The following is a 144,179-nucleotide window of genomic DNA, read 5'->3' as shown; positions in this document are numbered from 1 at the left end:
TTAAGGTTCTTAGGCTTTCATTATTATTTGTAATTATTATATAAATAACGACAAACAACATTTATTACGAAATACTAATTAGGTTTATTTTTATTTTGTAGAAATACACAACAGAGTTTTTTTTGATTAATTAGTTTTGTAAATTAATTAATTTCTTAATTAGTGTCTTAAGCTTTTATTAAAAAAATTTTTGATTTTTTTAATTCAAATCTCAAAGCATTTAATTTATTGGATTTTAACGCTAAGATGTCAGCGCCACGAGTATCAAAATATAAACCATTCTCGTTACAATCAGCCGATTATTTTAATGATGAAAGAGACAGAAAATATATGTTTTATTATACATTTTAATGTGCTGTCCTTTATTTGGCGTTCTGACAATAGTTATTTTTTCTATCACTAGATAGTCTTTTTAGCATTAAAATCCAAAAAAATAATAAAAAATGAAAAAAATATTGGTTTTGTATCGTAATAAGGCGTGTATCGTTAATTTTTTACAGTGAGAAAATCGTACAATGTTCGAGAAAGAAGGTAGGGAGGTTAATACTGAAGGTAATCTGTTTTCAGTAACGACGAATATTCAATTGCCACGAATTGTTCCTATCAAATTCCCTCACTTTTCCACGACTATAGTAAAAATCCCTGCCTGTTTTTTAAATCTCATTATTCGAAAAATACAGAAATTTCTATTTACATCATATTTTGATAGAAAATATTCACCATCGTAAATCGAATAAAAAAACGCGAGATTTTGTGGTTACAATTGATGCAGAGCATGTAAATCTTTGCGCAGGGTATGTAACAGACCAAACTGTCACTAGAGCACAATTGAGAAGGGTGGTAGGACTCTTGAAAGGACACTGTCGATTAAATTATCCCCTTCAAAACAAAGGGGTTTTCGATTATCCTACTTGTAGGACGATGAAACTTCCATGGATGTTATTTGCACCTACAGAAACCAGCAGGGTGTCAAGTATAGAATGTTTGGGTCCGAAACTTTGGATTTCTCAATCCCAGCGAAAAAGCTGTGGCCTTTCTATGTGGCGTCTGGCCTCGATAGAATACTATAGCTTCATCTGCTTAAAATAACGCTTTTTACCCGGAGACGTCTCGCCTTCGGGTGACATGGACCCATTATTATCTTTCCGAAATATCAATGAAAAATGAGATCTTCGAAATTTAAATTTAGAGTCGATATTAAAATAATATAATTTTCCCAGAATTCCAAATTATCTGCCATTAATTGTTCTTAAAATTACATTGCCAAGAAATGTTTTTATGAAATTCCCTGATTTTTCCCTGCCAAGGAAATCAAAGTCAGGGAAAACCTCTAACTTTTTTTGCACGATCGATGAAGAATCGGTTTTTCGATATTCAAATTTAGAGACTGAGGGTTATAGCTAGCCTATGTATTGGGAGTCAATCGATAATCACTCAACATGAACGAGTGTTTCTGATTATAAAATTCATCAAGGGTTCTTGGCTGCTTAGAGAATAATTGGATACCCGAAAGCAGATTAAGGCGAACTGAGGACGTTTTCTATTGTTTCCTCCCTTTATAAAAAAATATATATATTATTACAAAAAGTCGCGTTATATGGAAGATTTTTGGATGCTATTTTATAATTTTTACAAGGGAAACGCATTGTACGAAAATTCACTGGGAGGCTACGTTTTTTTTTTTTAAACTTACAGAAATTTTTGATCAATTATCACTAACACTAGTAGCGCAATTAAGTGACTTACTAAAACATAGCCTACCTAAATATAATAGGCGAAATCCGATAAAAGCGTGGCCATGGTCATTAATAATCGAATGCGAAAGAAAAAATTCCCAAAGACCTAAAAACTAGGTCTTCAGATTTAAATTCTTGAGACTCTTATTTTATCATTTTTATCTCAAAATAGAAGGAAATCAGGAGATGTAATTTCTTTCAAATTTAAGTAATGACCATATACTGAGCGTGGTGTAATCTTACCTAAGCATTTCGCCCATGCTATAAACTAAATTTAAATTTTGGTAAAAAGCTCTCAATCAAATTAAATATTAAAAATAAAAATGAATGCTTTATAATACTATTTATATATATATATATTTATATATTATATGTCGGACATTTTGAAAGTAAAAATTTTGATTTTTAGAAGCAAAATAATATTTATAGAATTTAAAAAAAAAGCCTTTTTTTTTTCTTTTTTTTTTTAAAATATAAATAATATAATGATAAGATACAGTAAAAAACGGTTATAACAACATCGCTTATAAGGACGAAATATGAATCTATCGCTTTATGATGTCCTTTTTTGACAAAAAAAGAAAGCCTGGCCGTCAAAAGACAAGTTGGTTCAGTTTTCTTCGGCGATTTCAGTTTTTCTTCGGGGGCGATGAATTTTAGTGGAACTTTTATATTAGGGCTTAATCATTCTATTATTTGTGAATACGCCATAATATTAGGCGCATTCATGCCTTATTTTAATGTAATTATAACCGATTTCCGACTATATTGAAAATCCTAATAATATTAATTATCAATAAACCAAGAGTCAGAAAGAAAAAAAGGTAAATTTAAGGTAATTTGTCGAGTTACGACCATCATTTAGACAGACCTGATTTAGGTATTTATTAGGGCTTAAAGTTTTTTTTTTACGTTTGAAATGTAAAACTCAAAAAAATCAAAAAAAAAAAAATCAAAATATAACCTAGCAAATGAACTAGAAAAGATTAGGGTGCTGAGAAATTTCAAAAGAACAAAAACAAAGGTAGTATTCTGGTCTAGGAAGAAATCGATTTGCATATTTTTAAAGGTTAGATCCTTAAGAATATGTCCTTAAACGGATGTTTCAAAATTCGAATTATTTTCGGATATACAGCGGATTTTCTAGTAACGAAGTTCGAATTGATCGGTCTGTACTGCGAGCTTCAGCTGCTTCAAAAGAAAGCGTTTTTCTTGAAACTACATTTTTGGAGGTGGTTGACATGAAGTCAAGTTCTACTCGACCGATTTCTTTGAAATTTGTTGAGAAGTTTTTTTTTTTTTTATAAATCTCTCAATCGTTTGAACATCAAATTTTAAAAAAATTTTAATTTTAAGTTTTTTAAACAAATTCGAAAAATTAAAAAAAAAAAAGATTAAAAATGAATTTTTTATTTCATTTCGACACCATTTTATGAATTTTTCTTTCTTTTTTTTTTACCGAAGTTCAGACGATAACGACATCTTTACTTGATTGATATCTCTTTTCGTTTCTGAGTTATCGTGTTGACGGGCGGACACACAGACGGACAAACAGAAATGGACTAAATTAAGTAATTTTATGTACATTTAAACCAAAATTTTATTTGTATCCTCACTATTTTTAAGCGTTACAAACTTGGGACTAAATATAGTATACCTTGATATATATTTCATAAATACAGTATAAAAAGTGACCAAAAATAGACTAAATGGAAAATTTAAATCAATATTTCTTAAAAATAATGTCGTCAACTATACTTGAAAATTTTACCAGTTAATAATTATTTAAATTTAATAAAATTTCACAAAATTTTTCAATTTTCTATTTATTTAAAATTACAATGAGCACAAAAAAGGTTGATAAATGAACATCCTTAAGCCCCTTTCAAAGTATACCGATATAAAAAATATCAAATAATTTTGGATCAGAGCTGAAATAAGGCGGTCGGAACTTTCAGTGGCAAGTTTACCTATAAATTTACCTTTTTTTTTATAATTTTTTTGTTTTGTTTTGTTAAATTAATAATAAAGACTATGAATTTTGATTGAAATGTTTTTTTGAAACCATTATTATTATAATTATGATGATAAATTTATGATTTTTTGAGCAGTATACTGTCAAACATACAAATAATAATATTCAGCCTTTGTTCTCAACTATGATGGTGCTCAAGCCTTTTGTCGATACTGTTGTTTTAAATTGTTCAGGAACTGGAAATTCCGTCTGTAAAAAAATACAAAATTGTAAATAAGTTAAATAAATTCATTATAAACTTTTAGAAATCGAAAATAATTATTCAAATATCGTGGTATTTTCTTGAATAACTTTATTGAAGGTATGATTCCTATGCTGCGGCTGATGAAAGTGTCTGATGCTAGGCGTCTGACGCGTTTTTGACTGTTTCTTCTAAAGCGTCAGCTGTGTGCGGTCCTTCAATGTGAAGTTAACTAAACTGAAGTAAAATGAGTGACCGCGATATTCTATTACGCATTAATGCTTGAAGAAAAAATTATATGGGAACAAATGATGCTTGAAAGTAGTCCATACTTATATAAAACAGATTATTCACACAGATATCAGTACCCTATCACCCCTGAAGAAGTTTTTCGTCATCAACACTTGAAACCACTACTTTGGAAGTCATTTTTGTTAAATAATTAATTAAGTTCCGATTTTTGCCCTTAAAATTTTGTTTAACCCGAGACCCGTTCGATTTAATTTAAAAGAAAAATAGAATACTTACATAATCGCCATTGTCTTTAGGTACTAAAATATTCATTTCAGATGATTTTGAACTGATGATTTCAACATCTAAGGAATCTTTACTCAAATACATTTGACAGCCATCAGTTTTATCCACAGATATTGTTGGTACTTTACCTAACACCTGTAATTAATAAAGTAACACAGTAAGTTTACCATTTTTGTTTAGTTACACAGCAACAATACTGGGTTTCGGGTCACTCTGGCGTTAAAGGGAATGAAACAGCAGACTCGTTGGCACGAGAGGGGTCGTCTCAAACACCCCTTTTACCTGAGCCTATCATTCTCATAGCAAGATGCTCTGTAATTTATCGAATCAAAGAATGGCTACGACAAGCTCGCCTGAAACTTACTAGAGCGCAGTTGAGAAGGGTGGTGGGACTCTTGACAAGACACTGTCGACTGAACTATCACCTTCATAACATGGAGATTTCTAAGGATCCCACTTGTAGAGCCTGTATGGAGGATGACGAAACTTCCATACATGTTATTTACACCTGCAGAAATTTCCAAGGCGTTAGATTTAGAATGTTCGGGTTCGAAACGTTGAATCCATCAATCCTGGGAGAAATCCCGACGGAAAGGCTGTGAGCTTTCTGTATGGCATCTGGCCTCGACATAATCCTTTAGCTTCATCCGATTTTAATAGCGCCTCCTACCTGAAGACGTCTCGTCTTCGGGTGACAGGTCATTCTCAAGGAGGGCACAGAGGACTCTTGATCTAGGTGCCAGGGACCCACTTGCGGTACCCTCATTTGTTTTATTATTATTATTATCATTACGCAGCAACAATAAATCATCAAATAAAATGAACTAACCTGCATTTGAACTGATTGACAATTAATAAATTCAATAGATGAGACCAAACTGTCGAAGACAATCGATGTTTTCTTACATGAATCCAAAACAACTGAATTCAATTTACCATTCACACGAATATTTGATTGTTCACATTTGAATACATAAACCACATTATTCATTTCAACATTATCCACCACTAAATTCTGATTACCTTTATGATATTCCTGAAAAATGAAACATTCAAAATTTTAACTCCAGAGGTAATTCAGTGCCAAAATGTTGGGAACTCAACGTAACTTCCAGTTAAGGAGGATTTTCACTTATTCAGATCCCACTTAACCAGGTTTCTGTATATGATTTTGAGATTTATACTTTGGAGTATGCAAACCCTTAAGGTTTTTTTATCAATGGGATGAGAAACGAAAAAAAGGCAGCTGTTAAGCTCTTTCCATAGTATGCACTTATAAAAAATATCAAATAAACCTCGATCAGGACACTTTGTGGCAGGTTATCATAATAATATATTAAACATCTAGAGAGCAAAAGTAAAGAATCTTATATATTATTACTCTAGCAATTTTTTTTCCGTCCTATCCTTATCTTCCTTATTCCTTTATCAAATTCCATAATTCACCCTTCATTTTTAAGTTTCTTTTATCTAAGTTTGACGAAAAATATACTCATGGTATAAAAACAGGCAAATAATTTCAACGAAAAAATGTCGTAAATTTAAATAATAAGTTTATTAGGAAAACATCCTAGTTTTTACAGATGGCCTCATAATACTCTAGACACATAATTACTATTTTTAATACATGTTCTCCTAATATTAATTTAAGGACTCATGACTTTTTCACCACTTTTCTACGAAATTAGTTGTTTGTTGTTTTTAGCCACGGGTACAGGGTAGCCACAGGTTACGGTAACTACGGGAGCGGAATTCCGCACGGATCGAGCTAGTTTGAAATAAAGAGGCATGCCGTAACATGAGAGTTAAGACATTCTTTAGTTGCTCCTGTGGTGTGTATACTATTTTTCTGGTAGGCGGACGCGTAAAGCGGCAATTCCGCTTAGCGTAACGGGACGAAAGTTGACATTTTTCGCCCGGAAGGGAGAAAACTTATAAGATACTTACAATTAACCATTTCTTTCCGTCTCGAGAAAATACTGGTTGTTTTTCGGCAGGTGGTGCATTGCGAACGCCTGTTACACCTGTACTAGATGGCGCTTTAAACGGTGCAGGTCCAGTACGTAAGGTTGGATTTTTATGTGTTTGCATTTCAGATGTGACTTTCTTCAATTCTGTAAACAAATATATAATTATTTATGCTACAATGTAGTAAAAGCCTTATATTGTTTGTGTAAATAGAGCCAATATATAAACATATTCATTTTTCAGTTGTTGAGACAATTAATTTTATACAGTAGAATCTCGATAATCGGGACTCCATAAAAGCCGAGTTGTTCTGATAACTGGAATCGTATGGGAAAATTTCCCAGACTTTTCCAGAATCACAAAAATCCCTGCGTTAAATTTTGTAATATTCTTGAGTACAAACTTCTAGATACTTACTTTTAGTAATGTCTTCGCCTTGATTGATTTGTGCAAATAAGGCTGCACGATCATCATTCACATTCATATCACCAAAATTACTATCTAAATCCAATGGAGGCGGTGGTGGGGGTAAACCGCTTGGAGGTGGAGGTGGTGGTGGTCCACTATTTGTAACAGCCCACACTAAACCAGTGGTATGATATTGTTTTACATACTGTTGTAGTTGTGTCAATGTTTCGGCCCAGGCTCGCACCCAATTCACATGAGTTTTGTCCGTTTCTTTCCATTCTTTTAATACACGATTCGTGTAAAATTGTCCTGCGTCGTTCATTTCTTTGACATACGGTGCTGGCGCCGGTTTCTAAACAACAAAGTATACACTTTAATTTACAGAATAAATAAGAAAGAAAATAGTTGTAATAAAATTCTTTGCATCTAGATCTGTAGAACTTTGGGAATTTTCTTGGTAACAATCCGTCTACTGAATGGAGGAATGCCTCTTAATTATTAAAACTAGACGATGTCACACGATTTAAAGGAGACCAACGACAACATAGAACATCCAAACCGTCTCTATCTATATTTATTTTATGATTACGGATAGATAGATCCGGCCACAAATGATATACCCAATTCAGTGTAAACTTCTATGGAGAAACAGGTATAAAATCCTAATAGGGGAATCAAGGCAGATCCCGAAATTGTGGAAATGGTAGTTCAATCGAAAATTTTCATCCAAAAAATTTATCACTCTTCGTAGATGGAGATCTAGCTCATCATGTTTCGGAGAATCGCCTGTGAAATGATTTCACCCTTCTTCATTCTCTTAGACCACACGCATTTTTGGGATGCATTTTAGCCTCATAAAATTCTTCAAAATCGATGCAGTCTGATCAAGCGAATTTATTATTTTAAATAATTATATGCACATGGGATCAAGAGACAAATAAAAAAATTTCAAAAAGAACAAAGATACGGATGCTAAAGTATTAAACTTCTGGAAGAAAACTCTTGGAAGTAGCGGAGATATAGTTTTAGCGACGAAATGAGTGTATTTCGTGTACTAAACAATGACAAAGTGGTGAAATTGTTTGGTGTTAATCGCGAAATATTACCAACTTTAAGAAAAAGGCAAGTTAATTTTTTGGGACATGTGAGCAAGAAACTTGGAATACAATTTACTAACTAGGAAAATTGCGGGATCAAAAGCAAGAGGAAGAACTCTAATTTCATTAATAAGTACTTTAATTCATAATAATATGAGAAGGGTAATGCCCCTGAAGCTATCAGCCGAAGTAGCCTAGGTTAATTTAAATTTATTTTTTTAGGTCAAATTTTTATCTTCTAGTTTTTTCTTGGCATGTATTTGTTCTCCGAAGTGTACAGAAAAAGTCTAGGTAATTGGACAGACGCATTCGACCTTTAAAAAAGATCTTGAGTGTCATTCTGGTTTTCTTGGTATGTACTGTTTCTCGAAGTGTACAGAAGAGACCCAGATGATTGGACAAATGGACTCACTCGAGATTCTTGGCCTTGAATAAACCGATGAAGTTCAACTTTTCTGCCTTTCAATTTAATGGGAATTTTTGTTTCTTCTGGTTTTCTTGGTATGTACTTGTTCCTCGAAGTGTACAGAACAGACCGAGATGATTGGACAGACGGGCTAGACCTTTATTTTCTTTTATTACTTTGGCTGGCAGAATACCAATCGCTGGTAGTTTCAGGGGCATAGAAGGGTAAACTCTTTCTGCCTTGCTGATGATCGTATTCAATGATACTCCACACCCTTTTGTTAAAGCCATCCGTAAACTGACATTACCCATTTTATTTTTTCAGCATTTGATTTTTTTTTTAAATATTTTTTTCTCGGAGTTCTCAATCGCTAACCGTTTTGTTTAAAATTAAATGAGAAAAATAAAGATATACTCACAACAGCTACCCATCCTAAGGCTGGAATACTTTCACTAATTGCTGATAAATGATTAAATAATTTCGATACACGATTCTTTTCTCTAAAACCTTGAATCTCTTGAATTTTCTTATCAGTAGGTGAAAGTAATTGTAATAACTGCGATTGTGGTGGTTCAACACTACGTGATGCATTCTTTAAAAAATCTAATTGAGCTCTGAAAATACAAAAATAATTATTAGAAAATAAAAATTGAATTCGTAAAAGTCAGAAAAGAGAAATAACCCACTCATCTCAGTCAAGAAAGAGGCCAACCTGTGGTTGGATCACCTTTATTTGTATAATACTAATGTTGTCTCAAAAGTCACATGTGGTCACGTGTCAACGTCCGACATTCAAGATGAAAGATCGCAAAAATCTTTTTTTTCTAGAATATCTTATTTCCTCTGCCTTCAATCTTATTTACATTTATTATAAAAGTTGCAGAGGATAAAATTATCTACAAATTTCGTCTGCAACTTTTTTTTATACGTTGAACGGTTTTTTAAATAGAGCAAAAGAACGAAACGATATTTCGGGAGTACTTGTGAAAGATCGGGTATGTTGCGAGCATGACTTGATTGCTGCTGAAGCAAAATATTACACCGTTTAGAAAGGTTCGCCAAGTCGAAAACTTTACTCAAGCAGTACAAGAAATTTATAATTATATAGAAAATCATGAAGTATAATCGACTAGAATTCACGATTGACCCTGTACTAAGGTACGTATAGCTAGCTGAGTGGCCCATCTTCTGCGCAATCCATTTCAAAAACGGTTCAACGTACATAAAAAGACTTTAGACGAAATTTGTAGAGAATTTTACCCTCTACTACCTTTCATAGTAAATGTAAATACGATTGAAGGTAAAGAAAACGAGACATAATCAAAAAACTGATTTTTGCGATCTTGACATTTGAGACAACATTTTTACTATCTAGACAAAGGTTTGTACAAATATTCAACTTATTCCGTTAGATTCCGAGTTGAACCCTAAGATGATTGACCTATAAATCTACTTTTTTGGTATATTCCAGGCGTGTATACTTTAAAATCAACACATGGTGATGATTGAATTGTCAAGAAATGTTCTAACTTTTCCATGATTATGGTATAAATGCCTGATTTTTTTGTTTGAAGAATTATGGTATTTTTTAACCATTTTTCCCGACCGTAATTAAAATTTTCGGACTAAGAAACCCAAACTTTTTTGGAATTTCAAAATTCTCTTACATTTCAAAGTTTTCCAAGCCGTTCGCCACTGTGTCAGACCAAATTGGTTATCGAATGATAATTGAGTAATCTATTTAATAATACCCGATAATTATTTGACCGAGTATAATTTTGCAGGACCGTAATTACGAATAGCATATGAAAAAGATTATTATTGTATTAAATTTGCACACTAACAATCGTTTATTAATTCTAATTAAATAAAAACTTTCGCGATTTTTTATTAGCAAAAGTGTTGACAATATCTTGAGAAACATGAGATTCGACAAGCGTTATTGAGTCATCGACGTCCGCAATGTGTTCTTTATTTTAGTTTTCAAAATGATCTTTTCCCACTACAATTAGTTACCATTATCGATAAATAAATACGAAATGTCACTTCTGCATTAAAAAAAGTATATTGCATATTATTTTACAAAGACAAGCTTTGCTAACAGCTATACTAGAATACCTTCCTTAGTTTCTATCGAATTTGGGATCAATTAAAAAACATACCCATAATTTTTCTATTTTATCCGAATTGATGGGGGCCTTGAAGCCATATCCCCACTAGTCCTATCCTAAATTCGGCCCTCAAGCTTTGTAAACAACTACCGGCTTAATTCGTTATCAATTTATAGATCTAAATAGATTTTACTGTAAAATAAATATAAATAAACTTACTGAAATGCTTGTTGTACCATTTTTGAATGTGTTGCAACATCACCTCCAATACTTTCAGAATATAGGACATATTGAGCCAATGGGCCCAATAATATATCGTTGTATGCGTTAGCACTCATTCTGTAAAAGATTTTTTTTTTATATTAACAAAAAAATTCGAATATAATTAAACTTTATTGTCTATTGTATACAAAACATTCAATTTGTAGAATATATTTTCAAATAATAAATAAATCTAGAACAAAATACAAAAAAAATATATATAAATACCTATGATTCAAGACCATCTAGTAAAAAAAATAACTAACGAACGAACAGAATCCAAAAAATGAATCGAATCAAAATGTTTTTAAAATAAATGAATGTGGAGGCGTTATTTGTGTGTTTCATAGCTAACTATTATACTTACTATAAATACTTTATTTATTACGAAATAGTTTAATTTTGTAAAAATATATATATTATCTTATGTGTGAGATACTCTTTTAAAAATCATGGAAACGTTATTCAGTTTTCAGTTTGATACGGTACCGTCATGTCATATCAATATGTGTACTTTATGTTCACTTCCAACAGTAGTCACTAGTAGTCATTATCGGTATTATGATATCATAGACATTGTACTTAAAAAATAGATAGTTTATAAGACTGACGCACAAACTATACTCAAGAAAATTTAATCAGTCCAAGTTGATCGAGAGATTCCAGTCTCCCAAATTGTGTAATTTCTCTTAACACCCGATATTAAATAAATCGGGATAAGATCCAGAGATTAGAAAATGAAGAGGTTTTGTAAATATTTGTATCTTACATGAAATTGGCTCTACTTTGGATATTTTGAGTATTAATAACTAAAGAATAATATAAACAAAATCGAACATTAATCTTTAACGAGATAAAAAGCTGTCGAGATTTTCAATCAATATTAGTAGTCGTAAAAGCCACAAGCAATATCTTTCTTATTAGAAGATTTTGTTTAAGAAATTCCAAAATTTTATAGACGTTATAGGATCGCGAAATTATGACTCATTTAAGGATGTACGAGCGCCAGGGCAATTTTGGATAAAAGGCTTGATTTATTTATTTTTTTATATGAAGTTCAATTCTGAAAATTTTAGCAGGGGGGATTTTCCAATAATTTAAATAAATAAATGACTTTAAAAGTAGGCATATCAATCTTTGGTCTTATGGTAAAACGGTAAGAATAAAATTTTTTCAATATTTGGAGTAATTTTAAAATATCGAAAATTTTGATATTTAGCTTTCAATACTCATCTACATACATGAAATTGTAACATAAGTCATCATCAAAGTTGAAAATAAGGTACAAATTTTCAACCGCAAGTCTAAATTTGCCTTGGCGCTCGTGCTACTTTAACGATTTTGAGAGCAGTTCCAAGTACCTTGCGTTCTAGGAACTCTTATAAACTATTTTTAATCCATATCGAATAGTTTAAGTGCATTTCTTATTTTCAGAATTTTTAACAGTCGTTAATTTTGTAAGTTTATTTAAACTTCATAATGAATGACGAATACATAACAAAAAATCTTAGAATCGACTATCTATTTTTTTTGTTCAGTATCTATGGTATATGTATGATTCAACTTGCCAACTTCAATTCCATCTATTGACATGTTTATAAAGTACACATATTTATATTCTTTAAAAAAGAAACTATTAAATATCCCACGATTCGTAAATGAGTGTAAATTATGTTGAATCCTTAACCATTTGCTTACGAATATTTTTCATAGAAAAACTCTAAACTTTATACATTAATTAAGATAATGATAGAAAAAATAAATCAAACGTATAACCGGTGCCGCACCCTGTACCACTCTTATTTTACTCACATTTGTCAATTGAAGATACTGATAGTTGATACCCGGTTTACGATTATCAATCAAAACAAATCGAAAATTACGATATAAAAAACACACTGTTTTTGAATAGAAACACACACAACTTACACCTTTCAGATTGTTGAATAAAATGATTTAAATGTATTTAAAAAGTACAACTTACTTTTGGTAATATATTTTTCAGTAATCAGTAAAAATGAATCACTCACACTAAACACTGATCGCCGGCCACTTACCACTGGTATCGTTTTTTAGTCAGTCGTTTCTATGTGTGTGTTGTTGACGCCTCAGATAAAGACAACACTATCAACAAATAAAGATAACATATGTGTTGTATGCTCTCATTGAAGTAAGAATAAAGAGGAAGAATCACTTAGCGTGTAATAATAATTTATTCGCGATTTTCGCGAATTCTGTAGATCATGAATCATTGCTTAGGTTTTTATATTCTCCATATGATACATGAAATATCCTCATATAAATATGAGGATATATAAGTTTAGTTTAAACTATGAAACGTTTAGAAATATTTTTCGTGATTTAAAAATTAAATATGTAGTTTCCAAGATATGACTTTAAATCGCTCCGAGAGAACGACTATTTTATAGAATTTCAAGAGCAATCTCGGGAACTATTCGCCGAATCGTCAAATATTATAGTCAATTTCTGTATTTTTTGAGGCCAAAATTACTTAATATATCGAGTTTCACCTAATTGTAAATCAAATTAAATGTTCTGTGATTTTTTAAATTTTTTCCAAGAGACTTACTTAAGAAATTGGTTGCGAAAAATTGAGAAAGAAAAATTTTATTTCCGGTTTCCATAAAACTCAAAAAATACAAGTTCAAAGCAATAAATTTAAACTTCGTTATCAGAAAATCCGCTGTATCTCCAAAAATAATTCGAATTTTGAAAAATTCGTTTAAAGGCATATTCTTAAAGGTCTAAATTTTAAATAATGTAAAAAAAATCGATTTTTTCAAATTTGTGACCCAGAACACCAAAGGCGTCGCCATCCAATGGAAAAGAGGGGAGGGACCAGTTTCTTCCACAGACACTAAAATCCGGATTTATACTGGTGAGAACCGTGAACTTTTTTGTGTTTTCGTGAGGGGGATTTACCAAAAATCAATTTTTATACTAGTTATTTTTCTCCATTTCATCGTATGAGAGCCCTTTTAAGGGCTTAAATAAAAAATTGTCGTCAAAAATTATTTTATTTAGTTTTTGTACCCTAAATATCAAAATATATATCAGAGTATATTAAGTTTAATCCCAAGTTTGTAACGCTTAGAAATATTGGTGCTACAAACAAAATTTTAATATAGATATTCATAAAATTAATCTAGTTAGTCCATTTCCGTTTGTCTGATCGTTAACACGTTAACTCAAAAACGAAAAGAGATATCGAGCTGAATTTTTTACTACGGACCCAAAAAGTGAGTTCGAATTCGTAAATTAGCAACATGGGTCCATCGGCTCTTGTAAACCGCAAGAGGAAGAACAAAAGTTTAAATGTAAAATTGTTTTTTATAAAAAAATAAACAACTTTTCTCTTTTTCTCAAAAACTATAAAAGATGGTTAATTGAAAATTTGAACGTAGCTTGATTGATTCTAATTTCATTTCATACTAAACTCATCCGATAACTGAAATTTTGAATTCAGTATAATTTTGCTCTTTTAAAGCAAGTGGGTGTTTTGAACCATTTTTGTGAATCTTTAAGGGGGGCACCTTCCCCTACCTGCACCCCCCCCCTCGACGATACCCATGTAGAACATTGCCCTAAGTAAATTTTATTTCCAGTTGAATGTTGAATTCTTACTTCGATGACACTTCCTAAATATCATGTTATAATAGACTTGGAATACTGGTTATGCTCATTTTAACATTTATCTAGTACTCTAGTAGTTACTAGTTCGCTAGTTCCTAGTTCTAGTAATTCGAAATAGTTAACCGATTGTTTATATACGTAGTTCAATCAAATTCAATTGAATTTAGTTTACGTGTAATTAAATACAAATTGCTATATAGATTTAATATCTATTGTTATACTAGATATGCGGATGCAATTATCACTATTAAATATCCACACACCCCCAATCGAGTGCAATTCCTGTTTAGTTAATGTCACAAGAAAATCGATTAGTTTTTGATTTATATCTAGTTCAAAAATGACACAAGGGAACAAATTTTCAACTTTTTTAAACAACTGACAAAATTTTACTTGTTTTGGATTACAATTGCCTAACATAACTAGAAACTGAAAATGAATTTATTGTAAAAGGTCTAAATTTACAGATACGGCGAACAAATTTTAACATAATGGCATTAATTTTAAATTTTCCACTATTATCGAGTATTTTGTGCTCAAAGAAACAGGTCTAATTTGATTAGTGACTTTTCTATTGCCCTTTGTGCGACGTTGAATCTTCGTTTTTGAGGAAACCACAAAAATCTGCCATCATAGGTGGATCACACCGTCCTTGGTATCTTATGTCTTTTGTTCGCACATCTGGATGGACCCTCTCTCCTTGTTCATCACTCACCGCACCCAGATGATCAGGAAAACAGTCTAAATAGAAGTGTAGAAAATGAATTTTGAGCGACATTATATGGGCCGCGATGCTGATGGCTTTGGATATTTTATTTTATTCTTATTCTTATCGAGTATACGGAAAAACTTATCGTTCAAAAATAGCTATCTCGGAAAGCTCTCGCCACAACATAGGAACTGTAAAAGGCAGTTTCTATCGAATGTATGTACATTCGATAGATACGACTTTGCTTTGTTGAGAAACATTACCTTAGCAACGCCTGTTTCCGGTTGTCCGTCGGTCCGTCCGTCCGTCTGTGGACACGATAACTCAAAAACGAAAAAAGATATCAAGCTGAAATTTTACAGCGTACTCAGGACGTAAAAAATGAGGTCGAGTTCGTAAATGAGCAACATAGGTGACTTGGGTTTTGGGTCCGTAGGATCCATCTTGTAAACCGTACAAGATGTTTAGGAGAACAACCGTTTCTCTTTACGGTTGTTTAGGAGAAATTAATTATCAAAGTCAGTTTTTTTACCAATAAAAGGGCACATTTTCTCATTAAACGTAAACAATAATCGATATGAATTTTTCACAAAAGACGTATAAAAGGATGATTAATTGATAAATAAAATTTAAAATTTTGGTTGTCATTTTCATTTCAACTCTTGAAGGTATTTTGATACCGTAAATTGAAAATGATAACAAAAATTTGAAATTTTATTTATCCATTAATCATATTTTTTTATGTATTTGGTGAAAAATTCATATCGATTCTCTCTACGATTTAGGATAAATTAACTATCAAAGTCAGTAAAGGTTTTCATTTTTATGTACAATTCTTAATTTTGGTATGATTTTAAAACTTAAAACTTGAGGAACATTGCTAAAAGTTTTTTATGTAACATTTTTAAAAGTACTTATTGAGTAAAAAACCAACATTTATTACGACTTATTCATATATCACCGTATAAAAAGGGTTGTTTTTAATAATTAACTTATCGTAAACCGTACAGAGAATCCACATTAAAATATAGATGGCGTATTAGATTCGAAAACACACTTTAAAGTTCAAAAAATTGACCTCGGTAAAATAACTCAAGTATAGACTACAACATATCTTGTTATATCTATAGTTTTTACTTCTCTCATTTAATGGTTTATTGAAACACTAACATACATAATTATTTTTACTCCTCGCGCTAATGCTATGTTGAAGCATAGGGTATATAACATGTACATTTATATGACCACTTTGAAGCATGAAGACTTGCATATGAATTCGTTGATGTATAATCCGAATGGATTAACAATTTTTGGAAGGGCAACTGATATGAACTAACTAATAATTAGTTGATATTAGAGCCCGCGTAAATTTAATCAAAAAACAAGTGACAACAATTAATTGATTGAGTTAATTGTTGAAATACCATGTATAGACTGTGTAGATTACACTGTCACCATTACACATACATAACTTATATTCCCATATAAAACATAATATATAATTTGTGCTCACACGGGTAAATGTATCATGCGATGAGATTGGTTCAAACAGATCAAATTGTAAATAAAATTTTTGTCGTTTGCTAAATTTAGGAAACATAAACAGTGATCGGTAGCCAAAAAATAATTTTTCCAATAAGTAAGTTTGCTTTACCAATTGCAAAATATGTGAGATATAATAAACACAAAAAACTGTGTATTCTATGAAAAAATACAACTTTTTGACTGAGATAATGTACTTATATAACCTTTCTTCGAGCAGAAAAAATAATCAGAAAGAAATTGTTGAACGGTCAAAGATAAAAAGTCGCAACTAGTCTTAAATGTATTTTTGAAAAACCTTAAAACAATGAAAATTGCCGATAAAAATCATAACTATTAACAATGAACTTGCCAATAAATTGACCTCTTTACTCCGCTTAATTGGAATTTCTTGTGGAATCATAAATTTTTTCTCAGCTACAACCGAGAACTCTTGAACAATGTCCCTAGTATGGAACCGTGGTTAATTAATATTACAAATTAAATATGATTAAAAAGTTGTTATCAGTGATAAGACCACAATAATGTCTGATATTAATGAATAAAACAAGTGAAAACAAACAATTGATTGAGTTAACTGTTGAAATATCTTAACAATTTAATGATTTAACTGTTGATAACACTGTCACGTTACACATACATACATGTCACATATATGTAACTGATATTCCCATATAATACATACTATATAATTTTCGCTCTCACAGATAAACAGTGATGTTTACGAAAAAATGTTTCAAACAAAAGCTGTTTATTTTTTTATAAGGAACATTTTTTATATTTAAACTTTTGTTCTATCTCTAACGATTTACAAGATGGGTCCGTCGGATCAAAGACCCAATGTTGCTCATTTACGAACTCGAACTCACTTTTTACGCCCTGAGCCCGCTATACAAATTTAAGCTTGATATATTTTTTCGTTTTTGAGTTAGCATGTACACAGACGGACAGACGGATAGACGAACAGACGGATAGACGAACAGACGGAAAATAGGAAATAGACTCTTTAGCTGATTTCATGAACGCTTATACAAAAATTTTGTTGGTATCATCAATATTTTTAAACGTTACAAACTTGGGACTAAACTTAGTATACCTTGATATATGTTACATATATACATGGTATAATAACCACCTATATTTAGTAATTTTTATAGGAAAGTATGACTCATCGAAGAATATGTTCTGCAAAAAACAAATATGTACTTGTCAAGGGTTTTACATTGAAAATGATAAAACTTAAATAGTTTTTGTATGAAATGTCATTAAAAAAATTTTTTTAAAAGAATATATCAGTACTTATAATAAGCCGGAAAAACCGCTCCTAGACACGACAAAAATAAAAAAATTTAATTCAAAATTTCACCTCGGATATTATCGCTCGTGGGTTTTTGGGATCGCTGATCATAAATCCGAGGTCAAAAAGTAACTGAGAATGATTTCAATCCCATTAAAACACCCTTAAAAGTGTCAATCACAAAACAAATCTATAATTTTTTATCTGTAACTTTTAGGGGTGGTTTTAATGGGGTCGCAAGCATTTTTAGTTGCCTTTTGATCTCGGATTCATGATTAGCATCTCCGATTTTCGCTTCTGGAGGTAGTTTTCATGGGGTTGAAACACTTTCAGTTACTTTTTAACCTCAGATTCGTGATCAGCGACCCCTAAAACCTCCAAGAGACGATTTTCGAGGAAAAATTTTGAATTTAATTAATATTTTATCTCTGTCACTTCTTGGGGTGATTTTAATGGGGTTACCACCATCTTCAGTTGCTTTTTAACCTCGAATTCACTATCAGCGACCTTGGAAACCTTTGAGAGATAATTTCCGATATTAAATTTAGATTTGAAAAAATTTTTTATCACTGTTACTATTTGGAGGGCTTTGGGAATGGGAAACCACCCTCATTTTTCCATTTTGCGTTACTAAACATAGGTTAGTACGGCTGAATGTTCCTAAAGGTTTAAGAAACCTGTACAAATAAGAAATTTTGAAATCGGAACTGTACCACCACTTTTCCACATATAATGGTATTTTCCGGCTTATTTATTACTGTATTATATTATGGAAATTTGTGTGATAAATGATTCCACTCAAATGTTTCACTGCGAGGCACGTATGTGAAAATCAATTTTTAAATTACCCCACCCATAGATTCGGTTCGACATCATCGATGGTATTTTTTTTCAATGAAATCTCACGTTTCAACGACGTTCAATTGTTAAGTTTAAAGTTCTATCATTTTAAATACAAAACCTTTTAATATTGTAAAAGTAATTGTTAAATTTAACCTAAATTTCGTATATTTGTCTATTTATGGGCATAAAAATGAAATTGATCGTTTTTTTATTGAACAAAAACCGGAGAATATACAAGATGTATCACAAGTGACGTCAAATCTCTGCAGTAGAACTTTATTAAGTTCAACTAAGTAGAAAAGTCTTTAGAAGTTTTTTTCAATTCGATGTACTATTAATGAAAAACCAACTCATTAAATAGATACCATCAGTATTTACCTATTTTCATGTGTTGGGTGCCAAAACAATATTATTGTCTATATTTTTATAGATTTAGTGAATGCTTGTTAAACACACCGTACAATCTCAATAATCGTGATAACTCAATAAATCCAGAGTTATTCCAGATTGCATGAAAAATTAAAATTTATAAATAAAATTAAACACTGAAAAAACACAATTGGAATCTATGTATTTAAGCGAAATTGTACATATTCGTTGTGTGCGTAGTCATGGTAGGGACAATAAAATCGATGCCAGCGCTTCCAATGAAAAATTTTGGCGATAAAGGAGGCTGTTATGACTAATTTGCAGTTCTTTACATGTTAATGTTATAGAAAATGTCAAATTAAAATAATTGTAAAACACTAATTAATTAAAGTTAATGCATTAAAATTGTGAAAATAAGAAATCAAATCGCACAAATATTATTTTTCAAATGTAAATTATCATAATTATTTATTTAAATTTGTGTGACAATAATATTAAATTTACAATGTAAGTCATAAATGCAATCCATACAATTATACATGCATCCATACAATTCTATAAATAAAGTAGTATATCGTTACCATGGAAACGCCACCAAAAATACTCACGCACGGTGCCAATAATATAATTGGCATATGCTCCGAACTCGAAAAATAGCTTTTATCGATTTTTGTCCGAAACGGCTAAATAGCTAGAGCGGACCATGCTTGCCGCCTGGGTGTAAACCCCAAGGTGAGACGGTTCTGAATATCGATAATCACTCAATAACACTGACGGTGTCAGTCTAGTCTTAATAACTCTTTTATTTTTGGTTAAGCATGTTCGAGCGCCAGGGTAATTTTGGATAAATGGTTTGATTTCTTTTATATGAAGTTGGACTAAGTCTAAAATGTCTAAATCAATTCTGAAAATTTTAGGAGAAGTTGCCCGATTATTTAAATAAATAAATGACTTCAAAAGTAGGCATATTTAACATTGGTTTTATGGTAAAACAGTAGATGGATGATTTGTTTCCAAAGATTTCTCCAACAGTAGTGGCGACACAAATTTAAAAAAATATATTTTTCAATTTTTATGGTAAACTTGACAATATAAGACGAAAAGTAAGAATAAAATTTTTCGATACCTAAAGTCATTTTCAAAATATCGAAGATTGCAAATTTTGTTTAATTATTTAGCTCTCGACATTTCGAAAACCAAGGCAAATATCGAAAAATTGTATTCTTATTTTTCGTCTACATTCATGAAGTTATAACAAAAGTCATCATCAAAATTGAAAATAAGGTGCAAATAATTTCAACTACAAGTGTTAACTTGTTTTGTTGCTTGTAATACTTTAATATCTTATCGAAATTTATTAAAATTCGTAACCCGCAAAATTTGGCGTGTTATAAAAACATAATAAAACGATGAATAATCACAATATCTGTAGGTACTGGTATTTATTTAAGTAATAAAGTAGTAATGTAAGTAATATAAGGTGTATATGCAATGAATGTGGTTAATCAGTATAATTAATCGCATACTCAGGTAATAATTAATATCTATAACTTACTTATATTAGTATTAATAAAAAATATGTAATATTATTGTTCATGTAAATAATTGCCGTATAATATTATTTATGTGTAAGCAGATCCGTGCGCAAGGAAGGGCTTTTGGGGGTTGAGGGTCAAAACCCCTCAATATTATAAATGTGAAAGTAAGGATGTTTGTTTGTTTGTTTGTTACGCTTTCACGCAAAAACTAATGAATGGATTTGAATGAAACTGTGCAAAAATTAAATTTATTCTGACATTTTACTGCTCCATCTTTGATCATCATTTTGAACCATAAAGATTTCTAAAAAAATTTAAAATAGTAAATGTAAAACAATTCATGGCATTCATATTTTCTGAAATACTCTATGAATTACGAATATTTTACTCTTAAAAATATTCAAAACTGTGCATATATTTTGGCTGTGTAAAACAATCCCTTCGGGTATTATGGGGGATAAGTGAGATCAAGATTTAGGTAGAGACTATAAAGCGGTGGTTTTTATTTTAAGCCCAGTGAAGCGGGTGGGTATCAAGCTAGTTTCTACATAAATTAATAAATTAGTCCTATAAATACACATGCGAAACAGATTTTGATTGAAAGAAGAGGAAATGCTGGAGAAGAATTCGGAAAAGTTTTCAAAAACGTAAGCGAAAGGTCAAAGTTCGAAAAATTTGAAGAGTAAAGCAGATTTGAAGGTGGTTTTCGGCATTCGATTCGTTAGAGCGTCAGGAAATTTTATTACATTTATTGCATTTTAATAGCATTTTTAATTTCGGTCAATAGTGATGAAAATTACTCCAAACTTGTTAGTGGTATCCCCGTCAGCTCATAATGTTCGGGAAATTCGTTACATAATCGGTTCAAAACTTGTTATCCAGGAGTTTTTGGGGGTCGCAGAACATGAATATCGCAACAGAAATCTCCGAGTTACAAGTTTGGTATAATTTTCATCACTATTAACCGAATTGTGAATTTTGTATATTTACAGTTAATTTCAAATGCAAATATAAAATGTATATCAATGTATCAAATGCAAATATGTAACTAATCGAATGCCGAAAACCGTATTCAAATCCGAATTACAGCTCAAATTTTTCGAACTTCATTGCATCGTTTCTGCGACTAAGACTGAATATTACATTTTGGCCTAATAAAATGTTCTCTTACTTGAAAAAAAAGAGTTTCTTACTTTTATTGAATGTATGACCTAACATGATGAACAAAAATTTAAACACCCCTCCCCCTCTCTTAGATGATGCCACAGTATGGGACTTACCTGATTCTGACTTACCTGTGCAGTGCTAGTGAGTGCTGTTATAATTATTAATATTATTTAATTTTAATATGTATGACGTTCATAAAATGTATGAATTCATTAATATATACCTGTTATACCTAGAGTACTGACTATGTGTATGAGTATCATCTATATGTATGAATCATGCAACATCTAACAAGTTAATCACTTAAACATTTATTTAAGTCCGATACACGTGCTATGATTTATCGGGGCAATAAGCTAAACATGTTTCGAGTTTGTTCAATAGGTTATACAGAAGGTTCGATTTACATCCAGGCATATAAATATCACGAGTATGACGGAATACATGCGTTAAGCAATGCATCTTAGTGAGAGGTATTATATACATGCGTTGAAGCTTCGATATGCGTTCAAATATATGTAAGACGCTTGGAGAGTGGGAGTTTCTTAGTTGAATAGATGAGCTACAACAGATAAGCCACGATACAAGTCACTGTCGCAATTTCATATCACACCTATAATACCTCTTACTTAGATACATTGCTTAACGCATGTACTCTGTCATACTCGTGAATTTCAATCAAATTAAACATTGGACCAAATAACGTATTTTTGTTTTTTTGATTTGTTATTTGCAATGTAAAGGCAATGTTAAATCCAAGTTTTCGCCTCGGCAGACAGCCAGATATCACGCCGAAAAATAAAAAAAACCTCGAAGATTTTGACCTTCAGTTTTTGTCGATTTTGACTCGGAAAAACTGGTTTTTCAGGAGAAAATGGCCATCAAAATTTTGTCCTAATTTGTACCCTCACGGGTAAACAGTGATATACGAAAAAATGTATCAAACAAAAGTTGTTTTGTTTTTTATAAGGAATATTTTTTACATTTAAACTTTTGTTCTATCTCTAACGGTTTACAAGGTAGGTCCTACGGACAAAAGAACTTATTTATCCATGTTACTCCTTTACGCCCTGAGCACGCTTTAAAAGTTTCATCTTGATATATCTTTTCGTTTTTGAGTTATCGCGTTAACAGACGGACAGACATACAACCGAAAATATTGGCTCTAGGTGATTTTATGAACCCACATACCAAAATTTTGTTCGTAGTATGAATATTTTTAAGCTTTATAAACTTAGTATACCTTGATATATATTACATATATACAGAGTATAAAAACCAAATATTTTCTCTTTAAATAATAGGCTTTTGTCCACTAAGAATAAATCGGTTGGATAAAAGTTTCGAATGATTAATTATGATATGTGGATAACAAAATATAAAATTCTTTTTCATAAAAAATAAGGATTATTATTATTTTTATAAAATAATTTTAATAAAATTAGGCATTCAATCACGTGACAACAAAGACCAATCAGAAAGTATTAGAAGTATTACGTTACGCCATAACAAACGCTATGTAAACAACATTTCATTTTAATAGAACGAAGAAGGTTAGTTTGATTACAATTGCTTAAATTTGCATACACAAAAATGCTTGTATGCCAAGTCGTGATGTCATTCAAGACGCCATCACAGTCTAAATTGTTTTCGAAGTAAATTTGAATTGGTTTTTGTAAATGCATAATACGTAATAAAAATAGTGTTTTTTTAATATGTAATACTTCTTGGGTGTAAATCAGATACTAGTGTAAAGTATAACAAAAGCCTATTATTTTAGATTAGTGGATAGACTGGTACCAGTAAATTATGCCACGTGTAGCAACCATTTGAAGCAGTAAACACTAGTGTTTTTAATTATTATTACAGACTTAAGTAATAACAGGTAATATATTTAATATGTATGTTTTGTATTTTGATGCAAAATTTTGTAAACATCTCTTAGATTTTTTTGAATGTATTATTCATAATAATTTATTCCCATTTCCGCGAATATCTCTGAGGTCATGTTACAAGGTATTATTCAGAATCAGAAATATTTAGCTTATGTATCATCTTTACTATTTGTGCTGCGGAATAATATAATTGTCTCTGAATTATCTAATTACTATAAAACCAACGTACCCGTAAACTTAAAATATTAAGGAAATGGATGGTTTGAATTAATTCTATTTGGTTTGAGTCTTAAAGTAAGAACAAGTGAAAATAAACAATTGAATGAGTTAATTGTTCAAATACCCTGTATTGGCAGTATTGAATATCTTGTATTGTTTTATAAATTATGTAAGTTAAAAAAAAAACATTTAATATGTCAAATAAAATGTCAATCTTCTAGCCGCTCTTTTCTATTTACCCCGTTTGATTTTTTCCGACAGGTTTGGTATGAAACTAGAATCAATAGATTAAATATTTGAAGCAACCTACAAATTTTCAACCTTCTCTCTTATATAGTTTTGGAGAAAATGGAAACTTATGTTCTAGCTGAATTTGCGTCCTCGCGAGTAAACGAAGATGTTTGCGAAAGAAAATTTCAAACAAAAGTTAGTTATTTTTTCATAGGAATCATTTTTTATATTTAAACTTTTGTTCTATCTCTTACGGTTTACAAGATGTGTCCCACGGGCCCAAGATCCAATTGACTTATGTTGCTCATTTAAGAACTCAAACTCACTTTTAAGGTCCTGAGCACCCTATAAATTTCAGCTCGACATCTCGTTCCATTTTTGAGTTATCGTGCTGACCAACGGAAATGGACAAATTAGGTGATTTTATAAACACCTATACCAAAATTTTGTTGGTATTTTCAATATTTTTAAGCGTTACAAACTTGGGACTAAACTTAGTATACCTTGATATACATGCTGTCTTTTTTAAGTTGACATATGCTAGAAAACTCTAAAAATAACTTTTAACGATAAAAATACTTCAAGCGAAAAATGTTGGGTGTGTAGGCGCACATCTTACGCAGACATTAAATTTGATCTAGGCCTTCAAGCTCAATGAAAAGCTTACTCTAGGCCATAACTGACGCAAAAATCGTTTTTTCCAATTTTCCGGGGGGGGGGGGTTGCATGATGGAAAATGCAATTTTCGAACTTTTCTGTTAATTTGACTTTATTTCGAGTTGATTGGTGAGAATCCCACCTTTCTAGCATGTATAGAACAGAAAATCGTTATTTTTGGGTGGTTTTTCGCGCTCTCTCTTAACAATTAACAATCAAGAACTTAAAATTCAATAAGACCAAAAATTTTTGCAAGATGTTGGTTGGTAAGCTTTACACTCCAAATAAAAGTTTTATACATATTAAAAATCTGATTTTTTCATCGAGTTTTTGATAGATGAAAATCGTAAAAATCGAGTTTATTCAAATTTTACGAATTTTTTACTAAAAAACTGGAGGGTTTAGAAAAAAGTTTCTAAGAGCATTTTTTGTTAATTTTGACCTTAATTATATGATATTATTTTTTCCGAAGCGATTCGGTCAATATTACTCATTAGTTTAATCAATATCCTATCGGGTTACCCACCGGCAATCTGCACTTTTAGATTCAGGAGCATGCTGTGAAATGTGAAAATTAATCATGCTCAATGACGAATTTTGTCGGGACTAAAAGAAGACTAAGGGTTATAAAATACACGTCGTTTGTTTAAAATTTTTAATGAATCATATAAAGTGTAGTTTTATAATGAACTTGAACTAATTAGTAATTTTTAGCATCTCAAACAAACATCAAAAACAATGAATTTAATTAAAAATTTTTTGTTGAAACATATAGTAATTTTAAGAGAAGATGAAGAATGGATTAGTACTTTACAGTACTCAGTACTCAAAGTTTTTAGCACACTAATTTTTAAGTACTGTTACCATACAATATGAGGAGAACTTTTTTTTTTTTGAAAAAATTCTATGGTATTGGTTTTACGTGATTTTTAATTATTAAAACTTAATATTCATTCAATTTACATTTTAAAAAATTCATCTGTTAATTAATATAATTTTTATTTTAAAACGATTTTTAGTTTTAAATTCTTTGTACCATAAAATTATTAATTTATTTTAAAACGGTTAAATCATGTAACATGTGTACTTAATACATGAATTTAATCATTGGTCGAATTAGATTTTTTACCCGTAACGCGTTTTAAGTAATCTACAGTACTGGATTTAGGCTTAAGCACTTGGGGCCCGGAATTTTCGGAAAGTCTAATGAATTTACTTTTTAATGAATAATCTAATAATTGAATTTACGTTTTAATTTGTCGCAATGTTACTTTTTTAATAGATCAATAGGATATTATCAATATTAGTCTTGATCGATAAATTATTATGGATTATTCAACAAGTGAGATTTACAAAATTTTTAAAATCCCTGGTTAATCTTTCGGGTACGGAACCCTAAACTCTCGATTGAAACATAGTTAAGACCACTCTCCTAAAATTATCTTTCAAACGAAACCAAAAAACTCAAAATCAGTTCATCCGTTTAGGCACTACGATGCCACAGACAGACACACACACATAGCGGTCAAACTTATAACACTTTTTTAGGAGTAAATACAATCATTAAGAGTACTTTGGGACCTAAATCATCACGTGGATTTCTTTCCTTGTATGTCACATAATAGGGGTGCAGAGGGGGTGAAATGGGTTACACTTGCATCCCACTGGAATGAAAGAAAATACACAAAAAACAATTAAGAAACAAAACTTTTATTATTAGTGTCTGAATAAAAACGCGTCTTGATTTGGTTTCAATTTTTTCAACATCCAGTTTGCATCCACCTAAATGTCCTGGATGCACCTCCCTGAAAATAACTTGGTCAGCACCCATAGATACCATATTTGCTTACTTAAATCGTGTTATGGGTTAAAAATAATCGACAATGGTTAAATTCGTCTATTGTGACTAACAATAGAAAATTATACACTTGATCAACTATGATTAAATATAGGCAATAAATATAACACATATGTAATGTAAATAGAATGAATACAAGAATAAACTGCAGTTATTTATTTTTTGTTAAATTCTAATTAATAATCAAAAAAATGAGATGAATTGCATTCATTTAAGTGGTCAATAATCAAATGAATGAATTAATAAATTTATTAAATTAATCGACTAAATTTGTCATTAATTAAGTTTGTTTTTTTTTTTTTAGTTTTTTATGGTTTTTTAAATATTTTTTTTTTGATTCTACTTAACATATATACAATACTTTTTTTTGTTTATGTACAAATAATTTTTTTTTTTTGGTTTTTTTTGAAAGCAGAAAATGTTTTTTATCTACAAAAAATAATGTGGTTTTTTTTTTTTATAATAATTATTACGTACTTATTGATGAAATCGGTGTTTGGTTTTGTTCGATTTTTTTTTTTTTTTTGAAATTTGAGTAGCATGTGGTCATATTTATATCAATATACCAGGTGCCTCAAAATTTATTCATTTGTTCTGATACATTTGGTAAAGTTAAATGATTTAATTTTGTTAAATCTAGATTTTCCTCTTAAATAGGACACTTATTATAAAAAAATTTATTAAGGGGAGAATTTTGAATAGTCGATTGAAAAATTAGCATTGCTATGTCTTAGAAATTGTTGAGCCTTCCTGCGTGAAAATAAATTGAACCTTATTCACGGAATTTTATAAACACACTTGATATATCTTATTAGTTTGTCTAACACGCTTAGTATCATCAAAATATACAGATTATTTAATCAATTACACTGTTAATTATGTTGAATTTCTTACAATCGTATTTTATGCAACATCCCCTTCACTAGACAATTTAAAATATTTTCTGCTCTCTGCTTCGTTTAAGACTTAAACGAGAACACTCTAGTGGTGGGGAGTGAGATGGCGTGGCTTGCATATGTCGATAAATTGTTTAAGTTGAAAAAAATACTAACAGGTTTATAAAATAGCAAATTAAAAATATATACTTTTTACTCACAAAAGTTTCATTTTTACCCCCAAAAATTTCATTTTTACCCCATTTAGGATAATTTACCCCGGTTCCCCGACCGCTGGTTTAAGTATTGTCATTAATTGTACTTTTAAATGATCACTGTTTGATTTTCAATAAATATATCTTGAGATAATCACTGCATTATTACCATAGAATATTATACATTGATAACGCGAGAGATATGCTAATCTGTAAGTGGGTGCGATATGATGAATGAGAGAAATAACTGCCAGTTAGTTTCTATATGTCCTTGTCATAATCATATGCCATAATCATATGATGCATAAAGATTTTGTGTAATGTAAACAATATCTAGCCAATGACACAAGGAGACATAGAAACTAACTGGCAGTCTTCTCTTTCTTTTGGGCCATGGCGTTCTCTATGTGTAATATTCTATGATTATTACAAAGAACTGAAAAACATGCATCACAGCAGACAGGAACCGACTAGATTAAAGCTCGAAGTTTACTTTGATGTAATACATATTGCCTATCATATTGAAAAATTATAGGCATGAATTCTTAAATAGAGATTAAATGATCACTGATTATTTACAAAGAAAAAATTATATTCTGTCTCTCGATATCTTTAGTATTTTTTGAGGGATACGAATGCAGATATAACAGTTTAAAAGGCTATAATTTGGTCTAAATGGATTCAACGTTGTCTAGAAATGCGTAAAGTACTGGTTTGAGGAAACGGACAAATTTGAAATATTTTTTGACAATTTGAAATTCGAATATTTGAAACTGATAATTACTTGGATAAACAAAAGACTGAATATTGAACGAAGAAGTTCTTAAAACTATTTGTGAAAGAAAAACAGGCAATGAACAATTGTGTGATCAAGGTACATACTTAGAGATTGAAAATTCATATACGTGCTTTGGGAAAATCTGATCAAAATGAAAAGTCGAAAAATTATGATACAACAGAGACGAGCACAAATACTCGCCATAGCATAGACGAGGCGTCCTTGAGACACTATTCCTTATGAGGCAAACCATCCTGAGATTTGACTTGGGATTCCCGGGATTTGATTTTACATATTTTCGCAATGACTTGACATATTTTGAGACAACCCGTATTCTAAAACTTTTTAACGAAGACTGTCGAGGATATCGTTATTGGTATAGGCCTAGTTTGGGCGGTATTAGATTTACGGATGTTACTGTCGTGGCATCCATAGATTTTTGTCCTAAATTTGTAGAATTGGTTTATACGTTACATTAGCATCTGATTTACACCAAAAAAGTATTATTTAAAACAAAAAAAAAACACTATTTGCATTATGTATTTTGCATTTCCAAAAACCAATTCAAATTTACTTAAAAAACAATGTAAAGTATGATGGCGTCTTGATTGATATCACGATTTGGCGTACATGTTTAAGCAGTTGTAATCAAATAACCTGTTTCGTTGTATTAAAATGTAATGTTGTTTACATGGCGTGACGTAATACTTTCAATTCTTTCTGATTGATGGTACTAAAATTATTTTATAAAAATAATAATAATCCTTATTTTTTATGAAAAATAATTTTGTGTTTTGTAATCCACATATCATGATTAAGCGTTAGAAACTTTTATCCAACCGATTTATTCTTAGTGGACAAAAGCCTACTATCTTAACGGTAATTATGAGTGTCATTAAGAAGTTATAGAATTCGACCATTGTAGGTATTTTCTGGCAAAAGAGCTCTTTAAAAAATGATCGAAAATAATTAACCTTAAATAACTGAAAATTTAAAATCATTATATGCAAGTTTTTTTAAACTTTTTTTGGTCATACACAGTTAAACTCCAGATGGATCACAATAAGGAAAAATAAATTTTGAGGCACTTTCGATTGTGACACAAGAAATTACTGAAATGTCGACTCGAATAAAAATATGAACACATTGTACTCCAAATATCCAATATTATTGATATAATCACACAGGTTTCTTTTTTTTTATTAAATATAATTTTTTTTATATATAAATGCTTTCAAATTATTTTTAATTTTTAATTTTTATTATAAATAAATATCTAACAAATTCTGTACAATGGTTTAATATAATAATATATGCCTTAAATGCTCACTCAATATTAATATATGCTGTACAAGGTGTGTACTCCAACGTGAGGATTTTTATTTATTATTATTATTATTTTTTTTATTATTTGAATTTTATTTTTTTAATATTACGATTAACTTAAAAAAATATCAAATATTTTATTCTATATCAATTATATCATTTTTTTTTTTTTGTTTTTTATAATTATTTTAAGTTATAGTGAATGTGTTTTTATGTGTATGTGTGTGTATGTATATAAATACAGAGTGTGTTTTTTATCGTGAGGCATAGTCATTTTTTATATAATTGAATTTTGGTGTTATAATCAAAATCGGTTACTGACGATAAATTGGTAAGATCTTAGTCGAAATATAAATACATATATAAATATACCGTCAATAATTGGATAAAAAGACTTATCGGTTATAGCGACCAGTCTTCTATAATGACCAAGAAAAAGTATTTTGAACAGTATTTAACTAAATTTGTAAATATCTTATAAAAAAGCCAGAAGTCAGATTTAGATCCAAAGTGGGACAAATCGGGAATTTTTTCTTTGGAGCAGGGCAAATGACGAGTTTTTGGCCCAAAATATAATCATATTTAGGCATAAACACATACGGAACCAGCTAAACGTATAGGTAGTTCATATCCAGAATGATACAATTACCGCGTACCCCCTCCCTCGAAACGCAGATATGAAGAAGTGTACATTTTTATAGCAAACTTAGAAGTATACTCGCTGATTATAAATTATTGTATAATTCGACGAGATAAAACGAAATGTGTGAGTAAAAATTTTACTTTCTCTACAAAAATTCTTATAACATTTTCATTGGACCTGGAAAATTGTTAATTGCTTGGAAAATAATTTCATAAATTTAGCTCCATTGAGACTTCAACCGACCAAAAACACTGACGTTGTGTCAAATCAAATAGAATATTTATGCCATGAAAAGGTCATTCTTATGCGATTAGGTCATCAAAATCGATCCGAAGTCGTGTAAGTTGCTGTCTATGACACTATGGAAAGCTTCTTTTTGGTTTGACGTTATCCAACGCCAACGATTTACGTCGCTTGACGTCTCAATGGAACGGACTCCTGAGTCTTTTTATATCGTTGAGTGTAATTTTCCAAAAATTTCTACATTAAACTAGCAAGTAAACCAGTTTGGACAAATTTTTAATTTTACTTTTCGAATATCTGCATAATAAACGCATAAGCGGCCCAGGGAGCAGGGCAAAACGCGAATTTTTGGTCTGGGGAACGGTGTCCTAATTTGCCCTCCTTCGATACGCTCATTCATACGACTAAACTTGTGAACTTCAAAACTGTATTACATAATAAATGCCTATAGCTCATTTTAAAAAAGGATCCTGTATCATATGTCATGTCTCATGTTTACAAAAAAAGGCTACAATCAATATACTTTATTTTTAATTATTAAGAGTGGTCAAGTGGTCAAGTGGTACACAATTTATTTAAAAAACAAACAAACAACAACAATTTTCCCTGTTTCAATAGACGAAAAACAAGCACCTTTAATGATGAAAAAAATGTTATAAGAAACGTAAGTAGTCATATCGAAAAAAACATTTCTAACCTAAAAATGTTGAGTAAATTTATGATTAAAATTGGCTAAAACTGATTATAAAAAAAACATGTAAGCGGCTCGAAGTACCATACGTTGATTTTAATTAGTTTATTTTTTAATCACATTGGCGCTACAGTCTTGAGTATTTCGTCTATTGTGTGTAAAATAATACATTATTTGGTCATCAACCAAAGAAAAATTATTGGAGTATATTTCATTTTTTGTAACATAAAATGAAAAAATCTATAAAGAATCGCCTTCCTAATTTACAATTGAAATAATCTAATTCGCAAATAACTTTCAATCCTCCCAAGTTCAATTGCGAATAAACTTCAATTGGTTGAAAAACTATGATTGGTTGATGACAAATCAATGAATATTTTTTTTTTTTTTCATTAATTGTGCTCAATAATTCTCAAATGTGATTCTTTTTTTTATGAAAAAACACCAATTACATAAAAATTAAATATTTTTTTACACTTTTCTTCTGATCGAATTCACTTAAAAGAAAATTAAATACATTTAAAATCAATGGCACGCCTCTGATGGTCAAATGATGTAACTAAAGAAAGTCGTCATAAGTTTTAAGATGATATTGAAGACGATTTTTTACAAGATCATTTGTAAAAAGAAAAAAATTTCAATGTTTATGCGCCGTGCGTCATAACAAACATTTTTTCGAGTTAATTGGAGTAGGGCATCTTCAATTTCACTTCTTTGCCCTTAAAATCAGTTCAGATATAGCCAAAAAATAGAGAAAGCCAAGAATAACAAAGTTACATGCCTGCAGATATTGTGTACTTTTAACGAAACAAAAAATGCTACTCCATTATTTTTGCGGAATGTATTATCAAAAAAATTCGGCTCGAAGGACCAAAAAATGACTTTCTTTAGTTTGTTTAATGACACATATTAATGCTGCTGAAGCAATTTTTGTTTCACCTATATATTAAAAAATAAATGAAAAGTTTTAATAAATAAAACAAATACAATTTAGATCTTTGTTGAGATCTGACCTTGTTTAATCGTTTGTTTGATTGGATCTTTGGTTTATTATTCATCTTTTTTTTTTATCTACATAATTTAAGTACTTAGTACATATCTACTTAACTCTTGTTTAAAAACTATTGCACTTATTTAATTATTATTTTAAATAAATTAATAAATAATAAATTTAAAATTAAAAATATATTTTGACTAATTCCATATTATGTTTTAAACAAATTCCTAAATTCACTATGCAAATTGCATTTGGGGGGGTAGGAGAAAGAGAGAGGCATTATACAACAAACACTCATTTGTAAAAATGACTAGAAAATAGTACACAATAAGTAAAGATCACATGTTCGAGATCAATTTTAACAGCTGATTGAGATCCATTCATTAATTTGAAAAGATTTTTCGTTTTTCAACAAACACATTCATTCTGAACTCAAATCGTAAAAGAGTCTGTGGTCTGTATAATAGGATGTTCAGGTTATTTCGTATTAGAATATCTCTCTTGTGGTCAGAAATTAATTCTAATCCGAATAAATTGGGAAAAACAAACACTTCATTTAAAATTCAAGCAGGAAAAAAAAATTATTTAAAGCTTAAAAGATATTGTAAGCCCAGAGGAAAACTTCAAGAAACCAGGGAGCCTGAATAAAGTGCTTTAAACTGAAACTACATAGGTATCAAGCTTATACATATAAATTCATCGACCTTTACCCTTTGATTATATATATTTTTTTAAGTTTCTCTTTTGATAACTCTGGGAGTTCTATTTGCGAACTGCAAATTGCTCCTCAAAGAGGATATCTTAAAAAGAGGCCAATATTCGATGGAGGGGGGGGGGCGTACTTGTGGTACTACAAGACAGATATGGTCTGAATGCAATCATTCCGATGATCTTATATCTTCTACAGGACACTGGCTAGGTGGCAGGCACGCTGAACGCTTGGGCCTAGCAGTGTATCATGATGATTGCAGGAGCTGCCACAGTGAGAAAGAGGAGGGACACGGTGTCTCATCATCTCTGTTCCTGCCCAGCTCTTACCACGAGGAGATCCGTTGACGTCAAAGCACTCCTGCTGTTCTTAAACTACTCCAAATGGTTCATGGAGTAGTGGCCAGGGATGGGCCAACCTTTTTTCAGTATCACAACGGGCCCTATGGTCTAAGTATGTCCCACCCCAGGACAGCCACTCTAACCTAACCTAACCTAACCTAATGATTCTTTTCCTCATGAAAACGAAAAAAAACAGTTTTTTCTTTTTAACTGGTCTTTTGATTATTCTTTTCCACGTTTTTTATTGAATATTTTCTTTCCAATCTCTTAAAAGAAGTTCCCGAGATTTTTTTTTAAACAGTTATCATCAATTCTTTCTAAAATAAACGCGTTTTGTAGAGTACTCTTAATTGAACCGGCAGCACTACCAGATTTTATTTGTGTAAATTCTTCAAACTAGCTAGTCCTGATTGTTTGCTTTTTGAGTCCTTTTTTACGAAAATTCTTTTCCACGTGAAAAGAAGGACAGATTTTTATTGATAAAAATCTCACATTCTCAAATTCAACGCCTCTCTGATAAAGTTTTCCAAATTTTTTCTTTTACGTTTTTGTTTTTCCCTTTTTGCTGAACATCCCGTAAAAGTCTGAATGTCCTGATGATAGATGCGACTAGAAAACATTATAAATTACAATAAAAAATTACAACTTAAAAAATATTAAATAAATAATTAAAATACATAAATTAATGTTTAAAAATAAAATGACTTAGATTTTTCGTTACTTTTTGTTTGTTTGTACTATTTGAATACTTGTGGAATGTTTTTCACTAATTTTATGGCTAACTTTATTTCAAATTTTTTATAAATTAATGTGGATATGACGTTCACAGCACGGAGTATATCAATTTTTACATTTATGACTTTTGTTATAATTCAATATGGCAAAATTCGAGATGCATGAAGCACCTCTGGTGATTATATAATAAAACTAAAGCAAGTCATCATGGAATGTTGTTAAAATTTCACTAAAATTTGACTAGAATCGTATTCAAGGCATTAGCAGCGGTCCGAAGGACTAAGTGACTAAATTTAACAATTTCTCACGTTTATCTCTTCAATGGCGAAATAATATTCTCAAAGCGCTTCTAGCGTTAAAACATAATGGAATGTTTCAAAAATTTCAATGAAAATTGGTTAGAATCGAATTCAGGACATTTGAAGTGGCTCAAAGGACCAGTTACTTTAAATTTGACAGATTTTCACGTTCATTTCACCAATTTAATATGACGGAATCAAATTTTCAAACCGCTTCCAACATGAAGACATTATGGAATGTTGTTTAAATTTCGATAAAATTGACTAGAATCGAATTCAGGATATTAGAAGCGTCTCGAAGAACTAGTTACATTAAATATGGCAACTTTCCATGTTCATTTCACCAATTTAATATGGCGGAATCAAATTTTCAAACCGCTTCCAACATCAAGACATTATGGAATGTTGTTTAAATTTCGATAAAATTGACTAGAATCGAATTCAGGATATTAGAAGCGTCTCGAAGAACTAGTTACATTAAATATGGCAACTTCTCATGTTCATTTCACCAATTTAATATGGCGGAATCAAATTTAAGAAAGATCTTCTAACATCAAGACATGATGGAATGTTGTTTAAATTTCGATAAAAATTGACTAGAATCGAATTCAGGTAACTAGAAGCGAATGGCTAGTTACTTTAAATTTGACACCTTCTCATGTTTATTTCACAAAATTAATATGGCGGAATCAGATTTACAAAACGCTTCTAACATCAAGACATTTTGGAATGTTTTTGAATTTCGATAAAAATTGACTAGAATCGAATCCAGGACATTAGAAGCGGATCGAATGACTAGTTACTTTAAATTTGACAGCTTCTCATGTTTATTTCACAAATTTAATATGGCGAAAGAAGATTTATAAAACGTTTCCAACGCCGAGACATTATGTTGCTTAAATTTCGATAAATTGACTAGAATCGTATTCAAGATATGTTAGAAGCGGCTCGAAGGACCAAATACTTGTGATAACTTCCTTTACTCTGTGTATTTATAATCACTGAAATATTTTCACCTAATTTTTTTTTTTACAAATAAATACTTAATTCTAAACATAAATAAATAAAAAATATAAATAAATTTGAGATAATATTAAATAAATAATTCAAAAAATGATTGATGGTATCATGAATGGCGATAGAGTTATGTCCGTGTTACACTATTTTGACATCATTTGTCTCTTTTGACTAGAATATTGTTTATTTTAAATATAATTTAATATTGATTTCATAATTTCTTTTGTTCAATCACATTTGTCATTATTATTTTTTTAAATTTCAATAAATAAATAATTATAAATATTGCAATTATTTTTCTTGTGTGTGATTTATAATTATTGTATAAAAAATGTCTTTATTTTATACTTTACAAGTATAGTTATCATAGTTACCAATAAATATATAAATATATATATTTTTTTATTATTTATTTAATAACAATTTGATTGAAATTCAATAATAGAATTCTTTTTATCCACTTATTCTCTTTTTTTGTACATTTTTTTTTTTCAAAATGCTTGTTTTTTCAAAATGTCCGTTTATTGTATTTCAAATTCACACAACACAAAGTATGGAGTGATTTTAAATTGTTTGAAGTCACCACTTTTTGACAGTTGATCTTTGTTTTTAAAAAAGGTATCCTTATAATCCTAGAATATTTGATCAAAATAGAAATAGTTTATTGTTGAAAAATGGGACACAAACGAAATATTACAATTTTCCGTCGAGAAACAAAATCCCATTATTTGATTGAGGCACACCACTTTGCGTGTTTTATGCCGTAACCGAACGTCAGATGCTATTTTCTTTGCCCGACATGACTTATTCACAGCATTTATAAACAAATCTTAAAATTTGAATTACTTTTCCGAGTTTCAAGGTATTACACCATCCGGCCGGGTAGTGTCCCCAATTTTGAAATTAATGAATAAATATCAGATGAAAAAATTCGCACATACAGTAAAACCTCGATTAACTAAGCTACCCGGCCTTCGATTATCTGAGCATCTGCGTTATCCGAGATAACGGGACTAATCCGGGAGCTAAAACCTGGATAAAGCGACTGAAGCCGCTATGCCTATACTATACGCGCGTAGTACAGCTCTCTACATTACCTCAAATACGAGGTTTTACTGCATTTTATTATTTATGCGAAGTTCTTTCAATTTAAACAACCGAGTAAATGTTGACCCGGCAACGTTTTCAGTGATAACAAAGCTTAATCTCGACCAGATTGTTTAAGAAGTTTTGATCATTATTTATCTAGGAATACAAAGATTTATAGATGAAAAATGAATTTTAAATTGATCAATTATCACTCCTATTCAAGTTTTCACTGAATTTTCACTCACAATTTATCAATTAATAATATTTTAAATATTTATTGCTAACAATAACATCGTATCCGTTACGTTATCTCCCACCTACAAATACATTTTCACGTATACGTTTGACGTATAAGTAAGGTTACAACTTAATAAAAAAAAAATTATAGACGAAATCAGATTTTGCATGCCTTTGATGATCAAACGATGTAACTAAAAAGAGGCGGATATACGGGAGAATTTTTTCTGGATGGCGCCCTAAAGTGTTTTCATTAGACGATTTCGTGAACCGTTTACATGAGATGGTATAAGATGAATGCGTATCTCGAAAACAATCGAATATTTTGATTCCAAGATATCGATACAGAATTAGATCTTCCAAATATAATAAGAAATTAACTTGATATTTTCCTTTACTGAGACCTAACATTTCAGAACAGTTGCGTAGATGGATTCTCTCTCGCTTATTTTAAAACCTTTTGTTTTTTCAAAATTTCAACTGGAATGACCACTTGAAAATTTTGTTTTCACCGGTATGAGAGTTTTTTCATGACTTCAGTAAAGTAAGTTTAAAAAAAACACTATTCGAGTGGCTTCATTATACTTCGGTTCTTTTCGTAGATACACTATGTTTTCAATAATAGATGATTATTTATCCAGAATATTTAATAATTAATTAAATTTAATATACCATTCTTTCATATGAATTAATGCATTTTCAAACGTAAAAACATATTGTAAATAAAGTTTGAAATTTGCTCTTGGCGTTTGCGCAATAACGTGAAATTTTCTCTCATCACAATAATAATGATTGTGGTACGAAAGACGACCAGCCTGAAGGATTCCCTATTCCCTATTTTTGCATTGAAGATTCATCTAGGACCTAGCCTAAAAAATCCCTAATATTGTTAAATCATCACGTTTTTAGTGTTTTTTTTTTATCGAACAAAAAAATTTAAAAGCTTAATCCAGAATTACATCCGTATTCAGAAAACATTTTAAATTCACCTCCTCTAAGTAGTTATCATTTTATCTCATTTTGGCGCTACTATCTTAACGAATTTCGTCTATATTTAAAATGTAAAACCAGGACAGTTGACAATCAATAAAACATTGAAGTGATCACTTGAATATCTATTATTCTGATTGGTTGATTAAACATCAATTGATTGATTGATTGTGATGTGTGTGATGCTGAATGATTTGATTTTTTTTTAAATTTGACTTTAATTTTAAAATATCTTAGGTTAAGTTTGTTTTGTTTTGTTTTTTGTTGAGAGATGGCACCATGTCACCCTAAATCACATACCGTGTTATACAAATCTATTATCTATTATATTATGTTCTCTACGATCTGTTCATAATAATAAAAGATGTCGATCACGGAATGATATTGGGCCGGTTGCCGAAGTGTGTCACAATACTCGATGCTCACTTTCTTGATCAAGATCTTGATCCATATCACCGTCCATATCATGATCCATATCTTGATCGGGATCATCATGTTCTACGCCACTACTGCTTGGTGAATATTGTGCCATTTGTTGATTCATTGTTTTTGGATCTTCGTCTTTCCATTTATCCATGGATCGACGACGAGCATTCATGAAGAAATTTCCAACAGTGGTTGGTTCCAAACCCAATTGTCTAGCAATTGTTACCTGCATCTCCTTTGACGGCCTTTTCGTTTCCTAAATGAAAAAAAAAATCACTATTAAATCACAGGGTATGTAGCTAGCTGTTGTTAGCGGTAGATCGGGGCATCAAGGGGAGAAGGGTAAAATAACATGATAAAATCGTTACGTAGTTTATTAGTGACTACGTATAAATATATTGATTGCGGAATCGGTTAGTAGCCGAGCTTTTTAAGGCGTCTTAGCTTGCTATGATTACTGGCTGGGAGGTTGCGGGTTCGAATTCAGGCAGCTGCAGTGTACTCACACTGTCGTTGCTTGGAAAAGAACGAAGAACCAACTCCATCCACATCATAAAATTAATTGTATATTCGGATATAGTTTAAGAAATAAATAAAAAGATTAAAAAATAATTATAAGGGTAGCCTCTGTTATTGACGTGGTCTGAGAAGCGGAGGTTAAACCCCATTATTATTATATTGATTGTGTTACAGTGTTGTGAGGTAATCCGGAAATATCAGTTTTTTTGGAAGAAATGATCGATTTTAGAATTTAAAGGTATTACAAATAATACCTGAATGATCGAACTTGGGCAATAACCAATCTTCACCAACGAATTATTTTGAAAATCCTCATTCAATCTGAATAACTGAGATTTCTGAGCTTCCTTTGTGACGCGCTGTACTCAGGGAAGTTCTTACATACTCAAGGAAGCTTTGCTTGAAGTCATAAACCTACTTTTGGGGTTATTTGTGAAAGCGCATACTTTAATTTTCTCTCTAAGAGGGGAATCGATATAATAAGAACCTGTTATTTAAACTTACCTTAAAAATAGCCTGCAGAGTACGCCGTTGCAGATCCGTAAAAACCAGACGTGGTTTCTTCGGTGTAGGAATATGTTCCGATTGTGTCACAAGTTCCTCTTTCCGTTTGCAACCTGTCAACATTACACAATCGTCTTTAATTGAAATTGATATTATTTTTATATTATCATCGGCGTTTAAAGAACTGTCATACTTACTCCCGCGTTGTGGTATCTGCGCAGCTAAAAATAAAACAAAAAAATCCGATTAGCTTTCCAAATCTTTTTGATATCTGTAAGGCGATTTTGTAAAGCCTATTTTTTATTAGATAATAGTTAATTTACTGATTTTAAGCTGAAATCTGAATTTCTATAGCGTCGAAAGCAAGGAATTCATTTTTGTTCTGCGAGATTTTTGATTCATTTTATGTATTCAAATTCCTCTGAGAAAAAATTTTTCAATCCAAATTTTCGGATTATATATTTTTAGTTTCTTAGCTACATTAGCTAAAATACGATAAAGGTTCTCATTTATCGATTACACGAAATATGATCTGTTTTGTGAGTAGGTAATAATCCTTGAAAATTAGCAAAAAAATTTATTTTGATAAAATTGCAGAAATATTTGAATGTTTTCGCTTGGTACCCCCTTTTTTTTTGGAGATTTTATTGCATTAGTTTTATTTTCAATTATACAATAAGCCCTGTTATCATGTCAATTGATACTTGACTGTCAATTTTTGGAAAATTTTCTCATTAAAGTAGTCCGGCCGTCACCTGACTAGTCAACTAGGCAATTTTGTATGACGTAAATGTAATAAAATGCTCTAAAAATATCGTAAAAGCGTCAAAAACCAAAGTTTTTTTATGTTTTCTTTTTGGAAAGCACCGTAACGTAAAGTTTTTTTTGCATAAACAGAATCTGTGATAAATTTTCTTCATGATGAAAACTATTTTGAAGCTCAATCACCGATTAATTTTTGTAAAATTAACGTTATTGTGAGTTTTTCCATATTTTAAAATGATAAAATTTTGCCCCGCAAGAAGCCCCAAAAACTGTGTTTATTGTGATCAAGGGACTTATCACCGTACTTAGGAACTTATCACCGTACAAGGAACTATCATTTACCGGAAAAATAATTAACATTCACCGTACTTGCTCAAACAGCCGGACTACCTTAAATAGCCTTTCCTTCATAGCAACCTTAATCTGTACTGGGAGTTTAGAATTTCTCAGTCATACAAGACAGACATGTCATTTATTTGTATATGGATGCTCAAAATTTCCGGGGATACTCTTGATTATATAAGATTATTTTTACTTTTACAGGGTGTCTCAAAATTTGTAAGCAATCTTTTTCAATTATACAGGACAGACATGTCATTAATTTTTATTTGCACAGGGTGTCTCAGAATTTCTCGCAAGCCAATGTATTGTCGAAGTTAAGCTATAAAAATCATATTTTTTTAAACATCAATTCTGGGACACTCTTATATATGAACATTAAACAACAACAAGAACAATTAAACATCAAGATGGAACAACAACAAGGAACTCACAAGCATGAAGAAGTTTGTTGTTTCCTTCGTTTGAAGTTGACTGCTCTGACATTTACATTGCGCATCTGGCAGTCTGCAATGAAAACATAAGAGTAGTCAACATCAACAACAAAGTTAAACAAGAACAATTAAACAAGAACAGTGAACAACAACAAGTTGGTAAGTTTTAAGTGTGTGAAACTGTGAGAGTGGCCTCTGCTGCACTCTGTGAAAGTGTATAATATACTTACAGACGTGAAACACGTTGTAATATACATTCACAGTACCACAGTCTTGCAGTCTTGTGAGTTCTTATTTGTTTTGGTTGTTGTGAACATTGAAACAAGAAATGTAGAATAGTTCTGTCAATCAGGGTGTCCAGCATTGCCAGACTACAAATTTTATTTGTACATTTCCGATGGTGATTTAAAAAATAAGGTCCAAAAGCCCAGAAGGTATCCGATTTTCAGGATAAAAGACATTTTACCGTGTCCAAAGAAAAATGAAGGCCTGGTCATCAAAAGACAAGCTAGAACACCAAAGGTTCAGTACATTCACAGTACCACAGTCGTGCAGTCTTGTGAGTTCTTATTTGTTTGAGTTGTTGTGAGCATTGAAACAAGAATTGTAGAATGGTTCTGTCAATCAGGGTGTCCAGCATTGCCAGACTTTAAATTTTATTAGTAGATATCCGATGGCGATTTAAAACAAAGAAGGTCCAGAAGCCTAGAAGGTACCCGTTTTTTAGGGTAAAAGACTCAAAGGTGTTAATAAAATCTGATTTTTCTTTTAGAAATATATTAAGCAATATTTCGGGTCACTTTTAATAACTTTTTTTTTGCATAAATTTGGCAAAATTACCGAGACTTCATTGAATCAATGAATCAGAATGTCAGCAAAGATTATGTACCTGTTTCTTAAGAGTCTCCATAACAATAGGCTTTTGTCCATTAAGAATTAATCGGTTGGGTGAAAGTGTCTAATGATTAATCGTGATATGTAGATAACAAAACACAAAATTATTTTTTATAAAGAAAAAGGATTATTTTTATTTTTAGAAAATAACTTTAGTAAAACTATTCATTCGGTCACGTGACAGTAAATACCAATCAGATGTATTGTGAAAGTATTACGTCACGCCATGTGAAACGCTATGTAAAGAACATAACATTTTAACAGAAAGAAGTAGGTTATTTGATCACAACTGCTTATAACTGGAATACACAAAAATGATTGTATGCAAGGCGTGATGTCATTCAAGACGCCATGACACTCTACACTATTTTCGAAGTAAATTTGTATTGGCTTTTGAAAATGTAAAATACATAATGCAAATAGTGATGTATAAACAATTTTTTCAAACTTAGGACAAAAGATTATTATAGAGTAAGTGGACTCTAATATAGTTTAGATGATATGGTTTTGAAAAAATAATCGGTTAGTACTTGTTACATTTTTAGATTTTTAACCGCAATAAATCGCCCGGGATAACGACTTCACTTCGACGATAGATGTTATAAGAACAATTTTCGTTTGCCTACTTGGCTTCGTTTTGAATTCTTTGATGATACGGTAAAGACTATATCTTAACTTTTTTCTAACTTCCAAATTTGTCTTTTCTTCATCACCTCTTTTTGCTCTTTCTATAACATTGTTTACTATAACCTTTGATGGCTTAGATTGCGAATTGTAGACTATTCAGACTTTTTTCTAACTCGTGAATAATCTCTGCGTATCCATCACTAACAATTATTAATTCAATTTTTTTATTTTAATATTTAACAACTATATAATGAGCGAATTTAGACAAAAATTTGTGTATTAGTAAATTTTCTCGAATTTTTCTGGTTACTCATGTTACTCTGGACACCCTGAAATAAAAACATAAATGTAAAAGAACATATTATCAAAAATTACCTGCAAGACGTAATGCAGACATTCTTTGAAATTCCGGTTCTTGTAGCCATTTCCACATTCGACGAAATGTTTCTCGACCAGATTTCAATTTGGACCATGGTTTTGGATTCCGTAATAAATCCGATAAAGTACCTTGCGATCGACACAAAACTCTCTGTGCAAATATTGCTTGTGGTATACTATAACGTTTTAACTCAGCACTGATACGTTGTGCTAAATCTTTTGTATTTATTTCTTCAATATCACCTCCTCCGCCGCCCCCTACGTTTACATTTAACGTGTTAGCACCCGTTGCTGTAGTTATTAAACCCCCACCACCTTGAGATTGAGGTTTTGTTGTAAGTAACGTGGTTTGATGTAAGACACCTCCGTTATTCGAATTGTTATTATTGTTACAAATCGTGTTTATAACGTTTTGTGACGAGCCACTTGAACCAATCGTATGTTGTATCGTTAAAAGTGGGGGTGATGGTGATGATGTCACAATTGTATCACGCTCTACGTGACTTATGTGGGAGATTTGTACAAGTCCCCCGCCACCTTGATGCTGGTTCGTTGATAACGACAGCGGTGATGATAGCGATGAAGAATGGTGGTGATGATGACTGGGTGCAATTGTTAAGTCATTCAGTGTTGCCAAACTTGTTGAATTCTGTGTGACATTTCCACCAAAACTCGATAGTATCGTATTCCCACCAGGTGAATGCAGTGAAGTCGATGGTGGACTTAGATTAGGACTGTGTTGCTGTTGATGCTGTATATGATTTGTCGATTGGAGTGTAGTACGAGCAATTGTGACAATATCCCGCTGTCCATTGTTACCATAAGCCGGTGATGTGTCATAGTTATTGACCGTGTCCGGTGATAAACTTTTCTGTGGTGATGACAATCCATTTTGTGAGTATGTACTAGGAGATGGTGATATAGGACTATCTGTATGATGTGTGATTGTACGTAAGGTAGTATTCGGTGAGTAAGAATTATTTGGTGATAAATTCATATGGGATGATAATTTATCGTAGTTATAGGGTGAATTAATACCACCCCCAAGGTTAACGGTGATTCCACCATTGTTTTGCATTATTGCAAACGTGTTTGAACCGTTTGTTGTGTGACCGGTATGACCTCCATAAGCAAATTTATCACTCATAGTTGAAATCGGTGGTAACGGTTGAAGAGGAGTTAACGTTGCATACGATGAATTTGGACTAAAGCCAGGTGGTGACATGCGACCATTCACTGAGGTCAACGTTTGATACGTGGGTTCTGGTTGAACATGTAACGTTCTACATGCGTACTCAGATGCATCCACATCCATGATACTCACAGATGTGGGACTCAATTTGGTTGGACTCAACAACTGTGACGAATCATGTGATGAGTCTTGTGATTGCACGATTACACTTAACACATCCCCACCATTACGTTCATCACCATTTGTATGATGGTGTGATTGTTGATGATGCGGATGATGGTGCGATTGATGGTGTTGCTGATGATGCTGATGCGAGAGAGATGATGAAGATGAAGTTGAAGATGAGGACGATAAGGAGGAATTTTTCTCATTATTGCTATTTGATGTCGTAACTGTTATATGATTACTAATCGTTTGTATCTCAGCACCATCATTCGATAAATCGTCACCAATCGCTACAACCGCAACTTCTACTCCCACACCGTGCTCCTTTTTTATTGTATGCAATTCAACTTCATGTTGATCATGTATTGTTATATTGTTATTATTATGATTATTATGATGAATATGTCCCCCGCCTCCAGCACGTTCTAAACGTGTTATTGACGCATGCGTGATTGTTGTACTTGTGGACGGAGAGTCGACCACATCGTCATGATTACCTTCTGTAGAAAATGACTCAGTACTTTGAGGTCTTTGTTGTTCAATTATATCACCAATTGTTTCCATGATAAGTACACTCTCTTTGCCACGTTGCATGATGATTGCTTATAAAGGACGGCTCACGCTCGTCACACTTACGGTCTCTCATACATTAAATAATCCTTATCCTTTTTTCCTTTCCTGTTTAATTACTAATAGATATTATTCCTTACTTAAAATTTTTTTACGTCATATCAACACTTTACTTTTGTAAATATTATTCCTTTATTAAAATACTTGTAAATCCTTTGTTTTGGACTATATAACGTGTTTTTTTACTCACGTCATCACCACGTAGATTTTATTCCTTAAATCATCATCTTACATGAATGTCCCTGTATGATTTAAAGTAGATACTATTCCTTGTTAAAAATCACTTAAATGCTTTGTTTATTTTTTTTTTCCTTAACAACCAACTGTTTTATTCATGTTTTTGTTAACATCTTACATGAATGTTCCTGTGCGATTTAAAATAGTTACAATTCCTTGTTTAAAATAAAACACTTGAATTGTTTACGTCATCACTGTAATTAACTGTAATGAATGTTCCTGTAGATTGTTTAATAATCAAGAGATCACATTAACTAAGACACCATTTTTATTAAAAACTATTTGTTTAATAAATAAATGATAATTTAAATAATTCATATTTTAATTATGTTTATAGATGTCACTAGTAATACTACCAGTAACTGACTAGATTTTTACAACAATTGTAGTCTTATATGTTTTTTTTGATTGTAATATTATTGTTAACAATTAAATACATCTAAATAAAAACTTAAGGTGATTCGATCAACATAAAACAGAAAAACTGATGATTAAGTCAAGTAAAAATGTGGTAATACACAGTAAATAGGGGTATAAAACAATTTGATATTTTATTATGAAAATAGGGGGATGATTTTCATATGTACATCTCACTCTGATTCACATGTGTTTCATATGATGGGGTTATAGAGGCGCATACGCAATATACACTCTGTAATAAGTACACGATTTTAAAACAACATGATGATCCACCACCGACCACTATTTCACTTGTGCTTGTAGTCACCACCGACCGACACGAATAAATGCGAACCAAATATCACCCCCAATATTTTATATATTCTAATATTAACCACTAAATATCACAATTCGGACTAGAAAAAAATTTTAAATGATGAAAATTTTTCCTCACATGTTTTCCCAAAAAAAAATTTACTATTTCAAATTTCACATTTTTTTTTTTAATAATAATAAAAAAAAAAAAAAAAAAAAACACCTGGTCACTTATAAACACGCTTCATTTTATCGCAAATAAAAAAAGGGTACATTTTTTAATATAAAACATCTGCGTTTATGAATAAATTTATTTCAAACTATTCACTGTTGTTAAATTTTGATAAAATTAAAAGGATATTGTTTCGTCGTTTCACTACAATCATCCCGTTTTAGAAACATTTTCTTTTTTTCACAGGAAATTCACCACTCACATTATTTTTTTAAACACAACACTGAATTTTAGAAGAATGTCTTTTTTTTTTGTTGTGGAAACTGTTTTGTTTTTGGAGGAAATTTTTGGTGGAAAATATATTTATTTAAAAAAGAAAAAACGATGTTTGTTAGTAAAAGTTGTGTCTTGTGTGTTGAACAGTAATAAGTACGTTTATCGTGGTTGCTATTTGCTGTATGTATGTATGTGTGTATGTATATTGTATATGCATGTATGTAAAGGTTTGTTATGTTCAGAGAAACCCCATTTCATTCTTGTGTATTCCACTCACTATCCGCTATCCGTGAACGTTTCACTGTTACATTAGGGATTGGGGTGAGAGAATAGTTAGTACATGTACATACATCTGTTCTTTTTTTATTCCTGAGTACTACACCTAAAAGGATACTGCTATTACGAGTATTATAAGACTACCTCTTTTCCACTTACACTTAACTTATTACACCGAACCAAAAAGAACAAATTTTCTATGTATATATATATATATGTTCGTTATATGTTCTCAGTTCTCACACCGATCGATATTTTACTTCTGTTTCAATTTATTCATTTGCGTTTGTAAAATTTTTTTTTATGAGGGGCATATCACACAAAAACTTGTTTAAACAGGTATGACGTGTTTTATGAAAAAAAAAAGAACGATAAATTATATAAAATTCAACAGTGTTTTCATTGCTGGGAAGAAGGAAGATAGTCCCGGCTAAATTCGTCATTGAACATGATTAATTTTTGCATGGAAAATTTTCGTAGGATCCCGTTTAAAACATGATTCTGAATTGAAAAGTGCAGGTTGCCGGTGGGTGACACGGTAGGGTATTTCTGAAACTAATTTTTTTTAAACAAATGAATAATAGTGATCGAATCGCATTGTTAAACTTTTAATATATAATTGGGGTGGAAAATAACAAAAAACGTCCGTAAAACTAGAAAAAATAGAATTTTTAAGATTTTCATCCCTCAAAAAGTGTATGAACAAATGAGATTTAGTAATGTAAAGCTTATTCAACAATTGGCCTAAATCATTTTAAGTGCTTGATTGTTAGTTGTTAAGAGAGCGTGCGAAACCATCCAAAAAATAACGATTTTCAGTTCCATATATGCTAGAAAGATGGGATTTTCACCAATCGACTCAAAGTCTAAGTCTAGATTTTCACTAATAAAGTCAAATTAACAGAAAAATGGGAAAAATTTCATTTCCACCACGAAATCCCCCGAAAAATAGCAAAAACCGTTTTTTCCAATTTTCCAAGGGATTGTGTTGTAGAAAAAGAAATTTTTCGAACTTTTCGAGTGGATTCTAGTATGTGTAGAACAGATAATCTTTATTGTTGAGTGGTTTCTCGCGCGTTCTTTTACCAATTACCAATCAAGCACTTAAAATGCAATTAGGCCAAAAATTTTTGGGTAATGTTGTTAAGAGTAAGGGTATGTTTTTTACTCGAAAATTGGAGGGTTAGAAAAAACTTACTAAGCACAGTTTTTGTTACTTTTTACTTCAATTATATGATAAAATTACTAATTTGTTAAAAAAAAATTAGTTTAAACACTCTCCTATCGGGTTACCCACCGGGAACCTGCTCTTTAAACGGGATCCGGCAAAAATTTTCCATGCGAAAATTAAGTATGGATTTTGCCGGGACTATGAGCTAATTCTTAATAATAGTAACAACAGGGGGGTGTATAAACAATAATAACGTCAGGGGGTCGTCACGTGGAGAGGAAGCGTGGAAGGTGGTGTTTGAAGAAAAATGAAGGTAGGTACAGGATTCTTTCGAGATCAGAGGCAGTGTAGAAAACCTACAACTTCTCTGTGGCATTTGTTTAATCTGGGTAAAATCCCAGTAATCAAGATTTGTCTGGGGAGATTAAAAATAAAAGGAAGACAAAATTGTTTCCACCCATTTTAAGCAATTTTCTTTTCCCCTTCCTTCTGAAAAAATCAAGAAAATCATAACAAATTTTTTGTGTCGGAATATAATGAAACTGAGTATTTAGGGTAGTTTTGACTCATAAAGCGTAAAAATCAAACGATTGAGTGATTAGTTTTTAAGATATTCCCATTCCAGTCATCAAATAAACCAGAATTTTCTATTTTTTGGGTCAAAAATACCTCAAGTATCAAATTTTTAACGTAATTGAACAGAAAAAAATTTATCGATTTTTTGTAGTTTTCTTACCTTTCTGAAAAAATCAAGAAAATTACAACAAATTTTTTTACAAATTACCAAAATAGTGGTCATTGAGTGAATACTTTTTGAAATATCGCCTAAAATACTGTACGAACAACTTTTTGAGTTCTAATTACACTAATTAAGTTTCTTAGGTATGAATTGAAAAAATTGCTCCGTGAATTTATTCCCGTTGTACTCATTAAATAGATACGATTTTGTTCTTTTTTGGGTTAAAATTAGTGCAAAAACAGAGGCTGATTTAAAGGGTGGCAAAGAAGCAGTTGCCCACTAGACTTCAAAATAGAACCCACAAGGGGGCTCTAAGTGCATTTACGAAGACTAAAAATAAAGGGGGGAGACACATTTATGAAAAAATGGCACGGCAAAAGAGCATTAAGTACATTAACGAAGACTAAAAAAAGGGGGAAAAGACAAATTTTTAATTAAAGGGACCACAAGGGGGCACCTTTTTCAGTTTGATTTTGAGTAATATTTCAATTTTTGCAATAAAAAAATGATTCAGCTAGAGAGGTCTAAAGATCAACTTTCCTTTATATCTAATATCCTTTGACTCTTTATGGCTAATTCTAAGCTTAATATTATTCAGTGATGAGCTATAAAATTATTAATAAAAGGTTTTATAATAAAAATGTTTTTCAATTGAAGATATTTTAGATATTATAGCCACGTTCATATATACGTACACTCTTTGTGTCAACAATCATGTTACTGTACATAATACTTAGACATAGTGTATATACATATACTCAATACACACAAAACTGCATATTTATAGGTTTTTTTTTTGTTTATCTTTTCAACAAATGTCAACTTTGTCTTATTAAATATTACTTTTAGGCGAATCCTAAAAACGGTTTTTAAGTTATACACCATAGTATGTGTTTTTTACCCAACTGCGCAACGCAAGGAAAAGATAATGTCAGTCTATATATGTGTGCTCCTCTATGACACGCTAAACGTGAAACGCTTGGGCCGATTTTGATGATTCTTATGTCAATCGATTTGTCTCGCGATCGCAACTAAATGAAAATTCAATATGGCAACCACCAGGCGCCTCATTGTAAAAATGAAAAGAAATGAAATTCGATGAACTATGTTAAGTGGAGTATCACCGAATAGCTATTAAATAGACAAATCGATTGACGTTAGATTGACGTAAAACCGGCTCACGCGTTTGGTATCGACATGGTGATTCTTTTTGGTCTTATACAAGATGAGTCAGGCTCTAGGGTCGGCGAACTATATTAAGTGGGGTCTCATTGATTAGGTATTGAAAATCTTAACCAAAAAATGTAAAGAAAATTAAAAAACCCGACTGCGTTAAATAAAAACTGAAAAGAAAACAACAAATTCAGCAGTTTACATAGCGACTTTAACAATCGGAATCTATTATTGGGAAGATTTCAGTCGGTCTAGATTTAAATGGATCTCGACTGTTAAAGTCGCTATATAAATTACTGAACTTGTTTTTTTCTTGACATTTTTTAATTAACGGAGTCGTATTTTTGATTTTTTAAATTAATTTTTTTATACTTTATCAGCCCGTTGCATGTAAATTATGTAAAAATATTAATAAAATTAAATTTATTCTGACATTTTATTGCTCCATCTATGATAATCATTTTAAACCATAAATTAAAGATTTCTGTAAAAATTTATAATAGTAAATGTCAAACAATTCATGGCCTTCTTTTCTGATATACTTAATGAATTATGACTATTTTACACTTAAAAAAATTGAAAATTGTGCAAATATTTTAGCTGTGTAAAACAGTGTTATGGAAGGGGAATAAGTTAGATCAAGAGAGGTGGAAGCTATAAAGCGGTGGTTTTTTACTTTTAAGCTCAGTGAAGCGGGTGGGTATCAAGCTAGTACATGGTATAAAAATTCCTTAAACAGCTAAAAAATTTCGTCGTTTTTCAAAAATGATATGAATTTTAAGTTATTTTCTGCACAAGTTGTTTGCAAATTATTGAATAATTTAACAAGGGGTAATAATTTAACCCTCAACACCCTCTTCAAAAATAAGATTTAAAAAAAATTAAATAAAGGGGTTCAACTGTAGTATAATTGTTGCCTCCTATGATTTAGAATATTCTAACAACTATATATAGTACTAATGTACTAAATATAATACTATATTTCGACCTAACATCGATAAATGCATTCAGCAAGTCAATATTATGAATATAATATATTTTTCTTCGAATCGTTAATATTTCTATGTTCGAATTATTCTACCTAGAAGCAGCATGAAATAATAACTCGCAATATATTTACACAAGAACCATATATTTATTATTTGGTTAAAAAAATATTTTTATTATTACACTAAAGGCTCATTTTTTTCAATAAAAATAATCAATTCTTTTTAAGGAAAAATCTATTATGTTATTAAACGCATGCGTATTAGAAATATTGCGCCACTTATTAAAACAAATACCGTATCCGTATGTGTTAGATGTATATATGTATGTTAGAATAGGTAATTTTCGTATAATAGATATTATCCAATATGGTTCAAGGTTTTTTCGAATTCATTACCTATTCATTTTATCGTGGATGAAGCGACGGAGAAGGATTCTTTAAATTATAGAGAGTCATATTTTTTATGATTATATAAAATTATTTTTAAAGCAAAAAAGAAAAGGTTGAAACTTAATATCATTTTTTTTTTTAATAAAAGGAATATTTAAGGTAGTACGGGCGCCAAGACAAATTTAGACTTGTGATGGAAATTATTTGTACTTTATTTTCAATTTTGACAATCCATTTTTTTATAACTTCATGAATTTAGACGAAAAATAAGAGTAAAATTTTCAATTTTCGACGTTTTGAAAATTACTCCAGATATTGAAAAATTTTATTCTTATTTTTCGTCTTATATTGCCAAGTTATAACATAATTCACCATCAAAATTGAAAATATATATTTTTTTACATTCGTGTCCCCACTACCGTGCTCATACATCCTTAATTAGTCGCGCACAAGGCGTTTTTTTTTTTTTTCAATAATTTATAAAGCTTTTAATTTTAATTTAAATAGTTTTTTTTTAAATTTCCACCGCCTAGTCTTAGAAAAATTTTTATAATCGGGCAACAATCCCCCCCTCCCCTTAAATTTTCAGAATTGATTTACACTTAAACCAATTTCATATAACAAAAATCAAGCTTTTTATTTAAATTGCCTTGGTGCTCGTACATCCTTAAAAAAAACTCGATGCAACAGAGCTCTATTACTAAAGTCATATTTATCCCTTTTTAATGTTTCTAATCGTTAGATAATTTTTATTGAAATGGAATTTTTTTTTCCATGTTTTTGAAAACATGACATGTTTACATCAATGAGTATAAGATAGAGGAGAAGGCCGCGTATACAGGCACGAATGCCATCTGGTATTTGGGTCCTGTAAATACTACTTAGAAGAAACGAAGGAATAAAGTTCGAAAAATTTGAGGAGTAAGTCGGATTGAATGCGATTTTCGGCATTCGATTCGTTAAAGTGTCAGAAAATTTTGTGACCTAGTTTGATTTGTAAGAAATTGAAAATATGCAATTAGCATAAATAATATGCATTTTATAAGAGCATTTTAAATTAACCGTTAATATCAAATTCACAATTCGGTTAATAGTAATGAAAATGATTTCAAACTTGATACATGGGCGTTTTTGGGGTCGCTTAATTGGTCTCAGAGGTACCTGGTGTAACGGTATCCCCTTCACCTCTTGGATTTTTCGAGAAAAAAGTCATATAATTAGTCCAAACTGGTTACTAGGAGGTTTTAGAACCGCTCAACACGAATATCGTGACAGAATTGGTCTCAGAGGTATCTAGTGGAACGGTATCGCCATCGCTACCTGGAGTTTTTGTTAAGATATTCGTGTTAAGCAATCCCAAAAACCTCCTAGAAACGAGATTTCACTGACGACAAATTTCTCGAAAACTCCACAAGGCGACTCCAGGTTAGCGATACTCACAATACTTCTGGTGGATAGCCCTTTTCAATACTGTAATATTCAGGGCCGGATTAACAAGTAGGCAGAAAAGGCAGTTGCCTGGGGCCCCCGATTTTAGGGGGCCCCCAAAAAATGAAAAAGACTTCTAAAATTTTCTTACAAACATAAAATTCTAGAGAGTGAAAGGAAATATAATCAGAACTGAAAATAAATTTTACTCAAATAAATAAAACTCAATTGGCCGCATTCAAAAGGCGACGACCGACGAACTAGACAAAGTTCTTAAAAAGGACATTTCCGACTACTTTGACAAAACTTATAGTCATTTGTATAAGATTCTAATGGAAGATCAATTAGCCGATGTATTTCCTAACACAGAAATAGCTCTTCGGATTTTTTTAACATTAATGATCACAAATTGTTCTGCCGAACGATCCTTCTCGCAATTAAAAAAAAATCAAAGCTGCTGAAAGAGCTACAACGCGACAAGAGCGATTCGAGATGTTAGGTATACTTTGCAGTGAGTCAGATTAAGTTTGTATTTTTTAATCGAAAAAAGAAGGGAACGGACGTTAAAAAAGGGCCCCCAAATTGATGGTTGCCTAGGGCCCCGTTGAGGATTAATCCGGCCCTGGTAATATTACTTATGCTGACACAGATTCTATAGTATCTGTCTCTATACCACACCAGCATTGTAGTAAACGCCATGCATTTTGCCATGTAGTCCAATTGAAAGATGCTGTACAGAAGTTAAAATGCGAATCTCCTCTAAATTATCAAACTGAGCTCCCTTTATAATAACCTTAATAACATTAATCCGCCCAATAAACGACTATATATACAAAATTTCATACCGATTTGAATTAAAATGAGTCGCTGACGATGCCCAAAAATACCGAGAAACATATATATGTTTTTCTACCATTCTCCGTTGACCTTCGTTATAGTGCAAAAGTCTATATTTCCGGGGAAAATATGGCTGAAAATCTAATGTGTTTATTATCACATGACTCCCTTGCTCGCTTATAAACTAATCAAAACCGTTTCAAAGCTTGTAAAACAAAGTTTTTCACTAGAAAATTTCTGAAAATCGTAAATTTTTAAAATCTTACCACGTGTAATGTTATAGAAATAACACTTAGAATGGTTTAACTAAAGATTTTCTACTCTCCAGTGACTTTACATTAACTGAAATTCGATATGCAGGATTGTTAACTGGGCAGAACGATGTTGGTGGCAGTTGATTTCAGCAAATTAGAACGGATTTCAATCAGGAAAACCAACGTTTTAAAAGTTTTTCTCATCTCTACAGCCTCTCCAAACCTAACTAGAGGGTTAAGAATCGATATGTAAGTTGAGTTAGTGACAAAGAAGTCTTTTTTGGGGGTATCAATTTCCCAACCCCCTCGTCAAATTTTTATGCCGAAAAAAATAAATTTCCTTGATTTTTAAGATTTAGACACATTCCAAATGATTTAGAAGATTGAAAATTTATCTGAAAATTTACTTGTTTATCTTTCCGGACGTCTATAGTCTCACAAGACATGAAAAAATAAAAGATGTACACGCACTTAGTTTTGGAAAAACTGTTTTCTGTACCTCGCATAGTTTAACTTATTGAAAAATAATGACTTTATATCACATTTTGACATCATAAAATGTTCTCTTACTCGAAAAAAGTTCCTTGTTTTTATTGACCTTATGACCTAACATGATGAACAAAAGTTTGAATGCTTTCCCTCCTTCCCCTTGGATGATTCCTACGCACGGTCATGCATTACACTATAAAGCATCTTAAAATAAATAAGAAGCACCTAATAAAGGGAAAATATTGATGGTACCTTAATGATGTTACTTAAATATTTTCGTTGAAACCTCAACACCTAATTTTTTCGCGTTTATAATACTTCCTTTACTTAGTACAAGGGAGTAAAAATGAATGTATTTTAAATAGCATTGTTGAATAACGTGTGATTTTAAATGCATGATAGCTACGAGAGATATGCATTTAACGGTTATATCCGTAGGTACAAGTGAGTGAGGGTAATTAATAATAATAATAATAATAATATTTTATTCGTTCTCTTTCGATATACAATGTATACATAGAATTGATAGAGTTGGATTGCTCTGATAGTCTGATATGATCCTACATGTGTTTATCTCCTTTTTGGCCGTTTATTTCAGCTCCTCATTTATTTTGAAAGATTGAGGTCACTTCTTTCGTTAAGATTTCGAAAATAATAGACCGGAAAATAGACTTGGAAAAATAGACCGAAAAAAATTTCTGTAATAGTGTCCCATTTTCGAACGCAAGGGCTAGTAACTTCAGAAATCAACCAACTCCTCTATAGTCGACAAACTCAACCCAACCAACTCGTAATAGTCCATCACAGCTATCAATTAATTAAATTTTTGTTGTGACGATCGGAATCGAAACCACAACTTTAAAAACATGTAAAAAGTTTAAGCAAAATTTGGCATTCATCACGTCTTTCCAAGTTTTCTATCGCCCTTGTTTTGCATACGTCAGTAAATCCGATCCTAATTCCCTCATGTACAACGCCACAATCAACCTTTTCGAAACTCACCGTATAATGTAACGTTTTATAAAAACCATAGACTTATGTTATCCAGTTCAAGTTCATAAAAATGTTCTTTATATAAATAGTGTATACACTATTTACACTAACAATCAGTGTATTACACTGAGCTAAAAAGAACTTTATACGTTTTTAATATAAAATTTTTTTTGAATTTTTTCATTTCAACCGATTGTAAATTTGAGCTATCAAAACAATGTCAGCCAATGATATTTTCATTCAATAAAATATATAAATAAACCAATCTACAATATTTCTTAGCCTTTATAAATTCACTATGCAGTTACACACTTGCTTCGCTGGATAACTTCTACTTTAAAAACAAAGACTACCTCGTTATAGCCTTCACTTTCCTTGCCCACACTTATCCCTCTTTTGTTCACAATTTCGTAGGTTTTAATTTTTATGATGTGGAATCCTAATTTTTTTTCTACAATAAAAGTAGTCTAGTTATATCTTATTATCCCAGAACAATGTTGCAAAGACACATCTATAAAAAATTTAAGGTAGGCAGATGCCACGTCAATACTTATTTTTGAATTATCTTCAACTTTCCCATTTAATGTTATCAGCGAAAATCAATATTTTTCCCAAAAAAACCCTTTTTTTCCAAATTTTTTAAAAAACCCGCCAAAAAAGACCGTTCCGGAGCAAATTTTAGTGCAACTTTTTTGGATTTTTGTTTTTGATAACATTTTGAACCCATCCCTCATGGTCACGAAGTGTGTACCTCAAAAAGTTTTTCTGTAATAGAAGGCCTGAACTATTAACTGTGAGATCGATTTTGTGCTGATTTTTGGCATATGCTTTTTGAGTTTTCAATGACCAGTAAGAATTCTCAAATGATTTTTCCTAGATAGAAACGCTTTTTCCCATGAAAAGTCATTTATGAGAGTTTTTGCATGGATTTGGCCATAAATGTTTGATTTCCATTCTTTTATTTCAATTTTAATTGTGCTATTCGGTACTCCAAGGTATGGTTCTAGGTCTTTTAACGTAGCACATTAATCTATTTTGGCTAATTTGTCTGCTTCATCGTTCCCATCGATTCCTAATTGGAGACTAAACAAGGAAATAAGCATCGCTAGTGTTCCTTTTGCACCGAAATACATTGCACGAAATAAATACGAACACATAAGAACATACGAACGAAATACTACTCGCTCCACTATCCCCTTGCAAAAGGAACACTACTGGCATCTTATTTTCGACAGATATCTGGTTAAATTTGAATCTCCTTCTGTAGTTCCCATCGCAAGAACATATATATTATGGACATGAAACCTCCTACACCGAGCTGTAAGACTTACTTCTAGTCCGAGCGCATAATATTTGACATTTGTATTTATATCTTAAATTATGGTCATTTCTATGAGCACAAGCTGGTTGTGAGCACTGTGTCACGGCAAAGAATTTTGTTATTTTAGTGACTACTTAGTTCGAATCCAACAACAGTCACATAATTTTTTTTTAAATTGATTATATGTAACACTATTGGATTTTTTAGCTATTTCATTTTTGTTGCCTTGAATATTTCTCATTTTTAACGCTTGATGCGCAGTACAAAGTATGCAACGACCAACCCAGATTAGGGCCTTTATTTCTGCTACCCTATTCACTCTAGTTTTACTTCCTTAATATATATGTTCTTGCTCCATGAATTCCAAAATGAGAGAATGTAAGGGAATGAATTAAAAAATGAAACACCATTTTTAATATTTGTATATATATACACATTTATTGAATGAATATTTAGAATACAGTTTCCCCATTATCGATAGTATTTTTTTTTTTAATTAATCCACCTCCACATACAAATTGTAACATGGAGGTGTTTTCTTTCATTGTATTACATATTTCATACAATTATTTTCAATTCAAAATACAATGAATTTTTATTATTGAAAAAAAATAAAAACAAATCATAATCACTGATCGTTCGAAAATCGATCATTTTCAATAATTAATTGTACTTAAAAAAAAAATCTAAGTATACATTCAGAATATTCATCGATTAGTGGCTCCATTCAGTTTAAAACTATGTATTGTTAAAAATTCGAAATTTTGGAGTGTTATATCTCAAATCTCAGTTACGTCAAAAATCCCTCTGTTACTCTGTTCAATAAAGTGGTTACCCTCCACCAAGAGGTCACATTACGAACTGAGAACATATTTTTTCGTCTATTCTGGATAAAAAAAACTACGTAAATCTTGTAGGAAAACCTTTTCATTGGATTCGAATGTAAACGTTTGTAAAATAAATTAATTAATTTTTATTTTTAGTGTCAAAATGAGCTGAAAAAATACTCGAATATCATTGGCTTAAAAGGATCATATGATCCACGTTTATTGGCTCACGTCACAATTTGTCAGATACTTGGAAAGTGTAAATTGTGCAATCGAGTGCGCGCGCGAAAAACGACCCAAAATTAATTATTTATTTTTTTATACATGTTATAGAGATCGGATTTTCACCAATCGACTCGAAATCTGTATTTTTCATACATATTTTGGGGAGTGAAAATCGTAAAAATCGCGTTTTTTCAAATTTTACGAATTTTTTACTCGAAAACTGGGGGATTCAGATAAAAATATCTGCGAACATTTTTTGTTTATTTCGACCCAATTATATGATAAAATTTTTCCGAAGCGATTTGGTCAATATTACTTATATGTTTAAAAAAAATTAGATTGAACAATATCCTACCGGGTCACCCACCGGCAACCTGCACTTTTACGTTCACGAGCATATTTTAAACGGGATCCTGTGACAGTAGCGTGAGATTTTCTCTCATCAAAATAGTAATGATTGTGGTACAAAAGACGACCAGTTTGAAGTGTTAATCTGTCCTGGTTGGTTATCCAGTGTTTTCCTGAATGTACCCTTTGATTTTTACAGAGAAAAACGTTAATCACATACAATACATACATACAGTTATACAAACGGCATAAATTTAGAATACTGATCTATTTATTGATCAGTGGATCAGTAATAACTAATGATCGATCACTGATCAGTGACATCAGTGTTCTGAATACACGTAATGAGACAATTATATTAATTTATATAATTTTTTAATTAGTGACCAAAAATATTTTGTATAAAAAAATATTAACGTTTTTGTTCTTAATCAATCATTTTTAACACACGTAATATATATATTTTTTTATTGAATCTACAGGAGGGAATGTTGTTTTAATATATATAGATTGCCCAAAAAAATCTTACATGTGAAGATCAAATACAGAGTGTCCCAAAAAAATGTATACATACTTGAATAGCTAATTTTTTTAAATTTATTTTCTAGATAGGTTAGGTTAGGTTGGGTTAGAATGGCTGTCCTGCAGTGGGACACACTTAGATCATAGAATCCGTTGTGATACCGAAAAAGGGTTGGCCCATCCCCGGCCACTACTCCATGAACCATTTGGAGTTGTTTAAGAACAGCAGGAGTGCTTTGACGTCGATGGACTTTAGGTCGGAGAGATCGTCAAAGAGAGGCTGGCCATCTCCTTATGACAAAAGCTGGGAAGTGACAAAGAAGATGAGAACACATCGTCTCCTCTACTTTTATTTATAGCAAGATGGAGCACATCTCCGCTATCATCGTAATATGAGAGCTTGTCACAATGAAAATCTGCCGAACAGATGGATTGGGCGCAGAAGTTCCATTGAATGGCCTCCGTCTTCTCGCCACTGGATTTTTTTTGTGGGGATTCATAAAAAATGAAGTTTATTTGTTGAAACCGGCAAGAGTCGATCAATTGAAGTTTGCAATTCATAGAGAATGCAACGAAATTCTTAATGAAATGATTCGCCACGTTTGCGATTTCATTGCTTCACGTTATCAGCAATATTTGGATCAGAATGGACATCAATTTGAACATTTGCGCTGACTAATCAAATTCTACATCTGTCTACATTTATATTTTTAATCTGTAATCCATCTAAATATATACTGTTTTCATAATCACACAAAGTGTGTATACATTTTTTTGGGACACTATGTTTCTAGATAGAGCCATTCTTAGAATTTTATCCTCTAAATAGCTCTACTCTTCTCATGTGGTAGTTTTGATACAACCTGAATATGAGCGAAATTAGTTCATTTGTTCACAATACAAGCACGCCACTCGTCGTTTTATTATATAACTAAAATAAATCGCCTATGATATGAATTCTCATTGTTCTCATATTTTTTATACTCTGCATATATGAAATATATATCAAGGTATGCTAAGTTTAGTCCCAAGTTTGTAACGCTTAAAAATATTGACGCTACGAACAAAATTTGGGTATAGGTGTTCATAAAATCTATTTCCGGTTGTTCGTCTGAATGTCTGTCTGTTTGTCCGTCCGATTGTTAGCACGCTAACTTAAAAACGAAAAAAAACATTAAGTTAAAATTTTTATACCGTGTTCAGGACGTAAAAAGTGACGTTGAGTTCGTAAATGAGACACATAGATCAAGGTCTAGAGTCCGTAGGACCCATCTTGTAAACCGTTTGAGATAGAACAAAAACTTAAATGTAAAAAATGTTCCTCATAAACAAAATTAAAAAAACTTTAGTTTGAAACATTTTTTCGTAAATATAACTGCTTACCCGTGAGGGCGCAAATTACGACAAAACGTTGGAATCGTAATATCATATTAACGTATTTTATGGACACACACATTAACAGTGTTATACGAAAGTTAATTGATTGTTAATTGGTTGGCCTCGAATTCATTCTAAGGAACAATTTTTAATCGAAACATTTACTTTGAAAACCTAGGACAAAACTTATTTCGATTTTTTTTTTAAGAATTAAAAGCATACAATAAAGTCCATCTCGAAAACTATTCACCAAATGAATCACATTCCTAATTTTAAATAACTCCGCTACGATATTAAAAAACTAGACAAATTTTTTTAGTTACTTAATAAACCGTGCAAGGTGCGCCATGTTCTTAAACCAATTCACCTTTTGAATTAAACGTCAAAAATTTTAATAATATTAGTCGCATCGATATGTGACTTTTTTTTAATTGTAAACATTTTTATAAAATATTTCTAAACATTTTTTATTTAAATATAATATTTTTAATTCTTTAATTTCTTTAGTTTTTTTTTTTTTTTTTTTGTAAACACCCTGTATTTATTATTTTGATGTTTTTATATCAAATGAAGGAGTCAATATAATTATACAGTTTTCATTAATTCGAAAGAATGATTCTAAAATAATACGAGAAAATTCATGATGCGATTTTATGGCATAATATTTGACAGGAATTTCAGAGGCTAAAAATAACAAAAAAAAACTTCGACAATCAAAATATAGATGGAACAATTGGTATATACACATCTTGGTGGGAATCGAACCCACGACCTTTGGCACTACGAGCCATCACTCTACCAACTGAGCCACAAGATGCTATGTGTTGACGTCTGAAGTTTTCTAAACAATTAGTTACCTCCGTTAGCATATTTTACTATCGCTTATAGCAACTATTCAGTTATTATAACGAAGTAGCAAGTTCTGTTTGAATCCGAATATAACGACGAATACACATGTGAACATACCGCTTATAACAACATCGCATCAAACGGTATATCGGTTATAAGGACCAACCAACTGGATTATAGTCCCGAAGCCACAAAAAAAAAACATTCTTCCCCAAGAAAAAATAAACGCCCGACTGTCAAAACACAATTCGAGACTTTGATGTTTCAGATTGTTTTTTGACGACCAGACTTCCATTTTTCTTCAGATAAATATGATTTTTAGTGTAATAGTCACTAAATTAACTCCTAGTGGCAGTTCTTTATCGCATATAACGACCATAATTGTAAGATATCTTCGATGTCGTTATAAACAGGTCTTGACTGTATTTCCTAAGTAAAAGGAGCTAGCTGAACGATCATATGAAATCTTTCTTTATCGCAATAAATTTTAGAATCATTCGCGGTTTTTTAAAAAATTTCTTTTCAATATAAAAAATTTAATTTACAATGACTTATATAAAATTAAATAAATTGGACTTATTCATCAGAAATAGACGGTCTGCAACGCGTTCATTTTATGCGACTGCCTAAGCAGAATTGTTGTTGTGCGCATTGCACACCTATACCTTACCGGATGTATCAGAATAAGTGATCAAAATTCTAGGGGCTAATAGGTATTCCAAACAAGCATTTTGGTATGTGTTCGAAAACGACCCCCTTCGGAGCTACAAATCTTTGCAGTTTTAAGCGCTACAGACTGCCTATTATCTGTTGAACAAGCCCATTGATTGATTATGTAATCAATGTAATAATAGATTGAATTATTGATCGGAGGGAGTAGTCATATTTTAGTAATTATGGATGCAGTCTTCATTTGTCAAACGATTATTACATTGAACTTTATAAAGATAGTGCTTTAGATAAGGCTTTTCTTTCAATCAGTTTCTTTTTAGTCTAAGAAAACTGTCAAACCAAAATAAATCATCTGAGTTATTGTAAGGAACGGAGGTATATCATCCATAAAACTATTTCACATTTGATTTTTGGTTAACTTTTAAGGGTAGTTTGAACGATTTCAAAAAAAATTTTCGGCCCTTTGATGGGTTGTCAAAGGCAAGCAGAAGTGTGTTTCAATATTTTCTTTTTTTTTTTTTTTTTAAGAATACTTTGACAAATATTTCAACTTGGCGAAAATGTCTAAACTTTTTTTTTTTTTTGGTCTAACAGATTTTAAGACTATTTTATATTTATTATATCATTAATCATTAATATAATACCACACATCACAACACATCACGTTACATCCATGGTCTCAATATCTCACATCATTAATTGTCAAAAATACATTATCTACAACTATCGACATATAAAACTGGACGTGCCTTAGCCGTGTTTACCGCACTAGATATTTTTTGATTGGCATGATAGGAAAGTAGACTGTATTCGAGTTTTAGTTTTATTCTTTTTGGTATAGCCCTGTGGGACACTTTTTATATTGGTAGAGCACGAGACGTCCAGTTCTACATGTTGATGTCTACTAATATAATAAAATATCCTATAAAAATTTACAATAAATGAACTTTGCATCGTATTAAAATATAATAAAAATAAATACAGTTGAACTTCTTTAAGTCCAAAACGTCATAGGCAGTAGAATTTACATGGAATGGATCCGAAGAGTTAGCGAAATTAGTTACACACAAATTCTGTCAATTTTTTAAGGGGTACCGCTTAGCAAAAAAATCAATAAAACCGCAAAAAGTTTTGTTTCGGAATTTGGTAAAATTGAGCTTAATTTTGAATGAAAAAAAATTTAAAAATCGTATCTATTTGCCAAATGGACGAATCGTTTTCGAGATATTGTCTAGAAACGCTCCCAGATGTTGTTCATTAATTTATTAGTCGTCATTAATCGTCAGTAACGATTCTAGATATTCTAACTTTTCGCGATCCTTCTATTTTTTTTTTTTTAACCAAAGTTGGCTAATCGAAGTTAAACTGTATTCATAACGTTATTAACTCAAAATTTGACTATTACAAGTCTAGGACAAAACGTAGGATTTGTGATAATTATTTCAGAACGGCTGAAAATTTTCATAGCTGATGTAGCAAGACTTTTCTTTTAGATTCCCTGGAAAATTTTTAATTGCGCGACAAGCTTAAAATTGATGAAAATTCATTCATAGGTTGACGACTGTTTTGGACGAATTAAAGCCATAAAATATAACACCTCTCAAATGCCCAACCATTCTGAAACGATTGTCAAATACGTGGCCCTAGACTAATTATTAATTAAAATTAATTCGATTATTAATATAAACAGACATATAAGAATATAAAATATTTTTAAAAAAAGAAGTAGAACTCAAAAATGAGTAAAAATTAATTAAAAAATCATTGATTATATTAGTAATTAATAAAGCCTATTTTACAATTGAAGATGTACTTGTATGTCGTTTCGATGTTATTGAAGTTATACTTTTTTAGGTTTATGAAAAAAATATCACGAGTGAATTTTTACGATGCGCGCGCACAGGGTGACGCGAAAACTACATGTTCAAGTCGGTTACAATTTTTTAACACCATGAAGTTAGTCTATAAACGAAATACCACTCACAATAGACAAGAATATATAAATGGTAGATTAAGTGTCATCTATGAACACAATAGATAGGTTAAAGTAGTTCGGCCGTCACGTGACTAGTCAAGTTGCCAAATAATTTATATTTATTGAATTTAAATCTAAATTATGAATAAAATTAATAAACAATGACAATGAAAGTCTTCGTATCACGGAAATGTAATAAAATTATTTGAAAATATCGTAAAAGATGAAATTTATACGTCAATTTGACTATTTAAATGATTGAGCTCGTCATGATTATAATAATCTGCGGATAAATTCGGATCGCTGCCCCTATCACCCCCGCCATGCCACTAACTATGGCACTGGTGACAGCATAACCTAATTATTACAAATTTATTTTTTATTGATAAACAAGTAATATTTCAAAAGATTATCCATGACAATTTCTTTGTAAAACTTAATTCATTCATGAAAAAAAAAAAAAAAAAAAACAAATGTCGATCACTTTGAAAGTTTCTTCAGAAAAAATTGACAATCCTGCGATTTCCGACTCTACCCAAAGCTTCAATCAGCTGTTACCAGCAATGCAACGTAATGTCTGACATCCGCCTCAGAAAAACCTCAAAAACCAAAGTTTTTTTGTGTTTCCTTCTTGGAATGCGCCGCAAGGTAATGTTTTTTTTTCATAAACAAAATCTATGATAAATTTTCTTCAAGATGAAAACTTTTTTGAATTTCAATCACCGATTAATTTTTGTAAAATTAACATTATTGTGAGTTCTTCCATAAGGTACTGTGTTAAAAATCACACTTTCAAAATGAAATAATTCACAATTTTGCCCTGCAAGAGCTCCCCCTCCCAAAACTATATTGTAATCAAGGGATTTTGAACTATCATTTACCGGAAAAAAATGAACATTCACCGTATTTGCTCAAACAACCGAACTACTTTAACTGGAGTATGTATCTTTTTTTTTTTTTTTGTTCCGGCATTTTGATGTATTGAACTAGAATGTCATGTATTGTAAACAAATGGCAAGTGAAAACATCCTGGGTAACAAAAATGACGAAACACTCATCTCTTCAATGATATATAGTTTCAGATCGTCTATAGTTTAAGTCCACGGGCGTTATAACACCTTACCTAAATAGGTCGTCAGCCCTTGGACTAAGACATATGTTTACAATTGTAAAATTGGCTTTAATAATATTAATTGAACAAATGTAAGAAAAATTAACAGCACCGTTTCGTTTTTATTTTAATAAAATTCATAAAAACCGTAAAGTGGGAAGGGGGGTGTTAGCGTGAAAATAATCTTAAAAAAAGAAAATTCGTTGTTTTTATATTTTGTATTTAGCACTTGGAATAGGAACGCTGAGTAGGTAACTTAGAATTTTCTTAGGTTCACTTATAAAATTTGAGTTTTTCAGTTATATCAATTTTGTGTACAGGTTTCAAAATAAACTACTTATCCGATTAAAATTTTTCATATTAGTAATTGATGTAATTGAATTTTCATGAGACGTAATTGTAGCTGTTGGAGTCTAGTCTAACATAATCAAAATTAAATCAGATACGGATGATCGATAAATGAGCTTTTAGTGTTTAGTGAAGTGACTCCTAGTTGTCAGGTTATGTTAGGTTAAGTTAGAGTGGCTGACCTAGAGTGGGACACACTTAGATCATAAGGTCCGTTGTGACACCGAAAAAGAGTTGACTCATCCCCGGCCACTACTACATGAACCATTTGGAGATGTTTAACAACAGCAGAAGAGCTTTTACGTCGACTCAAGTAAGTCCATCTCCTCATGGCAAAAGCTGAGCAGTGACAGAGAAGATGAGACATTGTTTCCTCCTCCTCACCACTGTGACAGCTCCTGTAGTAGTCGTGATAAACTGCCAGACCCAGGCGTTAGGTGTCAGTTTTAGTAAATATTAGTAAACATATTTCTTATTTTTTTATAATCCCAAAATTTGCATCGGAACAGTTTAATAAGTTAGATAATAACATTCAATTCATTCGAATTTGATTTAATATAGTCTATTTCATTTAGTTTGGAAATAATTATAAATTAGTTTGCAACTATCATTTAATTTCAGTTAGTTGAGTTTAATTGCAAAATAGAATATCGAAAGATATTTAGTGATTATTACGGAACATTTAATTTAGTTAATTTAATATCAACAATTATAGAAAATAAGTGAATTCGGACCACACTCCAATTTGGCGGCAAACAACATCTTCAAGCCTATAATTGGTGATGCGCCGAATATTTCCTCTTTCCCGCTTTTATCCTAAATCAGTTTTTTATTAGTTAGACAGTCCACCCGGACGTTGCAAGTGGTAGGCACGCCCAGTAGCTACTAAGTTTAAATTAAAAATTATCCAAAACGTCTTTTTATCTTACTTTTTGATAAAAGCATGCCGACTTTACGTTAAAAAATTACCTGGTTTCATATTGTCATTTGTTTAAATCTTTAGTTTAAAGATTCTTTGAAATTTCGTCCCCCTCCTCCTTAAACATTTATATAAATTTTATTAAAATAATTTAGAGTTACTTAAGTAAGAGTTAGTTAGTACAATGAATTTTTAATTCAACCATAATTAATAATGGTTGGCATTTATATTAAAAAATATTTGGCTAAAAATGGCGTCATTGTCTTAAACTCCCACTAAAAGAACCCTAAAAAAATTACAACTAACGACTAATCCAATTAATGAATAATCAGGATGCCTAGCTAAAAATTCTCGCTTGCATTGAGTATCCAAAAAATCATACCCTTTTCTTAAATTCATTCCTAACTTGTAAACATTTCTTTTTCCAGTCTAAAATTTCGTGACATCCTGGTACAATAAATACCAATAAACATTTAGGTTAAAATTTGACTCTTTTTTTTTTTAATTGGTTGTAGGTAATGAATAAGATCGAGCAATTGGGGTGCGCAGAACCAGAGCACTTTCCGCTGAAATAATTGGTAATTGATTCTCACAATGGTATTTGATTAAATGACTCACGTTCTCAAACATTCGATCTTTGGTTCGAACCTAAAAAAATAAATATTGTTTTACAATTTTTAGATACAAATTTTATCTTGAAAATTAGAAGCAGGTTATTTAAAATTTTCTTGGCTGTTTTTGATGTCTCGTAATTCTTCAAACATTACAGAAAAATGCTATGCCTAAGATTTCGAAATATTGATTGAGAAACAAATCATTTAAGAGTTCAATCTCAGAGACTTTTTTGGAGTTCACTCCTTAAGAATCGATTTTCATATAAGGCGCCCGGTATGAAAACAATATGAGGAGTAAAAATCGATAATCGGGAAAAATAGACCGAAAATTTTATAAACCCGAAGTGCTGTTGTAATTATGACTTGCTTGAGTTGAGTTTGTCGACTATAGACGAGTTGGTTTGGTTCTGCAAGTTTTTAGCCGTTGCGTTCAAAAATGGGACACTATTACAAAAATTCTGACAAATTTTGCGGATACGGAAAGCTAAGTTGGAACTTAAAACGTACCTAAGAACAATCTAAATTTAATTACCTTTTTCCTTAAAGTATTTTTCAAACTGAACCGATTTTGAAGAACACCGCCAATTTTTTAATTTTTATGGGGTACGGAACCTTAAATTCGCAATTGAAACATAAACGCACAAAAATCAAAATCAGTTCATCCGTTTAGGCGCAACGATGCCACAGATAGACAGGCAGACACACACACATAGCGGTAAAATTTGTAACACTCTTTTTTTTTGGTTCGGAAATAAAAAAAATGCTTAAAAAATGAAACGTTACAACAATTTCAAAAAAAAAATACTGAAGCAATTTGGTCAATTTTTAACAGTGAAAAAGTTCAAAATAGAGCAAGTATGTTAGTAGCGATGTATTTTGGTGATTTAGAAAAGTGCGTTTTTGATAAATGTCCTTACGTTCTTATTTAATAACCATAGCTCGAGTCGGAGAACTATCCCGAACCAACGCAATTCAATTTCTTTATTTCTTAGAATCTGTAAATTCTAAGAAGTAAAGAACTTGAAACTAAAGAACTAAAAAAAAAGGTTTTTGTGGATAGATTTCTATTACGAGGGTGCTAATTTTTTAAACTATCTACGAACGCAAAATTTTTTAATCCGCCTCTGAGGAAAGAACATTTATAATAAAATGTGATAGAAGAATCCTTCCCGAATATCCTTTATTCAATGATATATACTTACAGCTCCTTCAGGATCAATTAACAAAAGATGTTTCTTAGTATTATGTTGCATTCCTGTAAGAACATATTGGCCAGATGAGCCTTGTGATTCACGTACTAAAAAGTCACCGTCTTTTTGTAATAATGCTTCAGCTTCGGCACGACTAATTGCACCATGATACCATATTTCACGCCATAGTTGTGCTCTTTGAGTATCTTCATGACCAAATGGATCTAAACAACAGAAATTGATTTTAACTGGATACAATTTTACTAAAATGACTATAATAAAAACCTAGCTGATGCCCGATCGCTTCGCTAGACCATTTCAAGTCCAAATTTGGAAGTTTTACAAGACACAAAATATTTCCACTGTCTTCTGTGGTCATATTTTCATTAAATGCAGCTTAAAATTCATTATCATAAGATTATTACAAAAAATAAAAAAAAAAAAAAAAAAAACAGCATCTCGATAGACTCGAAAATTGCTTATAGTATTTAAAAATAAATTAGTCACTTTTTCGAATTTAGATAACTTTTTATTTTCATTAAATTTAGCTTAAAATGATCACTGAATTAAAAATGAACGAGCGCCAGGACAATTTTGGATAAAAGGGTTGTTTTTTTTTACTAAGCCTAAATCAATTCTGAAAATTTTAGCCCGATTATTTAAATAATTAAATGATTTCAAATGGTAAAACGGTAGATGGATGATATGTTTTCATCGATTTTTCCAAAACTAGTCGGTTTAACTGTAAAAAAAATATTTAAATTAAGTGAATGAAAACTAGCAGACAATTGTAGCAGACAAATTTATTCTGCTCTCAAGAATATACGAAACTCCCTGTACATCATTACAAAATTTGAAAAAACCCAAATATTATCTCTATATATTATAAATGCCAAAGTAAGCATGTTTGTTTGTTTGTTTTTTTTTTTCACGCTAAAACTAGCGAATTGTTTTTAATGAAACTGTAGGGCAATATAGCTGATATATCAGAATAACACATGAGATATAATTTATAAAGACATACTGATTAAAAAAAAATTAAAAAATTAATTTAATTTGAAATTACCATAAATTACAGATTTCTGTAAGAGTAGTCATTTGTCATTACCATAAATTACAGATTTCTGTAAAAATAGTCAATATAAAAAATTTTACGGCCATCTTTTCTGATATACTCCATGAATAATAACGACTATTATACATTTAAAAAAATAGAAAACCATACATATATTTTACCAGTGTAAAACAATCCTTACCATTATTTCGAGTGTGAGAGAAAAGGGATAAGCGAGAGCAATCTTTATCAATGTTTACTTTTAAACCCAGCGAAACGGGTGGATATCACTCTAGTTGAAAATAATAAATTTTTATGACTTTATACTTAAATAATAATGTTTTAAAAATTAACGAGTTTCTAAAGTGGTGAAATCCTCGTTTATAGAGACTGTTAGTATGGATTACCAAGATTCGTGGAGATGAGTTTGAAAAACCAAAGCTATTTTTCAGAACTCTAGGAATTGGGGCTGAAGCTAACAGACAATTTTTAAAATTCGTTAAAAATAATTTATAGGTTTTCCTCCCTCACAATTCTTATTGAGAAAAGTTTCTTTAGTATATAATTAATCAAATAAAATCAAAATCGATAGGGAGAAAAATCATTAACTTGGTTTTTCAACCCTCATCGCCACGGATCCCGGTATTCCATAATTAGAGTTTCTATAAAAGTGGTTTGCACCACCTTAGAAAACTGAAACGATCAGAAAATTTTTTTAAGTAAATAAATAATCAATTTTAATAAGAATTGTGAAGAAGGAAAATTCATAAATGCCTTTTAACGAATGTTAAAAATATCCAGCACCAAATTCAAGGATCCCGAAAAATAGCTTTACATCACTTTAATATCGAAAATTTCGTTTTATTATTTAGCTTTCGATATTTCGAAAGCCTAGGTAGATATCGAAAAATTTTATTATTATTTTTCGTCTACATTCATGAAGTTATTACAAAACTCATAAGGTTCAAATAATTTCAAGCCTAAGTCTAAAATTGCCTTGGCGCTCGTACTATTAACAAGTGTTTAAGAAGTATATTATACTTACGCATATCGAATATATCTTTAACTGGTTGAGTGGAAGATGATGTATCAATCGCATTATCGTTAACGTAATTATGTTCTTGTAACAACGACGAAGCCGTTGGATTATGTGGAGGTACTGTTTGTACCGGACTATGTAAATCAATTAAATTATGATTCGTATTATGTTGCTGCAACAGCTGTGTATCGTGTTTCTGTTGATTTGGTAACGGTGGGACTGGGGGTGGACCCATTTCCGGTGGTACTTTTCCCGGTAAGTCATTATAATAATCACGATCAACATTATTCGTGCTAACGTTACTATGCCGTAAACTGGATAATGCTAACATAACATTTGGTGGTTTTGTCATGAATTGTTTAAATCGTAAATCGAATGCTTGCCCAATTGTTGCGATTATTTCCTGTGCTAATCCACCACCACATTCTAGCACGTAGCATGCTCGCCATTCTTGTAAATTTTTTGCAACGTATGCAACGAAATCAAGTGTATCTGTGTCTCCACCCGAAGCGAATGATATTCTTGGCATGTCGTGTCGTACAATGACTTGTCCACTGTGCAGCGCGGATAGAACTAAGCATCCACTTGAAATTGTGAGATTCACATCAGCACCAGCATGTTCCATTCGAGGCCTTTCTCCTAATAATTTTGATATACTGTTACTAGAACTCCTTAAAGATGATTTGTTTGTGGCTGTTTTTAAACCTGCAGCTTCGCAAACTCGTCGTATACATTCCCTAAAAACACATTTTAATAATTTTAGTGTAATATCTAATCTGAGGCGACAAGAAATTTAATTTTTGCAGAACCATTGAATCCAACATCATTCGCCATCTGAAGTCGTCAATTATCTTTGAATACAGATTTCTTCTTGATCGGATGGCGAAGTAAACCCCCTTCCGAGCCGTATCTTTACACGGGTGGATCAAGATCCGAAATTCAATCTGGTGCGGGGGTTTATAGTTCAAGAGTAAAAGATTTGATTCTTCTTTATCAATACGCGACAGTTTTTCAAGCAGAATATGTTTGAAGGTGTCCAAATCTGTCACACGAATGGTTACAGGGGTATCATATCAGCATTTTCTCAGAAAATCAGACCGCACTTCGGGCCCTTGAAGCTAAGACTTCAATTGAGAATAAGCTATAAATGCTTCGAGGAATTGGATCGCCTGGCATTGAATAACACAGTCAGGGTGATCTGGGTACCAGACCACTATGGCGTCCAATCAGATTCCAATCGAGCATAGTCTCTGAATAGTTCGAGGAACTGAGCCACCTGGCACTCTGGCATTAAAGGAAACAAGACAGCGGAATCAACGAGTAGCTACGACATAGCCACAGCAGGAACATTTGACTGTGTTCGGTTAAAACTCAACAGAATACAGTTAAGAACGAACTCTTGACAGGATATTGTCGGTTGAACTACAACCTATATAACTTGGGGACCTCAGATGATTCCTCTAGAACCTGTATGGGCGACGATGAAACTTCCATACATGTTATTGGCACCTACAAGGAATCAGATATGGAATATTTGAATCCGAAACCTTGGGAGGCATGTAACAGGCAACTTAAGTGTAATAAAATCCAGATAAAACCTTCCCAACGAAAAAGATATTGGTTATATTAAAGAGGTAATATTGCTCTCAAATAAATTATACCTATAGATTATTCATTTATGTCGCCTCGAAAACTATAAAATTATGGATAAAAAATAGAAACTTACTTTGCAACCTTTGATCGAACTTCAAATTCAAGATCTTTCATAGACGTATTCACTTCTAGGCAACCAATGTACTAAAATAAGAAAAAAAAAGTCATTTTATGTATAAAATATATAGTCGAACTTCGCTAATTCGAAATATCAGTTAAATTTTTTTTTTTAACTAAATAATTTGTAGTCTTGAGGGGCTAAAAGACTTAAATACATAATTCGAGAAAATGATAGTGGATAGATGAGCCTTTTGTTTTAGTAAAAATCATCTTTGCAGTAAGAACTTCATCCAAATTTATTTTTAAAAAGTAGGTCTGAAGAAAAGGCGAATATAGCGTGATGATTACAGAGGAGAGACATGGAGAATAAGTAAGTGAAGAGAGTAGAAAGAAAATAGGGAAAGACCCGAGGTCGAGGGGTCTACGTAAGCTAGCAACCGTATACAAGGAAACGTAACATAAATTTTAAATATCTACCATAAGTATTTAGATTTTTCCCTATCTTACAAAAAAGACATGTTTCTGGTATAACTTTTGCCGTTATTAAAATAAAACTCTGCGCTCCCTAGTTAAGACAAAATTAATCCCCAGCAACGACGTTAAAAAAAAGTCAGCATAAAATTTTAAAAACCTTACGTAAGTATTTTCCAATTTGCGTATATTTTTGGTCTATCTCTTATTAAAATTAAAATAAAACTCCGTGTCCCTGGTTAACAAAAGCTAAATTAATGCTACCAAAAAGTTTTGAAAGTCTACCAAACGTATGTGTTTTTGGTCTCCAAACGTATGTTTTTCTAGTCATTGTTATGAAAAAACTCAAAAGTACCTAAATTCTTATTAATCGCAACTTCCTTATGCTTGTCTATTTTCGACTAAAATAATTAATTCAATATACTTACTCGAACAACATAGCTAACACCTTCCTTAGCAATCGCCGATTGTAAACTTGAATTATTATGATGTAAATGTGAACTTGTAGCACGATTTAAAAAATTACTCGAATAAAAATTTGGTATGTGATCACCGAAATTTAATGAATTACTATTACTAGAAAATTCACGAGCACTACGTGATGTCGAAGTCATCTTGATTAATTTATTTAATCAATTTTTAAAAAAAATTTAAATTAAAACACTTTCATTATTTCAAGTTGCTATGAAAATTATGGACGCGATTATTTAATAATTTTAAATGGATGGAATATGAATTACAATGTTGATAATAAATTTCTGGAAATATAAATATTCACCCAATGTTTATGAATCATACATCACTTATTTCAATTCTTTTATATGCACTGAAATATTTTAATTTGATTTGCATTCAAATTAACAATTTATTTATTTCAAAAAATATGATATTATAATAAAAATATTTTGTTATTAAATTATTTTTAATTACAATTAATTAATAATATAGATTATTTTGATCTGTCATATTATGTATTAACACTCAAAGTCAAAATACTAGAATGCAGTCATGTATTCACAGACTCTTACTATATATAGACTGATTTAAAAGAAAAATGTAACCAAAATATAAAGAGGTGCTTACATAATCAAAGAAATTGGACAAAGTTTTTTGATACTCCCAAAACTTGGGTAGTGCAAGCACCCAAACCAACTTTGACAGAAAAATACTTGGATGAAATCAGACTTGCTACTAATTTTTAATTATCATTATACACAAATTTAAAAATGAATTAATTATTTCAATTAAAATATATAGATAAAATATTGCAGCTAACTATCTAAGTTTTACTAATTTCATTAAAGAAATTAAGGCGCAATTATACTGAGGCAACTTCTGGCAACAATAAATATGCAGCATTGACGCATGCTACACTCAGTCTTTAAATAGAAGTAACACAAAGCGACAAATAATATGTCTCCTTGCCGCATGCTACAAGTTGAGTGTTGTTGCCTGTCGATTGCGTCATCTCTCGACATGAATCCACGTGTCGAACAGTGTCGTCGCCAACAGTGAACGGATCCGTGCGGCTTTTAGCATGCAACCTGGAATGAACAAACGTACTGAAAATCGTCTTTACTCATCCGCGTGGAATTTCGAAATAAAGCATCATCGTCAATAACGAACTTGTTGTACAAATTATACTGAATTTCTTGATCATCCACATATCCTTTCTTCTGCAATATCGTAGCGTTTTTCTTTTCCTTTTACGATTCAAATCGATTATCAAATAAGCAGCTGTCGCGATTTTTTGCAATGATATGGTGTACCAAACTGGAGTTGTCTGATTGGAATCGCTTTAACCGCATGCCACACACATGTTTGTCCCACATTTTCGTACGCCTAGAATAGGTAACAATTGGTAACAAATATCGAGCCACATGTCGTTCAGTGTTGCCTCAATGGAATTGCGCCTTTATAGATAAATAATATCTCGAATATTCTTCTATATCAATTTTTTGGATTATGTAAACGTACCCTAACATAGATTGCCACTTGTATTTGAAAAGGCGTATTGTTTTAATTGTACATAATCCTTCATCGTTATACATTATTAAATTCTCATCCTTACATGTTGTTACACGTTATAAATAAATGCAGCTAAAGTTCTATCAAACCAAGGTAGTAATGAACAAGAGATATATATGTATGTACACTCATATCTATGCTCTCTCTTTCTCAATGCCACTTTGATTTGATAGAACTATACCAGGTAGATTAACAATATGATATGGCTATTTGCACGAAACGGGAGGCAAGCTATGCAATTTAGAGGGTGTTATTTTGAAGTGGTCTATATTGTATTAGAAGTATGTAGGCGTTAGTATTATTCGTATTATTTATTTGTTTGATAATAAAACATGGAACAAATAAAGATGTTTGAACGTTATTTTCACACAAAAAAATTCAAATGATTCCTTATTGAAATGAATCGGAAATCATTTGGAATTAATTAGATATTGATTTTTTGATTTGTTTTTATTGTGATTTATTCAAAATTTTAAATTGGATGAATAGGAATTAATCTAAAAATATAATTTTATCTATTCATTTCTATTAAAAACCGTAAAAAATTTTAAATTGAAACGCATGGAAAAGAATCGGAAATTAAAGGTTGTTTTTTTGTTCACTTGTGAAATGTATTTCAAGAAAAAGGAATCAGAAACTGAAATTATTTTTTCTTATTAATTTTCAGCCATTTAAAAAGCATTTTTGTATGGCTCTGTTATGAAACTGAATTGACGATGACCTAAAAGTCCAGGCCATCAATAGATTTTTTCATTTGATCCCAACAATTTTTATTTTGGTTATTTTTCTTTAGTATAAAATTAGAATCAATCGAGCTACCTACAAATTTTCAACTAACCATCTTTTATACTCCTTGAGAAAAAGGGAACTAAATTTTTGCCCTAATTTAATTTCTCACGGGAAATCAAAGTTATTTACGGAAAAATGTTTCAAACAAAAGTTGTTTTTTATATGAAACAATTTTACATTAAAACTTTTGTTCTTCCTCTTGCGGTTTACAAGAACCCTATGAACCCATGTTGTCAATTTACGAACTCGAACTGACTTTTTGGATCCGGAGCCCGATATAAAAAAAATTCAGCTCGATATCTCTTTCGTTTTTGAGTTATCGTGTTAACGGAAAGAAACGGGAATGGACTAATTAGGTTAATTTTATGAATACTTATATCATAATTTTGTTTGTAGCATCAATAGTTATAAGCGTTAAAAACTTGGGATTTGTTGTATTTAAATTTCAAATGTGCTACACTCAAGAAAGTATAGATGGCAGCAAAGTGTTAAATTTACATGCAACGGAAGTGCACAAAAAATTTTGAGTAGTACATTTAAAATAAAACTTATACGCCTTAGAAGAAAAATGCCTAACACAATTAAAATGAATCAGTCTGTATATTTATATTTGTATTCTGCCAGGATTCTTGTTATAGGCGATGCACAGTGGTTTCAACATAGCGCAAAAAATAAAAAATAAATTTTATCTTCTAGAAAGTCCTAACTTCAATAAAAATATTAATTAAAAATATTTTGTTGATTATTTTCATTTGCATATTATAATATGAAAACTGTAAACATGTATATTACCGTAGAAAAATTCTCAGCTACTCACGCAACTACCATAAGTGAATATCGTTCGAGGAAATACGATTTTTATTTTATTTATTTTTGTAATGGACATTGAAAGTCGATTATCATCCCTATTGATCCCCAATTCGATGTAATTGACCTCCAAGTGAGCAGTGGTGTGCACAAAGATTTTAGACAGGGTAGGCAGAAATTTTTAAAAGAGCTAACTATCCCTGGCGGAAAAAATATTTGAAAAAAGAATAAGTCTTAATAAGTCTTAGGAAACTCTGAAAAAGTCTTAGAAACTTTAAAAAAGTATTAAGAACTCTGAATAACTGCTAATTAGACTAGTCCGAAAACGTTGAGAAATTCAAAGTTCCTAAGACTTTTTCAGAATTTCTTATTCTTTCTTCAAATATTTTTTCCACCAGGGATATAATCAAAAATAATGCATGTTGGTTTTGGTTCATCAAGTAAATAATGATGTAGGTATTTGTAACCACAAATACCCATAGATTGGCTGATTTTATAGGCTTTAAAGAATAGAATTAAATAATAGCAATGAAAATATGGTGGTGTGAGTATACCAATTTTTTCCAAAGGTGCGATACTCAAGGGAAGCTTAAGTATTTTTCATTCAGGAGGCTTCTAAGTGTTTTCCAGTTTTCAAATAGTTAGTAAACAAGGGAAACAAAACAACCGATTGCTGTGTTTGCAAGCTGTCAGCCAATAATATGAATCAGATTATTTTTTGTTGAATTTACGATTGACTTTTCCTTTAGTTTGCATTACTTGCAAATCCGGTGCACAACGAACTTTTACGATCACTTGTTTTTTGTTATCGAAAAAAAGTTTTGAAAACGCATAATTTTTTTTTCTATACACACAAAATTTGAACAAGTTTGGCAGTGAATATTATCCATTCTCTATTATCAACGTTAAAATCTTAAACACCTGATAATATAATCACAAGCAAACCAAAATTATCAACATTCGACTCTACTCAGTATAAAAACAATAAGACGAACTGATCAATCAAACTTGTAGTGTAGGTGTATTTAAATGAATAAGAAAAGAAGCTACTTCGGTAAATGTCGTAATTTGCCGTGTTGTAAAAGACAATGTCTTTTTATGCGTTGATATGTGTGGCATTTTATTATAATCATACGAACGCACACACGTATGACTATGAGTACTCACACATAATATTTAGGCAAGAATAGTTAGTGTCTTTGCCTGGAGGCACTCAGCAGCGCTAGTGCAACGCAATGCGATGTTACTTAAAATTCAATGAACAAGCTGGCATAATTTGTATGCCGTATAGAATTATAGATGATGCCCGTTAAGATTTTGTGTTTATTGATAGTAGATAAATAATATAGATATCAGAATCAGATTATACATATTTGTCTGAATTATGTAGGGTAGGTAGTGTCTTTCTGTATATATTTAATGCACGTCACTGAAAGTGAGTACAAAAAAAATCATTTTTTGATTTTCAAATTAGCAATGGCAACCGTAGTTTGTTGAAATGAAACCGTAACTTCCACTTTTAAAAACCTGAGCCTAAGCAGATATAACCATCATTGAAGCAGCATAGTAGATTTTCTGGGGGTGCATCGTACATTAACTAACCTTGTGCCCTTTAGCTAAGCCCATGAAAGCCACTTGCAAAAATTCTCAAAAAACCGAATAAAAAGTTCTCGAAACAAAGAAGAAAGAAGTTTTCCTAAGAGGACTATTATTAGTATTCTGGCGATTTAGTAAAGTGGTTTTTTGATTAATGTATCCATCTACGTAATTTTCTTAAAGTTTTTCTTAAAGTTTTAGTATAATTATGGAGGTTAAAGATAAGGAGAACTATCTCGTATGGTTGTTTGACTCTAAAAGTGGCAAAAAATAGCAGTAAATAAATTGGCTAGAATGGCGTTAGTGTAGCAAAAGGTGTTTGATGTTAACTTCTCTATACTTCCCTAACAATTTGTTTAGATCTTTATCTTACTCTTATTACTTTTGAGGGTAGAGTATTTTGCTACAGCAGCGCCATATTTTTATTTCTGTTTTTTTTTGGCACTTTTTATACACAAAGATATTCCTTCTTATATCTAATTTCCAGCATATTCTATACATGTTAAGAAATCAATTTATGCAACAACATAAAAAAAAAAACGATTTTTTGAACTCATTCACATGACCACAAAAAAACCAACTAAAAATTAAAAGTAATTAATTAATTAATTATACTGTCCCAAATGATGAAACCGTATTTAATAAAATTTCTAAATAAATAAGATAGTCTCCATGTAAATTATTAGCAAACAACGTAGAAATGGTGAAAATATAATTGCTGACCTGATAAGTATACGCTTTGAAAAACTAATTAATTACATGAAAACTAATCAGTCCCAAATAATAAAATTATATTCCTAAATACTCCCAAACGATTCCCAATTGAATAAGAACAGTTTTAATTAAAAATAAAAATTAACATTTACATAAATTAAAAAATAAATTATTCAGTAATATTTGAATATTGGCGCCATACTGCCATATAACAATTAATGGTTCAGGTGTACAGTTAATTAACATCATCTTTATATTAACTAAATAATAAGTGTAATTAATTAATTATACATTCCCAAACTCTGAAACCGTGTTTATCGTAATTCCCAAATTATTTCCTTTTGAATAACATAAAAATTAAGTTGATTTAATTTCCTACCTGCTAACTATACGCTGAAAAAAGAATCATTAATAGGGTATTATCGTTAGTCAAAAATAAATCATGAAATTTGAAAAAAGTAAAAATTTAAATAAAAATATACTTAAGGATGTATGATCATGACAACAATGTTTGATTTAAAGGCTCAAAATTTGTTTGTAGGTAGTCTTTTACTCAAAGAATATGTGGTTAAATTTTCAGCTTAGGTATCCGTACAAATTTTTAAGAAAAAAGTCATTAAAAATCGATATAAAATACATTGGCTCTAATGGAGGAATCTCAAAAAACGACATATTTTGGAAGTTTTTGATAATTTTCATTTGGAATGAATGAAAACAAATTAAAAAAAAAACTTTTTAATAGAAAGTAAACATATTAGCAATGAATTAGAAAAGAAAAAAACTAAGTGTCACCGTCCATATAAGGGATGGAAGAGCAGGGTAGATTAAGGGTTGAAATTTTTTTAATCTTATTTTCAACTTTGATGATGAATTTTGTTATAACTTCATGAATGTAGACGAAAAATAAAAATAAAATTTTTCGATATGTGTCTTGGTTTTCAAAATATCGAAAGCTAAATAATTAAACAAAATTTTCAATTTTCGATATTTTGAAAATTAAGCCAGATATCGAAAAATTTTATTCTTACTTTTCATCTTATATCGTCAAGTAATAATATAAATTTATCATCAAAATTGAAAATATCTATTTATAAATTTGTGCCCCCACTACCATGCTCATACATCCGGTATGAGTCATAGACCATCAGTTAGTTTAGTGTAGACAGCTGGGTATAATGTATACATAGATAATAAGTATTTATATTTATTATAATCTGATGTCTATGAATATATCTGTCAAACTTATTTGTGTTATTTCATATAGTGATGCCCATATTACATCATAAAATTGGATGCCCGCGTTTTTGACAGTTTAAAAAAGGTTTAAAATTTAATTTAAGTTTTTGGCAAGAAAGCGTGTGTATTTTTCTGAAATAAATTTTTGGTGGCTTTTTATTACCAAAATCAACATTTTAAAGTACTTTTTCAAAAATAGTGGAATACCCTATTACAGGAAAACTAATAATTCTAAAATTCTAAAATTATATTCCCAAATCCTTCCAAACGATTCCCAAATGAATGGAAATAGTTTGAATGATAAATAAAAATTTTAACTGTTAAGCATATGGAGCTTCAAATTATTTTGAGTAAACAAACACACGTGTAAAATTTTATAATGTAAAAAAAAAAACAGCTGACTAAAAACCTGGAACACACATTACTTACCGTTTGATACTGTCCACCATGTACAAACACAGTGATCATATTTGTATTTTCTGAGTTGTTCAAGCCACTGCACTGGTGTTTGGTGGTAGTGAAACAAATAACAGATATCTGTGAACTGTGCTAGATGGATTAATACAAGTAAACATTCATTTTATAATCACTTCAGTATTCGGCATAGAATTAAAAACGATACCATCGGCTTGTTTTTTTTTTTAAATTTAATTTCGAAATTATTCAAAAACAAATTTTTAAAATTTCAATAAGTATTAAATAATTTTATAAACGAATTTTAACGTAAAAATTGTGAATTCGATAGTGAAATAGAATTGTAAAAAACATTTGTTTAGACTCGTAACCTAGTTTATGTCTCATTTTTAACGTATTTTTAATATTGCCATTGGTAAATATGTCAGATCAAGAACAAAATCAAGGACAGGAGGTAAATATGATTTTAATCATTGTTTTAAATTCTAGATTACTCGATAATTAATTTTTTTGCATGTTCTTTTGTGTATCATTAGATATCGGCTCGTGAACTTGAGCGAATCGAAGAAGCGAAATTAAAAGCAAAGTATCCTGGTGGTCCAACTGGAGCTGGTCGACCTGGTGGTCATTCTAGTTTTTTACAAAAACGTTTAGCAAAAGGGGTAAATTTTTTTTTAATTTTACTTAATTTTGTATGTCCTTGCTACATCGATTTTTTTTCGATTTACAATATGTTTAAAATATATTGTCAACACTTGTTCTTACTTATTTTGAAAATATTTTATAATGTTTATTATTAAAGTTCTTGTGAAAATTTCATGTGAATTTGTATTCGAAACTGATTTAACCGGTATTTTTCCAATTGTCATCATGCCAAATGATAGATTTCGGAAATATTTATTTGTCAAAAAGTATCTAGCCTTGTTTTTACAAGTTTACTATGAATATTAATTTAAGAAATAACTAACAGATATCGTTGTTTAAATATTCTGTATATACTAAGTGAAAATGTAATTCTTAAAGTTTTATCATAAATACCTACGTTTAAGAAATATATTAAAACAAGAAATATATACAACTGTAAAACTTATTGTTTAAATATTATATATATATTGAGTTGTATAACACAAATCCATGTGAGTTTATCTAATAATCTCCAGATAAAAGTTATTTTGTTTTTGAAAATTGAAATATTTTATGTTTGAAATATATCTTTAGGAAATTTTCTGGATTAATTTTTCCCGTTTACAAGTTCGAAAGTACTTTCCAGTTCCAAAACAAAAATTTAAAGATGTTATTTTCTTTTATTTTTGCGTTATCTTGTTAACGGGCAGATAGGCAAACATGTGAAAATTGAATTTGAAAATTTACGTTATAAAGTTTGGACTAATAATTTCATGTAATTATCAGTGGCGAATTTAAGGGATAGCAAAGAAGAAGTTGCCAACTGGGTCTCCGAAATAGGGCACCATAAGGGGATTCGATGTGCATTTACCAAGACTAAAAAAAAGGGAAGAAACGAATTTGAAGGGTTCGTAAAGAAGGCACGGCGTTAATGAACCAAGACTAAAAAAGGGAAAACGACAAATTTTTATGAAAGGACACCACAAGGGGGGGCACCAAGTGCATTAACGAAGACTGAAAAATGGACGAAAGACAGATTTTTATGAAAGGTCATCCAAAGGGGGAGACCAAGTGCATTAACGATGACCAAAGAAACGACCCCATTTATCCTTTTTCTTTAAATTCGCCACTGTAAAATATATATATCAAATTGTTGCCTGTTTGATATGTACACACTTAGTAGTATCATGCAAAAACTACTAAAGGTATCGAAATAGTACTTTTAATTCCTTAGATATAGTTCAGGGATCATTTTAAGCTATATAATGGTAATATTATTACAGAGAATCACAAAATGATAGTTATTACTTAAGTTCGATTAAGCCAAATTGATATTACGCTCATTTCTATCAAGTTTAGGCAATGTGTATTCTCGCAGTTGAGGCAATGTGTATTACATCTATGTAAACCTTTTGCATTAATGTTTTACTGGCTTCACTAATGGAAGATCCTTTTTTTTAATTTCTCTCAGTGATCATTTTAAGCTGTTTTAATTTTCACCGACTAGGTTTGGAGAAATCTATAAAAACATATCATCCATCTCCCGTTTTACCACAAAACCAATGTTAAATATGCCTACTTTTGAAGTCATTTATTTATTTAATTAATCGGGAACCATCCCCCCCTCTCCTAAAATTTTCAAAATTGATTAAGACCTAGTCCAACTTTATATAAAAAAAGCTTTTTATTTAAAATTGCCTTGGTGCTCGTACATCCTTAGTAAAAAACTAAAATAAATTTTGCCATTTTACATTTTTTCGTAAATTCAACAAATCTTACTATATATAGTATTTAAACAGTTAACTATGATATATTTCTTGTTTAAAATCATTTATTGAATTGTAATTTTTTTTTCAGCAAAAATATTTTGATTCCGGTGATTATCAAATGGCAAAACAGAAGATGGGTGGCGCAAATAAACAACCATTGAAAATTCCATTACCAATAAATCCATATGCAACAGGGGATGCCATACCCACTCCGGAAACAGTGCCTGCTCGAAAGACGTCTATCATCCAACCGTCCAAATTTAATCCACAAGTCCAATCTTGTACTACCACCCCAGCAGCTAGCTCTTCATCATAGGATGTGCGTGTGCCACTGTAATTTACCCGTAAAAATTACAAATCTATTGATGACACGTATCCAGATCCACCCTTCTTCCTACTCCCCCTCAAATTACCACAATTATGTTTATTTTGTAGATTATATGATTTTTTTCTGGCATACGTGTCTCTAATTCGTGTATCGCATAATTTTTATTTCATTGTTTTAATTTTTTCCATTTATTCTACAAATAATTATTATAGCAAATATATTTGTTCATTGTACAGAATGTACCGGCAATCGGAGAGAAATTTTGTATTTTTGATCCATTGAGCAAAGTGGAACGTTTTTATGAGATTCTTATTTTCTCATGTTAAATTACAATTTTCTAGAACAGGAGTGATGAACCTTTATGTATCAAAGTGCCATTTTTCCTAAGAAATGATTAATCAGACCACAGACGTGTCGTCAAATAATTTTGACTTCGTGATTATTGTGATTATTTCCTACGCAATATGGAGAAAAAACCGCTAACGTGCAGATTTAGTGCCGTCAGTCTTTTCGTCAAGACATAGCGATATAAAAGAAGCGAAGTTAATGCCAATTTTTTTGTTGATCTGTTTTTCCGGTCAGTTGTATGATTATTTTATAGAGGAGTATTTCATTTATTAAACCATAGACGAAGACTGTTTATTTTTCTCTTCATGCAATTATTTTCTGTTCCTCTGGGTCGCTTTTTTGACTAACGGATTTGGGATTTGTTTCAAAATGCCGTTTTACTTACAGACGATATAAGATCACTTGCGTTTGATCGTAGTATAATACTTCATAACTTTGTGATCGATGGCGTGTACAAAATATTGTGTCACGTGCCATTTTTCGCCATTCCTGGTATAGAAGTTTTCGGATCATTTCTACATTGTTGGGAATTTGTCAAAATATCGCTAACCAAACGGTTGTTATTCGAATCTGAGAAGATTTTTATATTTTCTGCATAATTCGATCGTCATCTTGTACGGTATACCTGGGAAATCTTGAACATTTAGATTCGTTAAAGAATTAGTCAGAAAAGTGTTCTGCTTTAATCAGGGAAATTTCATGAAACCACATCGATAAAACCTCTCCGCTTAAAACGCTACCATTTTCAAACGAAACTACATTGACTTTTGTTTAACTGAGCTTTTAGACAAGTCCAAACTTGCGGAAATGATGATTTTATGTTTGAAAATCACGCTATTAGGACAGAATTGGGTTAAAAAAAATAGGTATGCTGGCTGTGACCGAAAAACAAAATACCACAATGATTTTTAAGAATCAAAACTTAGTAATCTTTTGATCGGAAAAATATGGGAGTTTTCTAGTCCAGAACAAAAAATTTCTCTCGATGGTCTTGTACATTCTATAATAGTAGTAATGCATTTTCATTTGGCTTAATCATCATAAACGTTCCAATCTAAATCCTGAACTTAAATTTTCTTGTATTTGAAATCAAATTCCAAATAGCATGCGCAGATTATTTAAAAATTCAGGATTTAGATCGGAACATATCTAAATATTATTCATATAATTCAAAAAACAGTTTTTTTTTATTGAGAGTTTTATTTTTTCATTTTTAAATATTTGATTCGAAATTCGGAACTATTGTAATTTTTTTTTTAATTTAATAAATCGCGGTCGGTTTCTTTCTGTTTTTAATCGATTTTCAAATATTTTATTTTTCTTTTTTTTTTTGTCAAGAGTGAAAGTGGATAATTTAGATAAAAAATGTAATTGTAATAATTGTTTCAATAATACAAACAAAAAAATTAATAATCAATAATTAAGAAAACAATAAAATATTATAAAATTAATTATTGGTTAATTATAAATAAATTGTTTATTTATTTAAGTGTTATTTATTATTTACCTGTGGACCATTCTCGTCAAGAAGGAGGAATCAGGGACGTCTCTTCAGAGGTGAAATCAATATCGGGGAGCGCCGCGCCCTCGGCAAGCAACTCATCGACGCCCCTTTAGCGGCCATGTATTATAAGTATTAACTACGGATAATTCGCCTCTGATATCCTTTACCAAAATATTATGTTCGTGCTTTAAGAATTTCTGTAACAAGTGAACCCTAAAATATTAGTCTAGATGATGTATTTTTAAATTTTACCACAATAAATCGCCTGAAATAATTCTCCCATCTCGACGATAGACAGGGCTGTCTTAAATATATTGACTTTTCACTAAAAAAACTAAAATTTAATATATATGTTCCATTTTTATACCATGTATATTTGAAAGTTTAGTTCCAAGTTTATAACGCTTAAAAATATTGATGTTTCGTTGAAACATTAAAAAGCACGGATATCAAATTGGAATAAATATAATTTAAGATATTAAGTAAAGCATCCCTTGCTGATATTATAAATGAATAGGTAAGAAATTGGTGGGCAGAACGTTTATGGAAGTTGAAAATTGAAACCGGTTTGGATAATTATAAATTTGATGCTGGTGAATCTCAAGAAAGTTCTGCATCAACGTGCAAATTCATTTAATGCAAGTGTAGTTAATGATCTAACTTAGTCCGATATGCTCATAAAAATTCTGCCCTTTTGTGGATAAAAACACAGAACCATCTTAAGTATGTTGGACCCCGGAGTGCAAAAACCAACCTGCGCCCGCCTTGCCAATAAAAAACAAAAACTAGATTATATTTCAGTTATTGAATTGAATTACTGTAGGAAATAAAGCATTTGACCGAGGAATCGACTCCTCGTCAGTAGATTTTTATGGGAGGCAATGTAAATTTTTTGCTTGAGTGTATTTAACAAAGTCATATTTATACGAACTTGTGCTTTTTCGATTTACCGCCATATTTTCAGACACCAAATTCTCTTTTATATAAAAAACTATTGTATTTTTATGAACATTTTTACTTAACTTCATCGTTTTCGAGACCTAAACATTTGAAAGAAAAGAAAGCGGATTTTCGTCGACAAACTCGTTATGGAGTAAAATAAAGATTATTTCTGGTCAAAAATTTAATTTGAAAGTATTTTTTGGCTCGTGACAATTTTTATCAAACCTAATCTGTTTCAACATATATAAGCATTTAAAAAAATAAAGTACAAATTTATATCGAAAATTCTACACTCGACCATGGTTGTGTTAATGTAAATTGATGACATCATATCTGATCGATTCCGGTAAAACTCAATGTATAAGGTAATTCTGACCAAAAAAATACAAAAATCCTATTTATTTGACGTTTAAACGATAATTAGTTTCTGAGATATCATCGGAAATTTATAACGAATAATGAATGTTTGTTGGGTAATTTGTAAAACTAATGGCACGTATTTCGTATGACGTATGTGATTATTACGTAAGACGATCATCTTCTCCTAAGTCTCTGTCCCCGGGTGATACTCATTTTCGGGTACGATGGTCCTGTGAGGAATCAATGTTTAAACATAGGGAATAACACTCATCATGAGCTTAATATTCTTTACGTCATAAAGTTCGAAAAATTGAATTTTGAATAAATTTGATTTTATATTAAAATATAATAAAAATATGAGCTAAATTATAATGATTTATAGAGAAATCTGTTGCTTACTACCCGTTGCTTGATACTTCGGTCCGAATGCACATTTATAATGTATTTAACAAAAGTCTGTAGATCAATGTGACATGACGGTACGTATGGTACGTACTTTGGTGGTCAAAAAGAATATTTTATCAATCTATATTTAATACAAGTCTGTATAAGTATCACATTGACACGTGACGTCATATGACGTATGATTAATTAAACAATTGAAGTTTTTTTAAAGTGAAACATGTATCCTGTAAGTACACGGAAAATTTTCTTAATAAATTACAATTTTTAACTTTTAATGCATTTTGACAGGGATTGGGAGATCAGTCTGGTGGATATTCTGGTGGGTATCCAGGACAACAACCTGGAAATTATTCCGCTGGTGGTTACGGTCAACCTGGCGGACAGGGAGGCTATGCTCCTGGAGGCCCGGGAGGTTATGGCGCCCCAGGCGGTCCCGGTTATGTTCAACCGGAAATTCAACAATGGTTCAATGCAGTAGATCGTGATCATTCAGGAAAAATTAATTCTGAAGAATTACAAGCGGCATTGGTCAATGGCCAAGGCAAAAATTTCTCTGATAGTGCATGTAAATTAATGATTGGTAAGTACAGGAAAAGTTATTAAAGAGCTTTATAAAATTCTCCAATTCTTAATACTTAGAAAATTCCTGATATGTCAGCATAGAAAGAAGACTGTTGTACCTTATCACCGACAATTTTGGGAAATTTTCGCGGTTTTATAATCCTTAAATATTAATACAAATGTAATAAAGTATATAAAATTTACATTTGAAAATGAAAGGCGTGTGCGGTTGCTATCTCTTTCCTTATCTAAGTTATCTAAGTTCCAGAAAGTCTGGAGATAGCGAAATTCATCTAATAATATGATCGAATTATAATACTGTATGATATTTTTGATGTTTTATAGACCTAGTTTTTCCATAAAAATTTAAAAATACATCCTTCAAATAATTTAAATTAAAATCTACACAGAGGTGTTGAATTTACCTGAATTTGAAACGAATAATCCAAAAATTTATTTACTGAATTTTGAAGGATTTATATTTATAGCGGAATTTAAGAGAAATTACACTATTTACCGATCCTAAAGGTGTGGCATTTTAATTTTTGAAAAATCGGAACAAAAATGACCAAACATAACTTCTTTTGTTTTTATTTTTGTTGGATTGTTCTTTAAAATTAAGATTAAAAATGTAACTTTTCGTCAGATATAAGCTCCCAAAAGACGAATATTTCGTCAAATATAAGCACCCAAAAGCATGTGTTTTGAACTTTCATTATTTTGTGATTGAAGAACGAGTCTCTAAACATGGTATCCATAAAGTTTATTTAGGTTCATTTCAGGAATAATAATTCACAAGAGGTGCACCGCAAATGGGTCCCTAGTACCTAAAACAAGGGCCTCTCGGTGAGTTCCTTTAGAACAACTTATCACTCGAAGGCAAGGCCTCTCCGGGTAAGAGAAACCCCACGGTTTCTCTGCCGGGATCTGTCTCAGGATTGATGGATTCAAGGCTACATATCCAAACATACTGAATTTGACGCATTGCAGATTTCTGCATGTGCAAATAATATGTATGGAGGTTTCATCGTCCTTCATACAGGCCTTACAAGTGGGATCATCAGAGATCCTAAAGTTATGAAAATGATAGTTCATCGATAATTTCCTGTCAAGAGTCCCACCACCCTTCCCAACTGGACTCTAGTAAGTTTCAGGCGAGCACAATCGAATGACCTAACTGTGGTTATACACAGTTGGGCTTGTCGCATGCCTTGCACAAAGTCCTAATCCTAATTGACTTGTGTGAATGGGGCGTTTGAGGCAACCCGTCTCGTGCTAACGAATGCAGTGGATTCGTTTGTTCCTTTTAATGCCTTAGTGGTCCGGTAACTAAAAAGTAAAACTCCTTAGTTTTACTGTGTTATTCAGTGGCAGCGATTCAACCCACTGTAACCTTTCGCGGTCTTTTCAGGAAAATTATTATAAGAATAGAATCGGAAAAAATACTTATTTTTTCTATTTTTACTTTACTAGGTATGTTTGATACCGATCACAGTGGTACAATCGATGTCAACGAATTTCAACAGTTATACAACTACGTTAATCAATGGATATCAGTTTTTCGAGCCTACGATCGAGATCAATCTGGCAGTATCGAAGAAGCAGAATTATCACAAGCATTAACACAGATGGGATTCCGTTTCTCACCACAATTTGTTAATTTCTTAATTAATAAATCGGATGCGGAAAGTCATACAAAAATTACTGTTGATCAATTTATTGTACTATGTGTACAAATACAACGATTTACAGAGGCATTTAGACAACGTGATTCAGAAAAGAGTGGAGTTATTTCGATTAGTTTTGAAGATTTTTTAACTGTGGCATTACAATGCTCATCCTAAAATATAGTATTTTTTTATTTAACGGCTGGATTTAAATTAAGCGGAGGGGGTAGGTGTAAAATTCATGTAAATGGGCTGTAATTTTGAAAGTTGATTATTAATATCTTGGAACAGGTCCGTGTGCAAGAATCATACAAAGGGGGAGGGGAGGAGGTTTATACTGTAGTTCATCATGTTTGATCATATTGCAATAAAAAATAAATGATATTACGTCAGAATGTGATATTCAGTCACTATTTTTCAAAAAGTTAATTCTGCGAAATGCAGAAAAAAACTCTGTGCGTATCGATCTCTACACCGCGATGAATATTGAGCGATGCTAAACCTTTTAGCCAATCTTCAGACATTGTTGGTTTAAGGTATGATTTGCGACGATACAAAGTTGAACAGAAGACATTCGTCGCTGTTGTCACAGGAAAAACTGCCAGAACGCGAAGCATTTGGTAGACATTTGGAAGCACTTCTTGATTGCAAATATCGAATGCTTCGAGTGAATTTTTGACATCTTGTGCGACAATGAGTTGAAATCATCGTGCAAAATTGAAGAGTATGGTTCAAAAATCGGTCCTGTAAATGTTTTCAAATTTATGAGGAGAGATTCTCAATGACCCACACAACCCCCTCCCTTGCGCATGGGCCTGTTTTGAAAGAAGTTAACACGTGCTTCATGGAACTTACGAGATTTTCATTTGCTTATCTTCATACACGGTAAAATTGCTTATAAACTACTAAACTAAAACTGACCGATCCTGCATTTAAAAAAAATTAGCGTAAAAGGTAATATCAAGAATCTACCTCTTTAAGAATCCAATTTAGATCCAACTTTAATTATTATTTGACCAAAAAAAAAAAAAGATATGCATTATTATTTTGTAAAAATTACCTCAAAACTCAAATATTTTTGTTTACTATATTTAGGATAATGTTTGTTTTTTTTTTAAAGAAATATAATTTTTTGACACTTGGCTTCATTTAAAAGTTTAAGATTTTTCACTTTATCAAAAAAAAATTTAAGAAATATTTTTGAAATAAATAAATTTATTATTTATTGTACATAATTTTGTTTTATTTCTTCCTAATAAAGAGTTCCTAACTTTCAAAAATCCTACTTAAAACAAATAAAAGTAATTTTAAACTTATTCATAGAAACCACGTCAGAGGTAATTACAAATTTTTGTTGGTATGAATCAGATTTATGTTTAAAAATTCTGGTTTTTCTATAGTATATTAAATATTTCTTTGGAAGAATAGACCTATGTCGATCATCAAGCGTGTTCGTCGAGACAAAAGGGGAACAAAAAATTACATCGTTCAGCGTGACGCATTTCATGAATGATTTATTTTCATCAAATTCGATCATTTTTTAATATTTTGTAGTTCTGATCAGAACTTTCTCCATATATTTCATAGAATCTACAAAAAACCGTTATTTTCTTAGCTTTCTCTGAATTTCGAAAATCAATTTACATATTGTGTCAATTAATTTCCATTTTTTTAGATTTAGATAATAAATAAAGAAATTTCAAGGTGAAATATTATAAAAATTAATTTTTCTCGTCTTACAAATTTTTCTTTATCCAAATATGGAAATAAAAGATATTTAAAAATTAAAGAGTCTAGTGTATGATCGTCACATGACCTCCATATTCAATTTATTAGGGGAGTCTTAAAAAGAAATGAGCCGGGAGGTAGCGTTGCATTTTAGGAAGTGTTATTACGGCTATCGATTGCCATCTTTTTCAATAGATCTCGAATGACTAATAAGTGAACCAAGCTTCAGCTGGTGGATGTGAAATTGAAAGCAAAAAAATTAAGTAATAGTATATGCCGACTGAAACGTTTTTCATAAATAGTTTGTATTTTCAAAAAATAGCCAGCTGTATCGAGGAGGGGGGGAGGGGCTATGCTACAGCTGTTCTCATAAACTTGTAAAAAAGTCATAAAATAAAGTTATGGTAGTCTAGCAACCTGTTAAGCATATAAATGATATTATAATTATTATAATTGGTACCATCTATTACCAAAAGCGAGTCCAATTATTATTAAAATTTGTAGTGCTGATTATGATAATGAATGCAACCACTATTAAAAATTACTTTTTTTTACCACTTTTGCGACGTCCCACATTGACCGCTATTTGAGCAACTGACGGTCGGTTCACTTTTTGGTCATGTAAGATTAACTATCAAAGACAACATCAGCAGGTTTATTATGAACTATGTATTTACAACGCTACCTCCCTGATTATTTGCTAAAATCTTCATTCATGTTATTTCCAAACTATATAGAAATGCACAGCGAGTCTGGTACAAAATATTTGATTTTTAAATTTTTACCCATCTATACTGGCTGAGCCATCTGATCTGTGACCTCAACAGCCTGTAGGTCTTGCAGTCAGTTAAAGACAAAAAATACAAATCTATTCTCAGTTTTCAAAAATTTTTTTTTTTTCAAAAATTTAATGAATGTTTTTTTTCTTTATCTTGTTTTCATTTCGTGTGAAAACTTAAAATCACTGTACCTCCATATGGAAATGTAGTTTGTATATAGAGGTATACAGATAATTTGTATATTTGATAAGAATAAAATCGAATATCTGAATTACGAATACAGTGAGTCATTCAAAGTATTCAACATCGATGTAAACAATAATCACATTCATGATTCAATTTGTTACACCCAAAAGTCATATCTGTGATATTGAAAAGTATCAAATCGATGACTAATAAACTTGAAAGGCTTCTATTGACTCAAAAAACTCAATTATTTTAAGTGAATATCTTTTGAACGAAAGTGTTTTCAATTGTGCATTAGTAAATCAGTGATTTTATTTGTGTGTGAAATAAGAAAAAAATTATTTGTATGTCAAAATGTCAGATCAATTCGGTCAAATGTCATTAAAATGGGATCCGAAAAATTTAGAAATTCGTACAATGTCTGTAGAGAAAACTTTAGAACCGTTGGTGTTACAAGTAACAACGCTCGTGAATTGTAAAGGACCAAGCAAAAAGAAAAAGGGTAAATCGAAAAGGGCCAATGCACTTGTTGGAACTGTTGAGAAAGCAACCCAAAATTTTATTGAGAAAGGTGAACAAATTGCATATGAAAATCCCGATATTACTCAAGAAATGTTAGCGGCTGTTGAAGAAGTTCGTAAGACAGGTAAGATCCTTTTTTTTAATCATATTCTGGTGATCGGTGTTATGATTTGTAGCCTAATTACCTACTTAACTCAAACATGTTCGATTTAGCCATAATTTGTATACAACGTTGCTTAAAATTACTATCAAATTTTCACATTTTTGAACATCGATGTTTATGAAAATTAAGTGGGATCTAAAATTTTAGGTTGAGGCTATTTGGACACTATCGTGTATTTAGCGTGAGTCTCACGTTAAGATTATTTGGAGTAGATGATTAGCGTGAACAGCATACGCTATTCTGCTAAGTTTTTTTGAGCTTTTCTGAGATTTTCTGTGGATCAGTGAATGAATATAATCACAAGGCTAACCAAAAAGACAAAAAAACCACGTATCCGTGCTAACTCGACCCCATTAAAGAAATAGCCAACCCGTTGACCAGTAAATGAACTCAATCACAGGGAAAAACTATTAATTTTTCACTAGCTCCGACTTCGTAATCTACGTAAAAAATGCTTTAATTTAGTTTTTACCTGACGTTCTTTAAAAGTCGCTAAAGATAGCGTTAACGTTAGATAATTATTAGATAAATGATAGTGTCCGAATAGCCTTACTGAAATTTTTTACCTTTTATTTTATCGCTGTATCTCATAACAATTTATCGTCAAAATTTTTTCTAGAAAACCATAATTGAATGATAAACAGAACTATCAAAAACAAAATCAAAATTCCAGAAGTATTTCAAAAGTATTTTCAAGAAATTTTCTTCGTTTTTCGAGATAATATCACTAGTTGAAACTATCTGCAAATTTTCAACTCTCTATCTTTTATAGTTTTGGAGAAAATAGACACCATAGTTTTCTTCTAATTTGCGCCCTCACGGGTAAACCATGAAATTTTCGAAAAAATATTTCAAATAAAAGTTGTATTTTTTTTATAAGGGAAATTTTTTACATTTAAACTTTTGCTCTATCTCTAATGGTTTACAAGATAGAATATTCATAAAACCAATCCAAGATCCAATGGAACTATGTTGCTTATTTACGAACTAAAACTCGCTTTTTAGGTTCTAAGCACGCTATAAAAATTTCAGGTTGATATCTCTTTTCATTTTTGAGTTATCGTGTTGACGGACGGACAAACGAAACCTAAACCAAAATTTTGAAATATTTCTAAGCGTAACTTGGGACTAAAATTAGTATGCCTTAATATTTATCTTGGAGTGGTAGCTGTGAGTAGTATTGTATATTATAATTATAATATACACTTTAATTCTCCTGCGCTTCCATTTTTAGAATGTAGTCAATCAAGAATGTAGTATATGGATAAAAGATCTTAAATCATCTCGAAACTTGAAATATGGCTAGCTTTTTTTTTTAACTATGTAGAAATTGAGATTGAATAATAAAAATGTGGATAATTATTTACTAAACTCGTTTGTATTTGTTTAGGGGATGCAATGAGTTTGGCAGCTCGAGAATTTTCCGAAGACCCATGCTCTTCCTTAAAACGTGGCAACATGGTTCGTGCCGCTAGAAATTTACTATCAGCTGTAACACGTCTCCTAATCTTAGCCGATATGGTTGATGTACATCTATTATTAAAGTCACTACGTGTTGTTGAAGACGATCTAGAAAAATTAAAGAACGTATCAAGTCAATCAGAATTGGAGCATAATATTGAAGCATTTAACCGTAATGCAAATGAATTAATCAATCAAGCAGCAAAACGTCAATTAGAATTAAAAGATCCACAATTACGGGACGATTTAGCTGCGGCTCGTGCAGTTCTCAAGAAACATTCCACAATGCTTTTAACCGCATCCAAAGTTTATGTTCGTCATCCTGAATTAGCGGCGGCTAAAGCAAATCGTGATTACGTATACAAACAGGTATGCGAAGCTGTGAATACAATCAGTGATGTGGCCCAAGGTAAAAGTTCACAGCTTACACAAAATCCATACGATGGACCTGGTGAACTAGCGGCTGCTTTGGATGATTTCGATGAACATATGATCATGGATCCGTTAGCATACAATGAAATCCGAACACGACCATCGTTAGAAGAACGATTAGAAAGTATTATAAGTGGAGCTGCTCTAATGGCAGATTCATCGTGTACACGTGATGAACGTCGAGAACGTATTGTGGCCGAATGTAATGCAGTACGACAAGCTTTGCAAGATTTGCTATCTGAGTATATGTCGAATGTTGGGCAAAAAGAACAAAGTGATGGATTGGAACGAGCTATCGATCAAATGTGTCGAAAAACTCGAGATCTTCGTCGTCAATTACGCAAAGCAGTTGTTGATCATGTATCTGATAGTTTCTTAGAAACAAACGCACCATTAGAAGTATTAATTCAAGCGGCAAGAAATGGTAACGAAAAAGAGGTCGAAGAATGTGCAATTATTTTTACTGAGCATGCAAATAAACTCGTGGAAGTTGCTAATCTTGTCTGCAGCATGTCGAATAATGAAGATGGCGTTAAAATGGTACGCTACGCAGCCGCACAAATTGAAACACTTTGTCCACAGGTGATTAACGCTGCAAGAATTTTAGCTGCACGTCCTCGGAGCAAAGTTGCTCAGGATAATATGGATGTCTTCCACAAGACATGGGAGAAACAAGTTCGAATTCTAACTGAAGCTGTTGATGATATCACGACAATTGACGATTTCTTGGCCGTTTCCGAGAATCATATTTTGGAAGATGTCAATAAATGCGTATTAGCCTTACAAGAAGGAGACGCCGATACTTTGGAGCGTACTGCCGGAGCAATTCGTGGTAGATCAGATCGCGTTTGTACGGTGGTTGGAGCGGAAATGAATAACTATGAACCGTGTATCTATACAAATCGTGTTTTGGAAGCGGTTAAAGTGTTGCATGATCAAGTTATGCCGAAATTTGGACAACGTGTTAAAATTGCTGTCGGAGCGTTGTCTAGTAATCCACCACAAGAGGTTGATGAGAATGATTTTATTGATGCATCGCGATTAGTTTATGATGGTGTTCGTGAAATTCGTCGTGCTGTCCTCATGAATCGTGCCGATGATGATTTAGATCCAGAAGATGTCGAATTGGATGAGAACTATACTTTGGAAACAAGGAGTAAATGTATGTATCATATTTTTTTGTTTTTTCATGTGAATAAATTTTTGAAATTGTATTCATTTCCCTTTCAGCGAGTGCACAAACTGGAGACCAACATGGAGTTGACGAATATCCAGACATCAGTGGAATTACTACAGCCAGAGTAAGTATTGTGCATTTTAAAATTATTTTGATTAAGGTAGTACGAGCACCAAGGCAATTTTAGATTTGAGGCTGAAATTATTTGTACCTTATTTTCAACTTTGATGATGAATTTTATTATAACTTCATGATTGTAAACGAAAAATAAGAATACAAATTTTCGATATCTGCCTTGGTTTTCGAAATATCGAAAGCTAAATAATTAAATGAAATTTTGAATTTTCAAATGATTCAAGGAACTAAAACTGTCATTAGGAGGGGGGGGGGTTATCTTATTATCTAAGAAATCCCTCTTACCGAAGCTTGTGAATCTTTTTACTACAATGGCGACTGCCGAAAAGGCTCAAATTGAGCATGGAGAAAATGAGGTTTACTTTTACAAAGCAAAAAGTTTTCTTTCCTGAAAGTAAGAGTTTTTTTAAAATATTACATTTTAAATTTATATTTTTATGTTTCCAGGAAGCCATGCGTAAAATGCCCGAAGAAGATAAACAAAAGATTGCCCAACAAGTGGAATTCTTCCGTAGTGAAAAACTTAAATTCGATCGTGAAGTTGCAAAATGGGACGATGCCGGTAACGATATCATTGTTTTGGCCAAACATATGTGCATGATTATGATGGAAATGACTGACTTCACGCGTGGCCGTGGTCCTCTGAAAACTACAATGGATGTAATCAATGCAGCTAAGAAAATCTCCGAGGCTGGTACAAAACTCGATAAATTAACACGTCAAATTGCTGATCAATGTCCTGAGAGTTCTACGAAAAAGGATTTATTGGCTTATTTACAACGAATTGCACTTTACTGTCATCAAATGAATATTACATCAAAGGTCAAAGCTGATGTTCAAAATATTAGTGGGGAGTTGATTGTTTCTGGGGTAAGTCACAATTTTAAACTCTGTGTATATGAAATATAAATCAAGTCTTGACCCTAAGTTTCTAAGCTGGGACATTTAACTGTGTCTAATTGAAGCTCACTAGAACACAATTGAGAAGGGTGGTGAGACTTTTGGCAGCACACTGTCGATTAAACCACCTTCATAATTTGGAAATCTCTGATGATCGTACATGTAAGGCTTGTATGGAGAACGATGAAGTTTCCGTAGTCACCTGCAGAGTGTCAGGTATGGAATGTTTGGGTCCGAAAACTTGGATCCATCAATCCTTGGAGAAATCCCTTCCGGAGAAGCTGTGGATTTTCTGCGCGGCGTATTGGCTTGACAGAATCCTATAGTTATATACGCTTAAAATCGCACATCTTATCCGGAGACATCTCGCCTTCCTTCAGGTGACAGTTTGTTCTCAAGGAAGGGACACCGGATCGTAATATTGTTATTCACAGCCTCCTGTACTTTAACCTTACACCTCCCCCTCTTATAACTTTTTATAAATATAAATTTTTGTATTCTTTACAGTTGGACAGTGCAACCTCGTTAATTCAAGCAGCTAAAAATTTAATGAATGCAGTCGTCCTCACTGTAAAATCATCTTATGTAGCTTCAACAAAATACACTCGACAAGGAACCATTTCTGTAAGTTTTACAAACTTATTTTATTTTTAAAACAAATCGATTTTCTAAAATTCATTTTGTTTTTTCAGTCCCCAATTGTTGTATGGAAAATGAAGGCACCCGAAAAGAAACCATTGGTACGACCTGAACGACCCGAAGAAGTGCGCGCTAAAGTACGAAAAGGTTCACAAAAGAAAGTGCAAAATCCTATACATGCATTATCGGAATTCCAAAGCCCAACTGAATCAGTTTAGGAGTAAAAAAAGAGAGAAACAAACCATTTATTTAATTACCAAAATTTTATATTATTTTTAATTAAAATTAAAATGACTCACTCTTGTAGAAATTAATTAATTAATATATATTTTAGACGTAGAGCCAGTATGAAAAATTAAAATTTATGCTAACCTGTCGCAAAGTCACGATCACGTGTAAATCTCGATCAGAGTGAGCTAACACGATCAAAACTTTGCAACAGGTAAGCTTAAATTTTTTTTTTAGTGCTGGCTTTTGGTCCATTTAGTTAATAATTTTCATGCGAAAAAGCTTCACGTTTTTACGCGTAAATATTTATTCACTTTAAAAAGAATTAAAGTGGGACTTAAGTTGAAAATATGGCTAAATCATTTTTATTAAAGCACTTCCATATAATTATGTGGACGATTGGGTTCGACTTTTAGTGTAATTCATCTTTTGATCTTCCTAAACCTAATTTAACTGTTCGAGGTTTGCTCGTGAGTTAATCTATGATTTCGTCTCACCCAGGTGTAACATCGAGAGTGATTGAAATGCCTTAATTTTAATTTTAAGGATTTCTTTACAAATCACTTGAAGACCTGGCTTAATCAGTGTTACAATGAATAAAACCTAATCCAACTTTTCGAGGTTTTCTCGTGAGTGATCTATGATTTCGTCTCAAACAGGTGTAACTCCGAGAATGATCTAAATGGCATACTTTCAATTCTAATCATTTAAGTCATTTGTAGATCAAAATTCCACCTGGTTTTGTAAGTAAGTTTTTCTCCTGTTTGTATCAAAATGATTTCGATCTTTTAAGGTCTTAGTCATATTTAATCTTCGCACAAACGATTTAAATTCATTTTGATCTCGGTAATGGAAAGAAACACAGAATACAGAAAAAAGCCATTTTCGAAGATAACTAAAATATGAATTACACTAGAAAACGTCTTGCATTGGTGGTAACAGGATGTTCCAGGGGAAATATATTTAGTTGTGAGATTATGAACTCTTCTGGAATATTCCATAAATTCAGACTGGTTCTTGAGAGCTCATTTAATATGCACTTTTCGAATTTATTTGCTAAAGCTTTAATTATTTAATGACAATAAGCAAGGGAGCTATATATTTACATAGCAATATTTTCAAATTATAAGGCAATAAATTTTTTGTTGCTTTTAGCTTATCTGTTCGATCGAAGCTTTAACACTCCCTTGCTATAGAACACTTCATTTAAAGCGCTCTCTCTGCATTTTCGAAATTCTAGCCATTAAAACAAAATTTTTTTATTCGTTGAGACTGATTTTAAAATTAAGACAATTTTGCTTTGATCATCTAATTCTTAAAATTAAGCTTCGATCGAACATTTAAATTCCGCCATTAGTAATTCTATACAGTTAAACTTGACGAAGTTATATTATTCGGCTCTTAACTTTGGAATCATTTCTGGGTTAGTTTAGCCAATAAATTATGGTCGACATTAAAGGCACTGTCGACATGGCCGACAATTAAATGATGAAGTACACTTTATTGGATTAAGTTGGCCTAAACTGAAAAATATCGCGTAGTCAATTGCCTGTCACGACATATCGCTTCTCTTGACGAATTTTTAAAACTTGCTTAATTATGACTAAGCATTCAATTTGAAAGCTCGCCCTTTTTGTTACCAGCATGAGCAACGCAAAGTAGTGGTAATTTGTTTATCAGTATATGTCTGTTATTATGTGGCACATTAGAGGCCAAACGCGTTGGTCGATTTTGATTATTTGAAAATTCAATATGGCGACCACCAGACGCCATATTGTGAAATTGTAAATGTGTTCCTATGTGGCACACTAGAGATCAAAAGGGACGACCGATTATGATGGCTCTGACGTCAATCGATTTATATTAATCTAACGAATGTTACTGAAGATATGGCAGTAATGAAAATTCAATATGGCGACCACCAGACGCCATATTTTGAAAATGTAAGTGTGTTCCTATGTGACACACTAGAGACCAAACGCGTCGGCCGATTTTGATGATTCTGACGTCTATCGATTTTTCTTAACCTTGCGAGTGCTACTGAAGATATGGCAATTATGAAAATTTAATATAGCTACCACCAGGCGCCATATTGTGAAAAAAAAATGAGTTTTGGCGAACTATGCCAAGTGGGGTATCGTTGAATAGGTATTTGAAAATCCTAACCAAAAAGGGTAAAATAAAAAAAGTTATTTAAAAAATCAAAAATCCCGACTGAGTAAATATAAACTGAAAGAAAAAAAAAACAAGTACAGCAGTTTACATAGCGGGATCCATTATTGTGAAAATTCGATGAAACCATTATTGTGAAAATCCGGTGTAGATTTTAATGGGTCCCGTCCCGCTATGTCGCTATGTAAACTGCTGGACTTGTTTTTTTTTCTTTCCAGTTTATTCAGTCGGGTTTTTTGATTTTTTAAATAAAATTTTTGAGCCGATAACTAACTTAAACAAATTTGACTGTTATTAAATTTATACTTTCCATTAATTCTTGGTAGTATCTTGGGGTTAGTAAATCTGACCCCTAAAATTATGACCTAAGATCCTATAGATATGCTTAAAAAGGCATATTTCTTAAATTTTGACTTAAAAAAATAGAATTAGCAATTAATTGATCCAAATTATTATATTTCCCAAAAAGTTCAATTTTTGGAAAACACTATTCCAAAATAAGTGATACAAAAAACATTTTGCTAACACAAAAAACGCGCGGAGAAATTCTACTAAAAAAAAAATAATTAAACCAAGTACAATAAAATAATTTTATAAAAAAAAAATTATCTCAGGCCCCTTTAAGAAAAGTTAAATGTTTAGCTAATATTAAATTTGTGGTCTTGCTCAATTATGACAAAAGTATTAATTTTTCTGCGATAACACAATCGATTTTTTCCTCTTTTATAGTTTTTTAAAATAGTGAGAAATAAGGTCTGTTTAACTAATAGAGAACCTTTAATGAGAGTTAAAACAAACGTATCATTTCTTAGGCAAATACATGAACCTTACCTAAGTAGGGGCAACGGACAAAGTCGATGATTTCAGGAGTCTTTGGAGGAATAACAATTTTCCGAATAATCCATCGCTTTTGTTTATGATCCATGTAATCTTATAAAATCGAACGGTGCGGTCTATGATTATTCAGTTCTGGTAAGAATAGAGGATTCAAGATGCCAATATCTGATTGGGAACTTTCATGGCAAAGTATACGTAGTGATCCATAAAAATAGGATAAATATGGCGCAGAACAACATTTTTTTTTCGCCAGATTATCTCAATGGGAGAAATGAATTGGAAGGCCTGTACATGTGTTATAACTCTTTTTAGAGGATCTTTAACTCGATTTTAAGAGTGATATAACGGATTTGTTACAATTAAATTAAAAAAAAATTATGATGCCAAAATTATTCCAAGCAATTCACTTTTATAAAAAGAAATGAAAATTCACACAAAATTTTGAACTAATCAATTGCATTTTAGAGGTATTCTTCGATAGTAAATAGCTAATAATGAATTCGTATTCAAGTATTTATACAATTTTAAGCTACAATTTTTGTATTTTGTAAAACACTTTCTTATAAAAAACAAAACTTTTTCCTACGTATCAAAAAACAAAAAAAAAAAAAAACAAAAAAAACAAGTATTCTATACCAAAATCTTATTTAAAAAAAAAATTGTATTTATTACGTTTGTAATTTCCCATTTTTTTAATTTTTAAATAAATTTATTGTCAAAATACAACTTTTGTTTGATTTTCTTTATTTTCACATCAATGTGCAACTAATATTTGAATATATCAATTATATTCCATAAAAATGCGTGAATTTTAACTTTGGAATCGTTTCAAGGAGTCTAAATGGCTGAGCGGTCTAAGGCGTTAGTCTTCGACCGTTTGAGTACTTAGACTTAGGTTGCGGGTTCGAATCCAGACAGCGGCAGTGTGAACAATTATAATTAATTCCACTTACATCATAAATGTAATTGCAAAAATTAATGTAAATTAATAAATAAAGATTAACAAATAATGATGTGGATGGCCTCTGTGATAAGGCGAATGTCGTAAAAACGGAGGTTAAACTCCATTATTATTTATTTATTTATTAATCGTTTCAAGGTAAGTTTAGCCAATAAATTATAGTCGAAAATTAAAGGAACTAATGACGAAGTACAGTTTACTGAATTAAGTTGGCCTGAATTGAAAAACATCGCGTAGTCAATTACCTGTCGCGACATGACGAATTTTTAAAACTTTCTAAATTATGACTAAGAATTCAATTTGAAAACTCGCCCTTTTTGTAACCCGACTGAGCAATGCAAAGCAGTGATAATGTCTTTATCAGTCTATGTCTCTTCCTATGTGGCACACTAGAAGCCAAATGCGTCCGTCGATTTTGACAAACTAAATGGCAATAATGAAAATTTTATATAGCGACCACCAGATGCCTTATTGTGAAAAGAAAAAAATGAATTTTGGCGAACTATGTCAAGTGTTAAAATATTTTTTTTCGAAAAACGTTAACTTTCGGAGGAAATGCGAGTTAAAAAGTCAATATTGCATTTAATAAAAAGAAAAGACGAAAAAACTATGGAAAAATGCTTAAATCAAAAGTTGTCAAGGGAAATGGAGGACATTTGCCTGTGTTCATGACTTTAACCTACAATTATCGACCTACAAGTTGCTCATTTACGAGCTTAGTCTAAATTTTTACGTCCTGACCACGCTATAAAAATTTAAACTTGATATCTCTTTTCATCTTTGAGTTATCGTGTCCACAGACGGACAAAAAAACAACCGGAATCCCTTATCAATATTTTCAAGCATTGCAAACTTGGGACTAAACTTAGTATACCTTGATTTATATTAAATTTATACAGGGTATAAATATGTAAAAATATATCAAGAAAATTTTCGTATTCCGGTGATAAAAGATCTACACGGAAAGTGTCAATGATTTCAATTGTAAAAATCTTGTTTGATTACCAGTTTATAAAAATTTGCATTTTCATTTTATTAATATAAATAAATGTTTCTTATTCCGGTGATAAAAGATCCACTCGGAAAGTGTGAATTATTTCAAAAATAAATAAAAATAAGATTACTTAATCCAACCATAAAAAAAATTTGGAAGGCTATAGTAGATGTGTAATCGCCTCTTAATTGTTTTTGAGGCTCCTGAAATAGTGGCTTAAAGATTGAGTGTCTATGGAACAGAAAATCATGGTAATATACACAGAAAGACTTAGGAAATTATTTCGTAAGAAAAAATTATATTTATTTAAAATTTATTCACAAGAAATTTTCCTAAAAAAATTATTGGCGTACGAAAAATGGTAAAACATCAATTGGAGCTGGATAATCCTTAAGAGTACGTCCTCCTTCATAAACACTTCCATTGTTTCCATCCTTCCACTTTCCACTTGGTAAATAAACATCTCGCTTCACTGCACCTTCAACAACAACTGGAGCTGCTAAAATTTTATCACCTAACAAAAATTCTAGAAAAGAATTGAGCAATTAAAATAACATTCTTTTTAAAATTTTAAGTACCATCAACTTACGATCACTTATTCGGTATGTCTGAGGGTCTTCTGGGGCTACCCACCATACAGGTGCGTTTAGTGGGATACCTTCTTTAATAGCTGTCTTTGCTTCTTCAATAATCACTGGTGTGTATTCAGCGTGTAATTTCACGAATTTCTGGGAAATTCCCAATACCTAGAAAATGGAGAAATTAATCGGCGATGTCTTTTGGAACTGTCATAAGCAGGATTTAACACCTTGGAGGGATAAAAACTAACTCCAACAATTACCATATTTTAGTTTCAGTTTCAAGGTGAAAAAAACTTACATCAATCTTTTCTTCTTTAAAATCCCAAGGGACCAACGAAAATTGGACACTTGGCATAAAAGTATTAGCTTGTAGCCATCGAATAAACAATTCACCAGTAATTGTATCACCTTTATACAAGTTTCCACCAACCATATCAGGTAACACTAATGGATATCCAGCTAAATTCATTTGTAACAACGTCGTAATCAAAGTGCGTAAACCGTTTTCGAAGCCCCAACGAGTATCTTTATCCACAATACGTACAAATATTGGCAACTCTTGTGATTTGTAACCGGATCGTACTTCTATTAAATCCCCAAATTGAGCGCATGTTTTTACATATTCAGTGGTGAACGCATTTGGTACTTTAAGCAAAGTATCATTTTTTCCTCCAAATAGAACTGGAATCTAAAAATAAATGTGCATAAAAATTTTAAATGGTGTTTTAACTCCAGAAATTTTGAACTTAGAATGGAAATTATATGATTTCAAATTGTTGCAATGCTGGAGAAACACCATCGGAAGCTAAGACAGATATACAAAGGATGGCACCAGGAGTGCTAATTTTATCTCCCGATTTCTCGGAACTTTGAGGTGGTAACCCTAAGGGGAGCACAAGCCAACCAACCAATTTTGTATTAAATGTATTTTCAACGCGATGCAGAACTTACTTGAGGAGTCCAGCTGGATTCACCAGCATCAAATTTATAACTATCCAAACCGGTTTCATTTTTCAACTTCCATAAACGTTCTGCCCACCAATTTCTTGCCTCTTCATTTGTAAAATCAACAATGGATGCTTCTCTTTTACCACTATTCCACCATTGTGTTTCAACTTCTCCTTGTTCATTTTTCACTAAATATCCTTTCTTTTTTGCGTCCGAAAAATATGGCTCACAATTTGTGTTGATAAATGGATGGACCCAAAGTGTTACACGAAAACCTTGATCATGTAATTTTTTCACAACAGCTTTTGGATCATTGAATTTCGATTTACGGAATTCTAATGCACCGTAGCATATTTCCCAGTCGTCGTCCAATTCGAATTGTCCTGTGAAGTTGTTTGCAAGAATCTCTTTGGCAAATGTATCAACGACTGTGGTGTTCACGTCACGTTTGAATTTCGCCCAAGTGGACCAAATTGGTTCTTCAAACATTTTTGCATTTGGTATTCCAGTTGGTTTACCGAAGAATGTTTTCACAGCATGTTTGTGAGCCTCTTTTAAGTTTTCTTTCACAACAATGTCATAGATGAGTGTTAAATTTTTCCGTTGAATGTAAGGTCCATCGATTTTAGCTGTGAAACACACTTGATCGTTTTCATCGTGATTTCGATGTTGTGTTACAAATAACGGTGTTTCGGGATCGATGTAAATATAAGTACCAGTTTCGGATAGCCAATATGGCTCGATAACAGCGCAATTTCCATCTTCCTTTGTAACATAAGCAAAATTGTCAAGTTTGATCTCATCAAGTGGCCAATATTGTTCTTTTTGTTCCGGACCACCAAACCAACTGTGATTTTTCAAGTAAACACAGTCTGATAATGTTAAATTAGTTGGATCTGATAGAACTGTCCATTCAATACGAGTGTGATCCTTGTCTATTTCTGTGATGTTAATAAATATTTTATCGAAATCCCAACAATTATCTCCACATTTTTTTACGTCGTCAAAGTTAACACCTCCAGCAATATCAATTTTAAATACTTCTACATCGCCTGTGGGAATTATAAAGGGTCACTTTAGTTTTGCAGTTAATCAATCAAAAAATAACTCAGACAAAAGTTACAGAGTTTGTTGGGAAGGGGGGGCATCATTTTCTAACATCAGATTGGACCTAGTTATCTGGATTGCAATTTTAACATTTTTTCGAAAATCGTTAAATTTCGAAGGAAATTGACTCTATCTACATAAAAATGCTTTAGCCAATAGTTGTGAAGGTCAATAGAGGACATTTGCCTGTGTCCGAGACTTTGACCTAAAATTCTAGTTTCAAGGTCATTTGACCTTTATCTTGAAAATTTACCCGGGCTTAAAAGTTATTAACACAGGCGAATAACCTTTACTATCCTTGATAACTATTCTCTAAAAAATTTTTCTTCAGCTAGCATATTTTTTTTTTTATTTAATAAAAAAGAAGAACTAGGCCTAATCTGATGCTAGAGCATGATGTCCCCAATCAAGTTATTTTTTGATTGGTTAATTACAAAAAGCGGTATTAGCCACAATAATATTATTAATATAAATAGTATTTTTTGTTTGTTTAATTCCCACCAATTAGTTTTGGAGAAATCTATGAATTTAAATGAAAACATATGATCTATCTACTGTTTTACCATAAAATCAATGTTAAATATGTCTAGGTACTTTTGAAACCATTTATTTATTTAAATAATCGAGTATCCTACCTAAAATTTTCTGAATTAATTTACACTTAGTCAAACTTCATATAAAAAAAAGCCTTTTAGCCAAAATAGACCTGGCGCTCGTGCATCCTTAAAATATGAAAATATGCCTAGCTTAATATTATCAGTGAATTATTACAGAGAATATTTAAAAAGTTGTATCTTGATAATTTATGTATTATGAAAATAAAAAATTAAATTTTACTTACCTCGCCAAATTGAATAATCGATTGATTTACTTTTTGGAGTTCGTTTAACTTCAGTTTTATAGGTAATAGAAGATTCAGCTGGATGTGAATTTAACTCTCCAAAAACATTGAAAACTGCAGCAAAAATAGATTAATAAATTATAATTTGCAAGTGAAAACAAACAATTGAGTGAGTTAATTGTTGAAATACCATGTATTGACAGTGTTGATGACCCTATCACATACATAACTGATATTCTCATATAATACATACTATACAATTTGCGTCTAATTGGCGCCCTCAAGGGTAAACATGATTACGAAAAAAGGTTTCAAACAAAAGTTGTTTATTTTTTTCATAAGGAACATTTTTTACATTTAAAATTTTATCCAACACATTTAAACTATGTGTTCTATCTCTAACGGTTTACAAGATGGGTCCTACGGACAAAAGACCCAATTGACGTAAATTGCTCATTTACGAACTCGACCTCACTTTTTACGTCCTGAGTACGCTGTAAAAATTTCAATTTTTTATCTTTTTTCGTTTTTGAGTTATCGTGTTGACAGATAGACGGACAGAAAACCGAAAATGGACTAATTACGTGATTTTATAAAAACCAAAACCAAAATTTTGTTTTAAGCGTTACAAACTTGGGACTAAACTTAGTATACCTTGTTTATAAATATGTTTTAATTGTACTTACAAATAACACAGATAGAAAATTTGAGCAACATTTTTCTAAGAAAATGTTTTAATACTTGAAAGAAGTTTAAAATAATATGTGAATGCACATCTGGGAAAACAAATTTATATAATTTTGGATTATTTTTTATTATAATATTATTGGTTTATTTGTTATAATAACAACATTTCCATTATTTAATCAGGTGCGCTTAGAAGGCTTAGATATTTATATATCCTTTTTTTTTTCATTATGAATCATTTCCTAAATTTGTTAGAAAAAATTTCACATTGGCGTCTGGTCACAATATTCAATATAAATATGTGAAATTGGTTCAACTATATAAATACTACATGTGAACTTTATGGATGCTTAGGGATGTCAGAGTTCAAAAAGGTAAAACTTTTTGTTCTTAATTACTTCTTACGCAGGATACGAGTTTCGTAGGAAGTAAAATCAGGATGAGTAGACGCAGTGTTTCTGAAGGTATTTTTAGGTCGCTGATTACGAATATGCACTTAAATTTTACTTAAAGTTGAGCAAAAAAAAATTATCAATTCAATTGTTTAATTCCCTGTTACTCGGAAACTATCAACTATAGAATTGTAGCCATAGGCGTCACCAAGGGCAGGTAGGAGCAGCTGCGTAGGAAAAAAGGAATAGAGCAAAATAAATTTTTAGGTAGTAACACATGGGTATGGAGGTTAGCGGGCCATGCTCGAGCATCAGGCCTCGAAGCAACACCTAGCCAAAAAGACCCTTGTACTCTATCCCCGCTACGCTTTTCAGTGGCTACTATAACCAACTGATGTACTGAAACCCAGGATCTACCTAGCGCTGAGTTTCCTAATTTCTTCTGGTTCGACTATGGCCGGATCAAACCATTTCCTTCGCTGCTGTATGAGCGTCGGGCAGTAACAGAGAAAGTGGATCGATGTTTCTTCTGAATTTTCTCCGCATCTGTCACAAGCGGGAGATTGTCTTTTTCCAATCTGATGTTGGAACTTGTTCAGGTTATCATGCCCTGTGGGTAACTCTACGAAGACTCTAATATCAGCTCTGTTTAGTTTCAACAGGCTTTTGGCGATTCGCCCTCCCTCGTAGCGTGTTTTTTTTCTAAGCGATTCATTTTTAGACCGTGAGTAAATTTTTTGTCAAACCTAGACAAAATAAGCTTGCAAAAGAAGATAAGGGTAGGTCAGAAAAATACTTGCAAGAGTAATAATATATAAGATAATGCAATCACTAATATTCAACACTTTCTAAACAGGGTATTTGAACAATTAACTCTGTCAATTGTTTATTTTCACTTGTTTTACTATGATTTCCAACGGTTTGTGTGGCGGTACTGTCGTGTTGGATGGTTTGTATGATCGATAAATTGTACTTTAACAATCTTTTACTATTCGAAAATCAGGAAAACTAACACCAGTACTTTAATTATTTCTTTTGTGAAAGTACACACAAATATTAATTTAGACTTGTTTTAATATATATATTTATATTTAAAATAAATAATATAATTTTATTTGACGAAATATTACAATATAGTTGAACATGACTTTACGATACAAAGTTCTGGTTTTACAAAATAATTAGCAAGGTATTTATACAAAAACTTTATGTGTCCACAACCAAAAAGTGACGTATTGTTTTTATAAATTAAATTGAAAATGCTGATTTGAAAATAAGCATTTTTTTTTTATATATTAAATGCACGCATACATTATTTATTGATAGGATATTGCGAAATATTTTATTGAAATTATGAATTAATATTCGATCGGGTCATTGTATTCTAAATTATAAATGACAGAAATTTTATATTATAAATTTAAGGGATAATAATTCTAAGGGAATGGTTGATGACCTAACATTTTAAGAGCACAACAGTACCTCAAGTTAAATATTTGTGCGAAATAGCATAAACAACTTACATTTGTAGATATTCAAAAAATATAAATATATGATACAGTTTATTAATTGTTATTTAACAATTATAATTTTTTTTACATAAATTAATTGGTGTTACAATTATTTAAATAATTATTATAGCAAAAAAATTAAATTGATTATTATTTTGAGTGAAGTTAAAGTTATGGCAGCTGCCAATTATTTATAGTGAAATCAGGCCCGTGCGCACGAATTATCCAAGGGAGGCGTTCAAACTTTTGTTCGCCATGTTAGGTCATCAAGTCAATAAAAACAAGAAATCCTTTTTTCGAGTAAGAGGACATTTAATTAGGTCAAACTGTGATGTTCAGTCACTGTTTTTCAATGAGTTAATTCTGCGAGATACATCAAAAATTTTTCCCAAAACTCTGTATGCATCGACCTCTACACCGTAATGTATATTGAACGAAGGCCAAACCGTTTAGCCGATATTGTCGATCTAAGAAATGTTTTGAAACGACGCAAGGTTGAAAAACTGCCAAAACGCGAAGCATTTAGTAGACATTTGGATGTCACGGAAATCATCATGTAAAATTGAATATTCTAGTTCAATAAGTCGAACAAGAGTTTCCATTAAAATTTTCCATTTTATATAGGGAGACAAGCTTAATTTGATTAAGTATTGCAAAGATTCAAAATTCGATCTATAATCTTCAACTGAATCAGTCTCCTTGGGTTCCGCATATTCATCGCAGGAAAATCGCTAATGGTTTGGAAAATTTTCCTGAACTTTTCTACATTGTTTCTACTTCTTTCAATCAAAACATGCTTCAGGTAGTTCGATAATCTTACCAAGATCCAGGTTATCTGTTTATCGTACTCGACTCAAAGACAAAGTCAAAGAATGTACCGAGCTCAAAAAATGCATGGATATCTGATTCGTCGGTGGAAATGCGTCTCATAAATGGGTGCATTTACAGGACTATATTGTTAGTTCAAATTTTATGTGAAATCATTCTCAATAGGAGGGGTTTTGACCCCCAAAACCCCTCCCTTGCGCACGGGCCTGAGTGAAATGAAAATGAATGTTAAAGGTGTTATTTGTTTGTAGGAAGTTAAAGTACACATAAAAACTAATACAATTTGTTCGTATTCAATGGTGCATGTTACCATAAATTTTTACATAAGTTATTATTAGGTATTCGATATAACACCACGACTGCATTAAATAAATATTTACTTTTTTTATTTAATTGATTGAATCGGATCCATCCATCAATTGCCAAATTATTGTAATATGTAGCGAATTGTCTGAATAATATGTAACAATATTAACAACTAGCTGCAAACACCCGCTTCGCTGCGGTTTTTTCTAATTGTACAATTATTAATCTAATATATATATATACAAAATGCTAATGTTAGTACGTGAAGACAGGTTTTTCTCTATGACCGTCAGCTCCAATCAACTTCCCGTTGGGGCGGTAAATATCCCTTGATCTCCAGGTAAAAGTAAGGGAGTTTGGTTGCGGTGGGTGGTTGTGGGTGGCAAAAATGTGAAAAAGTATATATCAGTCCTTTTCTTACTCATGTGAACTTTCGGAAATTTCTGGAATGATCTAGAGAGTTCCAAAATGTGTGTAACGGTAAAAATCGATTCGAAATTTTCTAGAAAATTCTAGAAAGTTATAGAAATGATCTAGAAAGTTTGTTTAAACCGACAACTGTAATCCAGATCAACTTTAAACTGACCGCCGAGAGCTGTTAGCGCCATCTCTCGACGACCAGTAGAACTATCAAGCCAAAATCGGACACGAACTTTCAGGGCCTTCTTCCGAAATTTAAATCTTTTAATTTCAACCAAGTTTAATGTTTTTTCAATGATTTTATTGCTAGAAGTAAGTTATTTATATTAAAATATACTGTCTGGATATTAATTTTATTAAATTAAACGATTTTCTAACAAGAAAAAGGTAAGTTTTCGAATGTAAAAAAAATTTCAATGCGATGATTATTTCAGATGATACAGAATTTTAAATTTAGAAGTGACCATTTTGCTTAGAAAGCAACTATCTTGGTCCAAAAAGCTCGTAGGGGAATTTTTCATAGTTCATTATCAAGTAAAATAAATAAGCTTTCGAGTGATCTCAACAAATTTGTCGTAAAATCATTTTGGTATGCTTCTAAAATTCCAATAAAATTTAAGGATAACATTTCTCATTTTTTCAACCCTACGTGCAAGGGATGAGAAAATCTTTTAGCAAAAAATTAAAAAACTATAAAGTACAAGTTTTCAAATGAGTTATTGAGGGTCTAAATTCGATGAGTTTTCGCAGTGATACAATTGTTTGAAGTTAAACGCTGCTTGATATGTAAACATATCAAAATAGACCTTTTTCATTAATGCTTTTTGTTAATTTTTTATGTAAATATAGGTCGAGTAGAGCCTGTAACTCGAAAATTACGCATTTTTAACAATAAAAACACTATGAAAAAAATTGTAAAAAAATCACAATATTTGAGACAATTTAAAACGATTTTTTTTGGCGCCACCGCACACGTGATCTGTGATGTCAATTCGACAAGCAATGACAATAAGACAGTGTCAACAGTCGTATTAATATATCATTATTATCAACTTTAAATGACGTAACGACATTCGTTTGTGTGTTTCTGAATCGTTTTCGCCAATTTGAATTTTAATGATTTTCATCATGTGTTTTCTCGGTCATATGGCTCTAAGAAAATCGGGGGAAAAAGTTAGCCCATTTAACAAGACATTTACTTTCATTTAAAAAAAAATGTGAATAAGGTCTATTCATTTGACAATAGGGTATTATCGTTAGTCAAAAATAAATCATGAAATTTGAAAAAAGTTAAAATTTATGTAAAAATATACTTAAGTATTCTGATTTCGAGTCATAAAAACACATTTTCTCTTAAAATTTTAAAATTAAAAATCGTAATTTTTAAACTGTATATCACGTGGCCTAAAACGCGGGTAAGCCCTGCTGTGATGTCATATCGGTATGAGTCATAGACCATCAATTAGTTCAGTGTAGACAGCTGGGTATAATACATCCATAGATAATAAGTATTTATATTTATTATAAACAGATGTCTATGAATATATCTGTCAAATTTATTTGTGTTATTTCGTATAGTGATACCCATATTACGTCATCAAATTGGATGCCCGCGTTTTTGACAGTTTAAAAAAGGTTTAAAATTTAATTTAAGTTTTTGGCAAGAAAGCGTGAGTAGGTATTTTTCCGAAATAAATTTTTGGTGGCTTTTTATTACCAAAATCAACATTTTGAAGTACTTTTTCAAAAATAGTGGAATACCCTATTTTTACAAATTCAATGCATTATGTATTAAACAAATGGGTTAATTTAAAATAAACAAACCAAATAAATTTTCGGGGGATGTATCGTAATCAAAAAATTTAAGAATACTCCCTTTCACCTACAATATTATTACCCCTCCCGACACCTTACATGATAAACTTTATAAATTCGGTTTAGAAAGTGCCTATATAATGTAGACATTATTTGTTTATAACAAATTTATTTCCAATATTGTCGAACTAATATCATTTTTATTAAATTACCAGTGTTCAATCACTAAATCAAAACGTATACAAAAAAAAAAAGTTTTTAAAACAAAGTTGTATCAGTTTTTGTACATAAATTTTTTCAATTAAAAAAAACAAAGTGCGCATGAATTAATTTTATTTGGATTAACTGGATTCTATTATGAGAGTAATTATTTTATCTGTGATTTATGTTGTAATTTTCGGTGAGTAACTTTTTCAATAATCGAAAATTATCATTTGTAATATTTAAACAAGTAGATAACTTGTTAGACAAGTGTGTCATGTAAGTTGCCTAGATGTATTAAAATTGTAAACAAGTAAAATACATTGTTATCTAACCCAGTTCAATTTTAGATTGACAGATTTTCAATTTTCCAAATTATTATAAAAGAAAAAGCCTTATGGAAGCTAATAGGGCTTTTCATTTTAAAATCACGATTCACATTTGTTTCGTACTAAATGATTTATAGCCAATGTGATAAAATGAATAACAAATATCTTCTATCTTAGTCCTACTTATTGCTGTCAGTACGAAAAAATAAACTCTGCACTTGCGCTTATGACATGATGAAAAAGCCTATGAAAGGGTATATTTTCGTCCATTCTGTATTAAAGGTGGTTTTTTAAACCGTAAAAGATAAATGAAAAATTCGAAGAAAAGCAAATAACTTTAGTATGGTGCCAACACTGTAATATTTTTAACTTTCAGTATCTAAAGTATCTAAATTATATGTTCTTTTCGTAAATGTTTTCAATAAAATTTCATTTATTAAGAACGTTAAATTTTCAATAATTTTAAATTTTATACGTGACTCTTTAGTTTTTATCAATTGCACTAAAAATAGTATTTTAGTACATTTTTATATCTTTAAAGTGGTTTTGAAGTTTTTATCTTGTGTCCTGTAATATTAATTTCAACTCAAGATGCCGACAACTATTTTGCAATACAAAGTAGCGGTAGTGTCAGTCACGTTTTTTTCTGTAGCATCAGTCATGACTCACTTTTCTAATAAATTTCATTCTAATTTTTTACCTTTTTCCAATAATTAGTTTAATGTAATTTGGACCCAGATACAATTTAAGAACATAAACCCTGCATAGAGAAAGATATTCGAAGTTTAAAATCACTCTCGAATGTGACTTCCTTTTCCATGTAGTGTCAGTCACATTTACATTTTGTTAAATAAATCATATATTATAAAGTTTTATGAGCACATTTTTTACTACAGAGGGATAAATATCAAAATAACCATTTTTATCTTTAAACTTTTCTTTATCTTTTTATAAGTTAGATTTTTGTTCATATAAATTTTTAAGGTTTTAAACACTTGTCAAAAAAGATGAACAAAATCCACAAATTTATCTAAAGCAATCCCTCTTTAATTGTTCGAATAATTATGTTTTAAGGAAAGTAAAAAAAATTACTTTTCTTGCAATATTCGAGCATAAAAGGCGGAAAATGATTTCGAAGAAAAAATATATAGAAACTGAAAAATTCGTTAGACATAATTCTCAGTACTGTATAGTATTTTTTACACTTCGAGGTCGAATCGCTGTAATAAACCAATTTTCTCAGAATAAAATTTATCTTGCCACTGTCTCTTGGCGTGTTTTAAGCGTGTGTGGATGCAGAAACCATTGATTGTTGAGAATGCTCAAAGTAAGCACAACCTCCTCTGATTTTGGGGCCTCAATTGACTCTTTTGATGCTTTAAGTCTTTTGACCATTCCCATAACAAGATGTTCCGTAATTTACCGAATCAAGGAATGATTACGACAAGCCAAACCTGATTACAGGGACTTTGCAGGGCATGCGATAGATCAAACTTTGTATAACTACAGCTAGGCTATTTGACTGCGCTCGCCTGAAACTTTCTAGAGCCCTGTATTAAAGGATTGAAGGACTCTTGGTAGGACACTGTCGATTGAATTTCCAACTTGTAGGGCTCGATAGAATCCTACTGCCTCATCTGTTTAAAATAGTATCTCTTAGCAGGTTCACACGGGAAAAAATGATCCTTTTTTCATAGAAGTTCCTGTTTCTCACTTATAGAGGATTTAAAGCAGAGGTTTTCAAATATATTTCGTTTACCGTCCACTTCGAAAATAAATTATTTTTCAGCGCCCCATACATATAATTTTTACCCAATATTTTATGTTTTAGACCTCTAACACCCACAAGGCCTCGGATCGGCCATTTTGAGAAACACTGATGGAAAGAAGCAAAAAGAGTTATAGACTTTTCTGTTTTATTTAGATTTCACTCATTTAGGTTTGACTTTATTCCATTTGGGTAAAATGTAGATATCGCTTATAACAACTATCGGATATAACGACTATTATATTTTCAGCGTCTATTTATTGCGGCGCCTGGTAAAACTTGCACCATTTTGGGGCCGCCACTGCAATAGTACTAATTAAAAAAATTTATAAAAAATATGTATAAAAATATGAAAAATATTTCGAATCATTTCTAATTAATTAACCATAAATATTCACAATTTTTACACCTTTAAAATTATTTAATAAACAAATTTTTTTTTCTTTACTTATTATTATTATTACGTAACAATTAAATAAAAATTAGAGCATGTCTGTTGAAAAAGAAAGAAAAAAAAGAACATTGATATGCACTGGAATAAAAAAAATAAATAAAAATTGCATTTAATGATTTGAAACCAAACACAAATTGTAACAAAAATCTATTTGACAAAATTTACCGTGACTGATACAGCCAAGTTTAAAAAATATTGGTTTTGTAATTATTATTAAATCTTTTGTTGAATAATCTGTGGCAATCTTGATTAATTGTTATTCAATATTGATTTACAAAAATATTTTTATAATGCCAATAATCGGGTGTTTTACTTTCACTGTCAAATCAGAACATTGATCTTTAAAAAATTATTTGATCGATACTCTAAAAAAATATTGTTATTGTTAAAAATTCACAGTAAAATTTTAATTGGGTACTGTGAATAAATCTGCTCATTAATTATTTTGAATTAGATTGATACCCGCCCGCTTCACTGGGCTTAAAAGTAAAAACCGCCGCCTTATAGCCTCCACCCTCTCTTGATATACACAGTTTTCAATTTTGTTAAATGTAAAATAGTCATAATTCATTGAGTATATCAGAATAGTTAGCCATGATTTGTTTGACATTTAATATTTTAAATTTTTACATTATTCTTTAATTTATGATTCTACATCTGATATCTATAATCATCATGTTGAACCATAAATTAAAGATTTCTGTATAAATTTAAAATACAGTAGAACTCCAATTATCCGAACTCCGACTATCCGAATCGCCGATTATCCGAATCACTTTCAGAAAAAAATTTGTCCAAAAAAAGTCTAAGTGCGCTATTATTCTTCCCCCCGCGAAGCCAGTGTTTGCGCGTTCGCTCACTATTGTCCTTCCCTCCGCGAAGTCAGTGTAGGCACAACACGTGGTATGAATTATGTCATTGTTTCATTGACGGAGATGTTTAAAAAACAATGATTTTTATTTCTAAACTTGTACATAAGTACATTTTATTTATATTTAAAACATGTGAAAATATCATGTTTCTTTCATTTAATTCAATAAAAAAATAGTGCAATATCAAAACGTAGCTTTTTTTCTCTCCCATGGCAATTTTTTTTAAAAAACTCCGATTATCCGAATATTTGATTATCCGATGGATCCTGGTCCCCATTAATTCGGATAATTGGAGTTCTACTGTATATCTTAATAAATTATATCTCATGTGTTATTTTGAAGTATGAGCTATATTGCTGTATAGTTTCATTAAAAACCATTTGCTAGTTTAGAGCGTGAAAGCGTAACAAACAAACATGCTTACTTTCGCATTTATAATATAAAGAGAATAGAGAATAGGGAGATGGGGAGAAAAGATATGAGTATTTTCTAGGACATCGTTTGGAGTCCAGGGACGTTGCTAGGGAGGGCATTGTGGGGCAATGTCCTACCTTAAAATCACAATACCTTAAAAATACCAAAAAATAAGATAAATTATTATAATTAAATTGTTTATTCATAGTTTGAGGCTTAAAAAAATTGTAGCAATGGGTATCTAAACTTTTTCAAACATACCACAGTTTGTGACATTAATTTCCTATTATTATAATACTTTGTTCTTTGTATAGATGGCTTTTGAAGCGCCATCATATGAAGCGATGGGTTTGTTTAATTATAGCCCTAATAGGCCTTTACCTTGAAATTAACGGTAATTTGATGTTGAAATTGCCTGAAATTTGCTGCCCGAAAATAAAAATTTGTGGTTAATTTTTCTTCAATTTATAGGTAACTTTTTACGAGAAAACAAGTCGATAGTGTTAATTCTTACCATTTTTCAGAAGGTAAAGAAATTTATACATTCAAATTAACAAAAATTGGCATTAAATTTGTCAACTTTTGAAGTAAATTTGCATTCTAATTCGGGCAGTAAATTTACGTCAAACTTAATAAAAAGTCGCATACAAGTTGTATTAAAAATGGAAAAATCCGAAATTGACGGAAAATTCAAAGAAACTTTTAAAACTCGCTAATAGCAAACTGTGCTATTAGCATATTTCACAGGAGTATCTGTGATGCAGAAGGGAATCTTCGTATAATAGATTACAATATGGGCTATATTTCATGGTGATTGATTTAGGAGCCCGTGCTTCGAGGGCAGATCAATTATGAGTCTGACTCCAGCCCTGCTGAAGTCACTTTAAGGCCTGGGATTTTAGGATATCGAAAAATTCTCGCCCAATCATAAAAAACCCCGATTTTTAATTTTTTTTAATATACAGAGTGTTCCATTTTAATCTATAATATCTAATCGCTCGTTTTGTAGTTAACCAATCAATTGATTGAGGGATATCATGTTCTGACATAAGATTGCATCTACTTTTTTGGGTTTTATAGCCAATTTAGATCCTAAACGGTAAGAGATAGAATAATACTTTAAATTAAAATGTTGATCCTCATAAAAAAACAAAATTTTTCATCCAAACCATTTGTCCGAAAATCGTCAACTTTCGGAGGAAATATGACTTAAAATATGTCATTATTGCATTTAATTTTCGAAAAATTGGTTTAGGCAAAATGTTAGCTTTATTATGAGGATCAACTTTTTAACTTAAAATGTTGTTCTATTTCTCTTACTGTTCAGGATCTAAATTGGCTTTTAAAGCTATTTGTCATCAAAGATTAAAATGGGCCACCTGTATACCAAAAATTTCCGATTTCATCAAAACTCGGTTTTTAAGGTAACTTTGATCCAAAAATCCAATCGTTAAATGAACCAGATTTTTGAATTTTTAGACTCAAAAATACTTTATAAACTAAAGTTTATAAAATTCCTTTACAAAAAAATAAATTTCTGATCTCGATTTTTTGAAAAAGGTATGTATTTCTTAAAACAGTTCCGCAAAATTGGGAAAAAATTTGTGTTTCCGATTTCAATAAAACTCTATTTAAGATAATTTTGGCCCAAAAAACACAAAAATTGGATTACTAGTTATCGCTTTGAAAAGAACGATATCTTCAAAATTTCTCTCCCAATCGCTAACTACTTTTTGAATTTTTTGGGTCAAATTTATCTTTAAACCCAAGTTTTATAGAGATCGGGAATAAAAATTTTGGTCCCATTTTTTGCAATTTTCCGAAAGGGCTAGAAAAAATTGAAAAAATCACAAACATTTTTGTGTTTCGGAATTTGATAAATCTATGTTTATAAGTTTTTACCCAAAAAAACTCAAAAATCAGGTATATATTACGATTGAACAATAATTTTCTGAAATATCGCCTGAAATCTTATACTTGAAGTGATTGATTTTCGACGATATCTATAACTATTCGATCTTCACATGTTTCAGATGTTGCATTAACTAATGCAGTGAAAATAAAAAAAAAGCGAACAACCACAGCAGCCCCAGTCTATGAATTTGATTTCGATTATAATGACGGAATTGCAGCTGCTAACACATTTGAAGGTTATGGCTTAACATTAGAACAAGCACAAGCACAAGGAGGTGGAAATGGTGGGGGAAATGGAGGCAATGGCGGAGCAGATGGATCCAAAGGCGGTTCTGGTGGCGGTGGAGGAGGCTCAGGTGGCTCAGGTAACGGCGGTGGTAATGGTAAACCAGGATTCAGTGCTGGAAGTGGCTTACGGCAGATAGCACAAGGATCTGCCGATCAAGCAAACACAGCTGTACGGAATCAAGATGCAGCCGCGCATCAAGCTGCTTATGTTGCAAAGAATACTCTAGCACAAGCTGCTGCTCAAGCTGCAGCCACTGCTCAAGCTGCCTTAGCTGGTAAACAAGTTATTCTTCAAGGTTTAGAACAACAAGCGCGTGATGCCAAAGTAGCACTTGATGGTAAGTACTGTGAGAAAAGTAGATGGGTTTTGATAATCTTAGTTCTATTACAAAGTCCCAAAAAGATTTTTTCATTTCTCTATCAAGTAAAATCGAGGAGCTTGGAGGAATAAATGTCCATTCAATCAAAAACTGCACGAATTCCGCACAGGAGTGTGCTATTGTTAAATTCAAATAATTTTAAATGAAATGCAAAAATGTTTTTATTTCAATTTTAGGGTAAAAAATTAAAAACTAACCCAAAATAACGAAAAATATAGAAAAAGTTTTGACGTATTTGCAATAGAAATCGAGATATTTGCAATAAAAACATTTTTCCACAAACCGTACAGTTTAGGCACTAACGGACCGAAAAGTATTACCCAAAATAGTTTTTTCGTATCAAAATTGTTATTTCGTATAATTGTTTCTGCGAAATCTAGGCCCTCTACGAAAAAATTTTTCCAATAAATCCAATAAAGGTGTTTTGTTTTTCAATAAAGACCATTTTAGTTCAAATTGAATGAACAAACCCACGAAAAAGTAGTTTTTTGCTATAAAATAATGTCTAAACATGTTTTAAACAAAAAATGTTTGCGTATTTATAAAGAACAACTTTATAATTTAAAGCGTTCATCTAAAGTTTGTCAGTTATGAATCAGAGTGAGGTTTTAATTTAACCTGAAAACTTAGATCAAATTCGATGCTGGTATAAGATGTGTCCCTCTGAAACTAATATTTTTCGTTGTGAGCATTTTCCTCGATCAAATTTATTTATCGAATTTGAAGGATAATGTCAACTTAAAAAAGACATCCTGTATATGGTATGAGTGTAAAGGGCCTCAAATGTTATTTTTTCTCGAAGCTTTTTCCCCAGGCTAACAAGAATTGTCAATATCCTATTAAGGTCAAATTTCAAGAATCGGTGTTTTTAATGTTTGATTGATCTCAACTAGGTGAAAACATGCAACTGATGCAAGCGCAACGTGCAGCGGCTGCCGCTCAATTATCCGCTCAACAAGCAATGCATCAAGTGAACGTTATACAAGCTGCTTTGAATGCAGCACAAGCGACAAGTGAACACGCATCTCAAGCTGCCTCCGAAGCAGCGGGTGAATTAGGTGCACAAACAGCTATGGTTGGTGCGGCCAAACAACGATTAAGTTCAATCACCGAACAATTGACGGGAGCACGTATCGATTTTGAAGCCACACAAAAAGCTGCACAGAAAGCAATGGCTGCCGCTCAAGCTGCCCAAGCAAACGCTGCTGCGGCGGCAATTGTTGCGTCAAACTCAGCAGCAGCGGCTGATGCGGCTGGTGCTAAAGCTGCAGGAGGTAATGGTGAAAGTGGTGGAAACGACGGTAGTGGAAAGCAAGGACAATATCAGGATTATTATTATTGATTATTTTATGTTAAGTTTTGTCTTTTTTTTTTACTTTTGATAAATAAATATTTTTTAAATTATGCTTTTTTAATTTTTACTCAACAATTATGATTCCACAAGTTATATTCTAATTTTTAATAGATTTTTCACTAGGATTGTCAGCTCTACGGTTTTGAATTCTAGTCAAAAGTTTTCGAGTCTCGGTCTCCGAACAAAAGCATGGATTCTCCCGAATTGAAGAAACAATAAATATATTTTTTGTTCTTTATAAAAAAAAAAAATCTTTTATTGTTATCAAACAGTCTAAAAACACTCTAATCGAATTAACGGTCGTCTGCGAAACTGAAAAAGATTGTAAACAAGTGAAAACAAACAATTGACTGAGTTAATTGCTGAAATACCATGCATAGTCAGTGTTGATTTCTTTATCACATAACACATAAATACATGTGACACATACATAACTGATATTCAAGTATAGTACATACTATAAAATTTCCGCCTAATTGGCGCCCTCACGGGTAAACAGTGATGTTTACGAACAAATGTTTCATACAAAAGTTGTTTATGTTTTGATAAGGAACATTTTTTACATTTAAACTTTTGTTCTATCTCTAACGGTTTGTCCCTACCATATGACTACGCACACAACGAATAGATATGTCTATACATACATATTACATATAAATAAATAAATTTTAACGATGGTCATTTTTGACACCTATTAGGTAGGATCGATGAGCATTTGAAGCGTTTTTTTTCAAAATTCCATCATCAGTACCTACAAAAGCAATGGCTCCATTTCATTCGAAAATTCGCTAAAATTTATTTACTTTACTAAGTTACTTTCGACAAATAAGTAGTTTTACTTTAGAAATGGATTAACCTGAAAAAGTGTATAATTTTGTTGTTGTGAATGTTAGATTAAAATGTATATAACTCATAAATAAGCAATTTAAAATTCTCAAATACTCAGACAACGGATTTGAAGAACTTTGGAGATGGCAACCCTATTTTGAAAAGAAAAATTGGTGACCAAATTTTGACCTTTAATCAAAAATTTTATATGCAAAAATTCGTTTTAACACATGTAAATTTCAAAAAAACATATTCCCATGAGGTTTGGTTAGTATCTTCCCATGGGGATATTGCTACTTTTAAACGAGTTGTCTTTGGAAAGACAACTGGTTTGAAATTAGCATAAACAGACCTACTAGTAGTCCAACAACAATCGTAAACCTATCTAATGATTTCACGACAGCTTTTATTTGCATTTTTCATAGAAAAATTATTGACTAAAGGCATTATTGGCTAAAGGTCGAAAGGCTTTCGACCAAAAATGAAAAATCCGTTTCAAAAACACAGTAGATTTCAAAAACATACTCCCAATTGGTAAGGAGTTCAATACACCAACTTTTCGAAGCTTCTCACAATTATTTAAATTTTTATTCTGAAATTTTCCAAGTTGAAGCATAATACAGTAGAACCTGGTCAAGTAAGACATCAAGGGACATACTACAGAACTCAGATTTTTAATATGTTTACAACTTTTATTTGTAGTGTAAAGCTTACTCAACAACATCTCGTAAAAGTTTTTGTCCTAATTGCAATTAAGTGCTTGATTGGTAATTGTTAAGAGAGCGGGCGAAAAACCTGTTCTTTATCCTAGAAAGATGAGATTTTCACCAAACAGCTTAAAATAAAATCAAATTAACAGAAAAGTTCGAAAATTTCATTTTCCACAACGCAATCCACAAATCGTAAAAATCCCGTTTTTCAAATTTTACGAATTTTTTACTCGAAGACTGAAGGGTTTATAGAAAAATATCTAAGAACATTTTTTGTTAACTTTGACCTAATTTTTATGATAAAATTTGTTTCGAAGCGATTTGGTCAATATTACTAATTTGTATAAAAAAAAAAAAGTTTAACCGAGTTGCCCACCGACAACTTGCACTTTTACCTTCAGGAGCATGTTTTAAACGGGATCTTCCAAAAAAATTTCCACGCGAAAATTAGCTATGCTCAATGACGGATTTTGCCGGAACTAAATACTAAATTAATTATTGAATAAAAATTGATAAAAACATTATTGATTAAAAATTAATAGCCGTCTGTGCGTCAACAATACAAAGACATGCGCAGTTGAAGTATACGCCATAAAATGATTTATTCTGAAGTAATATTGTTTACTAGAGTTATTTTTATCGTTTCTAACGGCTTAGTAGAAAAATTTCCAGACATCTAGATTATTAGATAATTATTATCTTACATAACATATGCAATGACCAAGCACAATCGGAAATGATCTAACGAGGCTATAATATCTATAGTGGATTGATAATCTCATATAATCACAGGATAATAAAAAAATTAGGAAGAGATAAGAAATCATAAGAATTCAGTGGCGGGTTATTGAAGTCTGTTATCATAATAAAATAAATAAGTATTTTATCATAATGAGTAAAAAAAATGTAAACCATATCTGTTAGACTCAACTGATTTTTTCATTGAAAGCAACGACAAAAGACACCTACCTCGTTATACATTTTAATGTACTGTGCCATATTTGCTCTCCTAGTCTTTTATAATTGCGTTAGTTTTCCTACTTTTTTATATAAACTTTGTAGATGTATATACATTTTTTACATATGCAGTGGAATTTGGTTAGGTAGGTCAGTGGGACCTGGATAAGTGAGAATCCTCCATAACTAGAACTCATGCTGAGGGCCCTACACTTTGGCACTGAATTACCTCTGTTAGTGGGACGAAGCAAATCTCTATATCTGGGATTCGTTCTCTCGATTTTATCGTCATAGTCACATCTATAACTGAGACAACGAGTGAATTTTATATACATTAACCTCTGTAACTGAGAACCGAGATAACTTCTCTTGTTTGGTGAGTTACTTATTCTTATTCTACCCGCAAATTCCGCAGTTAACTAATTTTCAGCCTTAATAACCTTCAGTTTTAGTTCTGCTTTGCTATCATACGGACGTTTATTTGAAAAATGCCGAAACGAAGGCTCAAATCGTTATCAGTACGTGAAAAACTGAAGTTAATATCCGTTTTTGAAAGTGGGAAGACGATTAAGTCCGTGTCGAATTTAATGTGCCAAAATCTACTCTTTGTAGAATAATCCAGAATAAATATAAAATTCAATCACAATGTTCAGAAGTATGAATATTATTCACATGAAAAGCATTACTTTTAAAGGGCTGTAATTGTTCAGAAAGTAAGGGATTTTTTAATGAAAACATAGAAACCAAAATTTTAACCGAAACCAAAACTGAATGTATTGTGTCCGGTGTCCTTTCTTCAAATTTATTATCCCCTTAAAAGTTGCTGAGCTTTATAAATAAAACACATTTAGAACGCATCCCCACCCTTCCTTTTTGACCTTCGATATTGTGAGTGCATAAGTCTATATTTTCGAGAAAATACAACTAAAAGTATAACATAGCTATTGGGAAAGCCAGTATATCGTAGGTCATGCCTTAATGTCGCCACTGAACAGATTGAATTATCATAAATTAAGCAAAGCATCATGATAGATTGATCGATTAATTTGGCCTTCAATTCAATTTTGATTACAAAGGAATTAAAAATTATGTTTCAATAATGGAATGCACTGTTGATTTTATTGTTTTATTTTATAATAATTAATATTTTTAATAATTTATAGATAATAAATAATATAACATGGGCAAACAGTTCATAGAACTAAAAATATGAAAACTGATAAAACACAGCAGGATGTTTTCTAGTGATATTTAGGTAGTGTTGATATTTATAAAAATATTACATTTTATGATAAATATAATGATCAAAATTTACCTGGAATTCATTAGTTCTGTTGAAATCATCGTCAATTTAACAGTAAGTACAAAAATTTTCATTTTTTTATTCTATTTTTAAGACCTTTAAATCGGGAGTTGTTTGTTATCCTCGAATTACCTTTTTTGTACTGTCGAAAATAAATATTCACAAAAAAGTAAAAAATAATAATTAAAAGCTTGGAATATTATATTTTCACAAAAGGTATAACATTTATTTCTGAGCACATAAATAAACTAGCAGTTATCCATCCGTTTCGCTGTAAAATTACAAAAAACAAAGACTACTCCGGAATAGCCTTCACTTCCCTGATTTTCATTAACCCCCCCTCCCACCTTAATCGTTGATAATGTAGGTTAAAGAATTTTTCAATCGGTCCAGTAGTTTTTGAGCTTATCCCAAAGACAAAGACTACTCCGGAAGACTGCTCCATTCAGGACATAGAGAATGGACTGAATGTTTCCTATTCAGCTGTATAGTAAGTAGCAACTTTGAAAGAGATAAAGTGAATGTACGGCCAGCTGTTGTCTCTTTGTCTCTTTTTAGAACTTCTACAGACCTATTGAAAAGAGGCAGATATTGGCCAAACAGTCGCTTTGTCTCTTTCTACAGAGCGGTCATTTTTTTGTGGGTATTGGCGAACGAAATTACCTAGAGATGGCTCTTGTGTGAATGCAATATGGCCGATATAGAGGATTTTCGTTCAAGTTGTCAAAATAAATTTTTGCATTTTTTTTTGTTTATTTGTTTTTTTAACATGGAGAAAGCCCTGGATATTAATATTGGTGATATATTTTATCTACTTGGTGGATCAGTAAGGCCGTTGATGGAAGGAGAGGCGCTTTCTCGTTCCAAAAACTTGTTTTTCTGTGGTATCCAATCGAAGCAAAATAATTGTTTATTAATCAAATCTTCATGTTTGCAAACGTCGAACATCACCGAGAAACCTCATGAGATCTAAATCAAAGTGTTTGTAGCCAATGACAACAAAAAAATCGAATGCTATTGTTCTTGCAAAGCGGGCGCGGGAAGCAAGTGCAAGCATGTTTTTGCGACATTGTGCGACAACTGACGCCTGTAGATCTTGTTTTCCCACACTGGGGAACACCACAACGTTTTTCATTTTTGATAATTTCCATCTCAACAACAAAAACATTCATCACTTGTGTAGCTGTCAAAACTCAAAATCCTCTATACTAGTTTCATTAATCCTCACTGCGCGGCGCCACCGTATCTTGCGATCGCCAATCGCACAGTTCATTCTCTATGTCTTTGGTTTTTCCATTTTAATGACTTTTATAAACAAACTTTTGATACTTTGGCTTACATTATTTCAATTATTGAAGGACCTCTAATTTAAAAAAAAAAAAAAAAATGCATCTCAAGTTATATGCTGATAATACAGCTTTATATTGGGGAAAGTAGTTTTTGAATGTATCCATTACAAACACTTAAATGAAGAATCAAAATTTTCCTCTTAATATCAGTGCAGATCAAAATTTAATATTAATAATTTTTCAAACAAATTTCGAATTTTATTTTTAGAAAAAATATTCCTATACATCTTTTTACATATTTTAAACTCAACCTATCAAGTTAATGAATATAGATGGCACCTCTATATAAATGCGGTAAATTATGAATCTTCAAAGCAATCAGTTAAGGAAAAGCAAACAATTATTTTATTATAATCGTAATGAAGTAATTTTTTTTAAAATAAAATATCGATGATTTAAAAATCGCACTTTGTGTTATTTACATAAAATGCTCATCGGTATGATAATAAGTTGTTTATCTAGGCAATATTAATGTTTTTTTTTTTATCACATGATTCAAATATTTTATACCATTTTATTAATGTCAACCATAACTTGTTTTTAATAATTTTTAAAAAATATTAATAACAATAATTTTCATAAAGTGCATAAAAAATTTTTTGTAAGTGGTATTGAGCAGCGACCGACTTATGACTTGAACAGCGAACGATCTTTAAAATTGTGCGGGTGTTTTTTATTATATTTTTACGTACGATTCATTTCATAGGCTAATAACTGTTTTACCTAATTAAGTGAAGTCATAAATCAGTGTGTTTATTAATGAGTTTTACATTAATTTTATTGGAAATATTAATTAATAGTTTAGGTAAGTTTTTAAATGATATGGTTACTAGAAAACAGACACGCGTCATTTATCTATCCTTGTCTAATTTTATATATTATTGTATGGGCTTGTTCAGAGAAATCTTATGCTTACAAAATATATTTGAAATAGTGCGTTCATTGCATTATTTCTGTGGTTACACAAAAACCACATCTTTATGTCAAAAAATTGATATTAGCAAATAATTATCCAAATTATTTTGGTTCTATTTCAAAATTTTCGTTGTAATTTAATTTTTTAAGGTTATACGAACACTAGAGTTCACAAGTTCATGTTTTTAACATAAAAAATCTTCGACAATTTTTTTTTTTTTTAAAGTTCCCTGACACTAAAAATACGATTTTTAGCCTCTGATTTGTATGTGTGTATAGATTACCAGCGAATTTATCGATTTTTTCTCGAAAATCGAGTCAATAATTTTCTTGAAAGTATCTCCTTCTATTTGATTTCTTCAAAACCTACATTTTAATATGTATCAACCCTAAGGGTGTCAAAATCAAGAAATATTAATTTCTGGGCAGTACACGTTGTAATTCGTACGTTTTAGTCATATATTTCACTCACATCTGTTATTCGTAGGCGATATGTTATAAAATCGCAAGGTCAATTTGATAATTTAATATAAAAAAAAAACTTAAGGAAATCGCAAGTCTAAAAACAATTACTCTTATCAATTGTAACCAATTTTGCACTTGGTCATTAATTATTTGGCTTCATGTGATAAATTACACCTGTGTACACACTCTTCATCATAATAAACATGTTCTTTTTAGTTAAAGTGTACTATATACAATATACAACATACATATCATATGCATAATACATAAAAAATGACGAAAGGGAAGCTAAAAAGAACGTCATATTTATATTACTATTCGTGTAAATACAGCATTCGATTCGGAACGTTTAATTACATAATTTGACCATCATGGTATTATCATTTTTCTGATTTTGTTGAATTTGCCCAGTCATAAATCGTTACATAAAAGGTTTAAAGTTTATAATAAAAAAATAAACGTGTTTTTAATTATGGATTTAAATGAAGCCTGAATCTAATTCAAATGACTCTGGGTTCGTAGTTTAAATTTACACAGTTCTTACGTCTTATTAAATGAGTAGACACGAAACATTTAGACTTACAAAGTTTTCATGAATGTGATACATATTGCCTATACTATGTTAAAAGTGTGAGACTTACGTATTCTTGCGTCTTCGAATTTGAATGTCTTACTGTGATCATTATCATTAAATTAAGCTTAATTTTTTTAAAAAGCGCCATCTTTATATATTCACTAGTTTTTGAGTTTTACTTATACAAGAAATTGACTATAATTTGATGTGAAAATTACACGCTTTGTATTTAATATAAATTTTTAGCTGGAACACTCTTTTTGGAACATGTTGAATTCATAGTAAATTATATTTTCTACAACTTTATTTATAATAAAAATTTCAATTTTACTAATAATTTTTAAAACAAAATCTTTAACAGTACATCGGATTCATAATTGCAAAGGAATCGAAAGTCATCGTACTCTCCGTATACGCTATATATACATAAGTTTAAGGGGAACACAGCGTGAATTTAAAATAAATTCAATTTATAAAGTTAATAGAACGATAAATTGTATCGTATGTAGTAAGCTTTATAGTTAAAAATGATTCATGGTTTTCTTGATACGGACCCAAATTTGTCTAATACTAAACAATTCCAATATGAAGGATGAATTAAATCAGTTTATAAATTACTTAACAAAATAAGTAATAATAATTAAAAAAATAATGAGTTTAATTGAATCGTTAAGTCGTTTCAGTAATTCGGATGAAATCAGGTAACCATTATTTATGTCTTTGGATCCATAGATAATACATTTTGAAATATTCAATAAAACATGTAACACTAAATTCTAACCTTTAACTTTTTTAATAAGTAAAGTTTTTAAGTAAATAATACATTACCCTGGGGGCTTTAAAATTCTTTAAACCGTTCCTTAATCTATTTTTAATCCTTATTTCAAATAATTTTTAAGCAATAATGACGTGAACTGTGTTTTAAGTGTGACAATTTTGGAGACTCTGGTAGTTTTAATAAATATTACCTAATATATGTTAAATATTTCTAATACATGTAAATTGTTTCTCGAATTAACTATGCATGTAATTAAATAGTTTATTGCTTGATAAGGCGTAATTGTGGACTTCAAAAGCTGACATCAGGTTTGTTCCGAATATACTTAGAATTAGAAATTTTATTAAAACTTTCCTGTTAATTTTAAACGGTGCATAAAGAAATAAAATTTTCAAAGTAAAGTTATTTCTATGTAAACATTGTTGTTTGAAAGCGACAAATTTTGCTAAGGTGAGGACAAAAAGTGAATGAACCCAAAGTCTTATCAAAATACACCTGTATTTCGAAGAATTACAGGAATAAACTTAAACCGGGTTTTAATTTTTCCTCGAAGAAGCATGATTTTATTGAGATTGAAAACATATAACACTGTTAACTAATTAATATTTATTTTGACTACATTTTAGGTAGAAATTCGTAAAGTTGTTCCTTAAACAATAAAAATTAACAATTGTCATTTACAGCCCTGTTAGTTAAAGCCCCAGTAACTCCCCTCAGGGTTCAAAATAAAGTGAATTCGATTCCAAATTAAGTGATTAATGTTTAAAATAGTAAATGTTGGTCATTATAGATGAGTAATTCTAATGATGATTGGTTTTCATAACCGATATGTCGTTTTGTACGGTGTTATAAGGCGGTATGTCCATATATTTAGGTTCGAAACCTATCAGAAACGTATCCAATTCGTCGTAATAACCGAATCGACATTAGAAGCGATGTTTCTATACCCAATTTCGAATGTAGTTTTAATTTTTTTGATACCTCGATTAATTATTCAATTTCTTTTACAGTAATTTGGATGTAACGGAAACTCATCCATTGTTAGACAATAAAAAAAAATCCAAAACTGAAATACCATACAAGAATTCCAGAATGGCGGCGGGACAATTTTTAAAGCAATTAAATGAACGAAAATTAGTAGTTGATTTATTCACAGTATTTTTTGGTGTGAGTGCATGGATTGGCGTGAATACATTATTTAACGAACTCCCCTTACTTGTGGAAAGTTCCCCGGAACAATGGAACTTACCATCATATTTAACTGTAATTGTACAAATCGCAAACATTGGACCGATTTCATATAGTATATTAAAAAAATACTTCTCTGTATCGGATAAATATACGATTTATTTAATTATTACAATTGGGGCGTTATCTGCCCTAAGTATGGCATTCTTCTACTCACAAACGACAATGATTTTTGGAGTGGAACATAGTACGGCACTGTTTGTTTTAATGTTCTTTACGGCGTTGGTTGGCTGTACAAGTTCGGTGCTATTTATGCCGTACATGGGTCGTTATTTAGAAATCTACTTAATTACATACCTCATGGGCGAAGGTTTGAGTGGGTTTATTGCAAGTATGGTCGCCATTGTTCAAGGTAAGCCATAAAAATTACGAAACGGATGCTAAGTTCAAGTAAAGTTAGTTGAAAATATGAAATTTCAAATAAAAAAATTCACATTAATTTGGAAAGATAATAAAATGGTGGCTGGTTAAATTTGAAGACAGGAACTTCAACTTCTTAACAAAAATTTAAAGATAACAAGTGAAAACAAACAATTGACTGAGTTAATTGTAGAAATACCATGTATAGACAGTTTTGAAGACGTAATCGTTTGTTTTTTGACGTCATGTAAGTAAAGAAAGATATACACTTTTAAATAGTCACACATACATAACTGATATTCCCATATTAATACGTACTACAAAATTTTCACCTAATTAGCGCCTTCGTGGGTAAACAGTGATGTTTACAAAAAAATGTTTCAAACAAAATTGTTTATTTTTTTATAAGGAACATTTTTTACATTCAAACTTTTCTATCTCTAACGGTTTACAAGATGGGTCCTACGGACCCAAGACCCAATTGACCTATATTGCTCATTTACGAACTCGACCTCACTTTTTACGTCATAAGCACACTATAAAAATTTCAGCTTGATATCTCTTTTCGATTTTGAGTAATCGTGATGACAGACGGACAGACGACAGACAGATAGACAGACATACGGAAATGGACTAATTAGGTGATTTTATGAACACCTAAACCAACATTTTGTTCGTAGCATCAATATTTTTAAGCGTTAAAAACTTGGGACTAAACTTAATATACTATATATACATGGTATAAAAATGTTTCTTATTAAAAAATAAACAACGTTTGTTTGTAACATTTTTTCGTAAACATCACTGTTTACCCTTGGGGGCGGAAATCAGGCGCAAGTTATATAGTATGTATTGTATGGGAATATCAGTTCTGTGTGGCTATCTAAGAGTGGGTGCCTTTCTTTACTTACATGACGTAAAAAAACAAACGATTGCGTAATCAACATTGTCTATACATGATATTTCAACAATTAACTCAGTCAATTGTTTGTTTTCACTTGTTAATTTCATGGTTTCGATGTGTTTTACTGAAATTTGACATCCACTGATAGCAATGATTTAGATCCTAGATCACTAATGCTTTCTTTTAATTTTGATAACCAGGTGTAGGGTCCACGGAATGTGTTAACAAAACAGATCCGGATGGTGGCGTACACTTAGAACCAAAAACATATCCGGCACATTTTTCGACGAAGTTATATTTCTTAATCGAATTCGGTATATTGTTGTTAAGTTTAATATCATTCTATTTATTAAATAATTTAAGTGTATCCAAATCACAAATGGTGAAAAATTATTCGCCAAATATGAGCGAAAATATTGAAGAATCGCAACCGATGCAAGATTATGTGCCATTATCGAAACCGAAATTCTATTCGTTGTGCTTATATATGGCAACAATAAATTTCTTTGGAAATGGAGTTTTTCCAAGTATACAAAGTTATTCAGTATTACCCTATGGACCCAGTACGTATCATTTTACGATATGTCTATCGAACATGGCAAACCCCATCGCGTGTTTTCTAGCATACTTTTTACCAAAAACAACGTTCTCGGCGCTGGCATCGTTAACGGTGCTGACATTTGGTACGGGTGTTTATATATTTTCAATGGCTGTTTTATCACCAACGCCGTTACTCGTCGATTCAATTTATGGAAGTATTATTATCGTAAGTATTTCGATTAAATTTTCAACCAAATAACATATCAGGTGGGCGATCAAATCGTTCCTTCAGGGTTAAAATGAACCTTAGACCATTAAGTTGCATAAACTGAGCGTCAAGCAATTTTAATCGTGACAACATATGAGGTAATTGCTTGGGTCAAATCCATCGGTGGTGTAGAAATGTCAAAAGAAAGTGTTGTTGTCATACTTTTCATTGTAGATTCGTAAGAAAAAATGCAAAGTGATACGTAATAAGTATTTTTTTAAGTAAAAAAGCGAAAAAGTTCAATGAAATCACGATGTTTTATGTAAAACATTTTGTGAAATGAAAATACGTTTTGATAATTGTCCCTATATTCAATGTATTTTTTTTAAATTAATATTCCTATATCCTTTTTTAAAGTTTGAGAGCGTTAATTTGGGGAAGTTATTAACATTAATTAAACACATTTTATTTGCTATAAATGTCCCTAACGGACCCAAGCAATTACCTCAGATGTTGACACAACTCTCACTGTACGGAAAGATGGGCGATGCTCAGTCTATGTATTTAATGGTCTAAGAAATGAACTCAATTTTTTTATATTTTGGATTCATCAAATGTCAAAACAAACAAATTTTAGAATATTTTATTTTCCCTTCGATAATTTCTGCGCAAGGGCCTTGTATATACAGAGTATTTAAAATAGTGGTTTATTCTGTTACAGGTGGTACTCTCAATATTATTTGTGGCTTTTGTTAGTTACATAAAATTAAGTGTTACAATGATCTTCCGTAATGAATTATCAAAAGCTGGCCAAAATTCAGCATTATTCTGGTGTGGTGCATACTCACAAATTGGTTCAGCACTTGGTGCAGTTGTAATGTTTATAATAATAAATGTAGGCAAAGTTTTTGAGCAATATCAAGCATGTTCCTAGACCAAAATTTATTATTCTTTTTTTAGATTAATTATGTTTAAATAGATTTATTGCAAAATATATCAAATTGTTTATACTTTTTTAATTAGTATTTTGTGTTCATTTATTTTTAAATATACTCACCTACTCCTAAGCCCTCGTAGCCCCGACCACTTCTATAATTATACCATGTATATATGAAATATATCATAGTATATTTAGTCCCAAGTTTGTAACGCTTAAAAATATTTATGCTACAAAAAATATTGAAAAACGAAAAAATTCTTGAAAATACTCGAATATTTACCCAAGGGCATTACCCGCCAATGACAAAGAGGGATTCGAGTTTGCTTTATGGAGAATGGGCAAAATAAATTGCATATTTGTTTTCACTTGTTATTTAATAACTTTTAACCTCCTTCTTGGAGCTAAAAATTATTATTGTTGGGATATGGTGTAGAAATTTAAATTAAAACAAATATTAATTTCACTTCCAAATAGAATTATTTTAATTTGATTCAACACAAGGCTTACAAAGTTTCTTCAAAAGAAAAAGTTAGGTGATATTGAAAATCATAAAACTCAAAGGAAAAAAATTTCTCAAATGAATGTGGATAATTTAATTATGGTATAATTTTTACAGTCAAATTAAACTGTTTTGCATTTTTCTTGCAGAAAAAATTATGAGCTTTTTTCAAAAAACTATGAACTTATTGTAAATAAGAAATTAAAAATTTTTTTTGATCCTACTTAAGTTTATCGTAAATTATCGAATTTGGTAATTAATATATTTTAGTTCAAAAAAGTTTTTATAACATATACATATTTATTTTTACCAATACATTCATATAAATGTGTCTATCTGTACACAAACATTTCGTTTTACTTTCGTTGACGGCTAAAATTTCTGATAACTTCCCATAATTCACTCACAAATGGCAACACAAGTATAGTTTTCAATATACCTTACAAAAATTTGAAAATAAAAGTTTTCTCGGCTAACTTAGCAATTTTTATGATAGGTGATGTTATACTCGAAATCTGGAAAGTTGTAATTCAGTTTGAAAATTGCAATCTGGATTGATAACATCCATCTCAAAACATTCCTTTGGAATTTGGTTCTTCTCGATGTGTTATGAGTTTAAGTAGTATGGGATTTTAATGCTAAGAAAGACTCTAACGATACAAAAAAGAACTATAGGTGTAACCCCTCGCATATATAATATTTAATGGAAATGTTGTTCATAATCCCTATATATTATAAATGTGAAAGTAAGCATGTTTGTTTGTTTGTTACACTTGCTAAAACTAGCGAATGGTTTTAAATGAAACTGTACAGCAATAGTAAATGTCAAACAAATCATGGCCAACTATTCTGATATACTTAATGATTTATGACTATTTTACATTTAACAAAATTGAAAACTGTGTATATCAGGAGGCTATAAAGCGGTGGTTTTTACTTTTAAGCCCAGTGAAGCGGGCGGGTATCAATCTATTATTGTATATTGCATACCGTACCGTAGTTAATATCTAAAAATATTATTGAGTTTTGACGTTAATACAACAATCTAAAAATGACGCAAAAAGACCTATTTTCTCATATAAAATCATTTAAAGCTATTTTACTCGTTTTCCTGTAGTATGAAAATGTTTATGTTTGCTTAAATAACTTCGAGAGATAAATGTTTTCTTACAAATATCACACGAAAATGGTTTTTCTCTCGTATGAATTCGTTTATGTACAGTTAAGTTGCTTCGACACTTAAATGGTTTATCACAAATATTACATGAAAAAGGTTTTTCTTGAGTATGACCATGTTTATGTTGTACCAAATCGGAACTCTTAACAAATTTCTTTTCACAAACATCGCATGAAAAAGGTTTTTCTCCAGCATGAATACGTTTATGTACAACTAAACTATATTTATGGGAAAATGTTTTCTCACAAATATCACAAGAAAAGGGTTTTTCTCCAGTATGAACTCGTTTATGTTCAAATAAATTAGTTTTCCATTTAAATTTCTTGTCACATACATCACATGATATGGGTTTTTCATTTGATTTTCCTCCTTGAATCCGTTTATGTTTAACTAAATCGAATTTCTCGATAAATACTTGATCGCAAACATCACAAAATAAACATTTTCTTACATGACTACGTTTGTGGTGAACTAAACCGTAACATGGAAATGTTTTATCACAAATATCACAAGGAAATGGCTTTTATTCATTATGAATTCGTTTATGTTCAACCATATGGCTTCGATGCCAAATTGTTTTATCACAAGCATCACAGGAAAATGGCTTTTCTCCAGTATGTCTTCGTTGATGTGTAACTAAAGTGTATTTATGTGAAAATGTTTTATTACAAATATCACATCGAAAAGGTTTTTCTCCACTATGAATTCGTTGAAGTTCATACAAATTTCCTTTCTGTCTAATTTTTTATCACATTTATCACATGAGTACAGTTTTTCTCCACTATGAACTGTTTTATGTCTAGTTAGACGTGATTTGTCGATAAATATTTTATTGCAAACATCACATGAAAATGGTTTTTCGCCAGTATGAGTTCTTTTATGTGTAACTAAACTGCTACCACTTGTAAAATTTTTGTCACACACATCACATGAAAAACGCTTTTTCTTGCTATAATTTTCCTTATGTTCAACTAAATTGTTTTGCTCTGTAAATGTTTGATCATTAGAACATATCCCTTCTAATGTTCCATCAATATTTTCTTCTTTAATTATTAATTCTGTGTTTAATTCTTCATTAATTTTATCACATTCAATTAATTCTTCTTTAATTTTAATATTTGCACTGATAATTTTATCATTTTCAATTATTTTTTGTCTAATTTTATCATTATCGATTAATTCTTGTTTCATTTTAACATTTTCACTAATATTTAATTTTTGTTCAATTTTTATTTTATCATCTTCAATTAATTCTTGTTTTATTTTCATTATTAAATAATTCTGGTTCTGTTTTGACATCCTCTTGTTTAATTAATTTTATATTATTTACATCAACAAATGTTATTAAATAATTAGACATTATTTTTTAATTTAGTAAATGTCAAACATGGAACGTTGCATGGAGGTTAGAGAGAAGGAGAACGATCGCTATATGGAGTGTAGAGTAAAAGGAGCACTCTCTCTGTATATTAGAAGTGTCCATAAAGTCATGTGAAATTGTAGTGGCGCTGCCGTAAGCTGATGACGGCATTTGAATGAATATATATATGAATATGAACCATCAGTCATCAGTGGTCATCAGCGCCTTTTTAGTTGGTTTTGGAACTATAATCTAACAGCTTTTTGTGGACACTTTTTTGGTCAAACAGTCATAAGAGATGATTCTCCTTTTACTCTACACTCCATAGATCGCTACGCGCTAAAGCATTAGCGCGTCTGTCCTTACAATTTGTATAATTTATAGTTCATTTTTCAGCCACAAGCCGCGTTGTCGTCGGTAAGTAGTATCTGCGAAGTTAGCTGTTTATGAGTACAAGTAGATGAAGTTAGTACCATTCAAGTAGTATAGAAAAATTTATAAAGTAGAATAGATAATTTATAATTTATTCATTAGTAAATAATAATAATAATAAATAATAATTTCATTATTTGCTTTTTGATTTCCTTTGAATGATATTATATACACGTATAGTAAACGTTGATAGATCATTTAGTAGAGTGAAATTACGCCTTGTGTATGGATTAAAAGTTCGAGCAACGAAACTTTGGGGTTTTTCTTTTCACATCAAAATAAGTATTTTTTGAAATTTTTTACTTTCCCGGAGTGGTGCAACATGTTTAAAAAACAAAATGGCGTCAAAAATGAAATTTTTTTTCAGAAATTTTATCATTTTTATTTTATATTCCCAAAAGGAGGCATCGGTGCATATCCAAATTTGGTAGGTTTGTAGTCCATGTTAAGAACTACTCCTCATAATTTTTTGGTGGGGTTTCGTCCCTTCCCCTCCCAGTTATATATATATGTATACATACATATGGTAAAACAGTTCATTTGACTATAACTTGAAAAATATTCGATTGATTTTAATGAAACTAATATCAATAGTAGATTTTATTACTTACAACTTTCGGTTAAAATTTTAGCGAAATCCGTTAAATAGTTCGGCCAAAATTTCCAATTTAGGGAATTGTTTAAAATGGCTGCCATTTTATGCCATTTTGTCCTACGAGGTTAAATTTTTTTTTAAATTGTAGCATTTTTTATTATCTTTCGATTTTATAAAAAGTGGCTTACCCGTAAAATGACTCCTTGATCCATAATTTTGCGAAAAACGGAAAATTTAACACTTTCTGGAAATAATTGTTTGGGGGGTGTATGGACTGGCTTTGGGGGGTGTATTTTGCTTTGGCTTCAGAAAACTATTTTTAAAAGAGGTCTTTATGGTTTAAAGCAAAATATTTAAGTTTTAACCCCCGCGCTGTTAGGGGGAAGGGGTGTATGAAATAAATGTATCTTAAAAGATTTTAAAAAGAGGTCAAAATTGTTTAAAATGCTAAAGTAACCCAAAACTTTAGATGTTTTTATTAATATAGCACTTTTTACAACATCCACCCCTTCCCCTCCCGCTTTCATATTTTTTGCAAATGCAAAATTTGTATGACGTATAAAGGGGTTTTTGGGGTCGCTGATCTCGAATTTTGCAATAGATTATCAAAAACAATTGTAATATTTTTAGAGGGTGTACTTATTTGGGCCAAAAGTTCGAGATCAGCGACCCCCAAAACCCCTTTATACGTCATAAAAATTTTGAATTTGCAAAAAATATGAAAGCGGGAGGGGAAGGGGTGGATGTTGTAAAAAGTGCTATATTAATAAAAGCATCTAAAATTTTGGGTTACTTCAGCATTTTAAGCTATTTTGACCTCTTTTTAAAATCTTTTAAGATACATTTATTTCATACACCCCTTCCCCCTTACAGCGCGGGGGTTAAAACTTAAAAATTTTGCTTTAAACCATATAGACCTCTTTTAAAAATAGTTTTCTCATGCCAAAGCAAAAAACACCCCCCAAAGCCAGCCCATACACCCCCCAAACAATTATTTCCAGAAAGTGTTAAATTTTCCGTTTTTCGCAAAAATATGGATCAAGGAGTCATTTTACGGGTAAGCTACTTATTATAAAATCGAAAGATAATAAAAAATGCTACAATTTAAAAAAAAATTTAACCTCGTAGGACAAAATGGCATAAAATGGCAGCCATTTTAAACAATTCCCTAAATTGGAAATTTTGGCCGAACTATTTAACGGATTTCGCTAAAATTTTAACCGAAAGTTGTAAGTAATAAAATCTACTATTGATATTAGTTTCATTAAAATCAATCGAATATTTTTCAAGTTATAGTCAAATGAACTGTTTTACCATATGTATGTATACATATATATATAACTGGGAGGGGAAGGGACGAAACCCCACCAAAAAATTATGAGGAGTAGTTCTTAACATGGACTACAAACCTACCAAATTTGGATATGCACCGATGCCTCCTTTTGCGAATATAAAATAAAAATGATAAAATTTCTGAAAAAAATTTCATTTTTGACGCCATTTTGTTTTTTAAACATGTTGCACCACTCCGGGAAAGTAAAAAATTTCAAAAAATACTTATTTTGATGTGAAAAGAAAAACCCCAAAGTTTCGTTGCTCGAACTTTTAATCCATATAACTGCCTTTTTTTGCTTAGATTTACTCCAGTAATTTGAAATTAGCGCACAACAGCCCGCTTTTAATGAGACAACTTAGCGATCCCAGCGCCTCACTTATTTTGTCCATATTTTGGGGACAATATTTTCTATAGCGACCGTTCTCCTTCTTTATAACCTCCATGTTATACAACATATAAAATGATTACGAATAGTTCAGCCATCTGTTATATAAAACATGTACTATAATCCTACACTAATGAACATAGAGCATGCGTTGAATGGTTTTATTTAGTTCTCAGGTACTCATTCTGAGGCGCTGCTTTACGCCATAAATTTTATTTTATGGCATTTAGATCCTGTATCTAAATGTTATAAATCTATGATTATAACCAAGCAGAGTTATATATATATGAGTACGATAGCTTACCATTTTCATGCTAATGTTAAATAGACAAATCTATTCAATAACTATTTTTAGAGTCTGTTTTTTTAAATTAATAACTAGCTGATCCGGAGAACTTCGTACCGTCTAACAGTCAATGAATGTCATGTTCGCTGGGCAATTTTACTTAAAAAAAGGACTACCGCAATATAGCCTTCACTTCCCTTTTTGTTCACAATTTCATGGGTTTTATTTATTTTTTTTTGGAACGAAACTCTAATTTTTTAGAAAATAAAATGTAGCCCATGATATTTGCTGACAATTTAGCATTCTATAGGCAACAATTTTTTTAATGTTTTAAAGTAGTATATTCAAAAATGTTGTATTTTCTTACAAAATGTTATCCCCTGTCACACCCCCTTGGGTGGGTGGCTAACTTTTTAAATAATTATTCTGCTATTTGGGCCGGACCCTGGTGGAAAAAATATTTGAAAAAAGAATAAGTCTTAATAAGTCTTAGGAAACTCTGAAAAAGTCTTAGAAACTTTAAAAAAGTATTAAGAACTCTGAATAACTCTGAATTAGACTAGTCCGAAAACGTTGAGAAATTCAAAGTTCCTAAGACTTTTTCAGAATTTCTTATTCTTTCTTCAAATATTTTTTCCACCAGGATGTTGCTAATTTACGAACTCAAACTTACTTTTTATGCTCTGAGCACGCTATAATAATTTCAGCTTGATATCTCCTTTCGTTTTTGAATTCCGGTTGATGGACGGTCAACCGAAAATTGACTAATTAGGTGATTTTATGAACACCTTTACCAAAATTTTGTTCGTATCATCAATATTTCTAGACGTTGCAAACTTGGGATTAAAATTAGTTTACCTTGATAAATATAACATATACAGAGGACATTAAAACATTTGGGGAAGGTTTCAACTGGTAAACTTAACTTTACTTATTAGTATAAGGAATTCAAAAAATCCAGAAAAATTAAAATCTTGGGTTATAAATTTAAAGTTTCTAAAACTTTTTAAGAGTTTTTAAGACTTACTAAGACTTATTCTTTCTTCAAATATTTTTTTCACCAGGGTTTATGTCGAATAAAAATGATTTTATTGATAAATGTTTTATCACAACTTTCACAGTAAAAACGTTTGAATTCTCCAGTATGGGTTCGATTATATGAATTCGTTTTTCTCCATTATATGAATTCGTTTCTGTTTGTAAATGTTTTATCACAAACTTCAAATAAAAAAAGATTAATCCCCGATGTAACACTTTGGTTCGTATAAAATATGAAAAAATACCATCCATTCGTTAATAAAAAATTTTGTTTTAACCTTTGGAAGTGTAGCATTCCAAATTAAAAATCAGTGGTTCAAAATACTAAGAAAACGCCTAGACGAAAAAAACCCCAACGAATATGGAGCTCCAAACCACCCTTAGTCGCTAAATTACAAAGCCTTAATTTAAACTTACCTTATTTTTAAAATTTCTTCGATTTTTCACTATACATCGCTATATTTTTGGAAATAAATGAAGGGTTAACAGATAATATCGCTCAAAAAAAAACGACACTTCAAAATCGTAAACTTAACCTGCCTTACCTGAAACTTAACTATATATCTGAAACTTAACCATAACTATATCGTTTATCTAACTCACAGTCATATTATATATACAAGTCATCTAACTTCTGACAAAATCATAAGTCTCTTAATGAAAATGTTTTAGTTACATTATTAAACACTAGATAGCGCCACATATGTCGAGTGGTATAAGTAGAAAATTTAAAATAAATAAACAACTTTGAAATTTGTATAAATTCTATTTATATTTTCATTAAGTTAATAAATAATTTTAATTGATTGATAATAATATTTGCTGAAATAAGAATTAATTATTAATGAATGAATGAATTAATTAATTATTGGCCAGTGGTTTGGATTCGATACTGGTGGCGTTTCTATATAGCAGCTTTGGGAACTAATGCGTACATCAATAATTGCATATATGTTCATAATGCATTTTATATAGAGTTGTATATATTTTGGACTTTAATGCTAAGAAAGACTCTATCTAGCGATAGAAAAAAGAACTATTGTCAGAACACCAAATATAGCACAGCACGTTAAAATGTATATTAAAGCATATATCTCTTGTCTCTTTAATCATAGAAATAGCTGATTGTAACGAGAATGGTTTACATTTTTTTAACTCGTGGCGCTGACATCTTAGCGTTAAAATCCAATATGACTAAGGTAGCCTGAATGTCTCACTGTCAATTTATGAGAAAGTAGCGCTACACTAGCTTATTTTTTAAATGTGTACTACCCACAAGTATAAAACCAACTAATTCATTTTCAACAAGTGCACTTGTGACCTGTGGCATTATGGAAACAGACATCTTTTTGAAGATGTCAGTCGGTGATGACTATCCTTTAATTAGCCACTACCGAAACTGTCTGGAATAATAATATGATAATGTTTATAATTTGTCTTATGTAGTTAGTCAAAAAATTTCATTAGTATTATTTAAAAAATATAATGCTTTAATTAGCCTTTATTAAAACTCAAAAAGTCCTGCTTTGGCCTAGAGGGAAGTACCCTTGAAAAAATGCCTAGGGAAAAAATGAAAAAATTGTCTGGAATTATGACCAAATTGAACCTATGTACCGAGTTTGAGAAAAATCGGTTGAAAATTGAATGCTCCAACTTGGTAACAGACATACCGACATACTGACGGACGCAACATTTTTTAAAAACCACTTTTTTGGAATCAGGGACTCTCAAAACGGGTATTTCCGTTGAAACCCCGATATCGATTTTTTCTTCGATCGCAATACTTTATTATATTTATAATATAATGAAATAAAAATACGAACATGTCCGTATAAATACGAACGTCTGGAAACCTTAAGAAAATGGGAAAAAAATGTAAATAAAAAAGAAAATAATTTACAATATGAATATATTTATTAATTGAGAAAGTTTTACAGTACTTGATTTCAATAAAATGTTAAATCTATGAAGTAAAAAATTGTGCAAAAAGTAGAAAATATTCCCAAAAATTCACTAAAAATCCAAACAAGAAAATTTCATATATTTGAATTGTACAAATAATGTACATATCGGGTCATAAGCGTACGAATCCATACCTCCATATTTTCTTAAAAATATTCTAGGTATCACACTTACACTAATTTTTCGAAATTTCTATTTTAGAATATACATGAAATTTATTTTTAGTGAATTGAAAATTTTTTTTAGGGAATATTTCCCATGTTTTTTATTTTTTTTTTATTCCTATAAAAAAAAGTCGAAATAAAAGAAAAAAAATCTTTTTTTTCAAACAGAAGGGAAATTTTAATTTCATATATAATTCGAATTTGGAGGAAGACACAAACCTTACGCTCCATTCTTATTTTTTGTTTTTTTTTTTTTAAAATAACTATTTTTTTAATAAATTTGTATTATACAGCCTTTTTTAATAAAAATATTAATTAGAATACATCATCATACTTCACAAATTTTTTTGACTATTTTAAATTTTTTTTCATTTTTTTTTTTAAATATTTTTTTTTTTTTTTTTTTTTTTAGGAAATACAACCTATGTTTTTGTTTTGTTAAATAGATTTAGGCCTAATTAAAATTGATATGATTAGATTTAAAACAAAGCAAATAGTAGCTCTTTACGAAACAAATATACATTTCCTTCAGTGTTTCGGAAAATTTTCAGTAAGGCGTTGTAAGTAAAAACTGTTGGTCAATTTATGAGATAAAATATTTTTTTGTTCCATATTGTGTCTAAGCTAAGACATTAATTAACACTGGTTTATTTAAATGCTATTATATAGGCATAAAAATTTTTTTAAATACCCTTTGTTTTTTTTTCTAATCGAAAAACATTTAATATCCCTAAAAACAGCTGACAAAAACGATTCGAAACGAAATCAATTCGGATATCTTTCGGTGGCGTTTTTTTTTTTTTTATATGCTAAATTCTTTTAATTATAAAATTCAAGCAAAAATTTCTATTTTGTACAATATTACAATTTCTTTTTAACATCCATACACTTTTGATACTCTTGTGGGAGACTAACATTATTTTATATCTTTCAAAAAAATTTTTTCAGGTTATATTTTTTTTCAGATATGATAAGAAGCATTTTTATTCAAATACTTTGAATGGGTTCATCAAAAACATAAATTAAAATAATAGACATACATAAAAAAAATAGACTGTTATCGAACTGTGGACCATAGATAGTTGACTTCGACAAATATCTATAAATCTCAGTTTAATATAAGCTGATACCAATCTACATGAAAAATATTTGGGCATATTTTATTGCCGGTCTATATTTAATAAGTCTATGATTATAACTAATACTTAAGCAGATTAAAATATGCCCTAATTCAAAGGCGTAAATATTCCTCCAACTTGAAATCTTGTAGAAACGATGTATGAAATACATCAATTCGTCAAAAAGTACATGTACTTTTATACTAATTTTACGGTGTAAAGCGTAAGTTATTTTACCCGGTAGAAAATTTTTTTCTACTTTAGAATTGTTTGTAATCAAAAGTATAAATATTAACTCCGAATATCTCACATTATTATTGTAAAATATTATATTTAAAAACCATGTTCGATGATAACTATACCTTGTGAGTAAATTACACGAAATTTTCATTCTGAGACCGACGGGAGCCAAGTAAGTTTAATAATTCAAGAACCCTCTTTTTATTTATCTGGATAGATTCATGTGACAGAATCATAAGTAAGCCCTAAATAAATTGGTTGCTTTTCAAAAATAGGATACCTTTACTTTTACATATTTAGATCCTAAAAATGGCGGATGTTGATTTACCGCAATGGGCCTTTGTCCTAAAATTTTTTTATTGCTTCAAAGGACGTTCGTTATCGAGCTAAACGAGCTTGATCTACGTCGCCATAAGGTTTGTAAGGTTGAGGGAAATCTATTAAATTGAGTACAGTTTGATGATGACTATATTAATCAAAACATGTCACGATTATAAAAAAAAATTGTAGAATTTCAAATTAATTGATGATATGGACTTTCTCCTCAAACTAAAGCTCAAGATTAATGGGTCCAAATTTTTCAAAGATAAATTTGCCCTGGAAGCAAAAGCCATGGAAGTGTAACATTTTGAGAACGGTTCCTATATTGGTCTATATTAACGGTTATTTGTTATTAAATAAAGATGTTATTAAAAATTTTGAATATATTTATGTTTTATAAAAATAATCGATTTGTGATAAGCAGTGCGTTAAATTAAATCCAGCTAATAAATTATGAAAATAAACAGAGCGATAATTATCATCACGATTAACACCTATGTCTTACACAAATGAATTATTTGAATCGCTCGCCCTTATTTTTTTAATCACCTTTCAATTAAGGTGATTAAACAAGTTTAAAAGGACAAAGTTGAGTATTTAGAATTTTTTCTTACTTGAACTTGACAGTAGGGAAAAAATTTGAACTTGATAGTAGGGAAAATGTTCTTTAAAGATAGGGGGGTGGGCGCCCCCTCAAACCTTTTTACCCGGCGAGGATATGATTGGTTGAAGCTGACTGGTTTTAGTAGTACATTATTGGAAAACAGATGCGATCAATTTAAGTTTACTTTCAATGTTGAATTATCACAACATTTTCCCAAAATTTTCCACCTTTGGCCATACGAGGGTCTTTATCCGATGTTAAATTTTAATGCTTAACATCGGCATGCATTTTGAAAACACGGAAATGTCCTATTTTTTTCTCATTTTACGTAGGTAGCCCTTTGAGCCCATTCGGCCGTTATGAATTGCATGCCATCAACTATTAAAGCTTGACTTTATTTGCATTACCTTAGGTAACAAAGGCAGGAAATATAATAATATCACGGAAAACCACTAAAATTTTTTAGAAAAAGGCCTTATGACGTGCAAGCTGCAGCTGCCAATAACTCCTCTATCTTTCATATTTTAGGATTGATTATTAATTCTTAAAAAGGCATGCATTAGAAAATGCGAGAACATTTTCTGTCATTATCTCCCGGTCTGTATATCTCAATGAAAAAATGTCACCTTTTACACAAATATTGCAACGATTGTGAGTGTAAACACATGCTACCAATTTTGAAACAAAAAATTGATTTTTTTTTTCAAGAATGTAAATTATGTCACGATAATACCTCTAATGCAGACTATATTCATTTTTTAGTCACATTTCCACGAAAATATAAACTTGTGCACTGTATCAAAGGTCAACGGGGAGGTTTGAGGGTGTTTTATAAAAATATTTCAAGGATGTATAATATATATTTATTTAGCGCCACTTTTTTGCAGCTCTAGCGCGCGAACTTTGGACTCTAGCTGCCACATTTAGTTTAAAAAAAGTAAAATTTGGTATACAGGGTTGTTGTTTAACAGGCGGATCGATGTTATAAAAGCAGGGGCTCCTTTCAGCAATTAAGAGAGGATTTTCAGGAGTAAAACCCCCATAGTTCGATATTCGTTGGAAAAATCTGAGAAAACAGTGAAGCTTATATTTTGGGGGTATTGTAAACGTTTTTTAAGACAAGAGACAAAAATTGTTTAAAATCATCCAAAATATGAGGCAAAACAAGTTTCAAGCAAATATTTGATCGAAACCACACAAGAATCGTTAATTTCAATAATGTCAAATTTTTATCAAAATTAAATTTTGTTTTTTTTTTTCAATCACCTGTATCTCAAAAACGGCGAGTTTCAGGAAAAAATGCCATGAGTCAAAAAATGCTTAGAATATCCCAAAATATAAGGTCCAATGACTTTTTTCTCAAATTTCATGATTTTTCAGCAGAATTAGCTTGAGCGAACTTCTAATCAATATGATTTTGTTCTACACACTCATTCGAACATTTTGGGTCGGGTCCCATAAAAAAGTCAAATTTTTTCATAGAATTGCAACCTTATTGCCTACAGTAATAAGAAATATTTAATAAGGGGGAAATATAATTTGAGTGATGGAGTTCTACTGCTCACAGGTTTTAGTATATTAATTTGTTTGTGTTAACCTTTGAAGGTATGAACACGCAATTTACACGACAACTAATATGTTTGAATTAATCGTTATATATAATTTTGATTTCGTAATTAATAATACTAATCACGTTTTTAAGTTAAAAAAAATTTAATTACGAGACGAATATTGAATTATGTCGCAGTATAAATAAATCACTTCTTGAATATCCTATTGCTTATTTACAATTTCTTATTTGGTAAACATGCCATTGTCAACCCTAGTAGCTCAGTTGGCGGTATGCCTTGGGTAGCGGGTTCGATTCCCGTCGTCATAACAAAAATTAATTTAATTAATAATTGCACTCAGCCTTTAAAAATAAATTAGGACCTGATAGATTGAATTATCAGCGGAAAAGGTGGTAAAACACATATATGTTATCACAATGGGCTCTATAGCCTAAGAGTGGTATTTGTGGACAGCCAATATAACCTAACCTAACCTAACCTAACTTAAACATGCCACTTTTTAGTCACTCAACGCACAATTCCCAATTTATGACCAATTTTAAGATTTTTTTCAATCTTACAACTACCGTGCTCATACATCCTTAAGAATCCAAAGTTTGTAAAATAAAATACAATCCGAAGTGTACATTATAGAATGAAGAAAACTATTCGGCATCCGAAATGGAACTAGATTTCTAATATTAAATTTCGACTTACGAATTACGTAA

At 31.0% G+C, this 144,179-nt stretch overlaps 9 protein-coding genes and 1 non-coding gene across 16 annotated transcripts; 5 read left to right on the top strand and 5 right to left on the bottom strand.

Annotated features, from left to right (window-relative positions):
• Positions 1-3,692: 3,692 nt before the first annotated feature.
• LOC123302515 (adenylyl cyclase-associated protein 1) lies at positions 3,693-12,822 on the bottom strand. 4 transcript variants are annotated; one of them, XM_044885472.1, is made up of 8 exons: positions 12,725-12,822; positions 10,699-10,818; positions 8,787-8,982; positions 6,875-7,217; positions 6,437-6,603; positions 5,319-5,525; positions 4,481-4,624; positions 3,693-3,960 (listed from the first exon to the last, which is right to left on the bottom strand). In XM_044885472.1, the coding sequence occupies exons 2-8, from the start codon at positions 10,815-10,817 to the stop codon at positions 3,877-3,879; spliced, it is 1,260 nt and encodes a 419-aa protein (XP_044741407.1). In that variant the 5' UTR covers position 10,818; positions 12,725-12,822; the 3' UTR covers positions 3,693-3,876. The 4 variants fall into 4 exon arrangements, with proteins under 4 accessions (XP_044741407.1, XP_044741409.1, XP_044741408.1 ...); XM_044885474.1 differs by having other exon boundaries at positions 12,721-12,806; XM_044885473.1 differs by lacking the exon at positions 12,725-12,822 and adding an exon at positions 12,553-12,684.
• Positions 12,823-38,214: 25,392 nt separating this feature from the next.
• LOC123303013 (homeobox protein onecut) lies at positions 38,215-44,741 on the bottom strand. The gene is made up of 4 exons (XM_044886107.1): positions 42,788-44,741; positions 39,551-39,574; positions 39,354-39,466; positions 38,215-38,586 (listed from the first exon to the last, which is right to left on the bottom strand). Exons 1-4 carry the CDS (start codon positions 44,739-44,741, stop codon positions 38,311-38,313), a joined length of 2,367 nt encoding a protein of 788 aa, XP_044742042.1. The 3' UTR covers positions 38,215-38,310.
• Positions 44,742-60,278: 15,537 nt separating this feature from the next.
• Trnay-gua lies at positions 60,279-60,351 on the bottom strand. The gene has a single exon. It is a non-coding gene; the product is annotated as a tRNA-Tyr (tRNA).
• Positions 60,352-64,803: 4,452 nt separating this feature from the next.
• Positions 64,804-72,192, bottom strand: LOC123302511 (SHC-transforming protein 4). The gene is made up of 5 exons (XM_044885464.1): positions 71,918-72,192; positions 71,032-71,102; positions 69,312-70,042; positions 67,225-67,436; positions 64,804-66,056 (listed from the first exon to the last, which is right to left on the bottom strand). Exons 1-5 carry the CDS (start codon positions 72,101-72,103, stop codon positions 65,910-65,912), a joined length of 1,347 nt encoding a protein of 448 aa, XP_044741399.1. The 5' UTR covers positions 72,104-72,192; the 3' UTR covers positions 64,804-65,909.
• A 7,147-nt stretch (positions 72,193-79,339) lies between these two features.
• LOC123302145 (cAMP-regulated phosphoprotein 19) lies at positions 79,340-83,333 on the top strand. Its single transcript, XM_044884953.1, has 3 exons — positions 79,340-79,527; positions 79,610-79,735; positions 81,555-83,333. The coding sequence occupies exons 1-3, from the start codon at positions 79,495-79,497 to the stop codon at positions 81,780-81,782; spliced, it is 387 nt and encodes a 128-aa protein (XP_044740888.1). The 5' UTR covers positions 79,340-79,494; the 3' UTR covers positions 81,783-83,333.
• Positions 83,334-85,512: 2,179 nt separating this feature from the next.
• Positions 85,513-88,212, top strand: LOC123302165 (peflin). Its single transcript, XM_044884993.1, has 3 exons — positions 85,513-85,579; positions 85,642-85,933; positions 87,388-88,212. The coding sequence occupies exons 1-3, from the start codon at positions 85,571-85,573 to the stop codon at positions 87,756-87,758; spliced, it is 672 nt and encodes a 223-aa protein (XP_044740928.1). The 5' UTR covers positions 85,513-85,570; the 3' UTR covers positions 87,759-88,212.
• A 2,252-nt stretch (positions 88,213-90,464) lies between these two features.
• LOC123303101 (catenin alpha) lies at positions 90,465-95,982 on the top strand. Its single transcript, XM_044886199.1, has 6 exons — positions 90,465-90,920; positions 92,350-94,014; positions 94,083-94,153; positions 94,612-95,034; positions 95,572-95,688; positions 95,757-95,982. The coding sequence occupies exons 1-6, from the start codon at positions 90,629-90,631 to the stop codon at positions 95,919-95,921; spliced, it is 2,733 nt and encodes a 910-aa protein (XP_044742134.1). The 5' UTR covers positions 90,465-90,628; the 3' UTR covers positions 95,922-95,982.
• A 5,194-nt stretch (positions 95,983-101,176) lies between these two features.
• Positions 101,177-105,137, bottom strand: LOC123303102 (myogenesis-regulating glycosidase-like). Its single transcript, XM_044886201.1, has 6 exons — positions 105,059-105,137; positions 104,373-104,486; positions 102,428-103,476; positions 101,775-102,164; positions 101,485-101,641; positions 101,177-101,421 (listed from the first exon to the last, which is right to left on the bottom strand). Exons 1-6 carry the CDS (start codon positions 105,087-105,089, stop codon positions 101,237-101,239), a joined length of 1,926 nt encoding a protein of 641 aa, XP_044742136.1. The 5' UTR covers positions 105,090-105,137; the 3' UTR covers positions 101,177-101,236.
• Positions 105,138-114,683: 9,546 nt separating this feature from the next.
• On the top strand, positions 114,684-118,293 carry LOC123303012 (glycine, alanine and asparagine-rich protein-like). Its single transcript, XM_044886106.1, has 3 exons — positions 114,684-114,717; positions 116,403-116,909; positions 117,845-118,293. Exons 1-3 carry the CDS (start codon positions 114,684-114,686, stop codon positions 118,291-118,293), a joined length of 990 nt encoding a protein of 329 aa, XP_044742041.1.
• A 3,712-nt stretch (positions 118,294-122,005) lies between these two features.
• LOC123302125 (solute carrier family 52, riboflavin transporter, member 3-A) lies at positions 122,006-130,469 on the top strand. Of its 4 annotated transcripts, none has more exons than XM_044884920.1 (4): positions 122,006-122,157; positions 127,195-127,784; positions 128,897-129,462; positions 130,166-130,469. In XM_044884920.1, the coding sequence occupies exons 2-4, from the start codon at positions 127,277-127,279 to the stop codon at positions 130,376-130,378; spliced, it is 1,287 nt and encodes a 428-aa protein (XP_044740855.1). In that variant the 5' UTR covers positions 122,006-122,157; positions 127,195-127,276; the 3' UTR covers positions 130,379-130,469. The 4 variants fall into 4 exon arrangements, with proteins under 4 accessions (XP_044740855.1, XP_044740853.1, XP_044740852.1 ...); XM_044884918.1 differs by lacking the exon at positions 122,006-122,157 and adding an exon at positions 124,054-124,257; XM_044884917.1 differs by lacking the exon at positions 122,006-122,157 and adding an exon at positions 125,968-126,107.
• The last annotated feature ends 13,710 nt before the right edge of the window (positions 130,470-144,179 follow it).

This window comes from Chrysoperla carnea, chromosome X, assembly GCF_905475395.1.
Source record: "Chrysoperla carnea chromosome X, inChrCarn1.1, whole genome shotgun sequence".
NCBI classification, from domain to species: domain Eukaryota; kingdom Metazoa; phylum Arthropoda; class Insecta; order Neuroptera; family Chrysopidae; genus Chrysoperla; species Chrysoperla carnea.
The sequence above is the reverse complement of the archived record's forward strand: the minus strand, read 5'-3'. Positions and strand labels throughout refer to the sequence as shown.

What these genes read in the sequence shown, in the direction of transcription:
- LOC123302515 (XM_044885471.1), bottom strand. An exon ending in ATGGTACAACAAGCATTTCA is followed by an intron (nt 8,983 to 10,698) that starts GTAAGTTTATTT and finishes TTGTATTTTCAG; the next exon opens with AGCTCAATTAGATTTTTTAA. An exon ending in CTAAAGACAATGGCGATTAT is followed by an intron (nt 3,961 to 4,480) that starts GTAAGTATTCTA and finishes ATTTTTTTACAG; the next exon opens with ACGGAATTTCCAGTTCCTGA.
- LOC123303013 (XM_044886107.1), bottom strand. Translation starts at nt 44,741, where the DNA reads ATGCAACGTGGCAAAGAGAGTGTACTTATCATGGAAACAATTGGTGAT. An exon ending in GCAGATACCACAACGCGGGA is followed by an intron (nt 39,467 to 39,550) that starts GTAAGTATGACA and finishes TAATGTTGACAG; the next exon opens with GTTGCAAACGGAAAGAGGAA. An exon ending in CTCTGCAGGCTATTTTTAAG is followed by an intron (nt 38,587 to 39,353) that starts GTAAGTTTAAAT and finishes TTTTTCATTTAG; the next exon opens with GAAACGAAAAGGCCGTCAAA.
- LOC123302511 (XM_044885464.1), bottom strand. Translation starts at nt 72,103, where the DNA reads ATGACTTCGACATCACGTAGTGCTCGTGAATTTTCTAGTAATAGTAAT. An exon ending in GTGTTAGCTATGTTGTTCGA is followed by an intron (nt 71,103 to 71,917) that starts GTAAGTATATTG and finishes TTCTTATTTTAG; the next exon opens with TACATTGGTTGCCTAGAAGT. An exon ending in TAAAGATATATTCGATATGC is followed by an intron (nt 67,437 to 69,311) that starts GTAAGTATAATA and finishes TCTGTTGTTTAG; the next exon opens with ATCCATTTGGTCATGAAGAT.
- LOC123302145 (XM_044884953.1), top strand. Translation starts at nt 79,495, where the DNA reads ATGTCAGATCAAGAACAAAATCAAGGACAGGAG. An exon ending in AACAAAATCAAGGACAGGAG is followed by an intron (nt 79,528 to 79,609) that starts GTAAATATGATT and finishes GTGTATCATTAG; the next exon opens with ATATCGGCTCGTGAACTTGA. An exon ending in AAAAACGTTTAGCAAAAGGG is followed by an intron (nt 79,736 to 81,554) that starts GTAAATTTTTTT and finishes TTTTTTTTTCAG; the next exon opens with CAAAAATATTTTGATTCCGG.
- LOC123302165 (XM_044884993.1), top strand. An exon ending in TGCATGTAAATTAATGATTG is followed by an intron (nt 85,934 to 87,387) that starts GTAAGTACAGGA and finishes TTACTTTACTAG; the next exon opens with GTATGTTTGATACCGATCAC.
- LOC123303101 (XM_044886199.1), top strand. Translation starts at nt 90,629, where the DNA reads ATGTCAGATCAATTCGGTCAAATGTCATTAAAATGGGATCCGAAAAAT. An exon ending in GGGAGTTGATTGTTTCTGGG is followed by an intron (nt 95,035 to 95,571) that starts GTAAGTCACAAT and finishes TATTCTTTACAG; the next exon opens with TTGGACAGTGCAACCTCGTT. An exon ending in CTCGACAAGGAACCATTTCT is followed by an intron (nt 95,689 to 95,756) that starts GTAAGTTTTACA and finishes TTGTTTTTTCAG; the next exon opens with TCCCCAATTGTTGTATGGAA.
- LOC123303102 (XM_044886201.1), bottom strand. Translation starts at nt 105,089, where the DNA reads ATGTTGCTCAAATTTTCTATCTGTGTTATTT. An exon ending in ATTTTCTATCTGTGTTATTT is followed by an intron (nt 104,487 to 105,058) that starts GTAAGTACAATT and finishes TTTTTGCTGCAG; the next exon opens with TTTTCAATGTTTTTGGAGAG. An exon ending in AATCCAGCTGGACTCCTCAA is followed by an intron (nt 102,165 to 102,427) that starts GTAAGTTCTGCA and finishes ATTTATTTTTAG; the next exon opens with ATTCCAGTTCTATTTGGAGG.
- LOC123303012 (XM_044886106.1), top strand. Translation starts at nt 114,684, where the DNA reads ATGGCTTTTGAAGCGCCATCATATGAAGCGATGG. An exon ending in GCCATCATATGAAGCGATGG is followed by an intron (nt 114,718 to 116,402) that starts GTTTGTTTAATT and finishes CACATGTTTCAG; the next exon opens with ATGTTGCATTAACTAATGCA. An exon ending in TGCCAAAGTAGCACTTGATG is followed by an intron (nt 116,910 to 117,844) that starts GTAAGTACTGTG and finishes GATCTCAACTAG; the next exon opens with GTGAAAACATGCAACTGATG.
- LOC123302125 (XM_044884917.1), top strand. Translation starts at nt 126,058, where the DNA reads ATGAGTTTAATTGAATCGTTAAGTCGTTTCAGTAATTCGGATGAAATC. An exon ending in TATGGTCGCCATTGTTCAAG is followed by an intron (nt 127,785 to 128,896) that starts GTAAGCCATAAA and finishes TTTGATAACCAG; the next exon opens with GTGTAGGGTCCACGGAATGT. An exon ending in TTTATGGAAGTATTATTATC is followed by an intron (nt 129,463 to 130,165) that starts GTAAGTATTTCG and finishes ATTCTGTTACAG; the next exon opens with GTGGTACTCTCAATATTATT.